The following is a 140588-nucleotide window of genomic DNA, read 5'->3' as shown; positions in this document are numbered from 1 at the left end:
ACCTCTTCCCATGTCAATCCTTCTGCCCAGATTTGGCATCCCAAACAGCTGTTTAGGGCCTCTCTAGAATCCTCTTCTTGAGGGCCTCAGCTCTCTGGAAATCATTTTTTTCTTATTGTTGGCTTTGAAGCCAATTCCTTCTCTTTTTAAACAGGAGATTCCTTTTCCTCTAACTCCCGTGCCAAACAAGTTTGTTCATTAAATTAATGTAACCCAGATGTCTTCCCTGCTTGGAGCTGGGGCAAGGAATTCCAAGCTGCTGCTAGAGCCACATGGGACATGGGGAGGGCAAAGGCCGTCATTGGACAGGGTGGGACTCACAGCTCTCTAAGCACCTCAGAACACTCATGGAGGAAAGAATGGGAGTGGAAGGCAGCGGCTCTGGAGGACGGATTGCCGGGCAGGCGGCTACACCGACACAGAGGAATCCACAAGTTCACTTACTTAGCTTGTTCCTTGCCCCCCCCCCCACACACACACACTCACTCACTGTTAAAGGCATAGACGTCAGAAAGTGAGGCTCTCATTTCCTGATAATCAAGATATTTACAGATTTTGTTTTGTAATATCTGTCATGTCACCCCTCAGTTGTCTTTTTTCTAGACGGAAAAGTCCTAGACTCTTTAGCTTTTCCTCACAGGAAAGGTACTCCAAACCCTTAACCATCTTGGTTGTCCTCTTTTGTACTTTTTTACGCTCAGCAATATCCTTTTTGGAGGGAGTGAGTTCAGTGGGGTGCCACATGGTTTGGTGCTGGGCTCGGTACTTCTCAATATTTTTATAAATGATCTGGATGAGGGTGTGGAGGGAATGATTAAATTTGCAGATGACACCAAATTGGGAGGAGCAGCAAACACACCAGAAGATGTAGAATTCAATGAGATCTGAACACTGGAAAAGTGGGCAGATGTGAACAAGGTGCAATTCAACAAGGATAAGTGCTGAGTTCTACATTTGGGTAACAAAAATGAAAACACGCATACTGGATGGGAGATACACGTCTGGGTAGCAGTGAGTGTGAACGAGACCTTGGGGCATATCAACAGAGGCATATCCAAATTGCAAGATATCATAGTCCCGCTGTACACTGCATTGGTCAGGCTGCACCTGGAGTACTGTGTGCAGTTATGGAGGCCTCACTTCAAAAAGGATGCAGACAGAATTGACAGACAGAACTGAACAGGCGTAGAGGAGATCGACAAGATGATCAGGGACCTGGAGACCAAGCCCTAAGAGAAAAGGCTTGGGCATGTTTAATCTGGAGAAGAGGAGGTTGAAGGGGGTCATGGTTGCTCTCTTTAAGTATTTGAAGGGCTGTCAGAGGAATGCAGCAGAGGATATGACTTGCAATAATGGGTTTAAATTACAGGCAGAAAGGTATTTAGACATTAGGGGGGAAATTTTTTTTACAGTCAGTGGTTCAGCAGTGGAATCGGCTGCCTAAGGAGGTGAGCTCCCCCTCACTGGCAGTCTTCAAACTGCGGCCGGACGAACACTTGTCAGGGACGCTCTATGCTGATCCTGCATTGAGCAGGGGATTAGACTGGATGGCCTGTATGGCCCCTCCAACTCTATGATTCTATGATCCTTTGTATAATATTGGCAGTTTTATTTTCAATTCCTTTCCTAATAATTTCCAGTACAGTTTGCCTTTTTCACCACTGCCAAATAGTCAACATTTTCATCAAGCTTACCACTTCTACTCCAAGATCTCTTTCCTTCTCAATCTCAGCCAGTTCAGAACCCATCAAATTGAAAATTAGAGTTTTCTGCTCTAGTATGGATCACCTACATTGAATTCTGTTTGCCATGTTGCTGCCCGTTCACCCAGTTCAGAGAGATCATCTTGGAACTCTTCACAGTCCATCTTCTCTTTCACCATTTTAAATACATTGTGTAAGCTCTTGACCCAAAGAACCAGAAATCACCACAGAGACAATTAGAATCCAAGCAGATGGCTTTTACTGGTCAAATAGGCAATACAGTGCATTGAGGATAAGATGACAGCTATGAGGTTCTTGCTCGTTAGTTGGCAATATAAAGCTTGAAAACGGCGGGAGATTACAAAGCACACAAAGCATAAACAGAGCACACTTTCCCAGGGGTAGCGTTCCCAGGCTTTGGTATGTGGAGCCGTCCTTGAAGTCTGGACGGTTCAGCAAAGTAACAGAGGCAACATAGAAACCGAGATAACAGCCTGACATCCTGCTCCCCTTACGGCCCCCTCCCATCCTGCAAGGGGGCTGGTCTGTCTGGGTAGGCAATGTGAAAGGCATTGACTAGTTTGGGGGCGGAGACATCTCGTGCGCGAACCCACTCGTCATAGGCAGGGGGGAAGTGTTTCCAGCGGACCATGTATTGCAAGACCCCATGGTGAATACGGGAGTCTAGGATTTTGGAGACCTCGAAATGTTCTCCCCCCCCCCACCATTATGGGCTGTTCGGGAGGCAGTTCCGGATGCCATTGCGGAGATGCATTATGGGGTTTCAGGAGGCTGATGTGGAAAACGGGGTGCACACGCCTTAAGGTTTTGGGGAGAGATAGTTCCACCGTGACAGGATTTATGATGCGAGTGATGGGGAATGGGCCAATGTACTTGAGCTTATGGCACGGACGGGTGGAACGCAGGTTTTTGGTGGATAGGTATACCAGGTTACCCACTTGTAGGTCCCCACCGGGGGACCGATGCTTATCAGCTTGTGCTTTGTATTTGCGCTTGGCTCGGTCAAGGTTGCTAATCAGCCAGGGCCATGTGGTGCGGAGGGTGTGTGCCCAAGAGGCAATGTTGGCATTCCCCTCCCCCTCCAAATCTTCTACTGGGAGGATAGGACCGAAGTCCTGTCCATAGATTGCATAGAACGGGCTGAAACCAGTGGGCTGATGTACAGCATTATTGTAAGCATATTCTGCAAAAGGCAACAGTTCTACCCAGTTATCTTGGTGGTAATTGACATAGCAGCGCAAACAACATTCAAGTACAGCATTAACACGTTCGGTCTGGCCATCTGTTTGGGGATGGTATGCACTAGACAAGCCTTGTTCCACCCCCACCAATTTGAGAAAAGCTTTCCAAAACTTTGCAACAAAGCTACTGCCGCGGTCGCAGATTATCTTGCGCGGAAACGAATGTAGCCTAAAGACATGTGACACGAAGAGGCGGGCCAATTTCTGAGCGGAGGGGATCCCCGCACATGGAACCAAATGTATTTGCTTAGAAAATAAGTCAGTGATAACCCATAATACAGTTTTTCCCCCGCTGAGAGGGAGATCCGTCATAAAGTCCATAGCAATCACTTCCCAGGGTTTGGAGGGTGTTTCAAGTGGTTGCAGTAGTCCTGGGGGCTTGCCTTGAGGTCGTTTGACCGTGGCGCAAATAGGACAGCTGCGAATGAAAGAGTCAATATCAGAACGCATTCCCCCCCACCAAAACTGTCTGCGCAACAGGTGAAGGGTCTTTAGGAACACAAAGTGTCCAGCGGTTTTTATTCCATGGGCCAAGTGTAAGACGTCTTTTCGGAGCGCTTTGGGCACATATAATTTAGAGTCTTTGTACCAAGAGCCTCCTTGTTCAACTACACCAGGAGGCAGGGTTTGGTCAGAATGTTCCATAAGGCAGTGTTCCCGCAGGGACTTTAAGAAAGAATCGGAGACGGGAACCCCCCCTTGTTTAAAGTGGTAGTAGGAGCAGTTAGGGGGGTTGATGAGGGGGAAGCGCTTACGTGTTGCGGTGCGCAGACTGCAGGCGGCTGGGCAGCCAGTTGGGTTGGAGGAGTCGGAGCGTCGGTCATCGTGGTGTTCCGTTGTGGAGGCAGCAGGACAGCCGGTAGGGTTGGAGGGGTTTGCACGCTGGTGACCGTGTGCTGTCGCTGGGGCAGCGTTTGGGATCGAGTTTGTACAGCCAATACGGGTAGGGCTTCTCTTTGTGCGGGCGTAAATAAAGAATCTGTTGGCCGATCGAGTTTCGCCGGGTATTGAGGCAATCGGGAGAGAGCATCCGCGAGAACGTTTTGCTTTCCTGGGACATGCTTCAGGACAAAATGAAACTGAGCAAAGAATTCCGCCCAACGTTGTTGTTTTGCGGATAACTTATGGGTTCCTGTGAGGGCGGCCAGATTCTTGTGATCGGTCCAAACTTCGAAGGGGAATTTAGACCCTTCTAGGAATTGTCGCCATAGAGTAAAAGCATGGTGAACAGCTGAGGCTTCTTTCTCCCAAATAGGCCAGTTCAATTGGGAGTGCGCAATTTTTTTAGAGAAGTAAGTGCAGGGATGAAGGAGACCATCTGGTCCTTTTTGCAGCAGGCCCCCCCCCATAGCTACGTCGGAGGCATCGACTTGTACAATGAACATTCGGTTAGGGTCTGGGTGCCGTAGCACAGGTTCCGATGTGAAAAGGCGTTTGAGAGCCACAAAGGCGGTTTGGCATTGATCAGTCCACAGTATTTTAGCGGAGGGTAATGTGGCAGAGTTTTCTTTACCTTTGGTTTTTAGAAGGTCGGTGATGGGCAGTGCTATTTGGGCGAAGTTAGGAATAAATCCGCGGTAGAAATTAGCAAAGCCCAGAAATTGTTGTACTTGCTTGCGGTTGGAGGGGGGTGCCCATTCGAGGACGGAGCGGACCTTGGCCGGTGTCAGGCTGTTATCTCAGTTTCTATGTTGCCTCTGTTCCTTTGCTGAACCGTCCAGACCTCAAGGACAGCTCCACATACCAAAGCCTGGGAAAGTGTGCTCTGTTTAGGCTTTGGTGATGCTTTGTAATCTCCCGCTGATTTCAAGCCTTATATTGCCAACTAGCTAGCAAGACACTCATAGCTGTCATTTTATCTTCTGTGCACTGTATTGCCTATTTGATCAGTAAAAGCCATCTGCTTGGATTCTAAATGTCTCTGTGGTGATTTCTGGTTCTTTGGGTCAAGAGCTCACATTATGACAGCTATCATCTTCATCACCCCTTTCATCAGTCAGGCTGGAGCCCAGGAGGGTTTGCCTGCCACTCGGATGGGAGCTAAGACAAAGCTCTCCGAGTGAGTTTACCGTGCCTGGAGCCCCGTGTGGCTCGCCTGCCGCTCGGATGGGAGCTACTACAGAGCTCTCCGAGTGAGCCCGTTCCCGGTGGATCTGTTCCCCGGAGCAGGAGCTCTGGAAGGGTCTCCTCCTTGATACCTTCCTTTGGGGAAGCCCTAGACTACGTTCATCGGGCAGAAGTGGAACGTAGCCGCCTGACTGGACTTGTAAGGGCGTAGCGTGGAGGCCAGCGCCCGCCACGACCTCCTAGTGTCAGATTGTCTAGTGGAGGATGCTCAACTGGCCCGGTTGTGCGGAGCCGGGTTAAAAGTACTGGCAAAACGGATGGTTGCGCTCCTCCACGGAATGACCTAGACCACCGCTTCAATGGCCGGGATTGCTAAGCTGTCAACCCCCGTCTTTGGCGTCAACGCAGCGACCTTAGCGGTTCAGGTCCTGCCGCAACTGGATCTTCCGGATCAAGCCGGCTCTATGTCGGCATGGGAGCAGGAAGCTCTGCCACTAGTGACCACGACCCTGACCACCAAACTTGAAACGGATCAAGTTTTAGCGGATTGTAAGGGAACCAAAGAGGACTTGCACTATGAGGAAACTCTCTGGACTGCAAACTTCCGAATCAGCCAGCCCCGTCGCTTAGGTGATGCCGGCAAGGATATGTTTTTGCTCCGACAGCACAATCGGGAACACATAGACCGGGTGGCCCACTTGCAGGGTCAAATGCACGTTTTGCTTCACGACAACGACTGCTTGCAGCAGATACAAGCCAACCCGGATGGCTCGGCCCCAGCTCCACAACCAGGGTCTCCGGATCAGGCTCAACCGCAGCAACCTGCGGCACCTCTGGGCGGAACGCCCATGTTGCCAGTAACTCTAGCAGTGCCTGTGGTGCCAGGGGACCCCAGAGCTCCCGTCCTGCCACCCCCAGGAAGTCCAGGGGTCCCGTTGCTTGGATCTACACCAGCACCCGTACTACCTCCAGTTCCATGGAGACCACCCAAACTGAAGATCTCTTTTGCCGACTCGGCAGAGATACTACCTTGTCAGCGACCCAAGTTGAGGGGAGACCAAAAGCCTCCCCCCGAAGTCTCCGTTCCCTGCCTGCAGAGATCAGCACGGCCCCCTCGAGATCGCAAATCCCGATTCCAAAGGGGAGCTTGCCTCGTTTGCGGCGCGATGAACCACTTTGTTTCAGCATGTCCTCAACGCCTGGAACTCCCTCGACCGAATGCATTGCCCCGAGCTCGGGGACGACCTCAACGCAGAGGCACCGCGGCCACCCGCAGTACAGCACCGGGACGGCCCACACCCTCTGCACTTCCTACTTCTGCAGACCCCTCCGGGTCCTGGATTACAAGTGCCCCATTGGGGGACAATTCTCCGTCTTCGGACAGGGATCCTCCCTGGGATACCCTAGCATTAACCCTGGACTCGCTTCCTGACCTCTCGCAAAACCGGGGAAGGTCTCAACGCGGAGGCGCCGCGGCCGTCCGCAGTAGAACGCCAGGTCGGGGACGACCTCAACGCAGAGGCACCGCGGCCACCCGCAGTACAGCACCGGGTTGGCCCACACCCTCTGCACTTTCTACTTCCGCAGACCCCTCCGGGTCCTGGATTACAAGTGCCCCAGTGGGGGACAATTCTCCATCTTCGGACAGGGATCATCTCCAGGATACCCCAGTGCTAAACCTGGACTCGCCTCTTGACCTGTCTAATAACCGGTCACAGTCTGCGGTGAATGGAACGTCCCCGCAGACCCCCGCAGTTTCTCCTGTAAAACCTACGAAACCGACGAAGGTGAAAGAAGTAGAAAGTACGGTGTATGTGGACGCAGTGTTACAACACTATAAAGGGGGTCCCCAACTGCCTGTCAAGGCACTTATTGACTCCGGTTGCGCTCGCACTCTCATCAATGAAGCCACATTTGCAGCACTCAAAGTCAAGTCCGAGGCTTTACCAGCCCCCGTCCATTTTGCCCAAATGGATGGGAGCCATTTCAAAGGGGGCCCAGTTGATCATCGCACTATAGGGGTGGCGATGGGAATTGGCTCCCACTGGGAGCAAATAGACTTTACCATAGCCCCTATCCGATTTGAAGTGGTCCTGGGAATTAACTGGATTAAAGGTCATAGTCCCAGTATAGACTGGGACACGAACACGATCTCCTTTGCCAACCCCAAATGTGACCAGCACCGACAGCAAGTTGCGGTGCTGTCTCCACCCGCTTCGGCATTAATCTCCGAAGTCCCATCACCGCCATCCCTCCCTGATGTATACCAGGACTTTGCTGATGTCTTCAACATTAAAGAATGTGATACCTTACCCCCCCACCGGGCCACTGACTGTGCAATTGAAGTGGTAAAGGACTGCACACTAACCAAGAGTAAAATTTACCCTATGAGCGCTTCCGAACGCACTGTACTACGAGACTTTTTGGACAAAAACCTTGCCAGAGGGTTCATTCGCCCATCGAATGCCCCAAACTCAGCCCCTGCATTTTTCGTCCGAAAAAAGGAGGGCGACCTTCGCCTATGCATTGACTTCAGAAAACTCAATGCAGTTACTCAAGCCAACGCCTATCCTATACCACTAATATCAGATATTTTGGGGCAGTTGCAGGAGGGTCGTATATTCTCCAAGTTGGACTTAGTAGAAGCCTACTACCGGGTCTGCATCCGCGAAGGAGACGAGCCCCTCACTGCCTTCTCTAGCTGTTTTGGAATGTTTGAATTCCTCGTGATGCCTTTCGGGTTGAAAGGGGCCCCGGGGGTCTTCATGCAACTCATCAACGAAATCCTCCACGATTTGCTGTATCGCGGGGTGGTGGTTTATTTGGATGACATTCTTATTTATTCAAAAACCATGGATGAGCATGTAGTTCTGGTCCGAGAAGTTCTGCAGCGCCTGCGCAATCACCAACTCTTTGCAAAGTTGGCTAAATGCGAATTTCATCAGAGCAAAATAACGTTCTTAGGATACATAATCTCCCACCATGGCCTTAGCATGGACCCTACCAAGGTCCAATCCGTTCTCGATTGGACCCCTCCTACCAACCGCAAACAAGTGCAACAGTTTCTAGGTTTTGCTCATTTCTATCACGGGTTCATCCCTAACTTCGCCCAAGTGGCGCTACCCATTACCGACCTGCTGAAAACCAAGGGTAAAGAAAACTCGGCTACTTTACCCTCCGCTAAAATACTGTGGACTGATAAATGCCAAACCGCTTTTGTAGCCCTCAAACGCCTCTTCACTTCGGAACCCGTGCTACGGCACCCAGACCCGAATCGAATGTTCATTGTGCAAGTCGATGCCTCCGACGTGGCTATGGGAGGGGCTCTTCTTCAAAAAGGACCGGATGGTCTCCTTCACCCTTGCACTTACTTCTCGAAGAAGTTTGCGCACTCCCAATTGAACTGGCCCATTTGGGAGAAAGAGGCATCGGCCGTTCACCATGCACTTACTCTATGGCGACAATTCCTGGAGGGGTCTAAAGTCCCCTTTGAAGTTTGGACCGATCACAAAAATCTAGCTGCCCTCACGGGGTCCCATAAATTGTCCGCAAAACAGCAGCGTTGGGCAGAATTATTTGCTCAGTTTCGTTTCGTCCTGAAGCATGTCCCTGGGAAACAAAACGTTCTCGCAGATGCTCTCTCCCGGTTACCTCAATACCCGGCGAAACTCGATCGGCCAACAAACTCTTTATTTACACCCGCACAAAGAGAAGCCCTGCCTGTACTAGCTGTACAAACTCGATCCCTGTAAGATCCTGATCCTTCGAACCAGAAATCACCACAGAGTCATATAGAATCCAATCAGATGGCTTTTACTGGTCAAAAAGGCAATACAGTGCATACAGGGAACTATGGCAGCTATGAGAGTCTCACTAGCCGAACGATAATATAAGGCAGTAAATGGCGGGAGATTATACAACATCAGCATACACAGACAGAGTCAACTTTCCCAGGAGCAGTGTTCCCAGGCCTTGGTATGTGTGGTCGGCCTTGAGGCTAGACAGTACAGTACCGACACAGAAACAATACTGAAACCGAGATAGCAGCCTGACATCCTGCTCCCCTTAAGGCCCCCTCCCAGTCTGTAAGGGGGATGGTCTGTCCAGGTAGGCAGTGTGAAAGGCATCGATTAGTTTGGGGGCGGAGACATCTCGTGCGCGAACCCATTCGTCGTAGGCAGGGGGGAAGTGCTTCCAACGGACCAAATACTGTAGGTTTCCATGGTGAACAAGGGAGTCAAGGATTTTGGAGACTTCGAAGTGCTCTTCCCCCCCCCACCATAATGGGCTGTTCGGGGGGCGGATCGGGATGCCATCGTGGAAAGGCCGTATGGGGCTTCAGGAGGCTAATGTGGAAAACGGGATGCACACGCCTCAGGGTTTTCGGGAGAGCTAATTCCACCGTGACAGGATTTATGACCCGTGTGATCGGGAATGGGCCAATGAATTTAGCATTGAGTTTAAGGCACGGACGGGTGGAACGTAGGTTTTTGGTGGAAAGACAGACCAATTTACCCACTCGCAGTTCGCCCCCGGGGGAACGATGTTTATCAGCTTGTGCTTTGTATTTGCGCTTGGCTCGGTCGAGATTGTTAATGAGCCAAGGCCAAGTGGTACGGAGGGTGTGTGCCCAGGAAGCAATGTCAGGATCTTCCTCCCCCTCCACAGTGCTTGTGGGAGTAACAGGACCAAAATCCTGCCCATACACTGCATAGAATGGGCTAAAACCTGTAGATTGATGTACAGCATTATTGTAGGCATATTCTGCAAAAGGTAACATTTCTACCCAGTTATCTTGGTGGTAGTTAACATAACAGCGTAAATAACATTCAAGGACAGCATTTACACGTTCAGTTTGACCATCGGTTTGGGGATGGTATGCAGTAGACAATCCTTGTTCTACCCCCACCAACTTGATAAATGCTTTCCAAAACTTGGAAACAAAGCCACTGCCGCGGTCACAGATTATTTTGCGCGGAAACGAATGTAATTTGAAGATATGTGTCACGAAGAGGCGGGCCATTTTTTGAGCAGAGGGGATTCCTGCGCATGGAACCAAATGGATTTGCTTGGAAAACAAATCGGTAACAACCCATAATACAGTTTTTCCCCCGCTGAGAGGGAGATCAGTCATAAAGTCCATAGCAATCACTTCCCATGGTCTGTTGGGTGTTTCTAGAGGTTGCAGTAGCCCCGGGGGTTTGCCTTGTGAGCGTTTCATTGTGGCGCAAACAGGGCAGCTGCGAATAAAAGAGTCAACATCGGAACGCATTCCCCCCCACCAAAATTGTCGGCGCAATAAGTGGAGAGTTTTTAGGAATCCAAAGTGTCCAGCTGTTTTTACTCCATGAGCTAAGTGTAAAACGTCTTTTCGAAGTGCCTTGGGTACGTACAATTTAGAGTCTTTGTACCATGAGCCCCCCTGTTCCATTACCCCAGGGGGTAGGGTATGAGTGGAGCGTTCAGAAAGGCAGTGGTCCCGCAGGGTATTTAAAAAGGATTCGGAGATGGGAATCTTGGCGGGACCCCCCCCCCCGGCTATAGTAGTTTTAGGAGTAGCTATGGGGGTAGAGCTTACGTGCGGTGGTGCGCAGGTTGTAGGCGGTAGGGCAGCCAGTGGGGTTGGAGGATCGGGATCGTCGGTTCGTTGCTGTTGCGAGGGCGGTTGGGTAGCCGCTCGGGTTGGAGGTGCTGGAGAACTGGATCTGGGATGCTGTTGCTGAGATCGAGTTTGCACGGCCAGTACAGGAAGGGCTCCCCTTTGCGTAGGGGTGAACAGAGAGTCAGTCGGTCTCTCGAGTTTTACCGGGTATTGTGGCAACCGGGAGAGGGCATCTGCGAGAACATTTTGCTTCCCAGGAACATGCTTTAGGACGAAACGAAACTGAGCGAAGAATTCAGCCCAACGTTGTTGCTTCGCTGATAGTTTATGGGACCCTGTGAGGGCAGCTAGATTCTTGTGATCGGTCCAAACCTCGAAGGGGATATTGGACCCCTCTAAGAATTGCCTCCAGAGAGTTAGGGCATGGTGAACGGCCGCTGCCTCTTTTTCCCAAATGGGCCAGTTCAATTGTGCGTGCGCAAATTTCCTCGAAAAGTAAGCGCAGGGGTGAAGGAGGCCATCCGGACCTTTCTGGAGAAGGGCCCCTCCCATAGCTACATCGGAGGCATCGACTTGCACAATAAACATTTGGTTTGGGTCCGGGTGCTGTAATACGGGTTCGGATGTGAAGAGGCGTTTGAGAGCCACAAACGCAGCTTGGCATTGATCAGTCCACAGGATTTTTGCGGAAGGTAAGGTAGCTGTGTTTGCTTTCCCTTTGGTTTTTAGTAGATCAGTAATGGGTAGGGCCACTTGGGCGAAGTTAGGAATGAACCCTCGATAAAAGTTTGCAAACCCCAAAAACTGTTGCACTTGCTTGCGGTTGGTGGGGGGAGTCCAATCGAGAACGGCTTGGACTTTGACAGGGTCCATGCGAAGACCTTGGTGGGAGATTATGTATCCTAAAAATGTGAGCTGGCTTTGATGAAACTCGCATTTAGCCAGTTTGGCAAAGAGTTGGTGGTTGCGCAGGCGCTGCAGAACTTCTCGGACTAGAGTTACATGCTCTTCCATGGTTTTTGAATAAATAAGAATGTCGTCTAAATAAACCACCACCCCGCGATATAGCAAGTAATGAAGGATTTCGTTGATGAGTTGCATAAAGACCCCCGGGGCCCCTTTTAATCCGAACGGCATCACGAGGAATTCATACATACCGAAACAGCTAGAGAAGGCAGTGAGGTGCTCATCTCCTTCGCGGATGCGGACTCGGTAGTAGGCTTCCACCAAGTCTAGTTTGGAGAATATCCGGCCCTCCTGTAACTGTCCCAAAATATCAGAAATTAATGGGATAGGATAGGCGTTGGTTTGGGTAACCGCATTGAGTTTTCGGAAGTCAATGCATAAACGAAGGTCGCCCTCCTTTTTTCGGACAAAAAACGCGGGGGCCGAGTTCGGGGCATTCGATGGGCGAATGAACCCTCTGGCGAGGTTTTTGTCAAGGAAGTCCCGGAGAACAGTGCGCTCGGAAGCGCTCATAGGGTAAATTTTGCTTTTGGTTAATGTGCAGTCCTTGACCACCTCAATTGTACAGTCCGAGGCTTGGTGGGGGGGTAAGGTGTCACATTCTTTAAGGTCGAAGACATCCACGAAGTCTCGATAGACGTTAGGTAGGACTGGAAGCGCTGGGACATCGGAGGCCAATGCTGGGACGGGTGGATATAACAGTGCAAAGTTCTGCCGGTGCTGATCGCGCATAGGACTGGCGAAGGAGATAGTGTTTGTTTCCCAGTTAATGCTGGGACTGTGTCCTTTAATCCAGTTAATACCCAAGACCACTTCAAAACGGGTAGGGGCTATAGTGAAGTCTATTTGCTCCCAGTGGGAGCCAATTCCCATTGCCACCCCTATGGTGCGGTGATCAACTGGACCCCCCTGGAAATGGCTTCCGTCCATTTGGGCAAATTGGACAGGGGCGGGTAAAGCCTCAGAGTCGGTTCTGAGTGCAGCAAAAGTGGCTTCGCTTATGAGAGTGCGACAGCAACCGGAGTCAATTAGTGCTTTGACGGGTAGTTGTGGGCCACCGTTAAGGTGTTGTAAAACTGCATCCACGTAGACGGTGGAGTCCACTTCTTTGATTTTGGTAGGAGCATTCGGTTTGATAGGAGGATCCTGAGAGGTCTGTGGAGACGCTCCATTCACCACAGACCGGAGCCGTTTTTTGACAAGTCGAGGGGAGATTCCAGGTTTAAGGCTGGAGAATTCCAAGGATTTTCCTCATCCGAAGAGGGAAAGTTGTCCCCCAATGGGGCACTTGTAATCCGAGATCCGGCGGGGTCGTTGGTAGTAGGCAGGGAGGCTGGGTCCCCGGCATGGAGTGCAGAGGGTGTGGGTCTTCCCGGAGCTGCGCTGCGGGTGGCCGCGGTGCCTCTGCGTGGTGGACGACCTCTGGCGCGGGTTGTCGTGCTGGGACGAAATAATTCATGGCGGTGCAGGCAAACAGCTGCAAAGTGGCCCATTTCTCCGCAAGTAAGACAGGCACCCCTCTGAAATCGGGCTTCATGTTCCTGGGGCGGACGTGGAGGATTTCGTGGGACGGGCGGTGGTGCCTTGGGTTGAGGCTTTTGGGTGCCTTTTTCCTTGTGCTTTTGACGGACGAGAGAAATAAAGCGTCGGCGGCTTTCCACTTCCTCGGCCAATAGGATCCAGTCTTCGAGGGTATCGGGATCGCCCCGCATGTAAGACCAGTTCAGAACGTCAGGATGCAAGGCTTCCCTGAAATGATGGATCAGGGTGGTCTCGGGCCAACCTACAATTTTACTTGCCAGTCGTTGAAATTCATCGGCAAATTCTCGAACTGTAGCAGAGCCTTGTTTTAATTGTAAGAGTTCCGTTTTGGCTCTTTCCCCCAGGAAGGGGTCCTCAAACCTCCTTCTCAGGGCAGTCATGAAGTTGTTGAGGGAACGAATAGCACGAGAGCGGGTGTCAAACTGGAGGACCATCCAGTCAGCCGCTTTACCTGTCAGAAGGGAAGCTACATAACGCACCCGGCTATCTTCCGTGGGGAAAAGTTGTCCTTGTTCTCGCATATAACTGTCCACTTGATGCAAGAAACAAGGCAAAGTCTCGAGAGATCCGTCGTACGTAGTCCTCAATTTGAGTTGCTTCCAAGGGCCGGGCGCAGGTTGGCCCGGTTGCACGGGTGGTCCGGGCGGAGGAACAACAGGAGCTCCAGGAGGCAAGGGTGGAGCAGGCACATTAGCGGGTGGTTGGGGTGGCTGTATGGGTACCCCCTGACCCGGTATCGGAACGGGCTGTGTCTGGGCTATCAGGGTTTGTTGTAATTGCCTGTTCTCCTGAAGCATACGTTCCATTAGTTCCTGGAGTTGATCAACACAGTCGGAGAGCTCCCGATTCTGGGCTCGTAAGAGGTGAACCTCCTCACTTGGGCCACCAGTAAGATGAGGTTTACTGGTCCGGAAGCTCGTGGCCCATTGAGAGCTATCCCCATATAGATCCTCGTCTTCAGACTCTCCTGAGTCTCGACGTCGGTCAGCCAAACGGCGTGCGCGTTGGGTCGCGCGCGACGGGACAAACGCCGGGGAAAAAGACAGACCTGATAGCCCTTGTACATTGTCCTTGGGGCGCGTGTCCATGTTCGCCCAATCCCTAACTCTTGCTGCAGCCGCCCTGGCTGCTTCAGCAGCTTCTCTCTCTCTCGCGACCTTAGCCGCTTCGGCGGCTTTCTGATCCGCAAGAACTTTGGCGTTCTCAAGTCTTAGGGCAGCCTCCGCCGTAATGCGCGGCAAAAGTTCTGTTTCCAGGAGTGAGAGTATGGGGTCAGGTTCCCCGCCCAGCAGAGGTTGTATTCGAACCGCCAGTGCGGGTGCCTCGGCTCCAAAAGTCGAGGTCAAAACTTGAGCCAAGGTGGCTACCGGGGTGTCCTTTGTACATTCCACAAGGAGAAGAGCGGTGCTAATAGCGACTCGCTTGGCCTCAGCCTGACAGCTGGCCGCATCCGGGATCAGGGAAAAACCCTCCGGCGGGGCTCCCGCCATGGTAGAACTAGAGGAAAGAGTCTCTCGAGAAATAAGATTATCCAAAAGTCCAGTTAGTATTTGTAAATCCTCAGTTGCCAACCGGGCATCGTCCAGTAATTGATCCAAGTCTTGAAGATCTAAACGAGTATCAGTATCCTCCGACGTCAACATCCAGAGAGTCCCTTTAAGAGATTGCCACTGTTCCTGTACCAGTCCCCTCAAGCGGCAAACCTCTAGGGTAGTCCTGAAGAGTTCAGCGACTATGTCCTGTAACAGGGTGGGATCCTTCCGAGAGGAATCCAGGATAATAGGTCACTCGGAGAGCTTCTCAGCTCCCATCCAAGCGGCAGGCGAACCCTCCTGGGCTCCAGCTGACTAGTAGTACAATGAAGAAGGAGATAGATAGCTGCCATAATGTAAGCTCCTGACCCTTCGAACCAGAAATCACCACAGAGTCATATAGAATCCAATCAGATGGCTTTTACTGGTCAAAAAGGCAATACAGTGCATACAGGGAACTATGGCAGCTATGAGAGTCTCACTAGCCGAACGATAATATAAGGCAGTAAATGGCGGGAGATTATACAACATCAGCATACACAGACAGAGTCAACTTTCCCAGGAGCAGTGTTCCCAGGCCTTGGTATGTGTGGTCGGCCTTGAGGCTAGACAGTACAGTACCGACACAGAAACAATACTGAAACCGAGATAGCAGCCTGACAATCCCAGACGCTGCCGCAACGGAAGCACGCAATAACCGGAGCGCAAGCTCCTCCAGCCCTACCGGCTGCCCAGCCGCCTCCGCAACCGAAACTCATGATGGCCGGCGCTCCCGCTCCTCCAGCTCTACCGGCCGCCCTGCCGCCTGCCTGCACACCACCGCAAGTAAGCGCTTCCCCCTCGTCAACCCCCATGACTGCTCCTGATGCCACTATGACCAAGGGGGAGGGCCCCATCTCCGAATCCTTCTTAAAGTCCCTTCGGGAACAATGCCTTATGGAACGCTCAGATCAAACCCTGCCTCCTGGTGTAATCGAACAAGGAGGCTCTTGGTACAAAGACTCGAAATTGTATGTGCCCAAAGCGCTCCGAAAAGACGTTTTACACTTGGTTCATGGAGTAAAGACAGCTGGACACTTTGGGTTCCTGAAAACCCTTCACTGTTGCGCAGACAATTCTGGTGGGGGGGAATGCGTTCTGACATTGACTCTTTTATTCGCAGCTGTCCTGTTTGCGCCACAGTGAAACGTTCTCAAGGCAAGCCCCCAGGCCTACTGCAACCACTTGAAATACCCAACAGACCCTGGGAAGTGATTGCTATGGATTTTATGACGGATCTCCCTCTCAGCGGGGGGAAAACTGTATTATGGGTTATCACTGACTTATTTTCTAAGCAAATACATTTGGTTCCATGTGCGGGGATCCCCTCCGCTCAGAAATTGGCCCGCCTCTTCGTGTCACATGTCTTTAGACTACATTCGTTTCCGCGCAAAATAATCTGCGACCGCGGAAGTAGTTTCGTTGCTAAGTTTTGGAAAGCTTTTCTCAAATTGGTGGGGGTGGAACAGGGGTTGTCTAGTGCATACCATCCCCAAACGGATGGTCAAACCGAACGTGTCAATGCTGTACTTGAATGTTATTTGCGCTGTTATGTCAACTACCACCAAGATGACTGGTTAGAACTGTTGCCTTTTGCAGAATATGCTTACAATAATGCTGTACATCAGTCCACAGGCTTCAGCCCGTTTTATGAGGTGTATGGACAGGACTTCGGTCCTATCACCCCGATAGAAGGTTTGGAGGGGGAGGGGGATGCCGACATTGCCTCTTGGGCACACACCCTCCGTACCACATGGCCCTGGCTGGTTAGCAACCTTGACCGAGCCAAGCGCAAATACAAGGCGCAGGCCGACAAGCATCGTTCCCCCGGGGGGGACCCACAAGTGGGTAACCTGGTATACCTTTCCACCAAGAACCTGCGTTCCACCCATCCGTGCCATAAGCTCAATGCTAAGTACATTGGCCCATTTCCCATCGTTCGCATCATAAATCCTGTCACGGTGGAACTGTCTCTCCCCAAAACCCTGAGGCGTGTGCATCCCGTTTTCCATATCAGCCTTCTAAAGCCCCATGTTGCTTCCCCGCAATGGCACCCGGAGCCGCCTCCTAAACAGCCCATAATGGTGGGGGGGGAAGAACATTTCGAAGTCTCTAAAATCCTGGATTCCCGCATACACCATGGAGTCTTGCAATACTTGGTCCGCTGGAAACACTTCCCCCCTGCCTATGACGAATGGGTTCGCGCACGGGATGTCTCCGCCCCCAAACTCGTCAATGCCTTTCACATTGCCTACCCAGACAGACCAGCCCCCTTGCAGAATGGGAGGGGGCCTTAAGGGGAGCAGGATGTCAGGCTGTTATCTCAGTTTCTATGTTGCCTCTGTTCCTTTGCTGAACCGTCCAGACCTCAAGGACAGCTCCACATACCAAAGCCTGGGAAAGTGTGCTCTGTTTAGGCTTTGGTGATGCTTTGTAATCTCCCGCTGATTTCAAGCCTTATATTGCCAACTAGCTAGCAAGACACTCATAGCTGTCATTTTATCTCCTGTGCACTGTATTGCCTATTTGATCAGTAAAAGCCATCTGCTTGGATTCTAAATGTCTCTGTGGTGATTTCTGGTTCTTTGGGTCAAGAGCTCACAGCCGGGTCCATGCTAAGGCCATGGTGGGAGATTATGTATCCCAAGAAAGTTATTTTGCTCTGGTGAAATTCGCATTTAGCCAGCTTTGCGAAGAGTTGGTGGTTGCGTAGGCGGTGTAGAACTTCTCGGACCAATGTGACATGCTCGTCCATGGTTTTCGAAGAAATAAGAATGTCGTCTAAATAAATCACCACTCCACGGTATAGTAAATCATGAAGGATTTCATTGATGAGTTGCATGAAGACCCCCGGGGCCCCTTTCAACCCGAAGGGCATCACAAGGAATTCAAACATTCCAAAGCAGCTAGAGAAGGCAGTGAGGGGTTCGTCCCCCTCGCGGATACGGACGCGGTAGTAGGCTTCTACCAGGTCCAATTTAGAAAAAATACATCCCTCTTGTAGTTGTCCCAAGATATCTGAAATTAGTGGTATAGGATAGGCGTTGGCTTGAGTAACTGCATTGAGTTTTCGGAAGTCAATGCAGAGGCGTAGGTCGCCCTCCTTTTTTCGGACGAAAAACGCGGGGGCTGAGTTGGGAGCATTCGATGGGCGAATGAACCCTCTGGCAAGGTTTTTGTCCAAAAAGTCCCGAAGCACAGTGCGCTCGGAAGCGCTCATTGGGTAGATTTTACTTTTGGTTAATGTGCAGTCCTTCACCACTTCAATTGCACAGTCAGTAGCCCGGTGAGGGGGTAAGGCATCACATTCTTTAATGTTAAAGACATCCGCAAAGTCCTGGTATATCTCAGGGAGGGCTGATGGTGATGGGACCTCGGAGAGTAATGCCGAAGCGGGTGGAGACAGCACCGCAACTGGCTGTCGGTGCTGGTCGCATTTAGGGTTGTCAAAGGAGATTGTGTTTGTGTCCCAATCGATACTGGGACAATGACCTTTAATCCAGTTAATTCCCAGGACCACTTCGAATCGAATAGGGGCTATGGTAAAGTCGATTTGCTCCCAGTGGGAGCCAATTCCCATCGCCACCCCTATAGTGTGATGATCAACTGGACCCCCTTTGAAATGGCTCCCATCCATTTGGGCAAATTGGAGGGGGCTGGTAAAGCCTCGGACTCGACTTTGAGTGCTGCCACAAAATGGGACCTCCGGGAGGTGGAAGTGGTGCAGGAGGTTGGACTGGCCCCCCCTGACCCGGTATTGGGGCTGGCACCCCTGGACCCAGTATTGGGACGGGCTGTGCCTGGGCTCTCAGGGCTTGCTGCAACTGCCTGTTGTCTTGAAGCATTCGTTCCATTAGCTCTTGGAGTTGATCGACACGGTCAGATAGCTCCCGATTCTGGGCTCGTAACAGGTGAACATCCTCACCTGGGCCACCGGTACGATGAGGTTTACTTGTCCAGAAACTCGTGGCCCATTGAGAACTGTCCCCATATAGGTCCTCGTCTTCAGACTCTCCGGAGTCTTGGCGTCGGTCTGCAAGGCGGCGTGCGCGTTGGGTCGTGCGCGACGGGACAAATACCGGGGAAAAAGACAGACCTAACGGAGGGCCGCTCCTTACAGCGTCCTTAGGGCGACCGCCGGTCCGCGCACGATCCGCAGCCAATTGTAACTCCTTATCCCTTGCGGCTTGATCTTCGGCCGCTGCCTTAGCCGCTTCAGCAGCTTCTTTATCCGCGAGAACTTTCCGGTTTTCAAGTTTCAGAGCTTCAGCTGCGGTAACGTGCGGTAAAAGTTCCGTTTCCAGGAGTGTGAGTATGGGGTCGGGTTCCCCGCCTAGCAATGGTTGTATCCGAACCGCGATTGCGGGTGCGTCGGCCCCAAACGTCGAGGCCAAACGTTGGGCCAAGGTGGCTACCGTAGTATCCTTTGTACAATCCGCAAAGAGGAGGGCCGTATGGACAGCGACCCGCTTGGCTTCAGCTTGACAGCTAGCTGCATCGGGTATCAGGGAAAGACCTGCGGCTCCTGCCATGGTACCTTTTCTCAGGGTAACAGGGGCCGTGGATGGGAGAGTCTCACGGGCAATAAGTTCGTCCAATAATCCGGTTAGTACTTGTAAGTCCTCAGTTGCCAGCCGGGCATCATCCAGCAACTGATCAAAATCCTGGAGGTCTAACCGAGTATTAGTATCATCCGACGTTAACATCCAGAGAACTTTCACTAGAGATTGCCACTGTGTCTGTACCAGTCCCCTCAAGCGGCAAGCCTCCAAATTAGTCCTAAAGAGTTCAGCGACTATGTCCTGTAGAAGGGTAGGATCCCCAAATGAGGACTCCAGGGTTCCAAGAAATAGTAGTCCCGGTTCACTCGGAGAGCGACCTCCTAGCTCCCATCCGAGTGGCAGGCGAACCCTCCAGGGCTCCAGCCTGACTAGGGGATCGTTGAAGAAGAGTTGTAGAGATAGCTGTCATAATGTAAGCTCTTGACCCAAAGAACCAGAAATCACCACAGAGACAATTAGAATCCAAGCAGATGGCTTTTACTGGTCAAATAGGCAATACAGTGCATTGAGGATAAGATGACAGCTATGAGGTTCTTGCTCGTTAGTTGGCAATATAAAGCTTGAAAACGGCGGGAGATTACAAAGCACACAAAGCATAAACAGAGCACACTTTCCCAGGGGTAGCGTTCCCAGGCTTTGGTATGTGGAGCCGTCCTTGAAGTCTGGACGGTTCAGCAAAGTAACAGAGGCAACATAGAAACCGAGATAACAGCCTGACACATTGCTATAACCTGCTAACTTGCCCACTGTGCTGCTCACCCCCAACACCAGATCATTTATGAGAAAATTATATAGTGCCAGTCCCAATGCTGATCTTTGTGGTCCACTTCCTTCCACTGCAAGAATTATCAATTTATTGCTATGCCTGCGATTGGTGCATGTATTAAGTGCTGTCAAGTCACTTCTGACCCTATGAATTAATGACCTCCAAAACATCATTTTGTTGGGACGTGGCTTCCTTGATGGAGTCAATCCATTTTGGGTTGGGTCTCCCTCTTTTCCTGCTGCCTTCACCTTTTCCTAGCATGATTGTCTTTTCCAGTGACTCTCGTCTTCTCATAATGTGACCGAAGTACAATAGCCTCAGTTTAGTCATGTTAGCTTCTAGGGAGGGTAATTAAGGTACCTTGCCTAGGGGAATACAGTATTTTACTAAGCAGTAAAGCATTCTTCTCCCTACCCCTTCTTTGCAGAAAGATCATGAGAGGTGAACTGCAGTGTAAACAATGCTTACATGTGTCACGAGAATTTTTTGTATTGAACATTAGTTCATATTAAATATATTAGTTTATATTAAATGAGTTTGGGTTAAAAATAACCACATGTATACCTTAATATTATAACCTATAGTCACACAAAACCTGACTAAGGCTTTCAGAAAGCAGCCAAATAAGATTGTGTGTGTGTTTTAACTGGTACCTTTAATGAATTGTTATTTAGGGTGCTTGCTTGGTGAGGAAATCGGCCAATTCCTCCCCTTGCTCTCCTTTCACTCTCTCTCTCAAAAATGAAACGCGGTTTTCGCGCAATTGGCAAAATAGAAAGTTGGAACGTTGCAGAAAGCACGTTCCCCCCCGCCCGCCCCTGCATGCTTAGAATTCCAATTGCAAATGTGCATTAATGCCTTTCCACAGTACCTGGGAGAGGTTGATTTCATTGCAAAATGAAAGTATTCTCTTTAGTGAATAATAGTATATTTGTCAACCTGCTACCTTTTCTCCCTTGTGCAATTTAAAGGGAATGAAGAAGAGCTTAGTAAGAGCCCGTTCTCCCCTCCCTTGCCTTTATTCTGGTGAGAAATGCAGATATGCTGTGAGGAAGGAAAGCTTTAGAAAGTGGGGGGGAAAAGGTTTGTGTGGGAGCAGCCCACAACAGATAGCCATGGAAAGGGTTTGCCTTAAAAGAAGGTCAGTGGAAAGGTGAAATGGTGTGAGATTACGATGGTCACAGAGTAGCAGTTATGAGTTTGTCAGATAGGGCTTCTGACAGCTCTGGTCCCAAACAAGATGGTTTCCCTGCAAACAAGATGGGGTTCTCCGTGCACTCCTTCCCCCCCCCCCCGTTTTGCACACGAACTCTGGCCAGGGATTTACATTTGTATTGGGACCCGCCCGGGTAAATCTTCCATCTGATATCGGGTCCCGCGCACAAAGCCACACAAGCCGGGAGCTCGGCCATCTCCCCCACTGATTGCTCTTAATGGTTTCTGTTTAAGTTTTACTTAAGTCGTTACCGACAGGAAACGACTACATTGTCTCTTTGTTCCCATAACCCTATTGTATCTGTCCTATATATGTCTCCTCTCCACCCCAGTAATGTATTCCAGCCTTGTTTGCCTCCTTACTGAAATCATTGACTTTCGGAATAAATCTTTGAATCACTGCTCTGCCTGGATTCGAGTTCTATTGCCAGAAACGCCGTGTATTTGTAGAAGCCTGACAGAGTTAAAAGGACAACTAAACTCAGTGCAAACACAGGAATAGTCTCTCACCAGATATAAATGCAGCATTCATAAAAGTGTCATTTGTCTCTGTGCTCTAAAAGATTGAACTGCTTGCAGCCGCATTTAAAATCCTCAAGCCGGACATACAAGGACAAGCTCTCTAGCTCTGTCCTGCCCCCCCTCCCCAGCAAGCTCCAGTTTTAAAAGAATTTTTTTTGTTTTAATTTTGGCCAGGGAATATCAGCCCCTGCGCCCACTGTCTGCCCAATCCAATCTCCCATTAGTGGTCTCAGTCTCTGGCACTCTGTACATGCACAGAGGTACCATTGCTTTCTGTCCTCTTTGGGCCCCTCCCCTTGCAGGAACCTTGTGGTTTGCTTAAATTTAGCATATTCACACCAGGACCTCAATACCCAAGAAGCACAGGAGCCCTATTTTTTTTATGCTTATTGTTTTGTTCTCATTTCAATGTATTTTTTTGCCTTAATTTGAAAAACAGTTTTGAAACATTGGAAGCCTCGTTGCTCTTCCAACCTGGAACCCACCCTGGGTTCCATAGTGCTCTCTGCACTTGCCCAGAAAATATGTGGGCCAATTTTTATTTTTTTTTGCATTTTGAATTTGGAAGTTTTTGCAGTTCTGTGCTAAAATTACAAGTTTTATAGGGGCAGGGTCCAGCATTTGAAATCCGATCAGGGCAGGGTCCAGCATTTGAAAGCCCCTTCCCCTTCTCTGTGGCTTCTAGTGGCACCACTGTTCATCAAAGGCAGATGAATGCAGCCTGCTGTTGTGAATGTACCGGTGGGGTTTGAGGCCAGGCGGGAGCAAAGCTCTGGGGGCAGAAGATCCAGTGAGCGGAGCAGGCTGGGGGAGAATCAATTATACTTGAATAATTATATTGGGGAGGGTTTTTGTGTTACCTCAGGGGATGGGGGGTAGAGTGTGATGCCATTAGAGGGTGGGGGTTCGGAGGAATGGGAGATCCCCAAATTTTGAACGGAGGGGTGGGAAACTGGACAGTCCATGCTGACACTATGGAATTTGAGGGTGGAGGTTGGGGCTTCTGATGTCATTGTTTGGAAGTGTGTTTTTTTAATGCTATGGGTGTTCATTATGTAATAATTTGGGGGGTTACGAATTCAAGAGTTCAGGTTTAAGAATTTATGAACTGGGTGGGGGAAGGGGGTGTTGACGTTCTGGGTTTTCAGCGGGTTGACATTTGTTCTAGGCTTGAGGATGTGTTGACAGAGTTATATGTAATCCCAAGCTTGGGATGAAGTCCAACAGGTGTGATAATGCTTATTGTGTGTCTTTGATTGCTATTATGCCACGGTCTGTACAGGAATCTCCTGCTCCCCGTTGGATAGTCCATAAACAATGCCTTTCTGCTTTGCCATTTTGCATCACGCTTCTCTCATTTTGACAAGGGATATGAAGGAGGGGGAGAGAAACAGCAACCATTCAAGAACTTCGGTTGCTACTGTCAGGCCTTGCGCACGCAATGTCTCCGCCCCTCGCCTGGTGCGCGCCTTCCATACCGCCAACCCCCACAGGCCAGCCCCCTTGTGAGACGGGAGGGGGCCCTAAAGGGAGCAGGATGTCAGGCCTCGCTGTTATGTCTCCTCACAGATGCCTCTCTCAAGGATTGTTTATGTAACGATTGCATTCCTTTCCAGCCTTTGAAGCCCGTGGGAGCCTGGCCCCATAGCCGGGGTTGCAGTGCCAACCAATACTATCTGCTATGACCTGTTTGACCACTAGTCCTCCATATATTCTGCTGTATATCCTTGCCCCCCCCCATTCCTGCCTTTACTTCTGCAAGCTCTGATACCTGTATGTTTTCCAATAAACTCAATTTTCCTTGGATTACCTGTCTGTGGAGATTGCTTTAGGAAGTACTACGGGACAAGTGCTTACAGCTACTGAAAAACTAATCACCTTTGACACCTATGTCAATGCCCAGGCAGACCATGCTGCCCCTTTTGGCAACATGGAAAGCCCTGGTTTTACAAATGGGAGTACACGTTAGCCCATGAGGCCCACTAAGTGGCCCACATGGGAATGGGGGGAGGTTGGTTAGGGGAACTTGTAATCTTTTAATTTAGTTAAGTTATGTAGTTATGTTATGTAATGATTAGTTAAGGTTTTTACTAATTAGTTGTTATTTACTAATACTGGATTGTCGTGGGAGAACCCATTTCCCACAGCCATTATACATTCCTGTTTTTAAGTCTTTATTTTATTTTTTTTATTTTTCTTATTCTTGTTATTATTCCTTTTTAATCCTCCTCACTACACCAGCCTAACGGAGGAACGTGTCATGATTACTAAATGTGTTTTGTCTTTTTCAATACTTTTGGGGGTCATCCATGGAGAGGTGCAGAATCACAATCTGTACCAGCTGACGGTGGCATAACATCCAACCAGGGGACCTGGTGTGGACACTGACATTCCGCAGGCACAACAAGTTCCAGCCAAAGTGGGAAGGGCCACACAAACCGTTCCTGGTATACCAGCTACTGCTACCAAAGTCCAGGAAAAGACCAGTGGATCCAGGCTTCACATGCACAGAAGCTTGTCAACCCTGAGACAACTGCAGAACGTGCCAGCCAAGAGCCAGGCCAACCAAGGAGATGGCAACCCTAGCCCAATTCCCCCGCCTCTCTTTACGCTACAAGAGGAGGCGCTTCCTGCGACCACCAGCCCAGTGCCCCAGTGTGAACCATATTTTTCTACATCATGCCACCTGCCACCCGAGACCACCTCATGACCCTTGAAGCCTTTTGTTTTGAACTTTGCTTGGAACTTTGTTTTAAAACATTTGCCCTCGTTTTGCTTTGAACTGTAAGTCTATGATCTACAACAACGAACAGTTGCTGACAATAAATGTACAAAGTAATGCTTTCCCATCTAGATTAGTAAGAGAATTTTTTTTTAGTCAGGAGTATCCCCATTGGACAGGAGAAAAATCCTTCGCCAATCCCCAAGAAGCTTTAATAAAGAGAAAGGGAATCCCAACACCCCACGACAATCCAGAACAATTTAGGGAATTTTGTAGGTGCGTGTGTGTGCAGTGTTTCTCAGATTGGTACTAAGCAATGATTGTGAACATCGATTGATGGTGGGAGGTATGTTGTTTTCGTTTCCGTGTGGGTTTGGGTATGAAATTGTTGAATCTGTAAAAGGGCTTTACAATACATGGCTGATCTGTTCACAGTTCCTGCCAGCAAACTAATCTGAAATATTCCAAATTTAGTTATTTTAAATATACCCCGGGATTCTTGATCCTGGGCATAGTTTATGCAAAGCAAGCATTTGTTATAAACAAATGGGGGACCTCGGTATGACAACATTTTACTCTACAGCAAATTGTAATAAAGCGGTCCCAATATATATTACATCTATTCACAGACCCAGCAACCTCATACCACTTTGCAACGCCCACACACACATTGAAGGAGGAGTTTTATAGAAGCTCCACAGAATGAGGGTAGGCAGATAGGAGAATATATTAGAAAGTATAAAGGGAGGTACCCAATAAGTTAAGGAAATAGAATGTATGGAATAGTTTCAGCAGCTAGCTGATAGGGAAAATGGAAGCGACCTGCACAGCATGACACCTAAGCAAACACAAACCCCAGGAGTATTTTTCATGTACAAAATTGATTTCCAAGATTGACAGGATGGGTTAAGATACTTGTGTAATGGTTAGCACTCTAGACTCTGAATCCAGCAATCCAAGTTGTGTACATTATAATTCTGATCCTATTTATTTCTGTTACTGTTATAATTATGCTTTGTTGCCTCTCACATTGTATGCCAGCAATATTTACACTTTTAGATCGCCACCTGATAAGTAATTTGGGTTATTTTTAACCCAAAAATGGGGGACTATCGTGAGAATTTTTTTTATTGAACATTAGTTCATATTAAATATATTAGTTTATATTAAATGAGTTTGGGTTAAAAATAACCACATGCATACCTTAATATTATAACCTATAGTCACACAAAACCTGACTAAGGCTTTCAGAAAGCAACCCTTTAGCTGACCCCAACTTTCCCTTTAGGTTCCTGACCTCAGAAAGTAAAAACAGAGTTTCACTTACCTGTAACTGTTGTTCATCTGATGGTACTTCTATGCAGTAACACATTGGGACGGCACAGGCCAGCCACGGATAAGATTTGTTAGCTTCTAGCACAATCTAGGAGAGTGCTCCCCCTCCCCTTGGGGCATGCAATCTCCCCGCCCCTGGGTCACATGTCCCAAGGGGGAGGGGGCACTCTTCCCTCCAGTTCTCCAACCTGCTGCCACAGAACCATTCATTAGGACTAGCCCAACGGTCCCACAGCGGGGATGGAGGGAGGGAATGTGTTACTACATAGAAGTACCATCAGATGAACAACAGTTACAGGTTAAGTGAAACTCTGTTTTTCATCTGAATGGCTTCTATGCAGTCCCACATTGGGAGAGTAGCAAGCTCGCTTACCAGGACGGTGGGTATGGGACAATCACCGAAATAATGATTGTAGTACGGCACTTCCCACAGCTGCCTCTCTCACTGAATCCACATCCACGGCATAGTGTTCCATGAACGTCGAGGGAGTGGACCAGGTAGATCTATCTTCGATGAGAAGGCAGTGGAAGCCGCATATGCCCTCGTAGAGTGTGCTTTAATCATGGGAGGACACTCCTGCTGAGCAAGCTCATAAGATAGTTTGATGGTAGACGTGATCCATCTTGAGAGAGTTTGAGGGGAGGCACGATGACCCACCCTATGTCCTCCAAAGCAAACAAACAGGTTGTCGTCCTTACGAAAAACTTGGAATCTTTTAATGTAAAAGACAAGGGCTCTTCTAACATCTAAGGAATGCAAGGCTCTCCACCTCCGAGGAGGGATGGGGAAAGAAAACAGGGAGGACAATGTCCTGGGCCAGGTGGAAGGCTGAGACTACTTTGGGCAAAAAGGAAATCTGCAGCCTAAGCACTACTCTGTCTGAGTGAAACTTAGTGTAGGGAGGTGATTGAGACAGTGCTGATAGGTCACTCACCCTTCTTGCTGATGTAATCGCCACCAAGAAGGCGGCTTTAAACAACAACAATGACAACTGGCATGTAGCCATTGGTTCGAAAGGGGGCTTCATGAGGTGCGAAAGAACCAAGGAGAGGCTCCACTGTGGTACAGGAGGAGCAACCGGGGGGTACAAGTTAGTGAGACCTTTCAAAAAAAATTTGGAAAGGGGATGGGAAAAAAACTGAGAAGGAATCGATATTAGGATGAAAAGCCGAAATTGTGGCTAAATAAACTTTAATAGAAGAATTTGATAAACCACCATCCTTGAGAGACAACAGAAACTCAAACACCACTGAAAGGGGGCAGGAAATTGGTGAAACATCTCTGGCCTCAGCCCAAACTGAGAACCGACTCCATTTCATATCATAAGAACGTCTAGTGGACCCTTTCAAGGCATGTGATAAAACCTTGGCTACTCTGTCAGACCACTGACCCTGGGTTGTACCCTCCAAGCTGCTAGTTGTAGGTCTGGAGGGAAGTGAGATGGATCTTTCGGGAGAAGGATGTGGTTCCCTTGCACAAGTGACATTAGTACTGTGAACCACGACCTCCTGGGCCAGAATGGAGCAATCACAATGGCATCTGTGTTGTCCACACTCATTTTGGCTAGGGCTTTGTGAAGAAGAGGGAATAGTGGAAAAAGATAGAAGAGAGCTCCTCTCCAAGTCATCTGAAAGGCATCCCCCAGAAAGCGCTGTCCGGTCCCTGCCCTTGAACAAAAATTGCGACACACAGCGTTGAGGTGAGTCGCAAATAGGTCTACTTGCGGATGGCCCCATAGACGGAAAATCCGATGGAGGCAGCTGTCTGATAAGGTGAGCTCGTGTGTCTGGTTGGGAATACGACTCAGTGTGTCCACTAGAGTGTCACCCCTGCAATGTGAATTACTACCAATGTAGCCCGGTGAGCTATGGCCCATTCCCAGATCTCGCTGGCTACCCTGGAGAGCGAAACGGACCCTGTGCCACCCTGTTTGTTTACATAATACTGGGCAGTGGAGCTGTCCGTAGCGATCTGGATGTGATGTCCGTCCAAGTGCCCTGTGAAGGAAGACAGAGCGAGATGGATGGCACGAAGCTCTAAGAGATTGATATGCAACCGGGACTCTGATTGCGACCATGTACCCCTTGTGCCAGTCCACAGCGGGGAAGGAGGGAGGGATGTGTGCCTGCACAGAAGACCACTCAATGAACAACAGTGCAACACTGTTTTTCGTTTTTGTGGCTTCTGTGCAGTCCCACATGGGAGAATAGCAAGCTCACTTACTGTGGAGGTGGGTGTGCGATGGTCAACGAAATAACGTATTCAGCACTGCTTTCCCTACAGCCGCATCAGCTCTGGAATCCACGTCCACTGCGTAGTGTTGGATGAAGGTCATCGGCGTGGACCAAGTTGCAGCTTTACAGATCTCAGTGATGTCGCCTGTAGAAGCGAAGGCTGCTGATGCTGCTTGAGCTCTTGTGGTATGTGCATGTAGGTTAAATGGGCAGTCTACACCTGCTGACTGATATGCCAATGTAATGGCCGAGACTACCCATCTTGACATTGTTTGTGTAGATACTACCTTACCCTTGTTTGGGCCTCTAAAACAAATAAAAAGGTTGATATCCTTTCTGAATGTCTTTGTTCTATCTAAATAAAACAGTAGTGCTCTACGCACATCTAGTGAATGTAGCTGCTTCTCCGATGGAGAGTCCAGGTTAGGAAAAAATACAGGTAATGTAATATCCTGTGAGATATGGAACTTGGAAATCACTTTAGGAAGGTAAGTCAAGCTGGGTCTAAGCACCACTCTGTTGGGAAAAAACTTGGTGAAAGGAGGGTCCACCCTCAGGGCCCTGAGGTCACTAACCCTCCTGGCTGATGTAATGGCTATTAAAAAAAGCGGTTTTGTATGATACTCGTGCGATATCACCCGACACCATAGCTTCAAAGGGTTTGGAGGTCAGATGCGATAACACCAAGGTGAGACTCCATTGATGGATCGGAGCATACACCTGGGGAAATAAGTTTTCCAATCCTTTCAGAAACTTTTTACATAATTTATTAGAAAACAATGAGGCAGAATTTATTCCCTCATGGAATGATGAAATTGCTGCCAGATGACATTTAATCGAAGAATTAGATAGACCAGAATCCTTTAAGGACAAGAGGTAATCAAACACTACAGACAAAGTGCACTTTTGTGGATCCAGCCCTTTCTCCATAGTCCACTTTGAGAATCTTGCCCACTTAAGCGCATATGCTTTTCTGGTGGATGGTTTACATGATGATAGTAAGACATGGGCCACCCTATCTGACCAAACCTTTACCCCTTGATTCTCCATGCCACCAGGTGCAACGAGGTGGGATCGTGGTGAAGTATTCCTCCCTTGGTTAGCAGGTATGGGGAGTTCGGAAAACTGATGTAATTGTGATTGGTCAAGTTCCATAGTATGGCAAACCACGGCCTCTTTGGCCAAAAAGGTGTTATTAATATCATTTGTGCTCTGTCTTGTAGGGCCTTCCCTATTACTTTGTGTATTAGGGGAATGGGTGGGAAAGCATACAGTAGTCTCCCTGACCAAGGAATCTGGAAAGCGTCCCCTAGGGACCCGATCTCTGTCGCTGCTCTTGAGCAGAACAGTTGACATCTTGCATTCTCTTTTGAAGCAAAAAGGTCTACCTCTGGCCAACCCCATTGTTGAAAATAGGGTGTAAAAAATGTAGGGGAATGGACCACTCGTGGTCCCCAGATGTGTCCCTGCTTAGGGCATCTGCTGTGACATTGGAACTGCCTGCAATGTGAATCGCTGAAAGGGACACTTGATGCTTGATTGCCCATTCCCATATAAGGGTTGCCTCTCTGCAAAGAGCTAGTGAGTTTGTTCCCCCTTGTTTGTTTCCGCAGAATTTCGACGTAGTGTTGTCCGTGGCGATGAGAACGGCCTTGTTTGTGAGGAATTCTGAAAAAGAAGAAAGGCCGTATCTAATCGCCCTCATCTCTAAAATATGAATGTGTAGGTTAGCTTCTCTTGAGTTCCACCTTCCTTTAGACCTAAGGGATTCAGTGTGTGCTCCCCAACCTTGTAAAGAAACATCTGTAAAAATTTGAATGTCATGAGAGCTAACTCTGAATTTTACACCTTTGCGAAGGTTATGTTCCTCTGACCACCAACTCAGAGATCTGATAATTGCCCTGGGAATGGATAACTTTTTCCCTTGAGGGTCCACATTAATCGTAAAGGCTCTTAAGAACCAATTTTGAAGTGGTCTCATGCGTAGTCTTGTGTATGGGACCACAGCTGTGGTCGAGGACATCAGTCCTAAAAGCTTCTGTATTGTAATGGCTTTTTGGAATCTCTGTCTTGTGAAAAATGATACTAGTTTCTGTATCGATCTAACCCTGGGCAATGGCAGGAAGGCAGCTTGTTGTTCAGCTTGCAGTACTGCACCTATGAAATCTATCACTCGCACTGGGGTAAGGCGTGATTTTTGTAGGTTAATGACCAACCCCAATTCTGTCAAAACCCTGGTGGTTTTCCTGACTGATTGTGACAATTCCTGATATGAATTAGCCACTAGTAACCAGTCGTCTGATACGGCAATATGCAGCAACCCTGTAATGTCAGGTACGCTATCACCTCGGCCATGACTTTGGTAAATACTCTAGGAGCTGTAGATAATCCAAAAGGTAATACCGTATATTCATAGTTGATTCCTGCAAATGAGAATCTTAGGTATTTCCTACAAGCCTTATGTATAGCAATATGGAAATATGTGTCTTTTAAATCTAAGACTGCAAACCACATATCTCCCGATAGTAGTGGTAAGATCTGCTGCAGGGACAACATTCTAAACTTACATACTTTTACCCATTTGTTCAGGGCTCTCAGATCCAAGATGGGTCTCTTTCCTCCTCCCTTCTTGTCAATCAAGAAGTACCGGGAGTAGAAGCCTGTCTGTTCTTCCTTGGTTGGGACAATTTGGATAGCTCCTTGCTGCAATAAGGATTTAACCTCCTCCAACAATTCTTGTTGGAATACTCCCTTATCAACTGGTTGAGAGATACTCACAGGGACACTCTGTCCGACCACTGAGTCACAGAGTGATCCTCCACGCTGTTAGACTGAGAGAGGACGGGTTGTGGTGCAATACTTGTCGCCTGGCCAGAAGATAGGAGGAATCGGGGAACCTGATGTATCTCTGATGAGACAAGCTCCAGAGGGTTGCAAACCATGGCCTCTTTGGCCAAAAGGGGGTTACTATGATCAAGTTGGCACCCTCCTGGAGGGCCTTCCCTAGCACTCTTGGGATCAGGGGAATAGGCGGGAAGGCGTACATCAGACCTGTTGACCACGGGATTTGAAATGCATCTCCTAGAGACAAAGCCTCTCTTGCCGCCCTTGAACAGAACTGCGGGCACCTTGCATTGTAGCGTGTTGTGAACAGGTCTATTTCTGGCCAACCCCATGTGAGGAAAACAGGGTTGAGGAACGAAAAAGGGATGGACCATTCGTGATCCAGGGACACGTCTCTGCTCAGGGCATCCGCTGTAGTGTTGGAACAGCCCGCCATGTGAATAGCCCTTAGGGATACCTGACGCTCTATAGCTGTCAGGCCTGTATCTCGGTTTCTGTTTCTCAGTAGGTATCTCTGTGAGTTTCACTTCCCACTGACCAGACCCAAGGATTGTTATGAATTCCTAACCCGTTTGAAGCTGTGGGAATCACAGCGCTGTTTGTGTTCTGTAATCTCTAACCTTTTTTCCATGCTTTATATTACCAAGCCTAGGCCAGCGGGCCTCATTGCTGACACCTTTGTTTCATGCTCTGTTAACCCATTTTGACCAGTAAAAACCAGCTACTTTGGACCTGACTGTCTCTGAGTGGTTTTTGGTTCAGATTTGGGCCAAGGGCTGACATTGTGTCAGCAATCACTCTTTTCTTTTCTCTTTTCTCATCTGCCTGGCTAGAGCCTCGTAGGGTTCGCCAGGCGCTCGGATTGGAGCTGGGACGGTGCTCTCCGAGTTATTTGCCCGTGGCTGGAGCCCCTGTGCGGTTCGCCCGGATCCCGGGGGGGAGCTTGGGCGCTCCCCAGACAGTGGGTTCCTCACCGGAGCCCTGGAAGGGTCCCATCCTTGATACCTTCCTTTGAGGACGCCCTAGACAACGTTCATCGGGCAGACGTGGAACGTAACCGCCTGACTGGACTTGTACGGGCGCAGCGTGGAGAACAGCGCCCGCCACGACCTCCAAGCGTCAGATTGTCTAGCGGTTAGGATTCCTGGTTTTCACCCAGGCGACCTGGACGTGCGGAGCACTGGCGAAACAAATGGTTGCGCTCTTCCACGGAATGACCTAGACCACCACTTCAATGGCTGGGATTGCTAAGCTGTCAACCCCCGCCTTTGGTGTCAGCGCAGCGACCTTAGCGGTTCAGGTCCAGCCGCGACTGGATCTTCTGGATCAAGCTGGACCTATTTCGGCATGGGAGCAGGAGGCTCTGCCACTAGTTACCACGGCCCTGACCACCAAACTTGATACGGTTCAAGTTTTGGCGGATCGTAAGGGGGTCAAAGAGGACTTGCACTATGAGGAAACTCTCTGGGCTGCAAACCTCCGAATCAGCCAGCCCCGTCGCTTAGGTGATGCGGGTGAGGATATGTTTTTGCTCTGACAGCACAAACGGGAACACGGAGCGCCGTTGCTGCCAGTAGCTCCAGCAGTACCTGTGGCGCCAGGAAACCCCAGAGATTCCGTTCTGCCGCCGCCAGGAAGGCCAGGGGCCCCGTTCCTTGGATCTACACCAGCACCCGTACTACCTCCAGTTCCATGGAGACCACCCAAACTGAAGATCTCTTTTGCCGGCTCGGCAGAGATACTACCTTGTCAGCGACGGGGAAGCCAGAAGCCTCCCCACAAAGCTTCCGCTCCCTGCCCGCGGAGATCAGCACGACCCCCTCAGGAGCGCGAGTCCTGATTCCAAAGGGGGGCCTGTCTCGTTTGCGGCGCTATGGACCACTTTGTTTCAGTATGTCCTCAATGCCTGGAATTCCCTCGATCGAACGCATCGCCCCGAGCTCGGGGACGACCTCAACGCAGAGGCACCGCGGCCACCAGCAGTACAGCACCGGGACGGCCCACACCCTCTGCACTTCCTATTTCTGCAGACCCCTCCGGGTCCCGGATTACAAGTGCCCCAGTGGGGGACAATTCTCCATCTTTGGACAGGGATCTTCCCTGGGATACCCAGCATTAACTCTGGACTCGCCCCCTGACCTGTCACAAAACCGGGGACGACCTCAACACGGAGGCACCGCGGCCGCCTGCAGTACAACGCCGGGACGGCTCACACCCTCTGCACTTCATTTCAGAGACTCTCCCGATCTTCCTACTTCTACAGACCCCTCCGGGTCTCGGATTACAAGTGCCCCAGTGGGGGACAATTCTCCATCTTCGGACAGGGATCATCTCCAGGTTACCCCAGCGCTAAACCTGGACTCGCCTCTTGACCTGTCAAATAACCGGTCACAGTCTGCGGTGAATGGAGCGTCCCCGCAGACCCCCGCAGTTTCTCCTGCAAAACCCACGAAACCAATGAAGGTGAGAGAAGTAGAAAATACGGTGTATGTGGACGCAGTGTTACAACACTATAAAGGGGGTCCCCAACTGCCTGTCAAGGCACTTATTGACTCTGGCTGCGGCCGCACTTTAATCAGTGAGGCCACGTTTGCAGCCCTCATAGTCAAGTCGGAGGCTTTACCAGCTCCCGTCCAATTTGCCCAGATGGATGGAAGCCCTTTTAAGGGGGGACCAGTCGATCATCGCACATGGGGAGTAGCGATGGGTATTGGTTCTCATTGGGAACAAATAGACTTTACCATAGCCCCCATCCGATTCGAAGTTGTCCTAGGGATTAATTGGATTAAAGGTTATTGTCCCTATATAGACTGGGAAACGGACACTATTTCCTTTGCCAATCCCAAGTGCGAACAGCACCAACAGGGAGTCGCGGTGATGCCTCCACCCGCTCCGGCTTTAACCTCCGATGCCACATCGCCACCACCTTTACCCGAAGCATACAGAGACTTTGCAGATGTCTTTGATATTAAAGAATGTGATGCCTTGCCCCCCCGTACCACTGACTGTGCAATCGAGGTGGTAAAAGATTGCACACTGACTAAGAGCAAGATTTACCCCATGAGCGTTTCCAAACGCGCTGTGTTACGTGACTTTTTGGATAAAAATCTTGCTCGAGGGTTCATTCGGCCATCGAACGCTCCCAACTCAGCCCCGGCGTTCTTTGTCCGGAAAAAGGAGGGTGACCTGCGTTTATGCATTGACTTCCGAAAGCTTAATGCAGTTACCCAAGCCAACGCCTACCCCATACCGTTGATTTCAGATATTATGGGGCAATTACAGGAGGGTCACATTTTCTCCAAATTGGACTTAGTGGAAGCTTATTATCGCGTCCGTATCCGTGAGGGAGACGAACCCCTCACCGCCTTCTCTAGCTGTTTTGGAATGTATGAATTTCTTGTGATGCCTTTCGGATTGAAAGGGGCCCCGGGGGTCTTCATGCAACTCATTAACGAAATCCTCCATGATTTGCTGTACCGCGGCGTGGTAGTTTATTTGGATGATATTCTTATTTATTCAAAAACCATGGAGGAACATGTTGCTCTGGTCAGAGAAGTTTTACAACGACTGCGTAACCACCAGCTCTATGCAAAACTGTCTAAATGCGAATTTCACCAAGAGCAGATAACTTTCTTGGGGTACATAATCTCTCATCGTGGTCTTAACATGGACCCCGCTAAAGTCTAATCGGTACTTGACTGGACTCCGCCCTCCACCCGCAAGCAGGTGCAGCAATTTCTGGGCTTTGCTAATTTCTACCGCGGTTTCATTCCCAACTTCGCTCAAGTGGCGCTGCCAATCACTGACCTCCTGAAAACAAAGGATAAAGGGGTTTCTGCAACGTTGCCCTCTGCCAAAATACTGTGGACTGATCAATGCCAATCCGCCTTTGTAGCCCTCAAACGGCTTTTCACTTCTGAACCGGTCCTGCAGCACCCAGATCCGAACCAAATGTTTATTGTACAGGTGGATGCGTCCAATGTAGCCATGGGTGGGGGGCTTCTCCAGAGAGGACCGGACGGTCTCCTTCACCCCTGTGCCTACTTCTCGAAAAAGTTTGCGCATTCCCAATTGAACTGGCCCATTTGGGAAAAGGAGGCATCAGGCGTCTATCATGCCCTTACTCTCTGGAGACAGTTCCTGGAGGGATCCGGGGTCCCCTTTGAAGTTTGGACTGATCACAAAAATCTAGCTGCCCTCACGGGGACCCATAAATTGTCCGCAAAACAACAGCGTTGGGCGGACTTCTTTGCCCAATTCCGTTTTGTTCTTAAACATGTGCCCGGGAAACAGAACGTGCTTGCAGATGCCCTATCCCGGTTGCCTCAATACCCAGTAAAACGTGATCGACCAACGGACTCTTTGTTCACTCCAGCACAAAGAGAAGCCCTGCCCCTGCTGGCCGTGCAGACCCGGTCCCAAACCCGACTCCAGCAGGGAAATCACGCAGTGGCCGACAAGGTGTCCAGCCCTAACCAGCAGGCTCCTTCGCCAGTCCCCCTTGCGCCACCTGTATCCGGCGCCCCGCAGCAATCAATTTCTCCCCCCCCTCCAACACCACCAGCTCCTGGTTCACCCTCTTCCGCGGAAGGAGGGGGGTGATCATCTCCAATGCTTTCCTGGACTCCCTTCGGGCTCAGTGCTTGGCCAAACGCACTGCCCACATCCTGCCCCAAGGTGTACTTGAGCAGGGTGGTTGTTGGTACAAGGACTCAAAACTATACGTGCCTAAGATACTTCGAAGAGAAGTTCTGCAGTTGGCCCATGGAGCTAAAACTGCGGGACACTTTGGGTTCCTGAAAACCCTTCACTTGTTGCACAGTTTCAGTGGGGGGGGGGGGGAATGCGTTCTGATGTGGACTCCTTCATTCCTAGCTGTCCTATTTGTGCCACAGTCAAACGGTCTCAAGCCAAACCCCCAGGACTGCTGCAACCGCTGGAAATCCCCAGCAAACCCTGGGAAGTGATTGCCATGGATTTCATGATGGATCTCCCCCTTAGCGGGGGCAAAACTGTACTATGGGTTGTTACTGACTTATTTTCCAAACAGGTACATTTGGTTCCGTGTGCGGGTATTCCCTCCGCCCCCAAGTTGGCCCGCCTTTTCTCGTCACATGTTTTCCGGTTGCATTTGTTCCCGCGCAAGATAATCTGCGACCGCGGAAGTAGCTTTGTTGCTAAGTTTTGGAAAGCTTTCCTCAAGTTGGTGGGGGTGGAGCAAGGTTTATCTAGTGCCTATCATCCCCAGACGGATGGGCAAACTGAACGTGTCAATGCTGTGCTAGAATGTTATTTGCGTTATGTCAATTACCATCAAGATGACTGGGTAGACCTGTTGCCTTTTGCGGAATATGCTTATAATAATGCTGTCCATCAATCTACAGGGTTCAGCCCTTTCTATGCTATGTATGGTCAGGACTTCGGTCCTATTGCCCTTGGGGAGGTACCCGAGGGGGAGGGGGATCCTGATGTAGCCTCTTGGGCGCATGCCCTCCGCTCTACGTGGCCCTGGCTGGTGAGCAACCTAGACAGAGCTAAGCACAAGTATAAGGTACAAGCTGATAAGCATCGCTCACCCAGCAAGGACTTCCAAATTGGTGAATTGGTGTACCTTTCCACCAAAAATCTGTGATCCACGAGACCTTGCCAGAAGCTCAGAGCCAAGTACATTGGTCCATATCCTATAGCCAGGATCATTAACCCTGTCACTGTGGAACTGACTCTCCCCAAAACTTTGAGACGTATTCACCCGGTCTTCCATGTCAGCCTCCTTAAACCTCATGTTGCCTCCCCAGAATGGCACCCGGAACTGCCTCCCGAGCAGCCCGTGATGGTGGGGGGGAGGAACATTTCGAGGTGTCAAAGATCCTAGATTCACGTATACGACATGGATCCCTGCAATACCTAATTCGCTGGAAGCACTTCCCCCCTGCCTACGACGAGTGGGTGCGTGCACAGGATGTCTCCGCCCCACACTTGGTGAACGCCTTTCACACCGCCTACCCGGACAAGCCATCCCCCTTGCATGGTGGGAGGGGGCCTTAAGGGGGGCAGAATGTCAGGCCTGTATCTTGGTTTCTGTTTCTCAGTAGGTATCTCTGTGAGTTTCACTTCCCACTGACCAGACCCAAGGATTGTTATGAATTCCTAACCCGTTTGAAGCTGCGGGAATCACAGCGCTGTTTGTGTTCTGTAATCTCTAACCTTTTTTCCATGCTTTATATTACCAAGCCTAGGCCAGCAGGCCTCATTGCTGACACCTTTTCTTCATGCTCTGTTAACCATTTTGACCAGTAAAAACCAGCTACTTTGGACCTGACTGTCTCTGAGTGGTTTTTGGTTCAGATTTGGGCCAAGGGCTGACAATAGCCCACTCCCATATGCGGGACGCTTCCCAGCATAAGGCCAGGGAATTGGTGCCCCCCTGCTTGTTTATATAAAACATAGCTGTGGTGTTGTCCGTGGCGATGAGCACATTCTTTTGAGCGAGAACATCTGCAAAAGAAAGGAAGCCAAATTTAATAGCTCTCATCTCTAACAGATTGATATGCAACATAGCCTGGTGAGGGGTCCAAATCCCCTTAGCCGTTAGGGTACCACAATGAGCCCCCCAACCTCCCATGGAGGCATCAGTAAACATCTGGAGATCATGCGATGTGACACCAAAACTAACACCTTTGAGAAGGTTAGACTCCTGTGCCCACCAAGCCAAGGAACGAATAACCATTCTGGGGATAGACATCTTCTCTTGAGGGTCAACGTTGATCTTGAAAGCCCTCAGGAACCAATTTTGCAGGGGTCTCATGCGCAACCTGGCGTAAAGGACCACGGCCGTGGTGGATGACATGAGCCCCAACAATTTCTGAATAACTACAGCCTTCTGATACCTCTGAGCCGAGAAGTACCGTACCAACTTCTGAATGGCTTTAATCCTAGCTACTGGTAAGAAGGCAGAATGACGCTCGGCATCTAGGGTCGCCCTGATGAATTCCACCATCTTAGAAGGTGTGAGATGGGATTTCTCAAAATTTATAACTAACCCAAGGCAAGACAAGGTGTCTGTCACTTTCGTGAGGGAGGCCACTAAGTTTTGACGAGACCTGTCCACTACCAGCCAGTCGTCCAGATAGGGGTAGATAGTGCAACCCTGCAACGCCAGAAAACCTATCACCTCTGCCATCACCTTCGTGAAAACACGTGGGGCGGAAGATAATCCAAACGGTAAAACCGTATACTCATAGGTGACCCCTTGACATGTGAACCTGAGATATTTCCTACATTGTCTGTGGATTGCAATGTGGAAATACGCATCCTTGAGGTCTACCACTGCAAACCACATCTCAGATGACAGAAGGGGTAAAACGTCACGTAGGGATAACATTCTAAATTTCCTGAACTGGATATATTCATTCAGGTCTCTCAGGTCCATAATGGGTCTCTTACCACCCCCTTTCTTGTCAATCAAGAAATATCTGGAGTAGAACCCCAATTGCGATTCAGTGGGCGAGACAACCTGAATCGCTCCCTTTAGCAGCAGGCTCTGAACTTCCTGCAGGACTTCTACAGAGATCTTGCCGGAGTCAGGGCTGGGGTAGGTACACGGTGGTGCCTCAGTGAATTCCAAGAAATATCCCGATGAGATGATACTCAGCACCCAGGAATCATTAGAAATTTGTAACCATTTACTCAAGAAAGGGAACAAACGTTCAAAGAACATTGGTATAACTGGTTCAGATATTGGCAACACCGATACAACCGGGATAGGCAGAGCTGGGATTGGCCCTCCTAGGTCGGGTAGTCAGGACATTCTTCTTTCCCCCTTGGTTATCCCGTGGGGGGTACCCTCCTTTCTTACCCCGACTCTTAGGGGTGAATCTCTTATCCTGCTGGTTAGTGGGGTAATGGCGGGAGTGAGGTTGTTGGTAGCCCCATGATTGAGGCCTGTGAGATTTCCTCGAGTAATAAGCTTGGGACTGCCTATAGAAAGGTCTGGGCTTGTATGAGGGACCAGCCTGCTGGGTGACCCCTAGGGATTTTGCTGTAGCCTTTTGTTTGCGAGGGTTGTGCAAGACCTCATCGGTCAAGTCACAAAACAGTGCTTTTACATCAAAAGGCATGTCTTCGATCCTAGCTTTAATATCTGGCGCCAGTGTGGACGCCCGTAACCAGGAGTGGCGTCGGAGAACAATACTTGACGCCATACTCCTACCGAGGAGTCTGCCATATGACGTGACAGAGCGATCTGGTTCTTCCCGAGTCTCTGGCCCTCTGACTGGAGGCACTTCAACAGAGCTCTCTTATCATCTGGCAGAGAATCACAAACCTCAGATACCTTGTCCCAAAGAGACATTTGGTATCTTCCCATCAGGGCACCAAAGTTGGCAATATGGATACCCAGAGCAGCCGAAGAGTAGAGCTTTCGGCCCATACCATCTAACTTACACCCTTCCTTATCAAGGGGAGCCGAATGAGCACCCGACTTATACTTTGCGGCAAGAACCTCCGTAATGATGGAATTGGGCTGTGGATGCTTATACAGAAATTCCGCATTGATTTTATAAAGATTCTCGATTTTCTTAATTGAGGCAACTACCAAGGCTGGCCTTTGCCAGGTAGCCATGGCAACCTCCTTAATGCCTTTGACCATGGGAAGTTTGGCCGGACTTGTATCGGGGCTAAATAAAACCCCCATAATGGGGTCAGATGGCCTGGGGTCTGCTTGAATGGCTGATAAACCTAATGACTTAACCATACGCAGTAAGAAGTCAGAAAAAACCTTTAGGTCCTCCGTGGGGGAAACCGGGGTGGGGTCCCCCACTAAGTCATCCGGAGACAGAAGGGACGTGTCCTCCGAAGAAGACTCCGAGCCCAGTTTGGCCTCGTCGTCGCTGATGTCGACCTGGACGACTTGCCTGGGCCTCGACGTCGAAGCCGCTATTGCCGGTAATTCGTCGGCGCCGATCGCTGTCGACGTCAAAGGGAGAGGAGCTGGAACGGCCGGAGTTGCTACCGCACCCGCCGACGGTCCGGAGTCCTTATGACGCCGAGGAGGATCGTCGGCGAACGATGGGGGAAGGCCAACTGCGGGTTGTCGATGGCCCGGAATGGAATCGCCCCGGCATCAATGGTAAGTCTCGGCTTCACTACGGCTGTCGGCGTCGATCTGGCGGCGATAGTAGTCGACGTCAAAGGCAATAGGGGGCGAGGGGGCCTTAAGGCAGGTGCATCCGCACTCTGCAGGCGCTGACGCAGGCTCCGACCCCGATCCGCAGGGGGCGTTGAGCCTCTACTCGGTGGAGAGCGGCGACTAGGTGAGGCGGAAGCATGCCTCGATGACCCGGGTCCCTTACATGAAGGCACTTGATGCCTCGGCGACGTTCTATTGACGTCGACAGCTCTCTCGGGTGCACACGGAGTCGATGCACTCGACGTCGGTGGAATCGGTAAGGAAGAACTCTCCGGGGCAGACCACACAGAGTCTCCCCCTTCACTTTTGGAGAGGCAAGGTTCTTCTTCTTATCTTTATGCTTTTTAGATGGTGGTTCGGACATGGCTCTATTGTCTCTACCATGGGAGGTCGACCTCTTAGACGTAGTAGCGGGGTCTAGAGAACTCGGCCTCGGCTCCTGATCTGGTCGGAGTGATTTTTCATACAGGGCTGCCATTAATTTTTTTGCTCTGTGTTGGTGGCACTTAGGGGTAAACAGAGCACAGGTCTTACAAGCCGTCACTACATGCCCCTCGCCCAGGAACAGAAGGCAGTCGTGGTGCTCGTCCGCAGAAGCCATTTTAGTACCGCACGTGCAGCACTTTTTAAACAGGGCCATGTCAATACAATCCTAATTCTATTTTAGGTAACAGGAAGCAACTTTTACCTCAGACTTGTCGCAATAACGAAGGTCAAAACCAAAACGCTGTTCTCTCCGCGGCGGCAGAATGAGAACTGAGGGAGGAGTGCTCCCCACCCCCTCTGGTCAGGTGACTCCTGGGCGGGAAAGGCCGTTAAGGCTGGGTCCCTGACGGGAGGGGGAGGGGAGCGCTCCTTGGGAGCTAACTCTTCTACAAGCTCTGCTAATCTTTTCCGTGGCTGGCCTGCGCATGCGCAGTCCCATGTGGGACTGCACAGAAGCCACGAAAACGAACCAGGAGTCATTCGAAATCTGAGACCATTTACTGTAAAACTGAGACAGACTGTTGCCAAACATTGTAACTGCGGAACATGAAGGAACTGAAGGGCAATTAAATAGTCATGCTGAATTTTTCTTATTAGATTGCTCTTGGGGTGGGTAACCTCCTTTTCGGCTCTTCCCTCTTGGGGTATACCTCTTACCCTGTTGGGAGTATGATTGATATTGCGGCTGCGATTGTTGTTGCCGCTGGTAACCCCAGGCTTGGTTCCTGTTATACCTGCCAGAGTAGTAGGGCTGGGGATGTCTATTGTATAGTCGAGGTTTATACGAGGGGCCAGATTGATGGGTAACCCCCAGGGATTTAGCCGTCGCCTTCTGCTTCCGGAGGTTGTGTAACACCTCATCGGTTTGTTCGCAGAAGAGGGCCTTTGCATCAAAAGGCATATCCTCAATTCTGGCCCTAGCGTCTGGAGTTAGAGATGATGCCCTTAACCAGGAGTGGCGTCTGAGCACCACACTTGATGCTATGGCTCTGCCCGAACAGTCTGCCATATGTCTGGAGGCAGCCATTTGAAATTTCCCTAGTTTTCTGCCTTCTAATTGTATAGAAACCAGAAGAGCCTTCTTATCCTCAGGCAGGGTGTCAAATACCTCTGATACCCTGCCCCACAGGGATATTTGGTACCTGCCCATTAGTGCATTAAAGTTTGCAATTCTGATACCCAGTGCAGCTGACGAATATAATTTTCACCCCAGGCTGTCGAGTTTGCGTCCCTCTTTATCAGAAGGAGCAGAATGTGATCCAGATTTAAATTTTGCTGCTAAGACCTCAGTAATAATGGAGTTTGGTGGAGGATGTTTGTAGAGGAATTGGCATTCCTCTTCCTCCATTTTGTACAAATTTTTCATCTTCCTGATAGATGCTATTACTGAGGCAGGTTTGGTCCAAGTGGCCATAGCTACTTCTTTAATACCCTGAACTAAGGGCAATTTAGCTGGATCTGTGGCAGGGTTAAATAGTTCTCCCATAATGGGGTCAGACGGTTTGGGGTCAGGTTGCATAGACAACAAACCCAGAGCCTTTATCATATGGAGCAGGAGCTCAGAGAACGCTTTCAGATCCTCATTAGGGAAAATAGGGGTGGGATCCCCTACCGTATCCCCCGGAGAAGGAAGGGATATGTCCTCTGAACCCAGTTCTGAAATTTGGCCCCCTCCATCATAGGCATCCTCGACCTCGAGGGCTTGCCTGGTCTTTGAAGTCGAAGCTTGAATCTCTCTGGTGTCTATTGACGCCGATGTCGACGGAATAGGGACTTCTTGTCCCAAGGTAGGCATGGGTCGCGTCTCCCGGCATCGACTCTCTGGTTGCTTTGTTTTGCTTGATTTGAATTGTGAGCAATCGGTGTCGATGCGACGTCTGCAGGCGCCTCCTTCATGACGTCGATAGCCGCCGCCCATATAAGGATATCCCCCATAATGCAATGGTGGATACCATGGCTGCGGGTAGAAACTCACGGATTCCAATTCTGGAAGGGTTGTTGGTGTTCCCAGGCTCTGACCTCCGACTCCGGTAGGTAATCTGGGTCATTCATCATCTCATCAGGTGCTTCCATGACGTCTTCCTCCAAAGACGAAGAAGCAATCTCTATCCCCAATGGCGAGGGGGTAAGAGTGTGCCTTGAGGCGGCTGCTGCCACAGTCTGCAGACGTTTATGAGGGCTACGGCCTCTCTCGTTAGGAGAGATGGTGCATGGGGACTCAGATCTATTTCTCAGTGATCCTGAGTTACCCCTAGATGGCTCTCTATGCCTCAGGGATGAGGTCGCCAAAGATGGCGATGGTGCGACCTCTCTCCGTCCTCTCCCTGACGTCGAAGCGGTTTGTCTTGTCGGTGAGGAACGAGTAGATTGCTCTCCCACAGAGGTGGTCTTTGATTTTGGGGAGGTGAGGTGTTTTTTCTTTTCTTTGTGTTTCTTTGTCGGTGGTTCTGACGATGCTCTCAAATCTTCCATTACCCCCTTATATCTCTTTGTTGAGGGGTTTCCTGGAAGTTTTACTGTGTCGGGTTGTAATGCTTTCTCGTATGATGCTGCCTTCAGTTTTTTGGCACGATCTCGGCAGCATTTATGAGTAAATAGTGAGCAGGGCCTATATGATGTTACTATATGGCCTTCACCCAAACACAGTAAACAGTCTTGATGTTCATCTGACGCGGCCATTTTCGTGCCGCAAGAACAGCATTTTTTAAACAGGGCCATGTCAGAAATGTTTCTCTTCCTTATTTATTTCCCAAATGGCAAAAGAATATTATTGATTTTACTTCAGCTACCGTAGGGAATGACTTAATAAGTATTGTTCTCTCCACGGCAGCAGAAAGAGAACTGAGGGAAGAGTGTTCCCCTCCCCTATATGGCACATAAACGGTTAAAACCATTGGAGTTGGATAACGGACGGGGAGAGGGGGGAGCGCTCCTAGGGAGCCGACTCTTCCATAAGCTTTTTAATCTCCGTGGCTGGCCTGCGCAAGCGCAGTCCCATGTGGGACTGCACAGAAGCCACGAAAACGAACTTGAATAATGGAATTTTCTTGAATTCCATGGCTAGAGCACTAGCTTACACGTTCTCTCTCCGTGGCGGCAGAAAGAGAACTGGAGGGAAGAGTGCCCCCTCCCCCTTGGGACATGTGACCCAGGGGCAGGGAGATTGCATGCCCCAAGGGGAGGGGGAGCACTCTCCTAAATTGTGCTAGAAGCTAACAAATCTTATTCGTGGCTGGCCTGCGCTGTCCCAATGTGGGACTGCATAGAAGCCATTCAGATGAACAGGAGATTTGCATTGCTAGCAGTTAAATCACCCACAGCACATCGGATGCCCAAAATTTATGTTTATAGTAGCAAGGCCGTTCAAGCAGGCAGCAAATTGTCTGCTCACGTAGGGGGAGATTGTTTTGGAACATTGACGGATGGACAGGACAATCAGATATCAGACTTGGACAATGGAAGAATTATTATGGAACAAGATATTTCTAAACAATTTTAGTCATGATTTGTGGAAATTTATTTCCTAAAGAATGTGACAGGGAGGGGTCATTTGAGATCCTCTCCTCACGGTCCAGCTTATAAAAGGGCAGTCCAAATGTCCAGTCCTTTGTCCTTCCCAGGGAGAAATCATTCTCCTTTGGAATGACCCAGAGCGGCTCTGTCTGTCTGTGTATCAGTCTCTATGTGGGATGTTGTTAAATCTGTCTAAGTATTATTTTTCTCTTTGCCTTACAACCTCTTTAAGTTCAATAAACCTATATGCTTTACTGTTATGTGTGTGTGGTCTGAGACTGTCCTAAGTACATTTTTCCTATTACACACTCTGGCTTTGCTTGGTAAGTAGCAGGCAGAGGAGTAAAAAAAAAAAATAAAGAGCTCAAGGGAGAGAATTTGCAGAATTCTCGCATCAACATGCTCCAGCCATGTTAGCATGGGAAGGTGGACGAGGTGTCTGTTACCTCTAGACTGAGATATTGACAGCAGGGGGAGATATTGAGAGCAGGGGGAAGCAGAGATTTGTTTTTAGAAGGGTCAGCAGTATAATTATTTCCCCAGCAACTCTTAACAAAAGGACTGAGCAGAGAAAACATGGAAACCACCTTCTAGGTGGCAGGAAAACTGACAACAGGAGAGAGAACTTTGGCCAGCAGCTGTGTTGTCCTGGCTACTACACAGCGTAATGCTGCCATCACATCTGTGGCATACTTACTGACCTGTTCAAAAGTCCAGTGTTACTACTGTGGTAAAATAGGACTACTACAGTTGAGTTCCCACCTGCCAGCATCAAAGTTTTTCAGCATATGTAAATAGACTGTGTCATGCCAACCACGTTTGTAGATTTGTCTTTATTTTACCTCTTGTAAAAACCTGTTTAGGAAAGTTTTGGATCAAAAACAGGAGGCAAGCACAATATTGGGGTAAGTGAGGGAAAGTGGATCCCCAACGTGGGTAAATCTTACCAAAAGCCTCTGCCAAGGACATAAACACAGAGCATGTGCTCAAGGCTAGCCCCTCCCCCCACCATGTGGGCATCCTTCCCCCTCTCTCCAACATCACAGCCGTTTGACAGCATTGCCAGTGGGTTGCTCTAAAGCAAGAGACCAGCCTGGATGTGGGGAAAGAAGATGCCAGAGTTTCCAGCAAAAATCACAAATGAAAAGCAGGAGCTCCTCCTCAGTGACTTCTTCAGGCAGCCTGGAAGCTGAAATCCCATCAGGCCTTCCCTAACCATGAAGGTCCAAAGGTGCACAACACCTGCTGCTCATCAGACATTGCAGAAATAGAGGTGTGGAACATTCCTTTCCAAAGTAAAAGGCCATGATGCCCAATTGGATGGTGGCTGCAAGCTGCTTTTCTCCGCCTCCTGTCATTCCAACTACAAAACAAATGTTCAGGTGGCTGGGTTAGCTTGACCTCAGAATCCCCCACAGTTCTTGATATGCCAGGAAGAGGGCTCATCGGCGCCTGAATGCCCGGGATATCCTCCAGGCATTGGGCTCCTCATAACGGTTGTAAAGCGGCTCAAGGCGCTGCTGCTTCTTCTGCTTGCTCAGCTTCGTGGGGTCAGAAACCTTGAAGAAGGCCGGGGCAAACTCCACCAGCCAGCGGGGATCTATGGTGGTGACCTCCCGCATATACTCCTTGGTTGTGAGCACCAGCTCATGGTATACGACCCTGGGGGCAGGGAACAGGGAAGGAAATGGCTAGTTAGAACACCGTTCTTTCCCCATTCTCACACTTAAAAACCTTCTCTCTCTCTCACACACACACACACACACGTTAGTGAAAGACAGAATTACTGAGGTAGGAGGAATCTGCCCACTTTAGCACATCCCTAATCTAAAACTAGGCTGTGGAAATGGATTCTGTGAGATCTGAAGCCGGGAATAGTCAAACCTTCTCTATTCATGGGGAGTCTGGGCGGCCTCCTTTAATCATCAATCCTACTACCATAAGAGGTGAGGGAGTAAGACAGATGTTACAAGTACCACATTATCCTGGCAGAAGGAAACCCCTTGCTAGACTTTATGGCAGGAAAGGTAAAGTTAAAATGGCGCATGCGAATTCAAAAAGGTCAAGTAATCAAATATGTGTTAACTCACTGTGTTAACTCAGTTTAAAAATGCTTCAATCCTGACAACGTTCTACAAAGGGTGGCAACTGATTGCCAGACCCCCTCCTCAAATCTCCAGCAATTACTTGTCCTCCTTGTAGGACTCTCCGAGACTTAGAACTAATGCAGCAAAACCCTCAGTGCTCTGTAGGTAACCCTCTTTTCCCTACTTGCGTCTCCCACTTACCATTCAGGCTGGCGGTTGAAGAGGGCGCTTGAGGGGTGGATATAGACTACCTGTTGGTCAATCAAGGTCCGGTAGCCCTCCTGGGGATCTTTCTTGGCTGCATTCCGGAAGAAGCCACTGCAGATGGCCTTCTGCACGCGCACTGTTGCTTTTCCACATGATACTACATCCAACTTGTGCCTGCCAAACAAGACAGAAGAATTTAGGACACAAATGAAGCAGGTCTCGCAGTCTAGGCTTTAACCCCCATAAATGCTCCCCCAGGCTGCCTTCTTCCACTGGGAGATTGCTGAGACCCTGCAAAGGTCTGCCCAAGCCAAAAGTTCACTTCCACTGTTTTGAACATTAGGAGGCCCAGTGAAGATAACCTGCTCTTATCACTCTGGTGTTTCATGAAAAAGGTCAGCAGAGTCAGCCTCTGAGGGTGAGCATATTACTCACCAGCCAAGACTCTGGAAAGCTGGGCTGAATTTCCCAGCTGAGATATAAGCCAAGGGCTGACTGTTCCAGAAAAGCTTCTTCCAGAAAGGTTCCTTCAAGCAGAGCTGCAGACGTGTGTGTGGGGAGGGGCTAACAGATTTATTTAAAACCCTTGTAAGCTGCCTTTTCGCCCAACTTACAGCCCCAAGGCAGCGGTCAAAACATTAAACCAATAATTAAAATACTAATACAAAATTATTAAACAAAACACATACATACACAGACACACAAACAGAGAAGAGGGATTTAAAGAGGGAACACCAAACAAAGGGGGGAGGCTGAACGCACTCAGGAGGTGGCGTGACTTCAGTGCCAGCGTAAATGCCACTTGCACAAGGGGCATTAACGCCAGTGCCAAGGCACTTAATGCTGGTGCCGGAGAGTGGCGCAACAGTGCAATGCACGGGCGCCTGCACAGCTGTGGCAGCAGCGCACCTCTGGCGCAGGAGCTTGCACTGGCATCAAAAGGGGTGTTTCTGGGGGTGCAGCCGACATTCGTCAGCTCCCTGAGCCTTTTCAGCACAGGAATGCCCACTTTTACTGGCGCAAAGTTATGCCGGCAAAAGAAGGGCGCAGCCCACTGAGTTGCATTAGAGGACTTCAGAAAATACCCCCCATTGGCGTAGTGTCAGGCATGGTCTGTGCAGGAAATGCCAGGCATGGTCTGACTGAGAGTGTTATGCTTTCTCCAGGTGCAGTTCCAAGGTTGGCTGGAACAACTGCCAACTATGTGTTTTGACTCTGGACTCTGTGAAACTCTTGCCTCAAGGGAAGGGGGGTTATCATAGCCTCCAATGCCTTTGATTTGTTCTATGCCCTTTCATATATACCCTGCACCAGGCTTTTAGTTCTCATTAGTGCCATCTTGCTTCTAGCTGCTGTAAACCTATAGATCTTCCAATAAATCAACTCTCTTTTGGACTACTTGTCAATGGATGTTGTTTATGGGATTGTCATGGGACAAGTGCTCACATTATGGCACTAATGAGAACTAAAAGCCTGGTGCAGGGTATATATGAAAGGGCATAGAACAAATCAAAGGCATTGGAGGTCCCGGCGATCCCCTTAGAGCTCCAGCCAGGGATTAAAATCCAGGTAAAAAAGGTAAGAGGAAGATTAGTGCCATAATGTGAGCACTTGTCCCATGACAATCCCTCTGTACACACCTTCTGGCAGGTAAGGCATATGGCTCAGGATGCTGCACGACTTCCACAAGAAATGCAGACTTAGAACACGAGCAGGACACCCTTGGTGGCCATATTAGGGCAAGCAGGGTGTGGACTGTGTGCTACCATAGCTTTTCATAATGCACACAGTCAAAAGTTAGGATGCTTATTGCCCAATGTTTGAAAAATGCCAAAGGGATTTCCTTAGAGAGGTGGCTGCCCTTCCCAGTCTCAGTCTCCTTCTGACTTCTTGGCTGCAGTCTCCTTTTCAGTTGATGATGGAGCCAGGGAATAGAAAATATTGAACAATTTCAGTTTCTTCATTGTCAGCCTTAACGTTGCGTAATTCCCCGGTAGACATTACTTTTGCCTTCTTGATGTCCAGCTGCAGTCCCGCTTTGGCTCTTTCTGTTTTTAACTTTCATCAGAAGTTGTTTCAAGTCTTTGCTATTTTCTGCTGGTAACATGATTCCATTTGCATATCTCAAACTGATCATGATAAAGAACTCCGAATACATGCAGATACTTTTGTCTCATGTAATAATTGACATGGCTGGTCAAGCTGGCTCAGTCTGTCCCCTCCCCCCACCCCTTTCATTATTTTTGGCTGTACTTTAACCCAGCAATCCCCAATGTGCGCCTGCTGGTACGATTCCTGATTTCTTGAGCCTTGGGGATAAAATCAAAGTCTTGAATGGAACAGAAAACAAACAAAGAAACAAAGAAGGGAGTTCCGGGTTGAGGCCTGAGTTCATCCCGCACAGGCCATATCCCCATAGCTAAGTCACAGTCTCACGTCTCTGGACACGGACACCAAGGATGCAGAAAATGAACTGTATTAACACTCACCCTCTGCTTTTTCAAATGCTTGTTTTCTCCACGGAATCAGATTTTGATTGCTGTAAAGATTTGCTCACAGTCTAATACTGCAAGCAGTTCTGCATCTGCAGAGTGGCAGCATTTGGCATACTCGGTGGGCCACCATGCTGAATGCCAACATTGCAGAGATGAACAGCCGTTTGAGTGGCTTTTACATTTGGAATAGAAAACACATCCCTGGATTCAATGATAACAAGTCCTTTGAAGAACGTAAATTCAGTTTTGGAACACCTGATCCTAAGCCCTTTTTCTTTCCTTTCCCCCTGTTCTTAGACCAAGGTCTTGAACATTAAAACCATAAAATTTAAATAAGACCCATCTCTTCTCTGCAGCCTCCAAAAACGAGCAACAAAATAAGTACGCTGAGGGTCAGAGTCCTCAAAGAGGAACTGAACCTTTTGCTCCAAAGCACCTTGTATCTTTGTTCAGGCAGTCTGCCTTTTGTTAGCACCACATGGTAATGGTGGCCATCAAAATAGATTAAGCTGAGATGGACCTTGCAAAAAGAACCCACAAAAATGGACCTAATTCCTCTCATGTTCAGGGAATTTATTACCTCTCTGCTCATCCCCCTATGGGTCAGTCCTTCCCAGGAAGACACACAATCTAGCATTTGGAATCCACAAGTATCTGTCACCTCCTAGGTGTTACATTCCTGCCAAGGTGTGAGATGGCCCTTTGACTGTTCTCTCTCAAAATCCACCTGATCCTAAGCCTAAACAAACCTCTTCCACCTGTCCACAGCCGGGTACTCACCTGTCCATGATGCCCAGCATCTGTTTGCGAATATCCTGTGCCCGGCGCAGTGAGCGGGCCTGGATGAAGTTCTCGTAGCACCAGGGGTTGGAGAACTTGTTGTTCTTCCAGGAGTTATAGACAGCCAGAAGTGTCAGGTGGTCCCCTTCAGTCTGGTGGAACTTGGCTTTCTTTTGGTCAGCGAGAGCTTGCTTGTCCTACATACATAACAAGAAGTCAACATTCACCAAGCACCATCTTTCCAGGCCTTCTGACACACTTGATACTGAGCCTGTGCAAGGCAGATCAACAAAGACTCCAATTTATAAATGATGGCCCTCAAGATTTGCCAACATATTTTGCAAGATTGAAAAGCTGAACAAGTATGCTGCTGATCTATAGAACAGTGAGGCCCAAACATCCACAAAATGTGTAGCCTCCTTGACTACAGAGTTAAAACTGGAGAACAAGACAGTGGCTCAGTAAATAAAATCAAATAGCATCATAAACATTTTTTTACACTAGATTTCTGAGTCAGCCTCATCATTTTAATACTCTGGCATTACTAAGGGATCTGTGTGAGCGATCTGAAGACAAAAGGGAGGAGAGGGAAAGCTTAGCTTTTACTAACGCCCTGGTATCTATGGCACACAAGCCATTTGTATATACTTCCAGCAACCTTTGTTGGTTTTCCTATCAAGTGAAATCCACAGCCCACTGGCCCATGAAAGCAAACGAACAGTCACACATTTTTAAATGTATCCAGTTTGTTACTGGATGTCCCTTCATCACTGAAGAAAGAGAAATGCATTCCCCCATCCCCATGGCATTACATCTTACAGATGCTTGAGTGTAGGGCATTTAACCCATTGAAATGTTTTGTTAATTGTTCAGTCAGATCCTGATCAAGTGTTGAAAACTAACCGCAAAGCATTTGACTTGCTCATGTTTTAAGTGTGGAGGATGGGGAAGGACTGTCAGATTTGCAAACTGAGCCTCTCGCCCAGATGTGGGCGGAGCCCAAACCTCCCCAGCCCACATTCCATCATCATGCCAGCTGAGTGGCCTGCCCCTCTTGCTGAGGCTCACGGCCACCTTGCAGAGGGTGACCCCCTCCTCCTAGTCACCTTGGGCCGGTAGAAGACATTCTGCACAGAGAGCATGGAGACGATGGTGAGCATCTCCTCACTACACCCCAGGTGCACAGACATGATGAGCATCTTGCACAGCATGGGCTCCAGGGGGAACTCCGCCATCTGCCGGGGGAAAGGGAAGAGGTATCAGCTTGGCCCGTCTTTGATCCACAGCCTCGCTCGGGAAAAAGAGTGGCAATAATTGCTGCCCTGACCAACACCCTTCCCTGGAATAAGGCACAGATGGTGGTCTGTTTGGCTTGTCCTTCACACAGTCAGGGGCTTCCTTCAAGACAGACCCTGCTCGAGATGCTCCCCAGCCCCAAAAGACACATGCAGGGCAACATGTCTCCCCCCCCCCCATGGCTCAGTGGGCAGTGCCCTGGAGGGTTTGCCTCCAGCTTCAGACAGGGCGTGCATATTGTACAGCCCCAAAGCCACAGGGTTTAGCATTTGCCACAAAACTTGGCATTCTGGAAACCCACGTCTGCCTTTTTCCTATTTTTCAAGCATGTTTCTAGTGCTCATGGGTGAGAAAAAACCCAACACACCTCAGTCTCATCTTTCCTCCAAGGACCTCAGGGCAGCCACTAAGATTTCCAGTATCCCACCAAGATTCATGGGTTTGATTGAACAGAGGATTGCTACAAGCAGAAGGGGGACAATTTTTGCTAATTCCCCTCCTCGCTGAGTCCCATTTCCCCCAAGAATAGCCTTCCAGGGAACAATTTGGGCTAGGGTGGAGGCAGGGTTGGAAGGCAAAGAAGCTGCCCTACACAGAGACAATCCTTTCCAGCAATGGAAATGAGGGGTGGATATAAGCACTCGCCTCTACTACTCTACAGTGTTGTTATTTCCCCTGTCCCTACAGCCAGCCTAGCCCCCCTATTTGTCTCCACTCCTCATCAATGAAGACGATTCTTGAGAGCAGAATTACTTACACAACCTAAGCACACCCATGCAGACAGGCTGCCTGCTCCAGACGCAGACGCGGAGCCTTTCCCCGAGGCAGCTCATCCACCACCCACTCAGAGCCGTGTGAATGGGGCCGTGCAGACCTACCCTGCGCCCCAGGCGAGTCAGCAGCCCCTCATCGTCCAGGGCCCCCAGGGTGTACAGCTGCTCCATGGCAGTGATCAGAGTTTCCATTGGGGGGGCATCCATGAAATCGAAAGACAGCAGGTCGTTTATTCCCATCGCCTGTGTGTGAGTGGAAGGAAGGAAGGAAGGTGAGCAGCGCTTTGTACACCGCTTGGCAACACTCATACCCTGAAAACACTACACCGACAGCCGGTCTTAAAGAACGACAAAGAATACATCTGTCATTCCTGCTACTGATTAAAATGAGACCCTAGAAGCAGGGGTCCCAAAGTGGTGCCTGTGGGCACCATGGCACCCCTCGACACCTTTCCTGGTGCCCACCAAGTGTTTGTAGGAAGTGGGTGGGGCCAGATGGGCTTCTGATTGGTCACTGGAGTTTTCATTGGCCGTGCAGATTTTTGTCTTTAAAAAAACATTGCTCTGGCAACAGCTGCCACCACAGCACAAGGATCTTCACTTTGTGATTGAAGGTAAGCTGTGGCAGCCAGGGGCTGGGTCCGCCTCCTGGAACAGCCATTTTGTGGCTGCACCCACCACACTGCATCAGAATTCCAAAGGTGCCCACAGGCTCAAAAAGGCTGGGGACCCCCTGCCCTAGAGATATACTAAATAAGGTTGTCAGGGCTTGTGCAAGCAAAAGAACCTGGTTCCGTTTAGGCTTCAATGCTTTACCTTGAGAGACAGCACAGTGCTGGCCAAGTTGGTCCTCTGGATCTCGGGGACATTGGTGGTCAGCATCTCATCGCGGTAGGCCCGCTCCGTGTAGAGTCGGTAGCACTTGCCTGGACCCGTCCTTCCAGCCCTCCCAGCGCGCTGCTTTGCTTGGGCCTATCAGAATTGCAAATAAGCAGCAAAAAGGGAGAAGTGAGTGGTCTCTGCTCCCCCACACCATGTCTGATCCAGCCCCAGGGGCCAAGATGATGCTGCCAGAAGCCTGGCAATTCCAGACAGAGAGGGCAGCAAACACATCAAGGGTGGGCCTGGCGAAGGAGGAGATGGGATGGAGGAATGGCTTCAGCAGATGACCCCGTGTTTTAGTGTTATAGGAGAGGGAGAAAAACCTCTCCCTGTCCACTCTCTCCAAACCATGCATAATTTTATAGACCTCTATCATGTCTGCCCTTAACCGCCTTCTTTCCAAGCTAAACAGCCCTAAGCATCTTAACCGCTCCCCATAGGACAGTTGCTCTAGTCCCCTAATCATTTTGGTTGCTCTTTTCTGCACCTTCTCAAGCTCTGTAATATCCTTTTTTAGGTGTGGTGACCAGAACTGTACACAGTATTCCAAGTGTGGTCTCACCATAGATTTGTACAAGGGCAGTATGATATCAGCAGTTTTATTCTCAATTCCTCGTCTAATGATGGCCAGCATGGAATTTGCCTTTTTTACAGCAGCCGCACACTGGGTTGACATCTTCATTGAGCTATCCACTACCACCCCAAGATCCCTTTCTTGGTCTGTCGCTGCCAGCACAGATCCCATCAGTGTATATGTGAAGTTGGGATTTTTTGCCCCAATATGCATCACTTTACACTTACATTGAATCTCATTTGCCATTTTAATGCCCATTCTTCCAGTATGCAGAGATCCTTCTGGAGCTCTTCCCAGTCCGATTTTGTTTTAACCAGTTACCAGGAGCATGGAAGGGGGAGGTGTTAAACCCTACCTGCCTAGAGAGCTCACGTGAGAGAGCCTGCTCTTCTCTGTAGCAATTTGGAGAGAGAGGGAAGGTTAGAATTGGAGCTCTGGTCTTTTAAGCCCACATGAGTTCAAGCAACGCATTTCCAGTACTAAAATGCTACTGTGGCACAGGGGGATGGGGCGACTTTAGAAGTCAAAGACTCTTCTTGGACAACCAAGTTGATTTGAAGCACTAAGTGGACTGAGACATGGGTAGGGTTTATTGGAGAATAATGTGAAAGACTGCTTGTTGGAGGAATGGTTACTGGGGGAATTTCCATGGGGCCCCTGTGGATCCTCAAATCCCCAGTTAACCATGTGATACAAAGAGACCTTGAAGTAGTAACTGGTGCTTTTTGCACCTGATCAACAAGGGAACAGAAGAGTAAGCTGGGTAAGACTCTAGCCAGTTTTGATGACTATTCTGTTGTCAGCTTGTTCCCTTGCACAAGATACTTTTGTTCATGATGGTGGAAAATCCATGGCCTATGAGACTTCAACCACCCTCACACTGACTGGGTAAAACATGTGTTAGAGTCATGTTGCAGAAATGAAAGTGAACTGCGTAGAAACATTTATCCCCTTCTCTAGACAGTTCATTCTCATTTCTGCAGCATGTCTTGAGCACGTTTTACCGTCAATGTGAGGGTGGTTGAAGCCTCATAGTATCATAATAAGATCTGCTTTAATCACCTCTCTTATTTCCTTCTCCATATTATCCCATCCTTCCCTCCCAAGAAACTTTGCCCCTCCCCCGCCCCCATTTTACCCTCCCAACAACCACGCTGTGAGATACACTTAGGTTGACAGTGCGTACCTGGGAAATGGGTGTCACAACCAGCTGGTCAATCCCAGTCTTGGAGTTGTACACTTTCTGCTTCACAAAGCCAGGGTCCACAACATAGTAGATCCCATCAATGGTCAGCGAAGTTTCGGCAATGTTTGTGGCAATAACCACCTAAGCAGAAAGGAGGGAGGCAGCAGAGCACAAGTCAGGCAAGAAGCTCAGCAGAACACACAAAGCCAGGATAACCCCCACTGCTTCCACTAAACTCCGCTGCGTCAGTGCAGAGAATCCCGCACACACAAAGGGTGAAAACTGCATCTGAACCTCTTTTTTCTGGGAATGCATCCGAAGAACTAACTCAAACAGAGGTGACAAGATCAAGTTCAAAAAAATTACCAATTATCTATGTGCCAGGTTCAGACAGCACCAGAGTATCTTGAAGGAGCTCAAATGTTAAACCAGTAATTTAACAAGGGTACAAGGAGTGGCTTTAAAAGAGGATCAGCCAAATTCACAAGATAATCAGCCATGAGTGCTATAAGAAGCCACTACATTCACAGGGAAGGACTGTTAGAAACAAGATACTGGATAAGACGGGTCGTCATGGGGGGGGGGAGAAGCACCACCCTCCTAGGAAATAACAGAACACTTACCTTCCGACTGCCTGGGGGAGCGGGATCAAAAATCCGCGTCTGCATCTCGCTAGGCAAGGCGGAGTAGACAGGGAGGATAATCAGCTCAGGCACATCCGGGCCCAGCGATTTCATCCGTTCATAGAGAATTTCACAGGCTGTGTCAATCTCCTCCTGGCCAGTCAAAAACACCAGGATATCTCCTGCGCAAAAAGGAAACCAGCACCCAATGGTCACAGCCCCCTACAGGCAGGCCAGCACACAGTCAGCATGCTTCCAGGAATGCACACGAGCATGAGATCGAACTCCTGTCGTGCTGATAAGCTGAAGCGATTGCCACTGCGCCATCAGCTTTGCAGCTGAAACATTCGGATAGCCAGGTTTCAGCCCTCTTCATTGTAACACTAAGCTTGACAACACGCAGGTGGACTGAGGCAAACCAGATGGATTTACACAATTCATTTTGCCAGCAGGTGCAGAATGGGGGCGGCAAGAGCAGAAAAATCCAACAACAAAATGGTCATTCTCCTTTTCAGAAGGAAAACCCTTCAGAGTAAACCCAGAGTAAACCCACTTCTACTGAACTCTGGGAACTATTGCTTTCTAAGAATTCTGGGAATTCTGCTTGTGAACTCCATTTCTGTCTCGTAACTACTGTCCCAAGGCTTGTGGGGAATGCCAGGGAAAGAGGAAGCCTAGAGAACTGAAGCAGGGATGGGAACATTCATTAGAAGCTAGTCCAACAAATTGGCATCATATGTTTAGAGGCTGGTATTCAGTAAAGGAGGGCCATATTCCACAAGAATGAGATCACAATCCTGAAGGTTTCTTCTCATCAGCAGATGGGAAAGTATCCTTGTGTGGGCTGGGCTCCTGACTCCGTGGGCAGGGCGAATGCAAATTTCCTGAGGAGGCTCTCCACCTCCCCAGTTCATGTCATGCCAAGCTTCAGAGGAGATGGCTTCTCCTTGCCATAATGGCCCTCTCAGAGTATCAGTCCATTTGCTTTGGAGACCAGCAACTGCAGATACTGCCATGTTGAAGGCAAAACAAGCAATGGTCTCATGCAGACTCCCTGTCCCAACAGGTAGTTTCTCCCCGACTGCTTAAGTTGGAATGTACGGGGACATGGAGGTATGCCTCGTTGAAATCTATGAAGCCTAGGAAGTCCCCTGTCTGGATGGCCACTATGGATCAGAGGGTTTCCGTGTGCAATTTCTTCTTTCTCTTGAGTTTGTTGAGGTGCTTTAGGTCCATAATTGCTCTCCAATCACTGTTTTTCTTGGGCATGACATAAAGTAGAGAAGGTTCCAGAAAATCTTTTACTCTCCAGAACCAGTTCTATTGCTTGGATCTCCAGCAAGTGAGTGATGGCTCGGTGCAAAGGTTGATGTAATTAGGGCTTGGGGATACCAGGGATCAGTCCCTTGGGGTGTGGCAAAGGTCTGTGGAGTACCCCTGGCTGATGGTGGGCCCACCTGTTCTGGGTGGAGCAGAGCCAAGCGGCTGCAAAGTTTTGGAGTTGGCCTCCTATTATGGCAGCAGGATGAAAAAGACATCTTTCCGGACTTGCTGGTCAGGAGACCCAGGTATGAGGAGGAAGATTTGGGGGGAAGGCAGGTCCGGTTCCAGTATGGCTCATGAAGAACGAAAGGATCCTGGGCTTGATCTGGCAGGTCTGTTGTGGGGAAGGGAAGGTGATATTAAGCTGGTTTGATTCTCCCTTAAGTGGGAGAGAAAGTTGGCATATAAAAAACAACTCTTCTTCTTCTGGAAGAAGGAGGCACCACTTTCTTCTTTTCTTTGGTCTCCACTAGGACTTCATCTAGTGCTGGGTCCCCAGAGTTTCTCCCCCTGATAAAGAACCACTGAGGTGTTTTATGAATGGTCGCTTAACCCTCCTTTATTCCGTTTCAGCCAGGATCAGATTTTTGGGTATGCACGTTACCTCATTCCTTGGAAGCTCAACGCTGCTTCAACACAAAACAAACCCGGCTTTTCCCATTCTTGCCCGAATTAAACCGAGGATCCTGGCTCATTCTGGAATCACTGAGCGAGCGTACAACTTTCTCGGGATGAGCTTCGCCCCACCCTTTTCCAAACCCCTCTTCAAGGCAGCATGCTGATAGCCAAACAGGGGAAGCACAGAAGACTGGCTTCACTCAGTGTGTAAAGAGGCAGGGATTCAAGTGCTTCCTGCTTCCTGGGAGCTCTTTCTGAGCAAAAGAAAGGCTTTTTTAAAAAACCCTCCCCTTTTTCTCCCCCCTCCCCTTCTTTCAGATTGCTCCGTTTTTTGTTCTTAAAATGTTTTTTTATGCGGCAGTTGGGTTTGGGGGGAAGGAAATCTCTCGCGAGGTAAGCCAATTACAGAGCAGCATTTAAAGGGGTGGGACTTGATTTGAACTTGGGAGACTGCTTTTCTGTATTCATGCCTCCATTGGCACACAATTTCGTCCCTGATCATTCCAGCCAGTGCATACAGTTTCCCCCAACCTGGGTTACTTTGATCCTGGCTGAAACGGGGAATAAAGGAGGTTAAAGCGAGCATGCATAAATGACCTGATTGCTCTTGGAGAGATGATCCATTTCCAGTGTTTCAGCCAAACGTTATGCCTGAGTCTGACTAGACCGGGAGCCGGATCCTGCAGTAGTTCCTCTGCCCAGAGAATGGAAGCGCTGGAAAAGACTGATGAGGCTGCACTTGCTCTGAAAGACAGGGCCAGGGCCTCCTTTGCCTTCGTGAGGAAGATCTCGTTTTCCCTGTCACTTTGGTGACTGAGAGTATTGTCCCCATCCTTGAGGAGGATAGCCCCAGATGGCAGGCTGGCCACTGGTGCATCCACCGGGGGACCTTCAGGTCTTTCACAGTGGTGCCAGGCAATGTGTACATTCTTTTTGCCACTGAGTGCAAGCCTTTTCCTTCACTTGAGGAGGCCCATTCAGTTGAGGGTCTCCTCAAAGGAATCTGAAACAGGCACGATGACAGGAGCTGGCATGTCCCGTTGGAGGTGTCCTGAGGAGCCTCTGGGATAGATTCACCCACAGATCCCAGACTGGAGATAACCTTCCCGAAGAGGCATAGGAAGTCCTCCCGCTGGAACGGTCTTCTCACTCGTTCTTCCCCCTCCTTCCCACCCTCCAAGAGCTCAGACCGGCTTCCCTTGTGCCTCATTTGAGGGTGTGAAGCGGAGAGCAACACCAGCCTGAGGTCTCCCAGTCAGGGCCAGGCTCCAGCCAGCACCAGGGGGGACTCAGGTCTCCCCTTGCCACAGGACCCTGCAGGGGAGGTCTTTGCAAGCCCCGGCCCACAGCCCTTGGCTGGCCACTCCTGATGGGAGGCTGCTGTGACTTATACTCTTCTGTAAGAACTTCTTTTATTTCTCCATTGATCTCACATTTTTCAGTATGTTCACACGATTATCATTTAATATACCTTATGTCTGGTAAAGATAATGCTGTTACCCTATCTGTAGTTCATTATTTAATAGCTGCCTTGAAGATGCGTTTAAAGGTATAATTACGCCTAAATGCATATTTGCACACAGGCGCTCCTTTGCACTGGAACTGGACTGGAACGGTCTCGTGAAGACTGGGCCTGATGAGGCTGTGTCTTCCCTGGACCACACCCTTACCATTGGGGGAAATGACAGGTAGCCAGTAGTAGAACAGACAGCTTACTTATAACTGGTCTCTGAAAGGTCATCTGTGAAGTCACCCTGTCAACGCCACCATACACAGAGGCATGCACAGAGCTGGCTCCGGCTCCTTCGTGCAGAGAATCTCCACTGCGTACGTCCTACCTGGGACAGACCTCATAGAAATATTGAGAGAACTCGACCGCATCCAGAGTGGCCGAGGTCACAATCAGCGCCGGTCTTGTGGCCTAGAAGCAAAGCTGCAATGGTGGGTTTTAGGGGCAGGTCTGGGGAGTAACCGCTCGGTTCCTTGGAGGCATGGCACTGGTCCCCACTGGATCCCTTCTTTCATTTTCTCCAGGGAGGGGAGGAGGAGGAAGAGGAGTAGATAGAAGGAGAAGAGCACACATCTTCCCTCCTTCTATGGCATCGCCTTTTTTCATGTCTGTTGTGCTTAACATCTTTGACCACTTTCTTAGTAATGTAGGCACAGAGCTCTGGGTGGAGGAAAGCCGTGTCAATTATAATGGGTGGAGAGGGGAGGAGAGAGCTGCGTGTTAGCCCCCATGTCCTCCTTTGGGATTTGGAGCGCTCTTCCCACAGTCAAGGCCAGAAGTGGGGAGGGGATGCCCTCTTGGCAGTGTTACTTGCTGGGGCCTTCTGGCCTTGAGAAGCAGAGGGAGAAAGCACGGGTGGCTCTGAGGAGGTTAGAGAGCTTCTGCCAACAGGCCCATCCATCCCTGAAGCCTTGGGGCATGAGAGGGCCTGCTGCTGGCACTCCGTCCCGGCCGGGGCCTCGGAGGGAGGCAGCTGAAGGAGAGGTGGTTAGAGTCGTTGTGAAGTGCAAAGGACGAGGCTGTGGCGCTGTCCTGTTTCAGCGGCTCCACTGGAGAAGCTGCAAGGGAACACTCCGCCCGAGACAGTTTTTGCTCCGACCACCACGGCGAGAGACCAAGAGCTGACCATTTCTTTTGATTTGTAATCCCTTAATGAGGCGAGAGAGCTGGAAGCACAACCCACGGATCAGGCAGGGCATGGACTAGGAAGGTGGAATGCCTCCTTGGGATAAGTGGAAGCCTTTGCAAGAAACTGTGCCCACAGAGCAAGGAGGAAGCACAACCCACACAAGGATACCTTCCCCCACTGAGTGGAGAGCAGCAGGTCTAGCAAGTGGATATTCCAGTATTGTAAATAAAATAAAATTGTTCAGTCACAGGTAGGATCTAAACCATTCCCTCCGCAAGCATAAGAAAAATAATTTGGCAAAGGGTGAGGGGTTGGGAAGGAGCCGTCTTACAGTTCTACCCATCACCTCACCTGGGGGCTCCGTCAAGTGAATCTGCATGACCGTGATCAGGCTGGCATCCAGGTAATCTGTCTCCGGCTCCTTCGTGTAGAGAATCTCCACTGGGTACGTCCTCCCTGGGATAGTGAAGATGGGAGCCTCGTAGAAATATTGAGAGAACTTGACCGCATCCAGAGTGGCCGAGGTCACAATCAGCTTCATGTCCGGTCTCTTCTGAACAGTCTGCAGCAGAGAAACGGGGACGGGCCATGTCAAGGAACACAAACGTAGGAAGAAATGCAAGCGAGAAGGGTCAGAAGCGACAGCAGCCAGCCAGATGAGCCCACAGACCAAAGCAAAGATGGGGGGGTTTAAAACCATGGTCATGGTTTTAAACGCCATTTAAGAAGAGGTAGTGTGCTGCGTAGTTCGACCAGGTGGTCTCTACCCCAACCTTCTACCGACAGACTGAACCCAAGTGATCTTCTAAACGAAGTTTTTATATTCAAGTTATCAGGGAAGCAAGATAAAAAAAATAACTTTTATTCATTAACGGGGCAGGGTAAATGAGGAGGTTCTGTAAGGAGGCTTAAAACTGTTTACAGATAACACACAGCTTTTGCTGGGCTCACCAAGTGATAATGTTTTAGCATCAACTCCTGGGTGCTCAGAACAGTTAACAGCCGAGGTTTTATCTGGAGGTAAATACCGGCCTTCCCTCAGCCTCAGGATTCTCACAGAGAGTGTAAATCATTAGCCAGTTTCTCTCCAGAAACTAGTCCCTGAGACAACCAGTGTCTTCCTAACACATTCACTCTGCTAGCCCAGCTTTATCATAAAAGACAGACTCTGAGACTTCCAAAGTCTCCTGAGAAAGGATTATCAGCCTACATTCGTTGGTTTAGCCTGGCTTAAACACAAGGTTCTCTGAGCCTTATATAGTCTCCTGAGGCAGGGTTCTCTCCCCCTCAACTCTTTGAAGACTCAGACCCTGGTCTCCACATATTCACTGGTTTTAGCCTGGTTACACTGAAGGCTGAGACAGGATCTCTCTGTTCTCTCGTTCTCTCTCTCTCCTCAGACCCTATCTGAGCTGAGATGACACAGTAGCAGCTTTTTCTCTCTCACTTCCTGTTCCCACCTGGCTTCCTCAGCTACGCATCGGCCTGGACTGTTGTCAACTGCGCTGCACACACATACCCCCAACAGACATCCAGGCTGATTGGTGACTTACAGAAAGGGGCAGGATCGCTACCCATCAGTCACACCAACTACTATTCGCTATGCATTTTCAGGGATGGCATGGAAGGTGCTGAGAGAGTTGTGACCTTTTTCAGGAGACCAAAGAGCACATCGGTATGTATGGTCCGCTCGTGGGCTTCGTCCAACATGATGATCGCATATTGTGTCAGGTCCGGGTCAATGAGGCACTCCCGGAGCAACATCCCATCTGTCATGTACTTAATCACTGTCTCGGGGCTTGTGCAGTCCTCAAATCGGATGGTGTAGCCAACCTGCCAACCGAGAGGGGGAATAAAAGCAGCACTGAGCAAAGAACTGTTTCCACACCTGCCACCCTCGCTTTGAACCAGCTGATGTAACAAGCATGCATATTCAAATTCACAGTAAAAACAGAAACTCTCTGGTCTGTACCTCAAACCTTCTACACAGCCCACTTCCCACCTAACAGCCCCCGCCCCCCAGCCTATCCACATTGCCACCATCTGTGGCAAGCGGTGGAGACAAACTGGACCGGGTGCCTTTCATGCAGCTGAGCGCACACAATGGAAGGGCTGCATGAATCAGAAACCAGCACCTCTCCACTGTTAATACAAGACTGCAGGTTTCTAGCTTCTAAAGCTGCGAAGGTAGTCCTGAAAGGGAGGACCTGCAAATGCACATCAGGTTGGTTCAGGCATCCCTGCCTGGCATAGCTCAAAGAAGTAGGATGTTACACTAAACCAATCATGTAACATGATGCGGAATGCTGTTTGGCTTGTAAATGTTTAATTCCTTGGACACAAGTAGTCCTCTGAACAGAGAGAAAAAATTAGGAGAACAAAATGGGGTAGAAAAGTCAGGGTGTCGTGTCCCCCCCCCCCCCCCACAGCAGTAAAAGCAGCACCGATAACAGACGACAGCAGCCCACTGAAGGACTCTGGCCATTCCTCGACATGCAGGCACTGATGGGAAAGACAGCTTGTTCCAAGTGTCAGTGGGTGGGGAAGAGATTAGCCGGGGGACGTGAGAGGACACGTGCGCATGGCTGCATGGGTGAGGACGCACGTTTTTGGAGAGTGCAGAGAACAATGTACTGTGAATTCTGTGAGGTAAGGCTCACCAGTCTCTCAGAGAGCCAGCATGGTGTAATGGTTAAGAGCTGTGGAGTCTAATCTGGAGAGCTGGGTTTCATTCCCCACTCCTGCACATGAAGCCAGCTGGGTGACCTTGGGCTAGTCACAGCTGTCTTTGAGCTCTCTCAGCCCCACCAACCTCACAGGGTGTCTGTTGTGGGGAGGGGAAGGGAAGGCAGTCTGTAAGCCAGTTTGATTCTTCCTTAAGTGGTAGAGAAAGTCGGCATATAAAAACCAACTCTTCTTCTTCAGTCAGCAATATGGCCTCCATCCTTCACACAGATCTCCACTCCTTTCATTTGGGGACAAGCAGCAAGTGCAGCTACTGCCCTGGCTCACGTTTCCCGCTATCCTCCCTCTACCGGAAAAGCTTCCTCCACCTGCTCCAGGGCCATCTTTCACTTACCTCCTGCCCCAAACAACAACCAAACTCCTCAGAAACCCTCTTGGCCACAGACATGGCGGCCACTCGACGTGGCTGGGTGCATCCAATCTTCCCACGGGAGGTGTAGCCAGCCTCAGCCAGGTACTGGGTGATCTGAGTAGTCTTCCCGGAGCCCGTCTCTCCAATGACTATCAGAATCTGGTTGTCATGGACCGCCTGGAAAGGGGAAAAGTACCGAAACAGGCTGATGCAAAAGAGGATACAGTTTACCAGTTATTCCACCCAAATACTTTCCAACTACAACTATGTCAAGCAGGAAAGTGATCTAGCAAATGAAACGGTAATGTGCTTGTTTTGTGCTACAAAACTGGGTTTTAGTAGTAGCTGCTTTTTACTCAGGTTGCCAGCACCCCTCTCCAGATCTCCCTCTCTTGCTGCAATGCCAACTGTTTTCATTGTACCGCCGATAAATATTTGGCTCACAGTTGTCCAAGAGGCTACTTCATTGAAGGCTTTTAGCAAAATACAATGTGTGTGTGCGTGCGCCAGTGTACACAAACATACACACAAGACACTACCATCTGGCAGGAAACAGGGGCGATCCAACTGTCCCACAAACCAGCTGAATATGTTGCCAAACATCTTGGTTGGAGTTTTATTTTTAGAATTTATGGACTGCTTTTCTCCCAGAACTAGTTCCTACAGTATGCAAGTATAGTCAGTTGCTCAGATGGCTTTAAAAAGGGAATTAGACAAATTCACCAAGGACAGACCCTCTAACAGAAAACAACATGTGTGTACAAAGGCAGTAAACCTCTGACATTAGATCCGAGGAATTGCAATGGGGAGGAATGTGAATGTCATCCACTAGGGACCAGAATGTTGGAGTAGATGGCGTTTCGGCAGTCTAAATAGATCCAGCGAAGCACCTGACAGCACCAAATGTTAAAGGACCAGCGAAATCTGGTCCCAAAAGGTAATATGGCATTTTAAAGAGATTATTATTTATTTAATTTGTATCCCACCTTTCTTCCCAATGGGGGCCCAAAGCAGCTTACAATGTTCTCCACTCCTCCATTTTAGCCTCACCATCATTAGACTTCTGCCACTGTGTAAGAGCAAATGCTGATACTTGTATTAGGTTCTCCTGACCATGGACTACAGAATGTCTGTTGAACCCAAGATTCTTAAGCATAACCGCCAGTGTATGACACCACAAGCGTCACAACCTCATTTAGCCTCATTTTAGATTATGTGTTTGCAGTTAAATGCAACTCTTTGGCAAATCACTGCTCTGATCTTCAGCATTTCCCCGGAAGAAATTTTTTTGTGTGCATTTGCATCTTGTGCCCACTGTGTTATGTCTCTGGTCTGTGAAATGGAGCAAGAGAGTGCTGTGTGAAGAGGCTGTCTCTACTGAAGATTTTCTGACATCGATTAGTTCAGTGCCCTTCGATGAGTCACTTATTGCTGTGCTTCAGGGTTCCTCAATTTTAAATTGGAGCATAGGCTAAGAAGAACAAATGATCAGTTACTTAATTTAGTGTCTGCATATGTGTATGTACTCAACATATAAGAGTATTTAACATGCCTTGTATGTGGTCTATGTTTTGCCATACACACTTGTAATTTGGAGATGCGCTGTGTGCGCCCTTTATTAGCACCTACTTTTTAGCTTGTAGCATGTTTGAAGAAGGCATTGTATTGGCCCCAGACCCTAACCAATGGCCTCTTGCTGAGCTACACATCTTGGCTGCTCAGTGTCATCCTTGGCCCCAACCAGGCGGTCGTGCGAACAAATACTCCCATACTGGAGAAGATGTGCTAAACACAGGTCTAGGCCTACAAGTCTGTGCACATATAAGGGTGTAACAGACCACATCTGGTCTACAATGAATTCTCAAAGCTCCTTCAGAATCCAAGCTTTAGTTCTTTATTGTTTTCTAAAGGTTTTATTGTCATTGAGAGAAAAATAACTGGAAACCCAATGAGCTCCACTCAAGCAACAGGAGTGTTCTGGCTGCAGCCCCCATCAATCAGGCAGTGGCTCAGCTGTCCCAAACCCAAATGCCCCTTTTGCTTTTCCTGCGTCTGTTTACCTAACCCCATCCAGAGCAGGTCTTCCAGTCTTTACACAAGCAAACTGATCGTGGGTTGGATCTTACAACCCTCTTTGCCAAGTCTTCCTCCAAAGGAGAAAAATATCCTCCATCAGAAGAAGATTTGAGACTAAAGGATCCAACTCATTAAAGCAAATCAGGTCTTCCTGTTCAAGATTTGGGGGACTGCAGGACATGGAAGTTCAGAGTAGGAATTAGAGATCTGTCCCTTCTGGATTCTGGTCTACTGGATGTGCCCACCAGGCTACCACAATCAGCAGCATGGGATGCTGAGCGAAACGGCTCCTTGGTCCAGGTGCAAGAGGCTGATCTTTTTTGTCCTCACCTGGATGAGCTGATCCTTTAGCCGGAAAATGGGGAGGCTTTCCCGCTGTTCAATGATTGACAGCTGAGTCTTTTTGCCATAAGAGGCTTTGTTGCCTCCAAAAGCATGTTTCTTCCATTCAGGGATGTCGTTCGGCATCATTCCAATACCTCGCATATTGGCAGCAATTTGCCTCCCATCCACTGGGAAAGACAGAGGGAGAGACAGAAAACCAGAATAACAAGCATCATCATAACCCAATCCATTTGGCAATATGAAGGAAGAATGGGAGGGCGAGCTAGAAAGAAATTTCACTGTAGGGAAGAACACAGTGCCATGGGCTCACATAGGTGCACATCAAGTGCCAGAAGGAAGTTTTCAAATTACTTTACTTTGCCAGATTAGACCCTCGGCCTCCCACAGAGGACAATGAATAGTGGAAGTCCATCAGCAGCAAGTGAAGCAACTAGTAACTGGAGGTATGCACACTCCAGGTAAGGAAGTCCCTTTGTAAAAGCTACTCAGATTATCCATGAAATTATCTACTCTCTTTTCAGCATATCTAAGCTAGTGGCTATCACCTCAACTGCCACCAGGCTGGACAATGGATCACATCAGGACAGGAGGTTCTGCCTTGCTCTGACTGAAACACAGGCACTGCTTGATCCAGCACTGGCAACTCAGTCACAGGCTTCTCAAAGTCTCACAGGCAGGGGAGGAAGGAACTCCAGATCAAAATCCCATCTCTGACGTGCTGCATTAAGGATGATTATATCTATTCAACTGGCTGCTATGTTTGATAGTAAAGCAGAATGTTAGATTGTGCTCAACAAAATTTCTGAGAAAAATGAATATTGGAAGAGATTTCTTGTACCATCTGGGAGGGGGTCCACCCAGTGTTTGTTGAGCCCCATAGGGATGGAATCCATCTCTGCTTCCCGCTGTGCCTGCTTCAGTTCTCGCCTCTCTTTGGCGAGAGCACTCTGCATCATGGCTGCTTGAGAAAGGGAGCCGTCAGGGTTCTGCAGAAGAAAAGGGATATGTGTTTTCTAGCTGCAGAATTGCATTTGTTCCTGACTCTGAAACTTTGCTGCTTGAACACCCTTTCCCCATCCCTAATGTTCTAAAACATAGCTGTTAAGATGTCACGCATCTCCAGGCATAAGGAGCGCAAAAAGCATTCAACTGCCAAAGTTGGATCTTGTCCATTTACAGGGAAGAAGAGAGCCGCCAGGGTTACGTGAGCACATAACATGCTCTAGTACGCAAGAGCAGAGTATAAATTACAAATTAACTGACCCTCAGAATACACATTCCAGCTTACTTCAGCATCACACTGGTAGCCAATACAGGTCCCTGGTAAGCTTCTCCAGAGAAAGAGGGACCAGCGCTTCCCTCATGGGGTGCCAGAAGCATTTGCCACTCTTCCCCATCCTCAGTGAACATGGACCCTGCTACTTAGATTTAAAGGAGTTGTCACACCACACATTTTCCATTCCTCCACAGCACAACCAGTTATTGAGGCTCCCATCTAACCAAGACTCCATCACCTTTACGATCTTGATGGGGCTCATGTCCATGCTCTGTTTCGTGTGCCCTCGCAAGAACGGCGGTTCCTCCTCCACGAGTTCAATTTCTAGGTCTTCATCTAGCAAAGGGAATCAAGTTCAGTTACGGATACTTCGTGATTGACAGCCACAGCACCTTTCACAAACCTCTTTCCATGCCAAGCACCCTGGGGGTTGGCCTCTAGCAGCCTCCAGGCAGATCCAGCCCAGCCCCCCTCACCCCATTCCCCAGCCTTACCCTCCTGTCCTCCTTCCCTCTAATAAACCCGTCTCCATCTCAGAACTGCTGGAAGAAAAGAGACGGAAGCTCCGTGTGTGAGAAAGTCCCCCTCCATTGGCACCTTGCAGCTGTTCTAGGCAGGGCAGAGAAGAGTGGGGCACTTTCACCACTGGAGCTGCTGGGCCGCTGCTCAGAAGGACCTCGCCTGAGTTCCCCAACGATGAGTGGGTTACTAGTAACAACCCCCTGCCCAAGCAACATTGTGGTGCAATAAGTCTAAAACACCACAAGACCCGAACATCCCTTACCTTCCTCGTCATCAACTTTTGGCAGGATCCCTGTTTCCTCATCAAAGTCAGGGAACTCCTCCTTAGAGAGCACATTGGCAGCAATCATCTGGAAAGGAAAAGTGGAAATCTCTGGCTGGTCCTTGTCCACAAGCGTGGGTTTACAATAGAACAGTCCACTGCCATGATTGTTTTAGGCATCACCTGTTCTCAGTATACTGTCTTGTAAATCACTTTCTATATTGTTAATACCTTTGCCTTAGATAGCTTATGGTTTGCACCACTGCCTTATTCTGCAATCCTGGCCCCACTGCATTGTTCATTGGCTGTCTTATGCTGTCTGATTGCATATTTTCAATATTTCATAATCTGCCCTGGATTCTGATGCCGAGACCTTCACCCCAGGAAGCCTTTGTTCCTCCACAGTGGGAATTTCCTTTTTGTACATGTGTACACCTGAGTGTGGGCCTAGAAACAACAGAGCGAACCTGAATTAAACTCATATCAAGTGGCACCGGGTCATGCCAAGGAGGAAAGAATGCAGGGCAGCTCCTCTATCAATCAGGCTCATATGTCTTATTGTCTTTTCTTAGGTTTATTTCCCCTGTAGGTAAGGGGTCATTTCTAGGGAAAGGTTTTTATGCTTTTATTTACTGTATTACATTTGTCGTTACTGCTCTGCCTTACCACACAAATTAATTTAGTCTCTTTTTTCTGTTTGTAAAATAAAAACCCCATTTAAAAGTCTTTTCCCCTTTGTTTTTCTGAGTGTTGATCTGAATCTGGACCTTGGTAAACATAGGCTAAGTAGATAGGTGCCCAAAACACATGTTTGTTCCGTGCAAGCAGGGGGACGCCTTTGCGCATTATAGCCCTGCCACATGTACACCCTCTTTGCACTCCCAGAGGCTTGGTACCTTCTCAGCCAGCACAATACAGAAGCAGAGAACTGGAAGGGGCCTCAAGGCCAGTGAAGTAACGGCCATGTACAGCAGCAAGCAGGACCATCCATCCACCCCTCTGCTCTGCAACTGGCTTGATGGCTTTACAAAGGGGATTGAACACTTTCCCGGAGAACAGGTCTATCGCTGGCAATTAGCTATGAGACCTTTAGCGACACCACCATGCCCACAGGCAGCGGGCTTCTCAAAAGCATCTGGCTGGCTGCCGTGGGAAATAAGAAGCCAGTCTGGTCAGAGAGGCTCTTGCATTTTTAGACCACCTAATGCAACTCAGATCAGAGTGGGCCACAGAGAGAACAGGATCAGGTTGAGAAAATATCACTAGCTGGTGACCACTTGTAATAGGGAAAGATCAAAAAGCCTCAACGTGGCCAATGTTGTTTGGGGGGAAATCCCTTCTTAATTCCAATACGGCCACTTAGCTTCTCTTTTAGAGGGAGGAAGAAGGGAAAGAGGAGTTGGTTTTTATATGCCAACTTTTTCTACCACTTAAAGAAGAATCAAACTGGTTTACTATCACCTTCCCTTCCCTTTGGCTGGGGAGGGCGGGGTAAAAGTGTAATAAAATAAAATAATCAGACACCCTGTGAGGTAGGTGAGGCTAAGAGAGCTGTGACTAGCAACACCCCTGTACCAAGGACAAACAGACAGGGGGCAGCTCCACCCCACTCCGCTAGTCAAACTTTCTACTGGTGGCTTCCAGCCAGAGAAGAGCTTATCTTGGATGAGCGTATTTGGTTGCAGAACTTCCAAACTTTACATACCATTCTACCAAACCTGATCTGTGTATTTAGCTAAGTTTGAAATATGTTAAGGAGATCTGACTTCTATTGCATGCATTTTTTCCGTACTGCTAGACTTAATTAGCACCTGTTAATATTTATCCAGTTCTTGCCTAATAAAAAGAATTACGCTTGAGTCCCTGTGAGAAAGGCAAATTATAAATAACCCACCCTGTGAAAAGGCAGACTATAAATAATGTAAATAAATAAAATGCTGTACTTTAAATAACATCATTAACTCAAAGGCATTCTCTGCCTGTTCTTCTGGCCAGGGGTCTGGCGTCGGACCCGTACTTCACTGTGCTGCAAGCGCCAAGCCCCTCCCAGAGACTCTCTGGTACAGACCCCATGAGTGGTTTGCAGCTGTGGTCAGCTAATGAAGCCAAATATCCCAGAGTTGAGTTCACTGCAAATCCCTAGTTTGGGTGCAAACTACATTATTCATCACAGGGGAAAAGCCCCTCATAGGGGAAAAGACCATTCAAGATCAGAGGTAGTAGGAAGTCTCTTCCCCCCACACCACAAAAAAAGTTCCACAGCCAAGCCCCCCCACCGATCCTGCTGCTCACTGACACATTTTGTGACTGGCCCTTAACTCTGCAGCAGGGGAAACAACCCCTGAACCAGGTCATTTTGCCTGTTTATGTAGAGGTCCCAATCAGAACCTGAACGTCACAACTGCCAGCCCTTTCCAAATCGTGAGGGCCCAACTGAGCACCAGTCCTCAGCACCTTGTTGTCCCTGGTTATGGCAGCTCCCAATGCCATGAGAACGCTTGTCACCATCAGGAGGTTCAGAGAGACAGAAGAGGGCAAATGAGCATCTGAAGCCAGATCACACAAGAACGGCCACTGGATCGGAAGTGTGGGCTGCCCAAGAGGCTCAAAGAGGCTCTCCTTGGCTAGTGGCTCCAGCCAGTAATACGAGGGAGTCTCAGCTGTGAGAGGCAGCCGCTGGTTGGCTCTGGCCTCCTGCCCGCTGCCAGCTCAGACTGAGCGAGCTGAGCGACTTGCGGGGTCTTCTGCAATGGCTAAGGGCACAGCCAATGCCTGGGAGGACGCCAGGCACAAAAGCACAGGAGGGTCTCTCACCTGCCGCCACTGCTCCCAGGTTGCAACAAAACATCACCAGTGAGTCACGGCAAAAAAGAAAATTGTAACCTGCTTGATTTCCCATTTCTCTGGGTCTGAAATGCGGGTGAGGCGCTTCCGTTCCAGGGCGTCGTCCTCCACCTCAGGGGCGCTGACCAAGGACAGATGAGTGGGCCGGTCCGGATTCCTCATGGCCGCCTCCTCGTTGGCCTCTCCCACCAGGTTCCGGCGTCTGTTGGGGTTCAAGTCTTCCCCTGTGTCTTGATCCACATCCTAAAGCAAACCAGGAGTCACAGATTTGGCATCTTCCACACATCAAATGTGGATTTTGCAAAAGAGAAAACTAGATTAGCCCAAGCTTCGCATTAGCCAGTTGCCTACTTGCCCAAGTAGGGAGTGTAGCAGGAGTACGAACCACTTCAGATCTCTCAGCCACTTGATAAAGCTAAAGGGAAGGGCCCCAAATGACTCTCGACGTATATTATTATACACGTATGAAGAAAATATGTGAGTCAGATACACTTGTACTGTTTGACAGTCTCCTTGAGCAAAAGCATTTTAGGATCAGCAAGAGGAGGGTCTTGGATGAGAAAGGAGGTTCTTCTTGGCAAATGAAAGACCCAGGACAAAATGCCCTAAGGGAGAGCAAGAGAAACACAACAGAAGAGACTGCTTGAATCTCCTGGATCCTACCTTCATGCTGAGGCTGGTTTTGGAGCCGGTGAATGAGAGCACTTTGACCTTTACCCTCTGGCCTTTGCTGACCACATCAGCCACGTTGGCAACACGCCCCTCACGGCGCAGCTCTGAGATGTGGACAAGCCCTTCCCAGCGCTTCCTAAAACAGCCATGAAGAGAGACAGTGAATGTCTGCCACACATCAGGTGGGTGTTTCAAACTGCAGAAACCCCCACCACCCAAAAGATGACCAAGATGATTGAGAGTAGTAATCCTTGCCACAGTTTAATACCTGTACCTGCAGACTAACAGCTCGAGCACACCCACACCTATGGCTTAAACAGACCTACACAACCTGTGATCACCAAGCTAACCACCAGATGGTTTGAGGGCTTGGCTTTGTTGCAAGAACAGGTCAGCTTAGCAGCTGCCTGGCTATACATGGCCAATGGGCCACGATGCCCAGGTGTCTCCTAAAATAATGAGCATGGAACTTAGTTCCTTTAAGAAATTACATGGGCTAAAATAATTTTTCCTCCTTCAGAATTTAAGGCAAAATCAACAGAAACGAAGCCTTCAAACTCCTTTCTTGAGCACTGTCCTTCTATTTGTTTGCCTGACAGTGATCCAGGCCACTGGGCGAACACCCCTCTGTCTAGTAGAAGGCAGGTTCTTTTGCAAAGAACAAAGCTTTGGCCTCCCACTTCCACATTGGGTTCTCTAAGCACACAGGGCCTGTCCACAGCCAACCAAGTGACTCCCAGTGGACAGAAAGGAGCCTGGGCCACTGGAGGGCAGGGGAACTCTTTTTCAGCAAAAAAGCTAGAATATGTGATGAAAGAAACTCCAGCCTGGCGCTGACCCAAAAGTCAGCCGACTCCCTCCACAAGGACAGGAATATGGCTGCTTTCTGGACCTGAAGCGGACCCCAGGCTAAAACATGGCGCTTTACACAAGGAAGGTTTAAACAGGAATTCTGGTAACTGCATTGAACCTGTCTGGCTTTGCTTGAAGCAGTCCAGTCTAACCCAACAGCCTGCTTTCAGCATTTTCAATGATAGACCATATAATAAAAGGTACTGCCTGTTTTTTTGGAACTGCAGAACAAGGCACCACCTGAAAACAAGTGGCAGTATGTGAACCTCTGCTGAGGTCCACCTGGCATTGGATACCTGAGCCCTTCCAGTTGGACAAAACATCCGAACTGCATGATGCTGGTGACTTTGCCATTATAGATGTCGCCGATGGAAGGCTCCTCTGGAGGAGGTCGGTCCACATGTTTATCCCTCCATCGCTCACCGCCCTTATCCACGGGCTTCTCCCGCTCCTTGCGGTCTCTGCTCAGACTTCTGCTTCGGGAGCGGTGCCTGGATTTCCCCTTATTCCTTTCTTGTGTCTGAGAGCGAGAGGACTTTCTGTGTGACTTTCGAGCTCTCTCTCTACTACGGCTGCGACTCCGCTGCCTTTTCTTTGTCCTAAAAACAAAAGGCGATTGTTGGCATATAGGAAGAGGTCGACCCTGCTCAGTGATTTAGGTTGAGAACAACTGGGAGAATTTAGCTTCAGAATTCTGACAGGCAACTCCTTCCCTCCACAGGGATAGGTAAGTGGCCACCTTTTCGGACCCGAGGTTAAAACACGGCAACAAGCAACACAATAAAGACTAAAAATCAAAATGTGTTCAAGTGTATCAAGAGACTAGTTTGTCCAGCAGTCTCTTGTCAATTCAGAAACACTGGTTCAGGCTTAGGCCTAGTAAAAATCATGGAAGCTTCTCTCTCTGAGAACTCAAGGTCAAGCTGACTATAGTTTCAAAGAATGAGATAAGGAAGGGGGGAGGTTGAGACAGTTTCAAGGCCAAAGAATCAAGGAGGCAGTTTGGCCTACGCATTCCATCTCAATAGTGTGAACACCCAAGGGTGGTAGGTGTCTGCTTGATTAGGCTCTATACAGCTGCAGACTATATGGTCTCATTACAGCAACTCACCTGATTGCTTGGGTCACCTGGTTAGCAACACAAATAACTGAGTAGATTACTATATATTTGATTGGTCAACTAGAATCACTCCAATATGGGTCACTGGGCATAAAAGAAAGACCTTTCATTCTAGTTTTGTCCTTTGTCTGGATTACATCTAACTTTGGGACTCTTGATTCTGGGTGGGCCATGTGGGCCGGAACCCATTTAGCACCTTGAAACTTTGTTGGATACAATCTTTGCAGGTAATATCTGTATCTTGAGAACCAATGCTTGCAAAGGAGCTTAGGTTAGGCATGTTAGTTTTATTATTTTATCTTCACTGTTCACTGCTCATATATTCCTGCACATTCTTTTAATAAATCTCAGACCTGCAGTTCCCAAACCTTTCATGGCTCCACACAGTTAATTATTCATTGCTTCTCACTTTTAAGCGGTACTACACCGCTGAGCAGAAATTGCCCAACCATCACTGGTTCCCTCCCAACCACCTCTTCAGTATGTTTTTTTTCCTCAGGTTGAAGCAGTAAATTGATGAAAATCTCTTAGTCCTTTGGGAAGTAGTGAGCACTGTCGTGCCTGGATTTCCCCCCCTATGGACCAATACTGCTGCTAGCAAGTGCTGTCTCCTTTTATGACCAGGAAGAAGCAGAGGAACAAACGTTCAGCCTGCCCAAGGATAAGACTGTAACATTACCGGGGGCAGAGAACGACTCTCACAGGGAAGGCGGGGATTCTTTGCTGTGATACCAGCCCTCTGGACAAACTCAGCCCTCTCCCAGCTTACTGGCTTGTTGTAAGTGGCCCGGGGGAAAGGGGCTGGGAACTTTACAAAGACAACAAAAAGTAATAAGAGAAAAGTAAGCTTAGGTGACATGTGAAGAACTTGTATGCCACTGAAGGCATTTGTGGCTTTTCCTTTCTTTCTGACTGCCTAGAAGAGGCTGGGCAGAGTTGCTTTTGTTATGGGATGTCCTGCCTGAGGCGGAACAAGAGTCCCAGGCCACAGTTCTTGACGTTTGCCCACTCTTTCTTTTTTGCAGCCTAAAAGAACCTACTGGTGCTCACTATGCCGATGCTGTGCCTGCCTGCCGGAGTTCGGCATTAAAGCTTCCAGCTCCTTTAGAGCATCTGCAGCCACCTTCACATCATCTTCATCCAGCATCGTCTGTGGGAGCAAGAGAAATAGTCCCTCAGTAAGCAGCAGGAAGATTATTTCAGCATCTATCTCTCTCAATTCCCTATGGCAACAGAGCTTCTCCTAGCTTAAAGAAGTCTTGTCTTGGGAGTGAATTCCACAACCGGCTCCCAATCCTCAACACCCTCCTGAGCCTCACATGCCCTGGTCCTCATCACTGTTCAAACCAGTGTTTGTTTTTGCAACTAATGCTCTTGGACAGCACTGCCACCTCGTTCCCAACTGGCTGGGCCTGCCTGGCTTCCTCCTGTCTTCACCAGTAGCCTGAGCCTTCTTGTTCCCACACTGCATAAGCCCTGTGCCAACTGCCCTCAGCCACGCCCTGCCTCGGTCCTACAGCTGGAAGACCCCTGATACTGCAGCCTCACTGAAGACAAGCAGAGCTGGGTCTGGTGAATACCTGGGTGGGGGATTTCTGGGGAGCTCCACCCAGCCCAGATAAACAGCTTTGAACCGCATGACAGAAGGGGGATCTAAGCGCAATAAAGAAACACACGCTCAGAACTGGGAGTAGACAGCAAGGAAGCACACACCTACCCTGACTGTGGGATTGTCTGGCCTACAGAGGGCTGGAAACAATTCCTTCAGCTTCTCCTTTTCTGTTTTTGGCTTAAGAGCATCTGAATGCATATGGAAAAAAAAGCACACAAGACAAAATACAGAGTTGCATGACATGGCTAAAAACCTCTGACACTATCTGACTCTTCCAATCATTTTATTCATTTATAACATTTTTAGTTCACTCTTCCAAAATGCTTGGCTCACAATTTAAAAACATCAATAAACCTAAGTCAGCATGGCCCCATCTGAGGATACTTAATTCAACAAGTTTGGTCCATGTAGAGAGAAAAGAGATTTTTCAACAAACTAAGGGAAACCATCAGGTTTGCAGAAAAATCTAAAAAGTTTAAAAATGTGAAGGGGGGATTTACAATCCCCCAAAACAGAGGAACGTGTTTTCTGCACAAGTGCAGACAATGTAAACTTACCAGCCATGGGAAGAGGTGGAGGAGCCAAGCGACCCTACACACCCTGATGGAGCCCCTGCCTCTCCTCTGGAGAACTGCAGGCCAGCAGAAGACATGACAACCACTCTCATTCCCACGGAGGTGGGCACGGTGGGTGGGGAGGAGCAGGAGCCACTGCTGCCCCCTTCAGCCAGCTGGGCAGATGGGGAGGGACACCAGGAGCTCCCTACTGTTGCCCACCCCCCAGCCTTAAGTTAAGCTACCCACCCATTCACTAACTCCTGGAGAAGGAGGAACAATGTGGGCAGGTGATGAAGGAGCTGCTGCTGCCACCCACTTCTTCAACCAGACAGACAGGTTCATGGGAAGGAGGAAAGCAGGAGCCAGCTTTCCCCCCACTTGCTACTGAGACGACAAAAGGCATTTAGCCGGGAGGGGAGATTGGGAGCTGGCGCCACCCTCTCACCGCCAAGTAGGAGAAGGATGGGCGAGGGGGCTGGGGAGGGGTGGAAGCCACCACTGCTGCCCCCTCCCATCATGGAAGCTTCAGAGGGCTGGCAATGTGGGTGGGGAGGAAGGAGCCATTAATGCCAGCCCCCTCTGCCAGGAGTTGGTGAATGGGTGGGAAGCTAAGGAAGGGAACAGCATGCCAGCACTTCTGGCAGGTCGAGTCCCTGGCAAGTGGCTTGCCCAGCAGGCAAGTAGGAAGGAAGGCAGAGTTCCTCCCCCACATGTCTCGCAGGGTTCCCACTTATTAGTGCTAAAAACAAACTCACTCAGCCCAGATCAAAAATCTGTCACTTCATCAGATTTCAATGTAAAATCAGAATGTTACTTTAATGTACTTTTAAGTGTATATTATCCCATATTTGCATTTCTGAATCTGGCCCTAAAGCAGTCTGTCCTGCTCCCGCAGGACCTAACCAAATTTTAACCAAGATGTAGTCAGTTTCACTGAAGTCAAAGTAGTCAGCTTGTGTCCCACTGGTTGGCTGTCTGGCACACATTTGGGAAAAGCAAAGGGCCGTAGCTTGCCTGCCACTTGAGGGCATCTTTCAGCTGGGGGACAGAAGGTCTGGGAGCCGAGTAGTGAGGAACAGTCTCTTGGGACCCTGTAACTGATCTTGGCAGCAGCCCTGACGACCATTGCTGCTTAGAAAACTATGGAGAAATGGTTGTTGTGACACTCTAGACAGTTAGCTTGGCTAGCATGTTGCAGTGGTTAGGAGTGGCAGACTCTAATCTGGAGAACCAGGTTTGAATCCCTACTTCTCCACATGAGCAGAGGACTCTAATCTGGTGAACCAGGTTTATTTCCCACTCCTACATATGAAGCCAGCTGGGTGACCTTGAGCTAGTCCTCTGTGAACTCTCTCAGCCCCACCTACCTCACAATGTGTCTGTTGTGGGGAGAGGAAGGAAAGGTGATTGTAAGCTGGTTTGATTTTTCCTTAAAAGGTAGAGAAAGTCAGCATATAAAAACCAACTCCTCTTCTTCTTCCCCAAGGGAGGCTCACATGGACCCAGAGTCCCGTACCTTCTACCTTGACCCCAGTTTGGGGTGTTTACACCTTTAAAGATGCTTAACTTAGACAGATCATGAAAGGGAGGGCAGAAAGGGACAAGTCAGTGTTCGGCTCCCATGGCCCTTTCTTACATGTCCAGAGAAATGCCGATTGCCACTTTGGGGTCAGGAAGCAATTTTCCTCCAGGCCAGATTAGCCAGGGATCCTGGAGGATTTGTTTTTTGGCCATCTTCTGAGCATGAGGTAGGGGTCACTGGGGGTGTGGGAGGTAGTTGTGAATTTCTTGCATTGTGCAGGGGGTTGGACTAGATCACCCTGGAGGTCCCTTCCAACTCTATGAGTTCAGCCCAGCCTTGCAGACTCCACCCCATTTCATAACTTTGTCAACATACCCATGAGGTGTTAATGACAGAAACACTCACTTTTGCTAGTGGAAGGTCTTGCAGGAGGCCGCATGGTCTGTATGAGACGCAGCAAGTTGCTGACAAGGGAATCCTAAAATATGGGGAAGAGGTAGAAACAGAACATTTTTCAGTTAGTTTCCTGACTAACACAGCCATCCGTACTAGAGAAGGCCTAAAAAAATACTGGAATTTTTTGGGGGGGAAACCTGTGTCATCTCTCCCCCCGCCCCCGCTCCCATTTTCCAAGGCTCTTTTTATTTTTCCGATGGAAAAAGTGGAAATGTTGGGAAAATACTGAAAAAAAACCCTCCTATGAAGTATTTTCTTTCTGAATGAGTGAAATGCTTTTAAATACAAGGTGGGCATGTTGTAGACGTATACAGCTCTCAAATTCTAGGGGCAGAAATCCAAGATGCATTTCTGCCCCTAGAATTATACCTGATCTTCATGAGAGGAACATGCAGGGCTTTCACTGATTTTTGGCTGTTGCATGCCCTCTGTTGTTCTTTTCACCTGACTTGTGGTTACCCTTTTCATCTCTCCCTCCAACCACTGACACACACATGCCCACCAGCTGGGTAAAAAGTAGTTTGCAGGAGGGAGAAAAAAAAGATCAGAAGGAAGGTACCAAAACCTCAGAGAAAAACTGAGTTTCATTGAGAACTTAGCTCATTCTAACCGGATAGCAAAATTAATGTACATGTGCTAAGACAGCATGAGGTGCATCAGCTTGCAGTTTTCTCTCAAGTATTGGGTATATTTGCAATTCTGCTTATACAAAAGTAGGCATTTGTAACTTTTAAATTCGATAAATATGTCAAATATTGCAACTTTATATGCTAAGTTATAAATTATTCATTTTATGTTGATAGCTCATGATGGGTTGCCATGTTAGACTGTCAATAGCAGTAGAAAAGAGCAAAGAGTCCGGTAGCACCTTAAAGACTAACAAAATTTCTGGCAGGGTATGAGTGAGCCATATCTCATTTCTTCAGATATCTCACACCCTGCCAGAAATTTTGTTAGTCTTTAAGGTGCTACCGGACTCTTTGCTCTTTTCTACTGCCCACTCCTTTTATATTATTTTATGCTAACTTGCCGCCTATCTCCGGCAACATGAGTGAAATTTAGGCGCCATTTGCAGTTTTGAAGTTTTAATTGGGAATTTATTGTTTTCAATTTAGAATTCATGGACAATTTTACAATTGATTATTGATGTATTTTAACTGATGTTATCCGCTCTAAGCCTGGCTTCGGCCAGGGCAGGCTATAAATCGCAAAAATAAATAAATAGATAAATAAAGCGGCGATATTACTTTAGTTCTTGTGGGTTACTCCTCTGAAGATGCCTGCCACAGCTGCTGGCAAAACGTCAGGAAAGAAAATACCAAGACCACTGTTACACAGCCCGGATAACCCACAAGAACCAATGAACTCTGACTGTGAAAGCCTTCGACAATATTTAGATATTACTTTAGGTTTGATAGAACAGTAAGTATTGCATATATTTCAATTTTTCCCAGAACAAAATGGCTTCAAAATTTCCAGGAATTTTATATCTCTAGTTCTCACAGAGCTCAGAACCAATAGCCTGCCAATTTCAGAAGTGTTCAGTACTCACTCACCGTAAACTCAGCACCATTCTTCACCAAGGCAGTCTTGAATGCTTCAAAGGTTGTGTTTCTTTCTGCGAGATTTATCACAAACTCAGCTGCAAATAGGAAGGGCCAATGGGAGAATGGCAGGGGAGAAAAAAGGTACAAGCATTTAGACCAAAATGGTTTCATGCTATCTTTATTTTCGAACAGACAAGAGCCCTGGCAGGATACAATGACTGATCCCTCTGTCTAGATGGAAGGATCTCCCTGGACACAACCCAGATTACAGTGTGCAACTGTGAGCGGATGGCAGGTCCAACACAGAAAAGCTGTCTCCACAGCAAACAGCTCCAGAGAACACAAGTCTGCAGTCTAGTTACATGCCACAATGGAAATAAATTTAGATTAACATAAAAGCAAATTTTATTAGACATATCTGTGCCCCATAATCTGGAAAATCAATTTCTTTTACTGCACATCCACTGCTTTTATGACTGCTGACTTGTTTTACAGCTTCTAAAGTGTGCTATATTATTAGATTTTTGCCACCCCAGCAGCCTAATGGCCCTGACTGGCCAGATTTGTGGCAGGTCCGCCACAGTTAGTACTTGGATGGCAGACACCCCCCTCCCCAAAAAAAGAAATGGGGGTTGCTATGCAGAGGCAGGCCATGGCAAATCACCTCCTGCTCATCTCTTGCCTTGAAAACCCCATGGGCCTGGGGTCGCTATAAGTCGGTTGCAACTTGATGGTACTCAGTTGTTATTATTTGCCACCCCAGGCACCTGATCTGTTATGGGGTAACACACAGCTCCTTAAAAATAAATACAATGTTAACTTACCTCTCAACCTCCACCCTGCACACGTACAAGGAACTCTCTCACACACAGCAGCCAGCACATCTCACATGCAGCAGCAACTCCTCCCTCTTGTGCAGAGCAGCAAGCCCGCTCAGGCAAAACCCATTCATACCCTTGCAGCAGGAGCAGTTGATCTCTTTACGTGTCGCAGTCTTCTGCCTCAGTCCATTGCAGTATCCACCCCACAGCCCTTCCTCTCCTTTCCCACCCCTGCAGTCCCTCCCCTCACACACACAGGGATGCTTTCCAGTCACTCCACCCTATAGGTGCCTTCTGTTGAGTCAGCAGATGGCTATTCCACCTTTGGAAAAAACCCTTTTGGCTTTATTTAATCAGAGACGTACACATTACACAGCCTGACCCCATGTCACCTCTCACTGACCTACAGGGGAACTTTGAAAAGCCCCTGGCTTAGAAATACACAGCTCCACCCAAGGGCAGGTGGGAAAGGGAAGCCGCGCCGCTCGCGAAGCCTCTGAAAGGGCCGCGGCGGGTTCCCAACAAGGGCAGCGAAGGAAGATCCCCTCCCCCCGCCCCAACTGTCCACCAGGAACCAGCAAAGTCCGCCCGTTCCTTGGGACAGCCCGTGACCAGCGAAAAGGAGCCAGCAAAGGCACGCGGAGCCACGCGGACGCGGCGCCGGGGAGGAAGGAGCGGGGAGGCAACGGCAGCCCGCCGCCACCGACACCCCGGAGGAGGCCTCGGGGGCGGGGGGGGGAGGGCGCTCCGGCCGCCTCCGCGCCCCGGCCGCCCGCTCGGCCCCTCCTCCGGCTCTCGGCCCGGGCGCCGGGCGAGGGCGGTGCCCCCCCCCTCCGCGCCCCATCACGGGGCCCAGGCGTCCGGTCCCCCCCCCCCGCGCCCCACCATCACCCACCCACCCACCGAGGTCCTTGTCGTTGATGCCCAGGTGGTTGTCCAGCTCGGTGCAGACTTTGGAAACCAGCGACAAGTACTCGAGCTTGGCGAGTTCCTCGGCGGGATCCGCCGACATCACCGCCGCGGCCGCCATCCCTCCGCCCAGCTGAGAGCGGCCGCCGCCGCCGCCCGTGACGCGATCCTTCTGCGTCGGGAGGAAGGGAAGTCGGCCCGGGGGGAAGCGCGTCACGGGCACTTCCGGCGCGCGTCGCCGGTGTGGGCGCGGCTGCGCCAGGGCGGCTGGCCGGGGGGGGGAGGGGCGTGGCGGCCTGGAGACGCACGAAGCCCCCCCTCCCCCCGGTGCCGTGCGGCGCGAGCCAGGGTCGGCCCCTCCGGAGCTCCCGGGCTCCAAGGCTTGCTGTGGTCAGGATCGCCCTGCGCACAGGCGCGCGAGCCCAGCACCCCGCCGACGCCTCCCCGAGGCAAGGGGTCCAGAATCAGGGCCGGAGCGGGACACGCAGCAGCGCCCTGAACCCCCCAGCCCAGCCCACGCCTGGCCCGGCCCCTGGGGTGATGCTGCTGTGCATACAGATACTACCACTGAATCAAGAGTGCGGTTTGGCATATGCCAACTAAACCGGTAGCCCCTCTTCAGTGCGGCTTAAATCCCAGCCAGGAACACCCGTGTCAGATGACAGAGCGGGTAAGAGAGAGAGGCTTCTCTGGCTGGCTCAGGTTTAAAACGCAAGGAGCAGTACACCCCCACAGTATGGGTGCAATGGCATTTCTTCGTTTTCTTGCATTTATTTATAATCTGTTTTTCTCCTACGGACCCAAAATCAATTACCGAGGGTGATGCAGTCAAAACAGTTGAATGTATCAACATACAACAAACAGTGTAATAATACTGGATGTAATACAGTATGTAATAATACTGCAGCCCCACAATACTTACATGCAGAGGCACTTAATTCAGCTCTAAGCTGAGTCATCACTGGGCTCATTGACTTTGGTGAGTCAAGTAAGATATGCAACTCTATTCAGGATTGCACTGCAGGGCAAGAAAGCCACTGGGCATCAGCGGAGGAAATCACAAGAGGAGCATGCATTGCTGCTCTTTTTAGAGCATAACTGTGGGAGTGATGGAGGTGAAGAAAAGTTATCCACTGAATCCAGAGGAACTCCTTCAAGTAGTGGAAAATAATGCAAGTCTTGTTGACAGTTTGACAACAGTTGCTGTGGCATGTGTGCAAGGAACTTTTTGGCTTCCAATTGCCCGCTTCAGCTTTAATCTTAATAGCACTATTGATGCAGTGTGGTGTAGTGGTTAAGAGTGGTGGACTGTAACCTGCAGAACCAGGTTGGTTTCCCCACTCCTACACATGAAGCCTGCTGGGTGCCCTTGGGCTAGTCACAGTTTGCTCCAAACTCTCTCAGCTCCACTTACCTCACAAGGTGTCTGATGTGGGGAGAGGAAGGGAAGGAAATTGTAAGCTGCTTTGATTCTCCTTAAAAGGTAGAGAAAATCAGCATATAAAAACCAACTCTTCTCCTTCTGCCCCCTACGTTGTCTTGCCTCAGCACCTCTGGGTTATAGTGTGCTGGAGGTGGCTTCAGTCATGCTTTCTTTTCATTTTGAGGCGGACAATTGAAAACTGGATTGCTAGTGTGAGAATGGCTGCAATATGATAGGATGTGGAGGGAGGAAAAAACACCACACTGGCAAGAAAGGAACTACGTTTCCCTAAAATCACGGCCCAAAATGTCTGCCCTCCTTTATTTTTGTAACAACCAGCATGATGAAGAGTTCTGGTGAGCGTGGAAGCTTTCATGGGGTTTTGTGTCATTTTAATACGTCCAAATAAAGGTCTTACCTGGTAGTGCTTTATATTTTGAATTTGGACAAGCATGGCTGCAACCAACTTTGGAATGCTTGCTTGCAAGAGCAGGACTTAAAATATATCTCCCCCCCCCCACAAAAAAATGTTTTATTTAATAACCCCCAGCCTGATGAAAGAGTCCTGAAGAAGGTGAAAGTCTGCCTGCTGTGTAGAGCCGGTTCCCCCGCCCCCCCCCCCGGTTCCTGGGTTGCACTACATTTCCCAGCGTCTCTCCAAACAGAGCCCGGCGGCACTTCCCGGAAGTGCCCGCCCGTAACGCGGATTGGCTGGCGCGAGAGTGACGCGTGCCTCTGCCCGCGGGGGCGGGGCAGGGAGGGGAGAGGCGAAGATGGACCCGCCGAGCGTCTCTCCGGAGGACCCCTGGGGGGGCAAGGTGAGCGCGCGCCCGCGGAGGAGGCGGAAGCGCGCCGGGGCGGGCGTGGGCCCTCCGGTGGCGGCGGCGGCGGCGCGCCCCGCCCCTCTCCCCCCCGGCCGGGGCAGGCCCTGCCCCCCCCGGGGTCCCGGCCAGGCTCCGGCGCCGCGCTCTGCCGGGGGGGGGGGGAGGCGAGGCGGCTCTCGGCCTGAAGGCCTGGCCCGCCTCGGGCTGCCCTACGGAGCGCGGCCCCGAGCAAGCGAAGCCCTGGTGCCCCGGGGGGAGCGCTCCGGACCGGCGGCTCTTCTGCTGCCGCCACGCTGGCACTGCCCGGGGGCTGGGCGGGGAAGGAAGGGGCAAATCCTGCGCGGCCAGTGGAGGCTGAGTCCCCCCAGCCACCCCCACCCCCGGGGACCCCTGCCAGCTCCCTGCTTCTGTGGTCCCGCGAGCGGGGGGAGCGCGGGAGCTTGCAGGCGCGGCGGGGAAAGGACCCGTCGCAGTGGGGGGAGAGAGGGTTCCCCCGGGGGAGGCCCCGTCGCCTGGCCATTTGCCACCTCCAAGGGCCCGCCTCCCCTCCTCCCCCCTGCAGGGTTTGGGGGCAGCCCCGTTGCGGCCCAGAGGGTGACCGGCGGAGACGGCCTTAGGCCCCCCCTGGCCACGTGTCCTTCCCGTCCATCGTGGTCCGCTCTGATGGGTAGCAGCTGCCCCGGGGGTCTCGGGCAGGGTGCTCTCCCGGTCCTGGTGCCTGAGAGCTTTTGGACATGATGGGGGCAATTTCCCAAAGCCATGGAAGTGAAAGGAAAGGGTTATTGTCTCATTTCCTGTTTTATTCCCTTAGTGAAGTAAATTAGGCAAGGGCTGCAGAGAACCATATTCAGGAGTTTGCCTTCCTTGCATCCTCGCTTGGACTTTTGTACTGTGGGTTTCATACTTTTTTGGAATAGGAAAAACCCAAGGAGTGTTGGTTCTCAGTAGTTCAAGTTATGTTGTCCGAAACAGTGCAATGGCCAGCAATTTATAATGGAAACTACAACAGGTTTCTGATTTCCATAGTCACAATATTATTCCATGTGATATTACTGTTATGTGAGCATAACTGCACATTCTACGGTCTGGTTGTACAAAAGCTCTGAATTTTCAGGCCCGTTAACCCCTGGCAAAGCCCATTTAGAACTAACCCATAGTTCAAGACCTGACTTTGATAGCCCCAGGCTAGCCCAATTTCGTCAGATCTCAGAAGCTAAGCAGGGTCGGCTCTGGCGAGTATTTGGATGGATGACCTCCAAGGACTACCGGGGTCATGACACAGAGTCAGGCAATGGCAAATCCCCTCTGAATATCTTGCCTTGAAAACCCAACAGGGTCACCATAAGTCAGCTGTGACTTGACAGCGCTTTCCCCCACATCGTTCAGGAGACATAAGCACATACCTAAATCCCTTGAAGGGGTAAACTGTCTAATTTCTCTCTCTTGTGGCACAACAAATCAGGTGGACCCATCCTTTAGTGACAACGGGCTGGATCCTGGTAAGTACCCAGTAGCCCCTTTCTTTGTCTTGTACATGTTTATCTTCCCTTCCTCCCAAAAACTCACAAGCAGCAGGCACCACCCCTCTTAGCCTCACAACAAGCTGGTAAGGTGGCTCAGAGTCCGTGACTGACCCAGGGTCACCTATGGGCTTGATGGCAGACTTTGAACCCACCTCCCAGGTAACCCCAACACTAGCCGCCTCTCCTGACCAAACCGCTTGCACTCCCGCTCACTATTTCCAGCTCCCACTCCTTTTTCTCCTTGTGCTTGGGCCTGTGCTGCTGCCCTGCCTTCCATTCTGAGTTTGTGTGAGTGATGCCCACACTTTGGCTGTTCTCCATAGCCAGCTGGTGTTTGTGCTTGCCACTGACTGCCCCCTTCCCAGAGTTCTCTCTGCGTACGAAGCAGAGGAGTGGGATTTTCTTTCCAACCGTTGAGCTTTGGCAGAATTCAGAATACTTTCAAAGGCCACCAGAAATCAGTGAGACCTCCTCTCCCCCCCCCCCATTCTGGCAGCAGGAGTGGAACAAGGGTCTCACTTGAGTGGAATGTCACAGAGTGCTTCCAAAGTGTCACAGGAAGAGATGATTGCAGAGGGTGGGGTGACACTGGTGACCAAAGCTGTGGCCCTTTGTGCTGTGCATTGCGGGGTATACAGCAATGGCCCCAGACACTAGACTGAACACATTCCTGCCCTCTGATTTGATTTTGGTCACGTGGCCCCACAATTGCCATCAGTAAAGCTGATTAGAATCCCACTTCAGATATAAGGATACTCTGAAAGTGTTGAGGAGGGGAATCCATCCTTTTATTTCAGTAGTCACCCTGACTGACAATATGAAAGAATGGCTGAAGGGTATGAAGAGGTAACCAGTTCACTGAGCTGGAGCCTACACGCTTGTTCAGATGTTCTCTGGTGTTTTCAGCTCTCTTCGTGGAAAGCAGGAGGAAAGGGAGCGTTGTGTCTCGGGCTAACAGCATTGGCTCCACCAGTGCCTCTTCTGTACCAAATACAGGTAGGAATCATTGGCTCCCCTCGCTCTGGATCTGCCCTGCTTCCCACCCCCACCTGTGCAGTACACAAGATTCCCACCTTACTCCCTTTTTTGGGCCACAATGTTCAAAATCTGGCCTAATCCAACACCTGTTCTTGGGAACTAAATGGGTAGTGACTCTTGCAAGCTGCACTCCCAGTTTTATGTGGCTGAGTCAGCTTGTCCCTTAATTTACAAGGTGCTAGCAAGCCTGAAACTCTAGTACTTTCCTGTGTCTCAGGGTCATGGAGGTTGACCACAATGAGAAGGGGAGGGGCTCATCAAGTGGTTTGTCCCTGGGTTTTTCCCCCCTTGGAAAGAATTATTGAAACTGGCTGGTGCTCTAACCCTTTGAATTTTGGTCTTTAGCAATTCTATACTTTCTTCTGAGCCTGCTGAAATCTTGTGAGCTAGGCGTGGCTGGAGTCCCTAAAAGTATTTCCCTCAGGTCCCTTCCCTCTGCCTTGTCCCCTCAGTTGACAAGGACTGTTCTCCTGCTGCAGATGATGAAGACTCAGACTACCAGCAGGAAACCTATAAAGAAATATACAAGGACCGTCGCCGTCGTGCTCACACCCAGGCAGAGCAGAAGAGGCGGGATGCCATAAAGGTGGGAATTTTGAAGGAGTCCCCCTATTCAGTATTTGGCAAACGTGCTCAGAACTTGTGCTGCTCCTGTGTTGGAAGCACAAGGAGAGGGGAACACACTCACTGCGGGAGTGACAGGACAGCAGCTGTTCAGTCCCTTTGCCTTGTGGGACAGCCTGGCCCTGAGGTTAATACTGCTGTGCCTCTTCCAGAAAGGCTATGACGACTTGCAAGCAATTGTGCCCACGTGCCAGCAGCAGGATTTCTCAATAGGCTCTCAGAAGCTAAGCAAGGCAATTGTGCTACAGAAGAGTGAGTGAAGGGGGCCCGGGGGGGTGGGGATGCTGGAGGGAAAGGACGTGTTAATCTGGCTCTTGATCACCTCTACTTTCCCCTCTCCCCCGTGTTCCAGTAATCTTATTGTTGCTGCGAGTTCCCTGTGGCCTGGTAATTCTCTTGCCGTACTCTGAGAGGGGGAATCTTATTGGAGGTCAAGGCATGTTGCAGCATAGCTTGCTTCTCTGCCTCCTGCAGACAAATGTGGCAGGGTCAATGCTTTTTGCCTAAGCCCCCTACCCCCTACATGAGGGCAGCTAGCTCTTCAGAGACTCTAACCTATTGCCCTTGTTTCCCTAGCTATTGACTATATTCAGTTCTTGCACAAGGAAAAGAAGAAGCAGGAAGAAGAGGTCTCCACTCTCCGGAAAGATGTGATGGCCTTGAAAATCATGAAAGTGTAAGACCTTTACATAAACACATGTGTATACACAGAGACATCCTGCTTCAATACTAGCCTCCCCTCTAATATTGGAGAGGGGACTTTTCCCCCTGAATTGTGAACAGACTCCTTTATTTCGAGAATGTGCCTGTTTCTCAGACACTTGACTCCAATAGGCTTCTTGTTACTGGACATGGGTTTTCCCTGCAAGAGTTAGGCCCTGTGCTTTTGCTCAAGCTTACAAAAACCTTTATGCATTTCAGAAACTATGAGCAGATTGTCAAAGCTCATCAGGACAACCCTAACGAAGGGAAGAACCAGGTCCCTGACCAGGTGAAATTCAACGTTTTCCAGGGCATCATGGACTCCCTCTTTCAGTCCTTCAATGCCTCTATCTCTGTGACAAGCTTTCAGGAACTCTCAGCCTGTGTCTTCAGCTGGATTGAGGAGCACTGCAAGCCACAGGTAATACTGCAGTTGGGGAGGACATCGGGGCCTACCTGCGTTTAGTGGCACCTGCTCTCGGAGGCAAACAGAACGAATACAGGATACAGAATGAATGACCATGTCTATTTTCCGTATCCCTTTTGATGTTTGTATACACTTGCGTAAGGTAGCCCATGTATGTCCATTGGAGAAAGTTGTAATTTCCTTGTGCCCTGTGGTGTTTTCATCAAAGGTTTTACTCTCCAGCAATCAGATTACATGAATGAAGGCGCCTAAAAACGTTAACTATATACTGCAAGTTTTAAGCATTTAGAAGATCTGTAATTTCAGTCGTATGAAGGAGAAAATGAGCATATAGAATGCATCTCCCAATCATCTGAGGAGATTTACTTAACTATAACAAGCATTTCTTTGCCATCAGGTGGTCTAGAAAATTATTCTAAGTACTCATGAGATTCTTAGGATTCTGCCAAATCAGTCTGAGATAGAGTTATTCAGCATAGCTTAGGGGAATAGAGCTCTGACTATTCCTCCTACAGTTGTATTAGAAGGGGGAAAACAAGGGGTGTGTTCCTTTGCCAGAGGCTGACCACTGTGACCAGACAGGAGTCTTAAGTTTTGAATCCCAGGCTGTCTTCCCACTTCTTGACTGTTCTTGCTGTGGGTTCTCTCTTCCCAGACCCTACGGGATATAGTCATCAGTGTCCTGCAACAACTGAAGAGCCAGCTCTACTAACCACCACCTGCTCTCAGGTATCCTAGGAGGTAGATAGCTGTATGAGGACAAGGTGCCTGATGCTGCTTCCTCTTCAAGTTTTTCTTAGGACTACTGACTGCATTTACCTCTGAAATACTTTTCACTCTGCGGCCCTTTCAAGTGAGCTGCAAAGATCCACTGAATATCTATGAAGAAGTAGTGTTGGCTTTTATATGCTGACTTTCTCCACCACTTAAGGAAGAATCAAATCAGCTTACAATCACTTTCCCTTCCCCACAACAGACACCCTGTGAGGTACGTGGAGCTGAGAGAGCGCTAAGAGCAGGCTTCATGTGTAGGAGTGGGGAAACCAACCCGGTCCACCAGATTAGCATTTGCCGCTCGTGGAGGAGTGGGGCATCAAACCCGGTTCTGTAGACCAGAGTCATCATCTGCAGCAGGTCACTTCTGAGCCTTGTCTCTGTTGTGTGGACCCTCATGTCTGAGAAGTTAGTCTACAACAAACCAGTCCTGGAATTCTACAAAGAGTCTGGCTCCTTTCTCAAGAATACAGAAGCACTGGGGGCATGGACTTCCTCTCAATCCTTCCCCTCCACTTAATCTGTGGCTGTGATTTTAAGCTGATATATATTAGCCTTGGTTTAAGGGCGTTAACGACGAGCAATCAACTTTAAAGCAGATTTTTGTCTACTACACACACTTGCATGCTAGGCATAGTCAAGTTCTGTGTAGAAGTTCTGTAACAGATTTTGCATGTCTTAGCAATATGCAGTAAGCTTAAACCCCAGTTCTCTGAACAAGCTTCCTTTCAGCTTTTTTTCATGTTTTTCTTAATTGATTTTTGTGCCTACTAACAAATTCTGGTCTGATGGCCTTCAGTATCACAGCTGAAAGGGTAAAGCCTTTTCAGCCCTTCCGAGCCCCAGTGATACATGGAAGTGAGATCAAGCCAACCCCAAGGGAACCACAGCTTTCTGTTCTTCAATTATAAAGATAAGTCCCTCAGCTCTTTGGAGGTGCCCCTTTCTGGATCAGCTAGAAGAGGGACTCGGACTTAAGCAGACCTCAGCTGTGAAAATTTAAAAGTATTTTTATAACAAGCAGTTTTAATAAACATTGGTAAATGTTTTGAATTACTTGAGTGCTTGTGCCTGATGTACTTTGACTAATCAGAAGGGGCCAGAGTTCAGCTTTGCAAGGTTGGCCCTCCCACACTCAAATAGTCAGAGGCATGTTCTTATGTAGAACTATTCATGGGAAAGTCTTCCCAGGTCATAACCCCTGCAGAAGCTAGTCCAAGTGACCACACTAAACAGTCTTGGAGAAAAACAGAATTCCCTCAATGGGTTAATGGGGTATCAGGGCAAAAAAAAAAAAAGATTACTAAGGTAGTTCCATCCACTCCAGGAATTCTCCTAGTACTGCTGTCTTTTTAGAATAATTTCCAAGAACCAAAAAGCCAGTGTAGATCAGGGATGAGTTTTGTTGCCACCCAACATGTACATTATGCATGTAAAACATGGACGTAGAAGCCAGGAGGATGGGGCCTCCCACATCACACACAGGCTTATTACACAAAGAAATTGTGACACAGCTGTCAGAGCAGTTTAAATATTTATTCCCTCCCATCCTGCATTTTCTCTAGGGCTTACCAGCAATTCAGCACAGTGGGACAAACAGCTTGAAGAACAAAATGGCAGTCAGCCCCACATGCCTGGGGAGGAGGACTGGAACTAGTAGGGGGACTGCTTTTCCCCTCCCTGCCCCACTGCATGCAAAGGATTTTTTTAAAAAAAATATACAGAGGTGGAAGATGTCAAACTGAAACTTGAATGATAAATAGGTGGGTGCTGTTCCATATACCAGAAGAGCCCTTAGTTCAGATGGGAGGTAAAGTAACATGGAAATCTTCATCAGTCTCAATGCCAACTTCCTCCTTAACAAAAAGACAACACGCATCCCTTAAGATGCAGGGCAGACAAATAGGGCCATCCCACCCCCACCCCTCTGTGTCCTGTAGCTGGTCTAAGTCTTACAGCTCATAATCAAGAACAGCCTGTTAAACCCACCCTCGGGGGCCGTATCAAGTGAAGTAGGTGTGTACTCACAAAGAACTGCTTCTTGCTTTTTGGGTAGCCTTCCAAGATTGCATCTAGTAGCTCCGTTGCCTAAAGAGACAATGTTACAGCACAGGTCCCAGGCTCTCATGACAAAATAGCCCTCTCGGCAGCCAATATATAAATACATTTACCCACCATAAAAGAATTAGATTCAAGTCCAATAGCACCTTAAAGACCAATAATATTTTTGTCAGATAGCAGATACCTGATGAAGGGAGCTTTGACTCTCAAAAGTTCATTCCCCCAAAATCTTGCTGGTCTCTTAAGGTTCTACTGGATTCAAACATAGCTTTTCTACTGCAGACCTACATGGCTACCCTCTGAAACTACCACCATAAAAAGGATTTCCTAGACGGAATGGTCTAAGAGTAGGTTTATAAATTGTGGTAGCAAGCTGCTCCCCCCTCTTGACCTCTGGAGGAATCAATAATACATAACATCATAAAAGAAAAGCCCCCAGAAGATGGTATGACATAAGTAGAAATACAATGCAGTGACAGCAAGATAATGCATAGAGCAACAATTAACACATAATATTGTCAAAGGCTTTCACGGTCAGAGTTCATTGGTTCTTGTAGGTTATCCGGGCTGTGTGACCGTGGTCTTGGTATTTTCTTTCCTGACGTTTCGCCAGCAGCTGTGGCAGGCATCTTCAGATGAGTAACACTGAAGGACAGTGTTACTTACTCTGAAGATACCTGCCACAGCTGCTGGCGAAACGTCAGGAAAGAAAATACCAAGACCACGGTCACACAGCCCAGATAACCTACAAGAACCAATTAACACATAACCCAACAGTAAAGTCCACAGACGCATTCCTTTTACAGAAACATCCTCCTGAACCAACACAGCCCTATCACCTTTGTAAAGCAATTATTGAACAGGGCATTTTCATATAGTTTGCAGAATGACAGAAGCGTGGGAGCCTTCCTGAGCTCAGGTAGGTCATTCCACACCTCTAAAGTCCAAAGCCAGACTTGAGATTTCAGTATATTCTCATTTAAAAAAAAACCCCAACCTATAGCTTGTTCTGCAGACAACGACTGCAACCTCAGAGGTACAAAATCTAACTCACAATATGAAGAGCAAAGCCAAATGGGCTGTGTAAAGAACCATGCTTGAAGCTGAACCCCACAGGAGCTAATCAGAAAGGGAAACAGCCAGCTAGCCAAGCGACTAATTGCAAAAGCCTAAAGAAAAAAAATGGGACATAGCATCATAAAGTTGTGGAAGGAGCCAAACAGGACACCTAGTCCAACCCCCTGCTCAATGCAGGATCAGCCTATGGTCTAAGAGTAGGTTTAAGTAAGACATGCAAAAACCAGTTGTTGTCATGCCCCTCCCCCAGTAAGGAATAACTTCCCAGGCATGCCAACACAATGTACACCTGAATCTTGAACTTTTAAAGGGGAGACAGTGAAAATTCTGCTTTTGAGTTGAGAGACTATTCTGGGATGCTTGTATTTGGAAATAAATGCCTCTTGAAACAAGCCAGCAGGGAACTTGAGACATGAGGCAGAAGGTGCTTCCTCAAGTCTTTACCACCCATATGTGGATGACATTTGCTGTACCTGATTTAGCTCAAAGCCAAGAAGTCAAGCCTCTGCATGCAAACCAGAACTGCAGTTGTACATTGTAAATCATTGCCAAGGCACTGTTTCCCCGCTCCTCTTTAACTCATACAGCATCAAGTACAATATTAGGATCTCAACCATCTTTGGGGCTATGCATACCACTCCTCCTTCCCACCCTTGTAATATAAAGAGTTTGCTCACCATTCTCTTCCGACGTCGCCATTCTCTGCAATACAGTTTCTTCTCATTATATACCTGCAACCAGCAAGAGGGAGGAGCTCTTTTATTCCCAGGACCTAGCAGAATGGCTAGCAAAGGCAGCTAGTGAAGACTCAGGCACAACATACACAGTACATGGAATAGCATGAAAAATTGATGAGAGCCATGTCTTTATAAAGCAGCAACTGTTTGGCAGGAGAACAGGAAGGACAGTGAAAGAAAGGGCATACTGGTTACCATGAATTAAGTGTCTGAAGAAGTAGACATCTTTCTTCAATTCATCCACTTTGGATGAACTTGGGTTCAGTTTTGAGGTTGGACAGACCTTGAATGCTGTGGATGCTAGTGCTGTAGGCATGCTCCAGATGTCAAGAAGGCACCAAAGCATGTCCTGTCATTTCCTCCCTCCCCCCCACCCCGTCTCAACTCTTACCCATGCCTTGGGGCTTGTGTTAACTTTGAAACATGCAGCACCACCAGGGCCCCCCTTCTAGATGTCTGGAAAACAACGGAAGAGGATGCTGGTCTCTGCTGCTGGGCCCTCCCAATGCCACTCCATTACCTTTTCTTTCTCCTCAGGGGTCACATGATTGGCAGCAGATTTAATCCGTTCCAGTTTCTCTGTATAATCAGCACAATCTTTTTTTAACTCTTCAATCTCTTTCACCATCTCTGGGGTTGTCATAGAACCCTTCAGTTCTTTCAGTTCTGAAATGGAAGTGCCAGTTAAAGTGGCAGATGTCATGCTTCTCACTGGGAAAGACTACAGACATGACATGCACTTCAACCAAGGTACACACCCTCTGCATAGGAAGCACAACCGTGCGGGCCTGTATTTCATACAAGGCCGCCTCAGCAGATTGAGAACCCGACTGAACACACCTGACTCCATCAGACAGCAGTTCTGTTGGAGGGTCTGCACTTTGCAAGACAAATCTGAAATCTCATTGTCTAAGACCTTGAGTTCTGAGTCACTCGCACTGGGAAAGTGATCCTAGATGACAAAAATGACAGGAAAAGTTATTCATCTGACAAAGTTATTCCTCTGGCAGGCAGGGTATAGTAGCTGATACCACATCAAGATTTTACGCTGCTGGCCAGCAACCTGCTTTGCCAGGAAAGGGTAGATACATCACTAAATGCCAGACTCTCCAGCCCACCCCCAAGGTGTTCTGCCAGCATGCTATAGACTGCTCTCCACAAATAACTTATACTGAAATGAAATCCCATGAAGAACATATTTGTTCCTGTTTTGTGATGCTGAGAAGCATTTCAGTGTATTACTAAGCAATCTATGCTATGAAGCACTGTTGAATTATTTCAAAGGGCCTGTTGTGGTGATTGCCTGATAAATATTAAAACCAGCAAAAACAAGACTAAGGTGTTGGGTTTATATATGGAATCTTAGAGAAAAGTGACAGAAATATTGCAAATAAACAATATTTTTTCTTACTAATGCCAATTATTTCCAATCACAGCCAAACCTAGATTATGAAGTTTCATGTAAACCAAGAACTACAAGAAAAAAATCAAGCCTTAGAAATATTGAAACATTGTCTGAGAAATATTTCTCATAGGTAGCTCATTTCAGTAATTGAAATAAAGACTGGTTTCCCACAGAAATTCAAGGAGGCCTCTCTGACCTGGTCTGGAAAGTAGATTTTTTGCTTCCCATAAACCTTCTCTTTGATCTTCCCCTGTTGAGCCAGCTGCTCCAAGGCCTTCACCACAGCCTAAAGGGGACCGGGAGAAAAGGAGACGACGGAGACGGGGGTTCCTGAGGGACCTGTGCGGACACCGCAGCATCTTGCCCCACCTGGGAACTGGGGCTGCCTGGTCCCCCTGGCCGCGGGAGGGTCGCCAGCCCCACCGCTGCCTGACACCGCGACTTCTTCTTACACGCAGAGAGGCGTCGCTGTCGGGGGGTGGGTGGGGTGGGGTGGCGGCCTGGCCCTCTTACCCCACTGTGCGGGCCGGGATCCCTACCGCGCCTCTCGTCTGCCCCAGCAGGGCCCGGGCGAGCGGGAAAGAGCTGCGCGTGGCGGCGGCGGCGGCGGAGCCCCCCTCGACGGGCCCCCTCCCCTCCCCTCCCCTCCCCTCCCCTCCCCTCCCCTCCCCTCCGGGCCCTCACCGTCTTGCCCAGGCCGTGCTCCCGCTGCAGGTTCCCGAAGGCGTCCTGCGCGCTGTGGGGGCGGTTCTGCTCCCGCAGGTACCGAAGCAGGATGGCGGCTGCCCCGCCTGCGGGGGAGAGGAAGGGAAAGGGTCAGGGTCCAGGTGGGAGGAGGAGGAGGCCCGCAGCCCGAGGGGGGGGCGGGCGGAGAGACGCGGCCCGGGCGAGGGGGGTGGGGGAGAAGGGAGGGAGGGAGGAAGGAAGGCAGGCCTCACCCGCCGCCCCTTCGCGGGCCTTCCCTCCCCCGCTCATCCCTGCAGGACAGAGGCCGCGCGGGACTCGGCTGGGCGGCTGCTGCGAAAAGAAGGCGGCGTGGGCGGCGTGGGGAGGCTCCCTTCAGGCGGGCGGGCCGGTGGGTGCGCGCGTGGGCCGCTTGTCTGGGGCCAGCGGAGGGCGCGGAACCTGCGGGCCGGGGAGGCGGTTGCGGGGGAGCGCTGGGCCCTGCGGCACCGCGGCCAGGCGCCCGGCCAATGGGCTTCAGCGGAAGGGGCGGGGCGAGGAGGGGAGGTGAGGGGGCGTTGCTCTTCCGCTACGGCCGCCTGAAGCGGCACGGGCGGTGGGTGGCGGCGCCGCCTCCGCGGAGCTCCCGTCCCACGGAGCCCACTTTATGGCGGGTGGGCGGCGCTTCTCTCATGAGTTCCGGGAAGCCTGGCGGTTGCTGGCCTCGCCTGTGTGTGTGTGTGTGTGTGGGGGGGTCCTCGCGCGGCCTTTGCCGGCCCTGCCTGATGCTCGCAGAGGCGGCGCGGGGAGAGCCCAGGGCTCCTCCTCTTGCGCCAGCTTTGGTAGCGCGGGGTGTCTTTCCTGCCCCCCCCTCCCCCCAGGATCGCCAGCCTCAAGGTGGGGCCTGAAGATGGCCCAGGATGACCCTGCCACCTGGCTGGCCGCTGGTGGACTGGATGGGGTCTCGTCTAGCAGGGCTTTTCTTATGCTCTTACAGCTGAGACTACAGAGATCAGTTCCCCTGGAGGTCGTGGCAGCTTCAGGAAGTGGACCACGTGGCTCACGGCACCACTCCGCTCACTCCCCTCCCCAGGCTGCTCCAGCAAATCTCCAGGAGTTTCCCAACACGTTGTTGGCAACCCTGTCGCTGAGGCAAAGAAAGGCAGGTAGTGTGGCAACAGGTTTTTGTTTAGCACGTATACAGTTGTTCTGTTACTGCTGCTTGTGCCAAGCAGGGATAAAACTTCTCCAGCATTATTGAAGGTATCTTTTATGACCCAGTTTTCATGATGGATGTTGATAAGATCGTGGGATCAGTCAAGGCCACTCCTTGTACTCTGGATCTTTGCCCATCCTGGCTGCTAAAATCATGCAAGGACCACATCAACAATCCCTTCGTATCTATAATGATTCAGGGCACCTTTCCTCGGCCACTCAAAGAGGCAGTCATCCACCAAATATTTTAAAAATCCATCCCTACGGAAAAATGATGTCGCCAGCTATTGGCCAATGTCTAATTTGCCCTTTCTGGGCAAAGTGATTTGAGAGGGCAGTAGCAGAGCAGCTCCAAAGCTTGGATAACTCATGTGCTCTGGTTACAGGATAGAAACAGCCCTGCTAGTTTTAGTTGATGAGCTCTGGCTGAATGTATACTCACTGAATGTTGAGCTCAGTGTTGCTCCCACTGGATTTATCTGCAGCCTTTGATTCAGCGGACCATGCCATCTTGTTGAGGCACTTGGAGGCAGAAATAGGTATTGGGATCTGAGTTAAACTGGTTTGAATAATTCCTCATGGATCAGACTCTATAAGGGTTGCTGTTGGAGACCAGTTATTCGTATGGGAGCTAGCCTGTGGGTGCAATTCTATCCCCCATGTTTTTCAGTCTCTGCAAGAAGCTCTTAGGCCCAATCGTTTGTAGTTCTGAGGTTGGTTGTGATCAATATGCTGATGCTACCCTGCTCAATATATCCTTATCCAATTCTCATGGCTGCCTGGCTGCTGTGGTTAATTGAAAATAAACCCTGAAAAGACAGAGGTAATGCTGGTTGGGAAGGCGGAGATCTTGAAGGACATTGTGCTCCCCACTTTTGATGGAGTTCAGCTGACCTCTGCTGACTCAGTTAAGAGCCTTGGGGTTACTGCTGAAGAAGCAAGTTAACATAGCTGCAAAAAAAATGCTTTCTTCCAACTGAGTCTAGCCTGGAAGATGGCCTCTTATCTTGATCTGGCCACCTGGATCCATGCCATAGTAACATCAAGACAAGACCTCTCAAGATCAACACAGAGACTGCCGTTGGTGCAGAATGCCACCGTTCAGCTGTTACTGGGAGCTGGGTGGAGCATGTATATTATAACCATTCTTCAGCGACTGCATTGATTCCCCATCAGTTATCGGGCTCAATTTAAAGTATTTGTTATCACACGAAGCCCTTCATGGCTTTGGTCCCTCATATCTGCAGGACTACCTCTCCCCCTGTGCTCCGCCATGACAGCTTGACTCGTCTGAGCAAGGCCTTCTGCAGGTGTGAACCTGCAAATGGGCAAAAACACAACTGCCCATACATGTTCATTCTATGTTGTGGCCCTCACCCTATGGAATGGCCTGCAAGAGGAGGTCAGGAAGGCTCCCACTCTCCTGGCTTTCTGCAAACTTTACAAATCTGACTTATTCAAGAGGGCTCTTCTACACAGGCAGTGGGGTTGTGCTGTAAGAAAATAGTACAGAAAGGTAGTTGGGTGGTTTGGGTTTGTGATCTATACTACTATGTATAGCTCATGGTGCCTGGTGCTACTACTACTATGTGATTTTTGCATTGTTTAACACATTATGTTAACCCTTATGCTTTGCTTCAGTTGTATTTTCAGATTTCTAGTTGGTTCCAGATTTCTACCATACAAATCCTATTGCATTGTTTTATTGGATATACCATCCTGTTGATTTTATTGACTTATTCTATGTAATCCACCTTAAGTCCCAGTGAGAAAGGCGACTATTAAATAACATAATAATTAAAACTAAGTTTTCACATAAATGTATTAGCAGTTGGACCCCTCCTCCTCTTGAAGAGCTTCCTGGAGGCTTACTCATCCCGGGTCCGACTGGGTGCCCTCACTGACACTCTAAGACTGGCATCAGAGCAGGGCACTGCTCCCCCAAAATGGATGCCCCCTCAAGAGTGTTGGGAATCCATCTTGCTGTTTTCAAGCCTGGGCAGGAAGGGGTTGGAAGCTGACCTTTTCCCCCTGGCCTAAAGGTGTGCCTGGCTTAACAGTGGGGCTAGCTGTACCCCATTGTGTCACCTTAAAGTGATTTAATCAGCACAAGCAGACCATTACTCACAATATCTGCACCCAATCCTGTAATTCATTGGTACTTCAAATCAAATCTTTATTTCGATAAAAGATCAGCTGAGTAAAAATTAAAAAGTTAGGTTAAAATAATCATTGGCACTTAAGGAAATGGTCCAGGTATTAAGAACATAAGAAAGGCCCTGCTGGATCAGACCAAGGCCCATCAAGTCCAGCAGTCTGTTTACACAGTGGCCAACCAGGTGCCTCTAGGAAGCCACTAACAAGACGAGTGCAGCAGCACCATCCTGCCTGTGTTCCACCGCTGGATGGTGCTGCTGCACTCATCTTGTTCTCTAGGGATCACAGAACATTAACGAATCATTAAGCTCTCCCTTTTGTCCAAAACCCAGGAAAAGCAATCAATTCTTGGTTCTCTGGCTTTCCTGCTAGAATACCTCATACTGCCTCAGGGCCCATTTTAGGGAATAAAAACTAGTCCTTTGGCCCTCATAAGGTTTATGTGCCTTGGATTCATGCACTTGCCCCCAATTGCTTGTGGGTCTTATCTTGCTTCTGGGAGTCCTGGTCATTTTATTCCTCAGAGCTACTTTCATGAGTGTCCCTTTAAGACTGGTAAGTATCACAGTTCCCTAAACCCTATCCAACCTCCTCCCTTTTCTCTGGCTAGCTCTTGTATGTTTTGTGTGTGTATGTAACTCATTGATAATTAATCTATTTGCCTTTATTTTATTCTTAATAAAACTCGTTTCAATTATAACAACTGCCCTTCTCATTTAAGAGTACAATCCTGGTGTACACAGATCCTAGTTACCCCTCTCGCTCCAGCTAATTCCCCCAACTTACCCTGTTTGTCCAGGGTAACAGATGCACTCCAGAAAGTGATGGTTGATAGTTTCAACAATGCCAACTTATTTTACTTTCGCTAGCTCTTCATATTTGTGCTATGATCAGCTCATCCACACTTAATGTATGTTTGACACTTTGCTGTGAATATATTTCAGAAATCAAATCAAATCAGTTTCAGATTTTTTCCCCAGTGCACTTGAGAGTCAGCCTACTGAAATACTTTTCAGGTAAGGACAAGAGACAGTAACCAACGTACCCCATTATAATTTTAGCAGTACTTTTCCACACACTTAACATACTGGCACAACTGCCAGGTATATACTTAACCTGCACACTGCAGCTCCAACAACAGGCGTTGGCTATCTCATACATTTTAAATAATTTAAATAAAGTAATATACATAATACAGATGGAAGTATTACTGGTGAGTGGAAGGTCTCACCCAGGATTTAAAGCGTCACCCGTTCTGGATGGGGTTGCATTTCCCTTGAAGGATTGGGTCTGTAGTGTGGGGGTGCTCTTGGATTAAGACTGGTTAACCAGCCTTAAACTGGTTAAGCAGGTGGCATCTGGCCAGAAGTGTTTTTTACCAGCTTTGACTGCCTTTTACAGTTGTGGCCTTTCCTGGGCAGAAAACATCCGGCCAGTGTGCTTACATCTAGATTAGATTACTGCAATGCACTCTACATGGGGCTGCCCTTTAGAAGTCTTTGGAAACTTCAGTTGATGCAGAATGCTGCAGCCAGGATGTTGACTGGAGTGGTTCGTAGGGGGTGCTTAGCTTGTGCCTTGCTTGTTAAAGCTTGGTCTAGTCCCCTTTGCAGCACACACACTTATCTGCATCAGCACATCTGGTTATTTACATACCTTTCACTAAGTTCTTTTCAAGTTGACTTATTGCATCATTTTCCATGTGTCGTTCTAATCTCTATTAAGTACCCAAAAGGTCAACAAAAAAGAAATACAATCCAAGGCCAACGGTTATACAATCTAAAAATTATGTAAGTACAAAATATGTACATATTTATTTGGAGGATAACTTCTTCCAATTTCTATGCTTTTCGGAGCACAACTTAATTTGTAAAGGACTTAATTTTCTCTATTGCTGTGAGTTGAGATAGGGTAGTTGCAGTAATGGAAGAACAGAAGAAAAGCAACCCAACCGTTTTACTGCAACGTGGCCAACATAAAATCCTTCAAAGTAGTCTCGGAGGAATAAACAAAGGAGCGGAGTTTGTTTCCAATTCTTTATTTTGCACCAAATCGGGGAAGAAAAACACTTGACAAAAAGAGAAATAACATCTCACTATTAATATAGTGGAGAAATGTGTGGGTTTATTGCATTAGACTTTTGTTTGAATCGGCAGAACACAAAATCTGATAAAAACTCTCTCCAAAGTTATTAGCATTTTGTTTAAATTACTTTTTAAAAAAAACTCTACTGTGACAAATTGACCTATGAACAACCACAATGATGGCTACTTATAAACACTAGAAATGGCAGTTAACACCATATCACCACACAAATGCTATAAAATAAAGCAATTTACAAAGCACTTCCCAAGAGTCTTCTGCAAGCATTTGTTAGGCATATAGAATTTACACCACCACATTGCTGCCTGGCCAAGGAAACAACAGACAGAGCACTGCAAAGGTCTTCAAATGGTTTAAGCTTATGCTATTGAGTGCAAAAGATGGTGCAAGTTAGGGGGGAACTCGAGGGCCTGAGAGTCAAGCTCTGTAGCTGGACATGAAGTATTAGAAATGGTTCAGTTCTGCAGATTCACATGTTAGTACAGGCTCTTGGATACAAACTTTAAAATGCGCCATCACAGCATTTGCGCAAGTCTCTGGTAATCACACAAGGTCACCAGACTGGCTTTGTGCTAAGCCGAATTTTCTGGGGTCCATTCTAATAGTTTTGAATACAACCTCTCCCCTCAAAATGTTTATATATGGAATTCTATACAGGAGCTGGAGCACCAGAATTGTAAACTTATTACCAGTAGCATCTCCACAGTGTATGGAGGCCTGTGTTCTTTTGCAGTCAGACGCTGGTTAAGGAAAACGACCCTTGCCAATCTTACTCAAACAAGGAGAGAGAGCAGTGTGTGAACAAGGCCAGTGCTAAAGCATTCTTAAGATCCTGATATCCTTTGCCAACAGTCTGTTCTTGAGGAATGTGGTAACATCTCCCAGCAATACAGGCAGTGCAACTCAGAACAGGAATTCCCAAATGTCACCAATTTTGAATTTGGTTTGTTAATTGTTCAAAGTAATTAATCAAAGCATAGTTGCCATAAGGTTACTGAGATGTCCCAGCAATAAAGGTGCATCACACCACAGTTGGTATTGCCGACATCTTTCTTCTCAGACATCCTTAAGCACTGAAGGCCCACTTTTTTGTCATCTTTTAAAAATGGTACGTTTTGGGAGAGCAGGAGACCTGCAGGCAGCAGGCCCAGCACCTCTGGTTTTATCACCAGTTGGCATTTGTGATCTGGGCAAGTAGCTGAACTTTTCTACATTATCAGTAGGGATGTCCAGCATAAAAAGGGGCCATCCGAGAATGCCCAAGGTCAGTAGGTTCAAAAACCACAGCTGGTGGACATGTCCAACTGGCTGGCATCTGCCACACGAATTCTATGCTCTCACTTGGTGGCTAAGCCCGGCTCAGTTAGGAAGCATGTTCATGGCTACCATAGACAAGTTGACTTTGGCAACTGCTGGGGAAGCAGGAAGAGGACAGAACTGACCATCTTCATGTTGCTTCCGCCTGAGCTTTCAAGGAACTGATGTGCAAAGGGCCAGCCCAGCACTTACATCTTCTTTCAAAAACAGGAAGAGCCTGGCTGGGGTCATACAAGGTCACTGCAAATGCAAATATTTACTGTGGGTAGACAAGTAGCTTCTTATATCCCAGAGGTGGCGAGTCAAAACTTACGTACACAGAGCACAAATATTTTATAAGATTGGGAGAGTAAAAACTTAATTAGGATAGGGTGTGACGGTCACCTTTGTTGCTCAAGGGACTTTTAGCACTTGCTCTGTACAGCACTCGGCTTCCAAATGACCTACGTTCCTTCACCTGACTTCTATTTAGGAGGCACTGGGAAACTTAATGATCTCTTGTAGGCATATTTAATAAGAACAGCCACGACAGCAGGAGTAAGATTTTGGCTCTGAACAAGCAGTGCAACAGACAGCAACCTAAGTGAGGTGCAGAAAGCACGCACATTAGACAGCCAATCTCTGAATTTGCCTAGGAGGAGTTTATTCTAAAAGTCAGGCTGCCTCCCACGCTCACCTAGCCGGGTCACACTCCCATTAGTGGAATGCCAGCCCGTCCTTATCCAGGCCACATCCATCTCTGCTCCACAAAAAGGAAGAGGTCACTTGTTTTACTGGCCACGGGAACTGGCAGGGTCCATCTGATTCAGCTCTGACTGATCGAGCAGTTCAAAGTCATCTCCTTCAGCATCTGTGTCCAGCTCTGAGCTGGAGGTCCGGAGGAAGGCCCGGGCACTGTGCTGTTGTCTGTTGCCACTTGCAGTGCCCAACGGGGAGCTCCCAGACAAGGCCAGCTGGATCATCCCTCTGGTCATGAAGCCAGCTAAGTCATTTGTGAGGTTGTGTGTGGGTGGCATTGCCCCCAGGAGGAACCCTGAGGGCACTTCCTCTTTGTCAGAAGAGAGCCGGAGATCTTCCTGGCCCTGTGCACGGAAGGCAAGACTTGGAATGCCTATGCTGGTGTCATCCTCGTCATCTATTCCCGTCACCTCAGGGTTGATGGAAGGGAAGTCTGGGAGGTCCTGGGCAAAAGATTCCTCTGGGTCGCTATGGCCCTCGAAGTCTGAATAGGGACAGATAATTCAGCAGTTAGAGCCATGATCTGGTGGTTTAGCAGTATCAAATAGTATCATTCTTCTCAAACTACACTAAGTCCCCCAAGAAAGCCGTAACCTGGGCCAGCAAGGAAGACAGCTGTCTCCCCACCCCAGTCCCTCTTTAGAGTAGGAACACATCTCTGCCACGTGGTTTGAAATGGGAAAGTAGCAGCAACCTGATCACTCACGCCCTCTGCGCTGCTTACCCCTTTAGCTGCCCCCACCTCACCTTCTGACCCTTCAGTCAAGGGAGTTTGGCCTCGTGAGAGATTGAAAGTTCCATTCTCAGTACAGGACACTTCTGCATCTGAGTGTTCCGAATCGGAGATCGCCAACTCCTTGGCAACCACTGCATCATCCAGCTGGGAAGAGAGAAAGGTGACAAAGCTCTCAGAAAGTTATTTTGGGTCTCCAAATGGAAGTAACACAGTGAGAATAAGATCCCTGCACATTTTACTAAGTCAGTTAGAAGCAAAATCTGACCCAATTGGACTTGAACAGCTCCTAAGCAAATACAGCATCTCTCTGCAAAAAAGGGTCCCATCCAAAACCACATGGAATTTATTTTCTTTAAAAGGACCAGTAGACCCACCAGCCCTCGACTCATGAAAGGCAGAGCAAAACTGATGCACTCCCTTACCCTCAAATCCAGCAGCGTACACCCCCCCCCCCACTGTCACAAGAGACTCCTGCCACATCTTTCCAGCCAGGACAAAGTGCAAGCGGAAGGTGGGGGGCTGATTGTTCACCTTAGGACAGAAAGCAGCAAGCTCCTCTTCGCTGTCAGTCTCATCGCCAGCAGCAGGGGGCTTCCGCAACATCTGGTAACGCGCTGCAGTGAAAGCAGAGACCCAAGGGACAGTTACAGAGCGGAAAAAGCTCAGTTTGCCCTCAAGGAAGCCAAGCAGAAGAAAGAGGCTGGAGCCAAAGCCAGACCACTGAGAAAGGATTTGGGCACCAGAAGCTGCAGAGGGTAGGGAGAGCTACACCCACACCTGCAACACTGAGATCTATTTTGATAATAAATTATTACAGCTTGGGAAAGAATTCAGAGCTCCCTTCCCAGAAACATTGGTTAGGAAAGGAGGAATGGTCAGCAACTGCCACAAGCTTATTCATCCAAGCAGGCAATATGACCTCAGATGACCTGCCAGAAAATCACACGCTCAGTCTGCTAATATGCTTCAGAATACCAACCCTACAGCAGACTCACACTGCCTCTCCCTCTGCTTGGTCATCATATAACCACGAACACTGAAGTCCAACCGCTGCAGAGCTGGCTCTAGCTTGGTGTAGAGGCGCTGACCTAGATGGTGGTACACAGCAAGGGGCCACAGGAGGAAGGAAAGCACTAGAGAAGGAAGAAGAAGTAGACACATGAGGCTGCCTTATGCTAAATCAGACCACGGGGCTATCCAAGTCAGTACTGTCTCTTCTGATGGAAAGCAGCTCTCCTGGGCCTCACGACAACAGAGATCTTTCCCATCATCACCTCCTCCCTTAGCCTTCTAACTGAAGAAGCCAAGAAGGGGACCTGGAACCCTCTGCACACAAAGGGGATGCTCTTATCACTGAGCCATGTCCCTTCCCCAGCTGACAGATCAGAGGACTTCTACTCAATAAACACTTTAAAAAAGTGAGACACCAAGAAAGCATTTTGAGGCAGAAACGAATGTCCCACTGTGCAGTGCAACCCAAGTTATTTGGTCCTGGCTAAACCCAGCTGTCAACCCACAGCTCAATCCTCCTATGCATCCAAACGTCCTGCCCTATTGAGTGAAGGACACTCTGTGGCCCAGCGCTCCTCACAACCCACAGATACTCACTTGTTAGATAGGCAAGACAGACTCCGGGAATATACTGGCCCAAGACAGCCAAAAATGTGAGGACACTACATGCTAGAAGGCAGAACTGGAGAAACAAAACCCAAAGTCAAGTTTTCAGATATTATGGAAGGTAAGCAAAATGGCTTCTCTAGCCCAAAACTGTACAGACACTTTGGTTGTTGCTACCCATGACCAAGACCCAAACGAGGGCCTGTCACTTGAGAAGCCTCGGGGGGAATTCAAGTTCTGGCTGAGGGCAGCAGACCAGGCCAAACCCTCTCAACAGGCAGGTGGGACAAGAGCCTTCCACAAAGCAAGAGGGTGGCCATATGCTCCATCCGCCCCGGATTTAATTCCCTCACTTGTAATCCTCTAAAGCAGAGGTTCCCAAACTGTGGTCCAAGAGCACTTGGTGCTCCGCAAAGCATCTCCTAGTGCTCCGTGAAGAGATTGGAAAGAAAAATACTACTATCATTTGATTTAGTATATAGTTGCTAGGTGAAAATTAGTGCTCCGTTACAAATTTCTCTCCTGAAAAGTGCTCCATGACTCAAAAAGTTTGGGAAACTCTGCTCTAAAGCATCCCCACGCCTACCTGTGGCTTCAAGACTGCACAGGAACACTTCTAAGGGAAATCACAGGCTTACTGTGTGTTCCCCTGAACACACCCAGGGGAACAGAAAGACCTGCCACAGTCAGTTGTTCACTGTACCTTAACCCTCCCTCCTGCCCACTGCCTAACAAGGCTGTTTTTAGTTTTTTACCTTGCCTGGATTGTGCCTTTTGAAACTCAGCAAGCTCCTCACGAAGCTGTCACCTGTGACCCAGCCTTCTGCCAAATAGTGGCACAGTTCAGGAACGCTGAGCTGTTGGGGATGGACGTAGCCCCAGCTGCAGGGGTGAAAAAGAGGGGTACCTCACCATCCTAGTATGGCAGGGGGCTCCTGCAGTAATTCAAAGGAGTTCCCCTTATTTCACACATGCTTGTGTTTTACAGAGGGAGAAGGAAGGCTGAGATGGCCATGGACCAGGCCTGCCTCGGAGCCACTGGGACGGCAATCCACAGCTCCACTTCCTGTTCTACACTGGCTCCCTCTCACCTGGGCAACCTTAGGAGAAAGATGCCTTGCAGCTTGTCACTGCACTACAGGCTCACGCCTGCTTAATCCAAGTAGCTCTGCCAGTTCAAAGAGCCAAGACTTTTGCACAGAAAACTTACAGAAGGAAATGGGGGGAAAAAAACCATTTTCAGTGGGATACGAAGCAAAAAGTTGCCACTATCAAATGTACCAGGCGTTTGAAGGTGGCAGTTTAACTACAATTGAAGACTGTTCACTTTTAAAAGTGTGAAGGGGTGATTCATCTCAAGAGTTCAGCAGATTAAGTAAAAAGTGTAGATACATGTGCATGCAGAGAGTAAAGGCCTCAGATTTAATGGGTTTCCAGCCCAGTCCTAACAAATGTTTTACTCCGGAGCATGCTGAGGATTGCAACCATAGTTACAAAATATGAGGACAAGATGGTGGGCATCAACGTACGGGTGTAATGACACACCCCTCCAGTCCAGTTCTTGCCTGGCACTCCCTGCTAAGAAGATTTGAATTCACACAAAAAAAATACTGCTATGCAACATAAGCACAAACAACACAAGAGACAGAAAAGGGAACTGAATTAGTGTCTCATACCTCTCACTGTCTAATTCATCAGGTCTTGCCACTAGAACATTAAAAACACATCAGGATTAATTGCACGAAAATGACTGGGGAAATGCTTAGGTGCCTAATTACTTACTCAAATGCAAGACTGGTTTTTTTCCAGGTATCCCATCAAAAAGGAGGGGGACCTCTTAACTTTTCATAGAGCATACAGTTATGTCAATAAAATCTTTTTTTAAGGGGTGGGGTCATTTTACATTTAGGGCTGTCTTCCTTTTGAGTAAATACGGTAAACATCCAACAAATGTTAATCAACAAGTGTGTTAATGTGGTAGCAACCAAGGTCCTGCTTTCCTTCTGACTCGGCTGAACTCAAGTATGTATCTTATTCTGGGCCCTATACTCTTATATTCCCATGTGCAGGTTTCTCCTCCATATTTGTACCTGCCAATTCTATTATTCAGTATCCTAAATCTTGAAGGAGAGGGGAGGGCTAGTAGTCAATATTGAAGGTGGTTCAAATAATCATTTGATTATTTGAACTCTAAAAATGTGTTGCACACCTTCCCAGGGAGATGTGGACAGTTACCATACATCTACTCTAGATCTGTGCGCTCATGTGAATGTAAAGGTTTCACTCATCCCTTCAAAGTCCGTCATAAACGAGGCACACCCAGTGCTGCTTGCCAAAGCTGCCAAGAGAGGCTCACGGGAATGTCTGATATCTTCTGCTCTTCAAGTAAAAAATCACCAGTCTTTCAGGAGAAAACTAAGCAGTTTTTTTAGGTGAGGGACAGAGACATCCATGCACAGAAAATATTTATAGCACAATCCATGCACTGGAATGAATGGGCTTTGACTGAAGTAACTCTCCTTAGGATTGCACTGATAGTCTTCATCTGGCTAAACAATAATGACATGCCCGAGAACACACAGCAAGTTTCCCAGCTGGGTAGGAACTTGAAGTGTGGTTGGTAAGAAACCAAACTTCACTGAATCAACCTGGCTGTGAATTGAGAAGTGGTTAGACTCAAGCGATCGAGCAACATTGGGTGCCAAGCTGCAATTTGACCACTCCTCTTGAACTGAAAACTCCGTAAGAGCAGATTTTCCTCTTCCAAATAATTCATATGATGCATGCAATTTTAAAATTGCTTTCTGTACCCACTGTGAATACACCCTTCTGACCAATAAGCTACCACTGTATTTTTGGTTTAAATTCTTGTCTATGGCTACCTCAGTAACAAAACTATACTTCAACTTTGTTCATTTGATCTCATTATGTGCAGACTAATACATCTCTACACTTGGGTAAGAAGAATGCTCCTGTGACAACATTTCTACTGTCTAGGACTGGCCTTCTCTGGAGCCGGGACACCAAAACAGAACTTTATACAGCCTAGCAAAATCTCATGCTTATACAAAACTAAACTGGACACAGGTACTTAAAGTAGCGCCCAGGCAACAGCCCATCCATCTCAGAAGAGGTGAAGGAGTTGCCAGCCAAATGCAGATTCAGACTTTAGACCACTGGTCCTTCTGACAGTGGCAAACCTCAAACGGGTACTAGCAACAATGGATACTTATGGGTTAAAGTACTCCAGTTACTATGGTACATTTTGAACACAAACGTGTCAACATGCTTGGTTTCAGATCCCTGTAATCCTAGTCATAGTACTTTGCTTATTAGATGTCTCATCCTATTGAGAGCCACCTTGAGTTTCAGTGAGAAAGGTGGACTATAAACACAGCAAATAAACAAACCAACACTTGTCTGGCACAATAACTGGAGTAACTGAACCAATATATTCATACCACTTTTGAGATTCACCCCTCCCCTTTTCTTGGTATTTTCCCCTGCCTAAGCCTCCTTTGCCCTGACCTGGATGGCCCAGGCTAGCCTGATCTCGTCAGATCTCAGAAGCTAAGCAGGGTCAGCTTATTTGGATGGGAGACCACTAAGGAAGTCCAGGGTTGCTATACAGAGGAAGGCACTGGTGACCCACCTCTGTTAGTCTCTTGCCCTGAAAACCCCACAAGGGGTCGCCATAAGACAGCTGTGACTTCACACACACACACAAACACACACACTTCAGCCTAGGAAAGAGCCCTGCCTACAGGATTCCTGTCCAAAGCACTATTTGGATTAAGATCCTTGGTTTTAGTTTCAGCCCAATTACTGGGGAGAGGAAGGAAAGAAAGAAAGAAGAGTGGTTTGGAAACATGGGAAAAAGCTAGTACTCACCTTTTATCTCAGGCCAGATTTTATTCTTCCACTGATCAAAACACACTATTAGTATCAGGATGAAAGCAACCAAGAATACTAGATGGAGAGATGTCAGAGCAAAGAACCTGAGGAAAAATTGAAATGTTTTAGATTGCTAAAAAGAGACGGTTGATTTGCAGCTCTCACCCCTAGGCAGCATCTCAAATTGACTGACTGATTTGGTGGCAGTAATGGCATGGGAAGCGGACACTCCGTTGGGAGCAGAACACAGGAAAATCAGTGGCAACCGCGCCCCCTGCCCCACACACAGCCTCTGCCAGTCCTTTGTTCACGAATGAAGGCCTGGGAAGTCAGAGCAGCGCAGCTCCGCCAACCGGCAAGAGCTTCCCTGTCACTGAGATCGCTTTTGCATTTGCCACAAGCAAGAAATGATAGCGCTTTACGAGCTTCCCCTACAGCCCAAGAACCTCGCACAAACGAGGCACTTCTGCTCTTCTGTCCCAAGCTTCAGTCTGCCGAAATGGACTCCGGAGGCTGGCCTTATCCGGCCTCAGAGGCTAACTGTCCATATTGCCCCAAATCAGCCCGCCAATCCGCGGCTGAGGTGGACGCGAGGGGCGGATATCGCAGCACCGCTGGGCCGCGGCGGGGCTCTGGAAGAAGAGCGGAGCCCCCCCCCCCCGACAAGGCGTTCGCTCCCCCTGCGGCAGGAGCCCCTTCCGGGCCGCGGGGTGGAGCCCAGCCGCGGGGGCGGAGCCTGGCTGCCTGTCATCCCAACCCCCCCACCCCCCCCACTTAGAAAACGTCCTCCAGTCCCTCAGCCGTCTTGATTCGAAGCCAGCAGCAACTTGGGGGTCGGGGGGCCAAAGCGCCCGCCGGACCCTCCGGGCCTCAAGACCCCCCCCAACCCCCGCCCCGCCCGGCATGTGGCGCCGGAGGTCGGGGCCGAGGGCGGGCGGGAGCCCCTCCGCCCGGCCCGGCCCGGCCTGGCCCGGGGTCCGCCCCGCGACACGGAGGCGGGCGAGGCCGGCGCGACGCACCCGAAAGCGGCGTGTGCTGCGGCCCAGGCGAGCGCGCTGCGGGCCGGCCTCTCCCACACGAGCAGGGCCTGCAGGGCGCCCAGCGGCGGCTCGTAAGGCCCCAGGCGGCTCCTCAGGGCGGCGCTCAGCGCGCCCACAAGCCGCTCCCGCTCGCAGCACGGCGCCCGCCCAGGGGAGCCGCCGCTGTCGCTGCTGCCCGGCCGCGCCGCCGCCGCCGCCTCCGTCGCCTCCATCCTTCGCCCGCCCGGAGTCCCCGGGAGGGAGGGAGGGAGGGAGGCCGGCGAGGGGGAGGAGCCTGGCGCCCCGTCACCAACGGCCGCGCGCCGCCCATGGCCGCGCGCTGCCCGCAGGGGCCATCTTGCCGTACGGCACTCGCCTGCGCACGCGCACCAGCGCCTCTCCGCCGCTGGGCCGGCGCGCATGCGGGTTGCCGTCGGAAGCGGGCTGCGCTGTGGCGGCGGCGGGAGAGGGCGAGCGAGGCGGGTGGCTGCCTGCCTGCCTGCCTGCCTGCCGGGGAAGGGAGCGGCTCTGGGCCCGCGGCCGCCCCGTCGCCATGCCCAGGGAGATCATCACCTTGCAGCTGGGCCAGTGCGGCAACCAGAGTGAGTGAGTGGGGGGTGGGTGGGCCGGGGGGGGCGGGGGGCGCTTGGCCCAGCCGAGCCCCAGACCTCCCCCTCCCCCTCGGCCCGACTGACGGGCCGCCCGGCCTCTGCCTCCCTCCCTCCCTCCGCCCCGCCTGCAGTCGGCTTCGAGTTCTGGAAGCAGCTGTGCGCCGAGCACGGCATCAGCCCCGAGGGCATCGTGGAGGAGTTCGCCACGGAAGGCACCGACCGCAAGGACGTCTTCTTCTACCAGGTAGGGCGGAGACCTCCGGCCCGCCCCTTGCCGGCTGCTTCCCCCCCAACCCCCACCCCCCGCCTGCCTTCCTGCTTTCGAGGGAGCCAGGGTGGAGAGGCGCGCTTCTTCCTTCCCTCGCGTTCCCCGTACAACAACCCTGCGAAGTAGGTCAGGCCACTGGCCCCAGGTAGAAGCACCAAGCTTCAGGTCAGAGGCTGGACTCGAACCTGGGCCTCGTGGGTCCTAGCCTAAGACTTCAGCGCAGGAGTTGCACCTTAAAGGCTCCCTGCCTTCTCCATCCAAGCAGCGAGGCTTTCTGTCCCGCGACTCCACCTTCTTCCTGGGGGAGGTCAGCCTGGCTTCGCTTTGTGCGGGTTGGGTGGGGGGGGAGAGAAATGCTCCAGCCAGCATCAAGGCTTCGTTGTGTGCTGGAATCAACAAATGAACCTCTTCGGGAACAGAGAGCTGTTTTGCAGGCCATGGTGTGAAACAAGGCACATCTGTGCAGGGGAGGGGGTTTTCTTCTCTGGAACCCTGTTCCTCGAGAGACTTGCCTGGCATTCTTGTTTATTTAGTAAAACATCCCCTGGGTTCAAGGTGGCTGACAATAGTGGTTGAAACGCCTTCCTTGCTACCATCGCTGGCCCCGCATACTCCTACAAGCGGGCTTTATGACACCCTCCTTCTGTTTCACCCCGAGTCTTCCACCAATGTCGCTCTAGTCATCTTGCCCTCTGCTTCATGTTGCGCAGCTCCCTGGAAAACCAAGGAGCCGGGGGCCTCACGGAGTGTGGGCGAGAGTGCCCAGGGTCAACTCCGCCCGTGGCTTAAGTCAGCCCATTCGTTGTTCCATGCAGCTGCAAGGGCCTCCGCAGAGTTACTGGAGAGGCTCTCAAAAAAACCCAGAGCTGCCTGGAAGCCAACAGGACCCGTTAATTTCTGAGGGCGGACCCTCTAAATTGGTCCCCTGCCTCTGAAGGGAGGAGGAAGCAAGCACAACTGCACCAAGGGCTGTGCCTCCAGCTCCCTGATCAGATCACCAGCAAGCTGCTTGGTGCAAAAAAGAAGATCCCGCGAACGTCCTTTTCTGTTGCAATCTGAGGCAGACCCATGCTTGTCATGGCGGCCACGAAGTCCTGCGCCTGACTTGGCAAGGCGGCCTCAGCATGGCTGTAGAAATCCCTAAGGACAGTCGCCCTTGAGGTTCTCTGCACCAAGCGCCACGCCACCTCCTTCAGCCCAGCCAGAGACCCTGCCGGTAAGCTAGGCGGACGGTTCACCAGCACGATCCCTGGTCGGTCCCTGGTTCCCAGGACAAGATGCAATCAAAGCCAGCCTCTTACTGCTCCGGGTTCCTAGTGATGGGAAAATACAAAAAGGGAAATGCTGCGCCACCCCTCATCTTCCCATTCATGGTTGCGAAGGACGTTATACGTAGCCAGTGTGATCTGTGTCAAGGTGACCACATCCGAGTCATCCAGCCAGGTTTCACTCAAGCAAGCCCAGTGTATCGGTTCCTCGCGCTACCGGTCACATATTGTGGAGATCTTATTCTTCACAGGCTTGGCCTTGCTCAACATTGTCAAAGTGTAACCAACTGAGCCTCCGAGCCCACATTTTGAGCGATGGGGTGGAGGTTCGACATGCAGCAAGTGCCATTACATCTCTCGGCACCTAACACTCCTCCCAAAATCTTCCCAAGATTTGCACCAAGGTGCAAGCCAAGGTGGAACAGCACACGTGCCAGAAGCCAGTCATGTCCAAGTTCCCTACCCCTGACGCTCAGGGCCACCACTGGCAATAGATCCAACATGGGGTTCTGCCAGCCCCCAGAGTTCCCTGCCAGAGGGACGCCCCCCCCCCCCCAGCACCACCCTCGACAGGAGGGCTGCATTATGAAGGCCGAAGGGGCCGGCTGCTAGCAAAGCTGAGTCCACGTGCAGGCTTCTCCAGGGGCTGTCTCTGTCATCCTGAGGCACCTCAGGATCCGTCCCGCATGCACCATCTCTTCCCCCTGGCCTCTCCTTGACCAAGTGCAGCAGGTGGCAACGGGAGGGTGGGAGGCCAAGGTGAACGTTGTCTCCTTTCTCCCCTGAACTGCCGGGACAGGGTCAGGCACTCCGCTTGCTCAGCAGGAGGGCTGCATTATGAAGGCCGGCTGTTACGGCTGTTGCTCAGGTGCCAGGCCTAGCCCACCCACCACTCCCAAACATAGAGTTCTAGCTGCTTCGTAGGAGGCAGGCTAGGGCCTTGCTGGGCTCTCTGGGAACTTGGTCTTTTACCCTTCTTCTCCCTCCTAACATGGGTGTGTGTGCAAATTTCAGGTAACGGTGCTCAGCAGCCCAAACCATCTCTGGCCCTGGTGGCTAGAGCTGTCCCCTCCTCCCTCACTGGGAGAAAGGCAGCTCAGTGGAGGATGTTCTTGGCCCAACTGAAGGCCCTTAGACATGGCAGCAAGAGTTAAGTTCCTCCCTGCTCTCTAATGCTGAGGAAGGCCTGTGTGGCAAGGAGGGCACACCAGTAGGGCTGCTGCCACTGAAACTGGCACAAGACTTTAGTAGCGCCAAAAGGCAGGAGCTCCATTGCTACTCTGGACTAGCTCGTTTTCTGCAGGGGCAAGCCTTTTGTTTTCCATTTAACAGGCAGATGATGAGCACTATATCCCACGAGCTGTTCTCCTGGACCTGGAGCCACGAGTCATTCATTCCATCCTGAACTCCCCATATGCAAAGCTGTACAACCCAGAGAACATCTACCTGTCTGAGCATGGTGGTGGGGCTGGGAACAACTGGGCCAGTGGCTTTTCCCAGGTGAGAACAAACATGCCTCTGCTCCTCACGTGTCAACCCTGAGGAAATAGGTGTGTCCCGCCCCCGCCCCCCCAGAAATATAGCCTGGAACACTTAGTGGGTTTAAAAACTTTGCTCAAATGAAAGTTGTGACTTTAAAAATGCCTGTTTTCTAAGAACCAATTGAATTAAAATGTTCACAGTTGAATTCAACTGTGATTATGGGCTGCCTCTCTGAATATGTGTTGTAGGGTGAAAAGATCCATGAAGATATCTTTGACATTATAGACCGAGAAGCTGATGGCAGTGACAGTTTAGAGGTAAGGAAAATGATGCGAAGCCAGGGGGCCAAGGGGCCGTCTTCGGGGAGAGGTGGCCTTGAGAGCTCTCCAGATTTGCAAAATGGCTACCTTAGATTTTACAGGTCAGGCTAGTTGTTGGAAACAACATTTCCTTTGTTGTTGGAATTCTTCCATCTCATTTCTGACATTTGGCTTTTGTAGATCTGGAAGGCTCTCTCTTGATACTTGTTCCAGAATAATATAGTAGGCCTTCCTGTTGTTTCGTGGGTGTGTGTATGCCCGTGCACACTCTCAACAAGAGAATCCTCTTCAAATATGTCACTGGAAATGTAACTTGGATACTCTTTCCACCAAATTACATTTTAAAAATCCCAATCATCTTGTCCTTCCTCTAAAGAGCTTAAGGCTGCGTTTGTGGGTTTGGCAGTCAGCTGCTGGTGAGGCTGGGTTCTGTTTAAGCCCCTGCTAGCATTGCATCCCCATCCCCCCCCCCAGTGACCTCACTCTTAAATCACGGGTTTGTGGGATCCACTATGGTTCAGGCAACATAGTTGTGATTTGTAAGTGTGGTGAGTCTCTTGGGGCTTTTGCAGGGCGGATGGTGTTATGCACAGAATCATGGCAAGGTGGCTTTGGTGTCCGCTAGCGTTTGGCCTGAGTGCTGTGACGGGCATCGAGGGCTGTCCCCCAAGCTTTCCATCATGCCCATTCTTCCTCCTCCAGGGCTTTGTGCTGTGCCATTCCATCGCAGGTGGGACTGGATCAGGCTTAGGCTCTTATCTGCTTGAGAGATTGAATGACAGGTAAGTGATGGCATCATACACGCCCTTTGGCACAACTGCCGTGGATGAAGTGAGGTGGGCTGTTTGGGGAAGCCAGCAGGCAGGCATTCAAGATGCATGGAACTTACTCAAAGTTCTTCACCCAGAGACCGCTGTAGGCCAGCCTCATATTTCTGGCACTGGCAGCAGAGAAGAAACTAAAACCGTTAGGTCTACTGCCTCATGAGGACACTTCTTCAATCACAGGGGAGCCCAGTTGGAGGGGGAAACTGATATTTGGTGAAAATGAAGTTCAAACACTTACTATTAGTACTATGAGTGATCTTACCCTTTGGGTTAATAATACATTCCCTGAATGCAGTAGACTAATATTTTCATTGTGAAGCCGTTGCTGGGAACGGAGGCAACCTCAGGGGAAACCTTGGCCTCTGGGCCTTCTTTGTTCGCCCTCCAGGGCTTCTGGTTGGCTGCTATGTGACCCAGGATGCTAGACTCTGTCCGGTCTGATCCAGCAGGGCTTTTCTGATGTCCTTTGTTCCCTGCATTTTCCCCAGGAGCTTTGGGCTTAGCCCAGCCATAACCTATGGCTACCCCTCAAGTTTGCTGCATGTGCCAGTGGTCTCCAAGGAGCAGTCTTGTGCTGTACAGGGTTGGGCGCAAGCCACCTGCTCTCAGGAGTTGTCATGGAGCTGAGTCTGGGAGCAGGTAGATTAGAATGCAGAACTTTCCAGGTTCAGGTTCTTTCTGCTGAAAGAAAGGAGCCCTCTGGCAATGAGCAGCTGCTCCCATCTACCAGGGGGACGGAACTTCCCGTGAAGCGTCACACCCTCCATTTGTTCTGCCTTCACTGAGGCCACACTCCCAGGCGTAGAAGCTATTGTCTTTTTCAGTTAAATAAGGATAAGATACTGCCCCCTTCCTCTTCCGGTGTAGCCAGGCAGATTTTTGGAGACTTTTAAATTTTCTCTCTGGGAATTCTCTGTCTTTTTGGCACTATGCCTGATACTAAGCAGCACAGACTTGCCCCATAACCCTGTAATAGGGCCACAACCTGGTGCTTGGAACCTCCTGCCTATTATAACCAGCTGAAGCCCAAGTCCTCTTGGCTTCTTGTACCTCATATGGAGCCTTCTGGGGTTCAGCACTACTCAGCACCTGTTTGCTGCCCAGCCTCCATCAGTGCAGAGGTGGACCGGCTTCAGTGGCCCACCTCAAAGGAGCAGCTGTGTTGGGAAGCCAGACACTGTTAGAAGAACTGAGCTATTAGCAAACTTCAGCAGCCTCCAGCAGTGGAGAGCCATCAGGAGCCAGACTAGGCTCAGTGAGGTGGAAGAAGCCCTTGGCCTATCAGCCCTGTCTTTAACACCTCACTCAAGATTTATGGAGCCTGTCCAAGGTATTGGGATCCCTGAAAGCCTGTACGGATCGTGTTCCCCAAGCGAAGTTTTCTTCAACACCTCTTCAGTAGCTCCTGCTCTGTTTGAGAAAAAACTTGCATCCGGACAGCAGGTGATGGTATCTGTTGCTTCATCCTTGAGATGGCGAACCTCTCCGCCTCACTTTAAGGTTGCATTCTCCCCACCCACCCCGGCAGATCTCTTGCCACAAATGCCAGCCCCCCCCCCCCCCGGAGCCCGTTACACATGTTGGTCAGGCAGAAAGCGCTTTTGCAGCATTCAAGTGATTTCACCCATGAGGGTTTGTTCTTCAATGAAGCAGGACATGGCAAAAACCCCTTTGGGGCTGGGGGGCCTCTGTCCTTTCTACTTAAGGGTGGGTTGTTGGGTTTTCTCCTCTTAGACTAAGTTGGAACTTTGGAGGCTTTTTTTTGTGGGGAGGGGAGTCACAGGTTATGCTTTTTCACAACTGAATTCTTTCAAAACTGAGGTGCGGGGGACTCTTTCCCCCCTCAAGCCCTGGAAATGCTGAAATATCTACAAGTTCTGCCTCTTTTGATGGATGGGAAGAGTCACCATCCCTGGTCAACTCCTCTCTTTGAGCCAGAAGGACCTTCATAATAATCCCTGTGCTTTGTTTTACCTAATGTACCACCACCACCCCATCCATTCTCCTGACTTTCGCTGCGGGGAGGGGTCTTCATGACATACTAAGCAGGATCCCATATTTCTGATGCAGAGGTCTTTGTTCTTCCTCAAGTTCTGAAGGGAGTGGAATAGTATCCTTGAGATTCGCCACCATCTTCAGTTCAAGTGAGGGTCCTTTTTCTGATACGTTGTCAAACCCCCGGCCCGTTGTCAAACCCCCGGCCTCTCTGTGCTGGGTCTTCCGCAGGACTCCAGAACTCTCGATGCACCTTTGAATTCATGGACCAGTTCTGAGGCAAGCCAGGGCAGTTCCTAGTCACCTAACATTGCGCGTTGGCCTCCAGTAGCGCCAAAGCATGGAAAGCAAGTCCCTGGAAACAGCAAGTGGAAGTGTGATGTGAATCCCACTTTATTGGATCACTGTTGACAAGGTCCAACTCCAACAGGTACCCCAAGAAACTGGTGCAGACGTATTCGGTCTTCCCCAACCAAGACGAGATGAGTGATGTGGTGGTGCAGCCATACAACTCTCTCTTGACACTCAAACGGCTGACCCAGAACGCTGATTGTGTGGTAAGGGTTGCTGCCTCTGGAATCTGTCTACAAGCAGAGGTTTCTCCCCCTTCTTTTTTTCTTTGCTTTTTTTTTCTGTCAAAGAGAAATGGCCTATGTTTCCTGAGCAGAAGGGTGGAAGAAAATGCCTGTGCTTCAGACTCACGGGCAGGCATGCATCCAGACTGCTTCCTGGCTAAGGGGGAATTTATTTCTCGGGGTTTCTTGGGACATGTGGCAGCGCCCTTTGGAGTGGCACATCCTGCCCAGGGCCCTCATTTGTAATTTGCTGTTCTGCCGTGGCTGCAGAGAATACAGGTGGTTCTGAAAGAACTGGGACAATGAATGCAGCCTGAAGCCCATGCTTGTTTAGCCCCTCCCCAGTTTGCTACCCAGGATTTCCTCTTTGACAGGTGGTTCTAGACAACACTGCTCTGAATCGCATCGCCACTGACAGACTACACATCCAGAACCCCACTTTCTCCCAGATCAACCAGCTGGTGAGCAGGGGTGTGGTGGGCTGCAAACAGGGCAGGAATCTGTGGCCTCTGCATCTTCCCAGGAAGGAAGGGGGGTGGGGGGGCTTTCAGAAGGGGGGCTTCACATTGTTTGGCTGCAACTTGTGACCAAGTCTGTGACTGCAGCCTCGGGGGAGGGGGTGTGCACGCCTCTTGCCCTGACTCTTGCCTTGCTTCTTTGCTAGGTCTCCACCATTATGTCTGCCAGCACGACCACCTTGCGTTATCCCGGCTACATGAATAACGATCTGATTGGGCTCATTGCCTCCCTCATCCCTACCCCCAGGTTGCACTTCCTGATCACAGGGTACACGCCCCTCACCACGGACCAGGCTGTGAGTGTTTATCCTTCTCTGCTGCCAGGCCCGGCCCCAGGAGTGGCCGCCAGCATGGGCTGGTGGTACCACAGAGGGGCTGGGGTGATGCTTGGCTGCGGGGTCACTTTGGGCCAGCTCTCTCAGCCATGGCTGCTTCATGGAGTTCTCGTGAGGATGAATCACCTTTGATGCCTTGAGCCTCGGGCAGGAGGGAACAGAGGCAGGCAGGGAATCCAGTGGGCTGTATTGGGTGCCATCGTTTTCTCAGTCCTCTTCATCCTGGCTGGCATGCTCTTCCTGAAAAGAGCGTCCCCAGGACCACATGCCAGAAGTGGGGCGCGTCTGCTGGTCAACGTGCAGCCAGATGTGTTGTCACGTGTCCAGAAAGAGAAACAAAGGTCCTTCCCGAGCCTTTCGGCTGCGTGCCCAGCCTACTAAACACCATTATCTTCTCTCCCTTATTATCCCTTGCCACAAGAAGCCGGACAAGATACCGAGGGGCAGATCACAAAGGCTGACTAACCGGAAGCGGGTATCAGATGCATGCCGCGTGTTGTTTGGGTCTGCCCCCTCCAACTGCCTTTTTAATTTCTTCTTTATCCTGACCTGCAAACTGGCGTTTGCCTCACCATGCCAGGCAGTCTGTGTCAGTTTTTCTTGTTCTGCCTGTTTCTACCTACTCTATCCTTCAGGGGGGAAAACAAAACTGGCCCAGATCTCTTAAAAGGGATACGTGATACCTGAATGGGGAGGCAGAAGGTCATGTCTCGTTTAGCCTTTCTAGTAGCTTGGGAAGCTGCAGTGGTTTCATTGAAGTGCTTTGGCCTGTTGTGCCTTGAAAGAGCCCTCTGGGGAGGCTTTCCTAAAACAAATAACCCCGACTGTGTGTGCCACGGGGCATCTGTGCCACCCAGCAAGTACTTGTGCTGCCATCTTGTTGCCCACAGGTGGCCAGTGTGCGCAAAACCACCGTCCTTGATGTCATGCGGAGACTTCTGCAACCCAAGAATGTCATGGTCTCCATGGGGCGTGATCGACAGACAAACCACTGCTACATTGCTATCCTCAACATAATCCAGGGGGAAGTGGACCCCACCCAGGTTAGTAGATGGGATGAAGGTCAGGCAAACCAGGTTGACGACCTGGGGGGCTTTTGCGCCATTCAGTACGAGCTCTTAGTTACCTGTGGAATGTTTCAAAGTTGTTCTTGGCATCTTGAATGAACCTCTCTGCTTGGTCCTGCTTCCTAAGAAAAAGTAACTTGACTACAGAGCTTCCAACCTGAATGGCTCTTTGTAGCCATCTCCACACACATGCAAACTGTCTGTCATCAGGTCCATAAGAGCTTGCAGCGGATTCGGGAACGGAAGCTGGCCAATTTCATCCCTTGGGGCCCAGCCAGCATCCAAGTGGCGCTTTCCAGGAAGTCTCCGTACTTACCTTCAGCTCACAGGGTCAGTGGTCTGATGATGGCCAATCACACCAACATTTCCTCGGTGAGTCTGGGCAAGAACTGGGGAGGGGGGGTGTCTTTGTACAGTCCTGTGGTTTTGCAGTTCGGGACTCAGTTTCAGTTTGGCACTAACAATATTTCTGAAGGGCAACGTGAATTAGGGATTGCTGGCCATACCAGGTTTCCACCTCACAGGGTAGCTGTGGACTGAAGTGTTCTGCAGCATCCTTGTTGCAGTAAATGGCATCTCTCACTCTGCCTCTTGCCCGTGTGCCCCTTCCTTTTGCCCAGCTCTTTGAACGCACCTGCCATCAGTATGACAAACTCCGCAAGCGTGAAGCCTTCCTGGAGCAATTCCGCAAGGAAGACATATTCAAAGAGAACTTTGATGAACTTGATGACTCCCGCAAGGTTGTCCAGGAGCTGATTGACGAATACCACGCTGCCACTCGGCCTGACTACATCTCCTGGGGCACGCAAGAGCAGTGAGCAGGCTTTGTGGGTTCTCTGGCTGGAGGCCTGAATCTCTCTCTCTTGGAAGCATCAAGCCCCATGTATACAGCCACCTTCATTTCTGTGACCCGGGTTGGGGGGGCAGGGCTCTCAAGAGCCCCCAGGTCAGTGAAAGTGCGTGTGACTGTGGGGCTCATCTTCCCATCCTGCCTCCTGTTCCCTTGAAGAATCAGGCATTGTGCGTGTCTTGAAAGGCCTGGTAAAAAACATATATTTTATATAGTTGGACTCACTGGGTCTAGTAAGATTTTTTCCTGTTTGTTCCCTCTACTTCTCTCACAAATGTGGTTCATTAAATGTTTTCCTTCCTGCAAAAGTTTTTATTTGAACAAACAATTTCCTGATGGATTTGGGCACCCCTGTAGACAAGTGAAACACCTGTCTATTTAAAACAACAAACCCAAGCCTGTATTTCTGCATCAGATGTCACTGGGCATTTTGCACTGCTCTCTGTCTCTGAGACAGTAAACATGTTTCCGCTACACATGGGCCAATGTGGGCGAGGGGATACTAGAACAGAAAGAGACTCAGGCTAGTGGGCAAAGCCATAAACAGCAGCTCTACAGGGGTGACGCTCCCTAGTGGGATCTGGGTAGCTTTTCTGCCTGGGAGGAGATCCCTTCTGATTAACTGTGTGTGTGCATGCAGACTGATTCTGTGCATGGTGGGAGGAAGTTAGTAAACCTATAGCAGTCTACACATAATTGCTGGAAAGTGTCCAGTCAGCCAGGATGGTGTCATATTCTTCTGTGCTCCAACCAAGATCAGCCACTGAGCAAACACTACCCATGTTTATTGTTTTACAAGAGGGATGCCACCATATTGGGCAGGTTCCACCTCCGGTTCCTCTTGGGGGTGGATCCAGGCTCTAGGGTGCTGGATGCATAAATAAGGTGCCCGTGCAAAAAGCTGCCAGCAGCTCTGCCAGGAACAAGTGCACTGGATCTACTGAATGCACACAGGAAAGTGTACAACTATTAATGTTTTTGCATGAAGTTAGAGAACCCCTCTCCCCATCCACCACAAATGAGACGACAGGCACAGCCCCTTGGGAGTTCAGCGTCCCACAAGTTCTCACTCTGAGGGAGCTAAGGCACTGGTCCTGGGTCAGAAAGAGGCAGTACAAGCCCAGGAGCGGGTGCAGGCCTTCTTGGAGCGTGGCCACTGGGATGCTGGATGGCTTCTGCTACATCTTTTGGTCGGCTGTGCAAGCCTGTAGCAGCAGCTGCACAATTTCCTTGGCCTGAAAAGGAAGCAGAAACCCATCAGGTCTTGGTCAGCCTCCCCCCACAGACACACACACACACAGCCAGCAGTCTAGCACTGCGAATTCCGTATCCTTGAACTGTGTGGATTGTGGGATGAACAGGACCTTTGAAATATCTCAGCTTTCATCTATTAAAAAAAAAACCAAAATGTTTCGCCCTTCAGGCTGAGACCAGCATGGATATTGCAGGGTGAGATAGTGGGAGCAGGTGGCAGGAGCATCAGTATTCAAGGGCTGGCAGAAGCCATATCCACTTACAGAGTATGCCAATGGATTTGAGTGATGGGATTCAGTTTCCTGATGGCTTTGGGGGCCCAAAATGTCTTAAAAAGTGAAGAATAGTCAGCAACGGCCCACTTTCGTGCAACTCAGACTCTTTGTGGCAAACCTCCTTCTGCACAAGTGGTTTTCTTCTTTCACATTAAAAAAAACAACTATTCAGCTCTCTGTAAGTAGAACCATGAATGCAAAGGCTTGCTGGGCGCCCACTTTTCCAGTTTCACTACACCTGAAACAAACGTGGCATGCTTCCATGCAACTGCAGGCGGTGTGAACCAGCGTGGTGTAGTGATTAAAAGCAGTGGTTTGGAGCAGTGGGCTCTGATCTGGAGAACCGGGTTTGATTCCCCACTCCTCCACATGAGCGGTGGAGGCTAATCTGGTGCACTGGATTTGTTTCCCCACTCCTACACATGAAGCCAGCTGGGTGGCCTTGGGCAAGTCACACTCTCTCAGCCTCACCTACCTCACAGGGTGTCTGCTGTGGGGAGAGGAGGGGAAGAGAAGGTGATTGTAAGCCGGTTTTATTCTCCCTTAAGTGGCAGAGAATAGCTAACTCTTCTTCTTCTTTAATCCCCCAAGATGTCCCAGTTGCAGAGGGGTCTGGGTCCCCACCTGTTTCCAGCTATGGGTACTATGGGAGGCCTTGCAGTAGTGCAGGGAACAGCATGGTGAGGGGAGGTCCGAGCCCCTTCCTCTAGCCTGAGGTGCCTGCTGCCTTTTCTGTCCTCCTGCCTGACAGGCAGGTGCCAGTCTGTACAAAAGCGAAACCAATCAGTAAAAACTAGGGTAGGAATGATGATTTCTTGTAGTTATTCAAATATGCTCAATTTCCATAATAGCATTAAAATCAGACTGAGGTTATCTGTGTTGGTTTTCCTTGCATACAAAAAGAGGACATACCACTCTACCCCCTGAGAGCCTGTGAGACACTGCCGGCCTCCAGTCCTCTCACCTGGGGTGTGCGCAGGAGCAGCTCCTCATCCCCCAGGCTCAGGTGCAGCATGACCCCAGCGGCTGCAGCCCATGAGACGATGCTGCGGTGGCCAAAAGCATCCCTGGAGTCGGCTTCCCCTAACCTGCAGAGGAAGACTGCCTTGGAGCGGAGCACAAGCCACCAGGGTGGGGGGTCCTGGCCCTAAGACGGGGGGGGGGGAGACAAGAAGTGCCAATGTTGCAAAACCCATCCACCGCAAGGGCATTTTATTGCCATGCCAAGATCAGGCCAAGAACACCAGCAGCAAGACCCACGGGTCCCTTTTCCTGACAGGGGAATTCCTGCCTTCCTTCACACAAAAGGTCCACACCGAAACTTCATCGACATACCCAAGTCCCCCCCTCCCCCTCTCCCCCCACCCTCTCTCTTGTACAGTTTTGCATTCTCGGCGACTTTTGTGAACACCCCCTCTTGCAACCCCCCCATATCCCTTCATAGCTCAAAGTCATGCCTGCAAGTGAGAATTGCAGGTGAGAGGACTCCCCTGATGAGTTGCTGCATCAAAGAAGACGCAGCCAAAGTCACCACGCCCCCACCAGGTCTACATGGGCAGTCAAGGCCTCCAACCAGTCCCTGCCTTATGGCTGCTTCTATTTGTACATGGTGCCCCCCCTCGCACCAGATGCTGCTTCTGCTCCGCCTGTTTGTCTAAAGAGGACCCCCCCTTCCCACAGTCCAGTGGAAGATGCTCCCCCAAGAAGAGCCAGGGCAGCTCTTTCCTTGGGGCAGCAAAGGCTGCCGTCCAGGCTCTGCAAGGGCACGCCTGCCAGCCAGCAGTTGCAGGGGGTTCTCCCAATGCTGGCACACAGCCATGGAGGACCACTTTGTAGGCCTGCAGACGAGGGCACAGAAAACTGAGTGGGGAGGGTACTTGGAAGGACAATGCTGTTGGCTCCCTCCTTGATCCATCTCACAGCACATGGCCCTTACCTGCTCAAGCAGCAGGACACACTCCTGGTTGTCATGGGGGATGCTGTCTACATCCAGGCATCCATAATGCTTGAAGCAAAGTCCACCAGGGCACTTCCACGGCTCTTCCCCAACTGAGCTAGGGCAGACAGGCAAACAGGCGGCCCATCAGTGCAGGGATGCCCACCACCAACCCCAGCCCAACCCACTGATCCTGGTGTCCCCTTCTCTGAAGGGCAGCACCACAGGCAGGAGAGCGCCTCCCCATGCTTGAACAGCAAAGCTACCCTCAGTCTCCAAACCACCCATCTTTTAAGCAGGTCAAAAGGGCTGGGAGGAGCTCAAAGTCCTTGAGCACATGAAGCTGCTTTATACCGAATTCATCAAAGTCAACTGGCAACCACTCTCCATGGTCTCAGGTTGAGCTCTTTCACATCACCTACTACCTGATCCTTCACTGGAGATGCTGGGGACTCAACCTGGGACCTTCTGCAAGCCAAGCAGAGGCTCTGCCACTAAGCCACAGCCCCTCTCCTTGTTTCTTTCTCTGCTCACTCCATACTTCCCTAGTCACAGAACAAGTGTTGGGGAGGGAGACGCTTGGCCTAATGGGTTCCTCCATGGGGTTGGCTTCACCTGGGTGGTGTGCCAATCCCTTTTGACCCTTAAATTGATCACCTCCTCTGGAGGATCTCTCTCACTAGGCAGAACTACTCAAACAATCTGCTTAGCTCCTTGGCACTGACTGGCAACCACCCTCATCAAAGGTTCCTGACGTTGTGTCCCAACTGATGCCCCAACTGATGCCATCTAATGTTGCCTCCTCAGCAGCCCAGTTTGTGCCAACTGTCCCACAGGAGATTACAAAGAATGCTGACAGCATTTATTTACTTACTTCATTTATCTCCCATCTTTCTCACTGAGACTCAAGTCGGAGTTTGTGCTGGACCTCCTTCTAGCCCCCCCCCCCCCTCATACAGACTTGGAAACTGAGTGTAGGATCAAGACCTTTCTGGTTGACTATCCAATACCTAACCAGGTGGCAGTGAAGGCCAGAGGAGGCCTTCCCTCACTCTGCTGCCTGCTGATGAGGGAGGGCGGGCGGGCGCTTGGGCTACCTTCCTGTTGCTAAATGGCAGGAACCGCAGTCCACACCCCACCCCCACACCCCATTGCCAGGCTTTCCATCTATTAATGCTAGATGTGACGTGGATGCAGTCCCAAACCCACTTGGAGCTCCACGTGGGGCTCTGGTCCGCTCCGGACTCTTTATGAGGAACCCACTATTGTTTGGAGGGGTTTTTTCCTAGATAGGGAAGCTGTTGATAAATGGAGAACAGTCCCATTCACCGTTAATTACTCCAGGCCATAGTCTTGGCTGCACCCGGGCCCTTGAAGTTCACCATGTTTTCCCCTCTGTGTTGTAAGACAAACAGCTGGGCTTCAAGTTTTCATCAAAAGCCAAGCAGATATTCCACCGTACCTGCCAGACACAATTCTCGGCCTGGAGAATTAAGATGACAACATAGGGTCTCTATCCTATGGGACTCCCTGAAAGAGAGTGCATGTAACAGCATCACTTCCACCAGATCTCAGCATCTCTGCCTTCCTTCCCTACATTCTTAACTTTCACATCTGCATGGCTGCTTTACCAAGAGGCACTGGCAGGGCCGGTGAAGTCCCGGGTAAAGCATTCTTTGTCTGCTTTATATAATCTATTTCGGGGAGGCCCTTCCCCCGGAAGAATCGGGCACTGGCACAGCTGTTCATTCAGCGGGAGGCACCATCCCAGATGTGGAGACTGCCCTCTGGACAGACGTACGTACGTGGATTCACAGTAAGTAAAATGTCCTCATGGTACTGGCCAACATCCCTTCTTTCCTATTACCCCATCAAACAAAGTTACACGCAGGCTTTTCTCACATTTTTAAAAACTGCAAAGCTGTCCTGGACAGACTGACAGACAGATGTGCCCCTTGTGTGACCACTTGCACACTGTACTCTGCTTCCAATAGCCACAGGAAGGGCCACAAAGCTTAGTACTCCCAGCACCAGCACCACCCCCTGCAATCACACATTCACGCCCCCCTCTAGCACTAAACATTTGCAGCCATGGAGCCATGGGACCGGTTCCTTCTTTAAAGTCAATGTATCCTTGCCCAGCTCCTGGGCCCCTCCTCCCCGTTCCTTGGAGCAGACGCCCATGTCAATCGCCCGGGACATTTACTTTGCAAACCTGAGGAGGACATCTGCCACCAGTGCATTCTGTGGTAGGGGGCAGCCGTGCCACCCACATTCCTCGCACAGGGCAAACGAGTTGGGACTACATACCAGTCCCAGGTGTGACGTCAGCTCCCGGGCCACCTGGGACGAGGAGACAAAGCGAGTGATGGGGGGGCCCAGCCACGCCCAGCAGGAGGGCCTTCAGAGCTGCAGCAAAGTGGACACAGGCAGGGTCAAAACACGCTCAGGAAAGTAGAGGCCGGGGTGGGGAGTAGGTTCAGCTGTAGGGACTCAGCTGGTGCACTAGCGTAGGTACCTCACCCCACAATGAGGGAGGCCTGTGATGCCCAGCGGGTTCTCACCATCCCTTCTTCCCCTTCCTCCCTCTCCAAAGAGGGGCTTCCCCTCCCCCCCTTCTCGCAACCCGTCAGGCTCCCCGGGCCCAGGCAGATGTCATCCCTTGCCTTCTGCTCACCGCCTGCGCTGGGGCGTGGGAAGTGATGGCCACGTGGCCAGGGGGAGGGGCGGTGCACGCCACTTCTCGGCGTCTCATCAGCCCCGCAATCTCATCCAATGATGGTACACGCTCCCGCCCTTCGGTCTTGCGCAGAGCCTCCCTGATGAAATGTCCGTACCGGGCCATCTCTGAGCCAGGGAACCGGTTCTCCGTCCTGCTGGGGCAGAGGAAGACCGCCTTTAGACACACAAGGCCCGTGGCCGCCATCCCACTCATGGGAACCCCTGCACAGCGTTCCACCCCCCAGAAACACCAAAAGCAGGCCAGCACTCCACCCCGCTGAGCTTCCAGTCTAGCAGCAGTGGCCACATCAGAGACCTGTGGAGACTTCTCAAGCAGGGCAGGAGCACAAAGTTGCCTTCCTCTGCTGTTAAACCAAGGTTGGGTAACTAGGAGTATCTTCTTTGTGTACGTGGGTGGGGGGGGCGGGGAGGGAAGGCTGCTCAGCCCTGGAAGAAGCTGCCTGGGATGTTCCTGTTTCAGGGCCTGCCTCCCCAGGGCTCTTGTGGCAGCGCTCCCCAGTAGAATCATCCATCCCCTTGCTCAAAGGGCTTCCCCTTGTGCCCCATGTTCCGGAGAAAGGGAAAGCACCCCTGCCTTCGACCAGCAGGGATCCTCCTGACTCCCCCCACCACCACACTCCTCCCTCCTCCTCACCGCTGGAGGTGCAGCTGCAGGTAGCACTGGACAGGCGGGGAGGGCAGGAACGTGCAGCTCATGCAAGCGAGCAGCTGCCAGTAGCGCAGGTCGGCGGGGCCCCCCGGCGCAGGCGGCTCTGTGGTCTGCTTCACCAGCTGGCAGTAGATCTCATCCACCAGGGGAGGGAGGTCGAGGCAGGTCTGCAGCACCCCCTGCATGAGGAAGGCTGGCTCCCTCACCCCCTCCATCTGCTGCAGCGAGTGGAACAGTTTAACAGCTTCGTCGCGAAGTGCTGCATAGCCGTGGCTGCTGCCATCTGCAGAACGGGGAGGAGAAAGGAGCCATTAGCCCAGATCCCATGTACCTAGACCCCGGGCCCCTCCCCAGTTCTGTGCTCCCATTTCCAGCCCCATAAGAAGAACAGCGGGGGGGGGGGGATGGTAGAGCCAAGAATGCAAGGAGCGTACTGGGAATGGCCACTCACCTGCATTTTCGCCAACTCCATAAGGGAATGGCAACAGCGGGGCATAGATGGGGCCAGCCGTGTAACGGAGGATAGGGTTATTATGGTACATCTGATCCAGGATTTCTGGGCTACTGTGGTTCTCCTGGGTGAGAAAAACAGAGGGGGGGGGACGGCAATTAAGAGCTCCTCCATTCAGCTCCCTGTCCAGCAGCTCAACACCCTTGTGCAGGATTCCTAGAGATCCAGTCCTCGCCTGTAAGGCAGGGTCTCCCTACAGATGGCCTCTAGCAGAGGCTAGATGGCCATCTGTCAGCAATGATGATTCTATGAACCTAGGCAGTTCATGAGAGGGAGGGTACCTTGGCCATCTTCTGGGCACTGGGGGTATGTGGGGGAGGTAGTTGTGAGTTTCCTGTATTATGCAGGGGGTTTGACTAGATGACCCTGGTGGTCCCTTCCAATTCTATGATTCCAGGAAGTTTGGGGAGGACGGCCATCGTCTTGTTGTTTCTTGTTGCTTCTAGAGATGGCTGGCCAAGTGTGGGTGGGCTTCAGAAGGCAGGCAAGGCTGCCCTGGACGCCCTCTTGACAGGACTCCCCCCATTTAAAATTTTGGAAGTGCCCGGCCCACTACTGGCCCTGCGACTGTTACTTAATTTGTGTGCCGTCCTTTCAATAAGCTTAATTTGTGTGCCGTCCTTTCAATAAGCGGTTCCCTCCCTCATGCAGCTCTCATCATTCAACTATAAAAATCTAACTGTGAAAAAATCCATCTAAGCCACAATGAAAGCAGTAAGGGGAAAATACAAACCCAAAAGAGAAGCCAACCACACGCCCCCTGCAGTTTCCCAAAGAGGGCTGGGGCCCAGAGAGCAGAGTCCTGAACACTGGAAGAGCGTGCAGAATGCTTTCCCCTCATCCACAGCCTGCACCTTCCCGTCTGGGATGAGGCACACTGGACCTCTAGGGCAGGCTTGGGGGTGGGGGGCTTCCTTCCCCCAACCCAGGAGGCTGTCTATCCGTGCATTACCCATTCTTGCAAAACTCCATCATCTTTTAGTACTCCTCAGTTTCTTTTATCACCAGCTGAATTGATGCTAGTGAGCCGAGGACAGTTCCCCCCACCCCAATTCTCTTCCCCAGCCATGCTGGTTCCCTGGACCCCTTACCTCCAGGTCCGACATAAACAGCTGCGTGGGTGTCTGCACAGGGGCCTGGCTGGTGATGACCTTCTGCAGAGCGCACACCCAACGGACGGCCTCGTGTAGGTGCTCCATGTACAGCCGGTAGCAGTGCTTCCTGCCAAAAACCGTCACTGCCCAGAATCCTGCAGGAGTGGGGAGAGGGGCGTGCAAACAGGGCGGAACAGAAGCCTTCGATTCCCCTGGAATCCATCCCCACAGTCCTACCAGCCATAAGGATATTAGTGGCAGGCCACGGGATCCACGTGTCTCTCTCCCTGCTGAGGCTAAAACTGGCTGTGGTGCGACAGGAGCAGGAAAGGGGCCAATTAGCCACCCCCCAGCAGCAGCCTTGAAGTGGCCATTAACCCTTTCCTCCTGGGCCATTTCTCCCACCTAATCCCTCCAGCTGCAATTAGCGCTACAGAATCAGATAACTTTTATTGGCATAAAATTGATGGTCACAAGGTCAGAGATAAACAGATAATACATATCTAGATTAAAACTGAGTGAATCTTAACCTTAACAACTTTTGCCAAAAACTCCGCCACCTTCACCGTAACATCAATTGCAATGTCGTTCAGCAAAAATTGGCAAGTGGATGTTCTATAAGGGGTCAGCCATTTGCTGATTAAGGGTAATATAATTTTTTTAAGGGGTTCTTCATGTAAACGACAATCTAAGATAATGTGATGTAGGGCGTCTGGCTGGCCCGTTCCGCATGGACACATAACCTCTTGTTAAAGGGAGTAAATCTCCCATATAAAACCTTGTATGGAAAGGAATTGAGTCGAGCTGGCATAAATATGCTCTCCGTTGAAGAGGTTCCTGAAGTGTACTAAAATATTGCTGCATCTTTCCGGGTAATATTGACAAACCCATTTTAAGTGGGGAACATACTGGCGGAGTGAGTGGGCATATTTTCGGACATTCGTGATCTAAGAGTCGTTAGTGCTACAGACAGAGCAAGAAGATGGACAGCACCGTCTCCCCCTTGATCACAGCCCGCCTCAAGCCTCACTTTGCCCCGCCTGTGCATCTCACAAAAACACTGGTGGGGGGAGGGGGAGCGATGCTGCAGGCACCCCACACAAACCACAGAGATGTGAGAAGTTCAAGACATCCAAGCCAGAGAGCCAAGGATCCCTCCTGCGCTCCCACTCCTCTGCGAAGCACCCCTTACCTGTCTCCTTGTAGGTCTGCTTGTCGGGCCACAGCACGGAGCAGAGGCTGGTCAGGACCAGGGAGCCGAGGCGCGGGGCCCCCGCCTCACACCCGCTGTAGCAGTCCAGCGACTCCTGGGACAGCACAAACCAGTACTTGCGGGGGCGCCACCACGGGGCCTTCCTACCCCCCCGCACCTCCCGCTGCAGCCAGCCTGGGGAGAGGAACAGAAGGTGGTGAAGAGGGACCCCGACTCTCACACTCAGCAGCCACCAGGACTAGGTGCTGGGACTTTTCTCCAGAAAAAACAGGTGGTCGTGGGCTATGAGCTGCAGTCCAGGGCATGGCTCAGAGGTTGTGTCCTGGTTGCTAAAGGAAACCAGGAATGCAACCAGCTGGCCAGCATCTTACACAGGCCCTGAAGAACACACCAGGCTGCCTCTTCCAGAGACTGTGCGCTTGCCTTGAATCCTTGCAGTAAAGGCTACACAGCTCAGAACCTGGAATCTCACTTTCCACCTTACTTAAGCACCCACGATGTGGCCACTACCCAGAGTTGCCACGGGAAAACCTCTGGAAAGTCCCTGGCAGCATCGGATGAGTGAGGGGAGGCGTCATTTTGTAGCCTCAGCTCCCACTTTCAGAGGTAGAAATAAAACCCAGGATTCCTGGCTCTAACTGGGGAGCAGCACCGTGTGCACAAAGGCCCACCTTTCATAATAGGGTCTGCATCATCTTGCACCTGCCGGCATTTCTTCTCTGGGATAAGGCTGCATGTTTCGTCGGCCATTGTCAAGGACCTGAAGGCGACAGAATGCTTGAGGGGGAGGGAAGACATCAGCGGGGGGGGGGGGTGTCTTTTAATCTTTCTCCCCCTGCCCTGCCTCCAAAAAGCCACTCAAGGTGGCCTACAGACTATAAAAACACCAACATAAAATAATCAATAAATTAGAAACTACAAATCTTAGGTAAACAAATATACCTTTTGCTGGCTCTGAAAACTTAGCACACTTGGCACCAGCCCAACTCCCGAGGGGAGGGTATTCCACGATTAAGCTGCCACCACAGAAGTAGTCCTGTCTCACGAGGTCACCTAACTTGTTTCAGATAATGGTGATGCAGAAAGTAGGGTGTCAGAGGATAACTGCTGTCGCTGGGCAGGTTCCTGCAAATGCTCTGGTCACAGGACCACACCGGCTTTCAAAGGACTTAAGCAGCACTCTGCACTGAACCCAGAAGCAAGCTGGAAAATATCGCTCCTGTAGAGCACAGATTAAATATGGACTCTGCCATTTTTACTAGGCAGTAATCTTGCTGCTACAGTTTGAACCAGTTGAAGCTTCTGGGCAGCCTTCAAAGGCAGCAGGCAGAGTCCATTGCAGTAGTTCAGCTTAATCGGTTATTGACTGGCAGTGCCGTTTTTCTGCACCCCTTCTAGAGCAGTGATACTCAGTGCCCCATTGGCATGCCACTTGTGGCTCACTCTTCCTGTGTTCCAGAAAAGTAGACCAGGTCGCTGCCAGGTGGCGCTTGCAGGTGGCAGGTGATTCTCTCCTTAAAACAGTCACTGCTGGAGGGACTGGAGGACAGGTAAGCTGTGAGCCTTCCTGAGCTGCAGGCCCTGTGCCTGGCAAGGAAGTCAAGGGCCTCTCCCCTCTAGCAACCTTCCCATTCTCATCCCAGCACTGGCAGGAGGGCAGGCTAATGGCAGAGAAGAGAGAGTAAAACCACCACCACGGCAGCCACCCACAAGAACAAGCTGGCCACACTGGAGTGGTGGGGGTGGGTTTACCCCCCTTTTCCCACAGCGCTCTCTTGTCTGACCTGCTGTGCCTCGTGCAGAGGAGGCAGCAGGGAGGCCGAGAGAGAAGCCCTTCCCCTCACTCCAGGCACTCAAGGGCGAAGGCTAAGGTTCAGCAGTGGTGGGGAGAGACAGACACACTCAGAGATCATCTGGTAATTTAAAAGGTTATCATTGGATATTTAATATTAACAGCTACATTTTATGGCACCGAGTGTGTGCGCGGGTGGTGGGATGGCCCCCAGGGCGGGCAGGAGCCAGCCATGCGGCTCTTTGGGCAGGTGGTAATTGCAAAGGTGGGTCTCCGTGAGCGCTGCGCAGATCTAGAGTTTCCAAGACCCCCAGCTGGAGAATCCGGGACCGCTACTTCCCCTGCCCCGCTGGATCCCATTCCAGCCTCCCTCCCAACTTCTTGCTCCTGGAGGAGAGGCACAGACCCTGACCCTATTCCCTCCAGGGTGGTGAGAACTTGACTCACTGACCTTGGGCTAAAATGCTGTTTATACAGAAACGTTGCCAAGAATGTGGGAAATGAAAGAGCTGGGAAATGGAGGGAGGATGTTGGCTAGACGGTCTGAGAGAAACGTCAGTGGGCTCTGCTTCGTCGGAGGGGAGAGAGGGAAAACACGCAGATTCCCGGCTCATTCCATGCCCGGCCAGGGCTCCTCTGAGTCCGGTCCCCTAGATCTTCACTTCCTGAGGTCCCTTCTAAGGAGGATGGAAGGCACACAACTCCCTTGGCCCTTTTCCCCAGGCTCCTCCGCTTCCGGTCAGCCTAAGTGGAGAGATGCAGGGTGCGAGCAGGCCCAGGCAGGCAGCTTCTGATCTGAAGCCCTCCCCTCTTTTATGCAATTCGTCCAGAAGTTTAATACTATTCTTCCAGGTCCAAAAAAGGACTTGGGGTTTCTCGCTCTTTACTGGTGATAATATCTTAGCATGTCCCAACCCACGCAGATGTTACTTAGTTCAGTTCTAGCTCTATATTTTCCTAATTTTTGAGCACCCCAGTGCTGAAAGATCTGCCCTGGCTGCCCATTTGCTTCTGGGCACAATTCAAAGTGCCGGCTCTTACCTTTACAGCCCCAAATGGCTTGGGGCCAGGCGGGGGCCTTAAAGACCACCTCCCCCACCTTGTGCAGCCCACCTGTTAAGAGCGGCCTCTCAGGCCCTGCTCTCTGTGCCTTCAGAGCTGAGGTGGGTGGCAACCGGAGACAGGGTCTCTTCAACGGTGGCACCTTGCTTGCGGGCTGTCCTTCCCCTGGAGGCTCGTATGGCACCTGCTTTTAGGCACCAGGCCCAACCGTTTCTGATCACCCAGGCCTGATGCTTTTTTAACACTAGGAACACTGGAAGCTGTTGTCTTAAGCTGCGTGTGGTCTGTTTTATTGTCTGTTTTTATGCCGGGCTGGGGCTTTTTCAGTGTTGTATTTTAATTCATATCATCCCATTTTTGTTTTTATTATTTTTATTTTGTAAGCCACCTCGGGCAGGTTCCTGGAGAGGAGGCATAAAAGGGGTCTAAATAAATAATTGGATCTGCTTCACCCTGCCCTTTCCTAGACTAGGCCTGATTTTATATTAATCCTACTTTGCCTTTCTACCAACCGTTTGGAATGCACTCATTTCTGAGTGGATGGATTTGCTCTCTTGACTGGATCTTGTTTTAAACTGGCCTTTCCCTTCAATCTCTTCTGTACCATTGCCTGTCTTTTGTTCACAGCTTCCAGTACAAGTGTATTTGCCTGATGGAAGAACCCTTCGCTCCCCCACCAGGCCTCACTTCTCCCCCTGCCTTCCCCAAACCCTTGCCCTGAGAGAAATGGCCAGGTCCATTTGTCCCTCAAAGGAGAAACCTCAGAGCTCCTGACCTCACAAAAGACACTTTCCACCACCGCCCGCCTTTCCCGGGCCTCCTCTGGTGACAGATGAAAGGCAGGAGTCGCTTCCAGGCCCCTCAAGCTGAGTCTAGGTCCAGATGGGTCCCATTAGCTCAGAGACAGGGCGGGAGGTGTGTGGGTTGCCAGACACAGTCCTTCCCACAAACCCTTCCCTCCTTTATCTCTCAGCTATTTGCAACCAAACCTTCAGGAAAGAAAAACATCTCAACAGACCAGGGCTCAACCCCTGCACAGAGTCTCACAACATGTGCAGAGTACATCCCAACACCTGCAATCTCCCTGAAGCACCTTGGGTTCACAGGGAACACTTTCACACGAAAGGATGAGCTGTAGGCACACAAGTCTGTCAGCAATGCTGATTCTATGACCTTAGGCAGTTCATGGGAGGGAGGGCATCTTGGCCATCTTCTGGGCATGGAGGGGGGGGGTCACTGGGGGTGTTGGGGGTGTTGGGGGGAGGTAGTTGTGATTTTCCTGCGTTGTGCAGGGGGTTGGACTAGATGACCCTGGTGGTCCCTTACAACTCTATGATTCTAAGTCCTAGGCTGTTTGGCTCCAGAAATTAGATTCCACATTTGGCCAAGTGTATTCCAGCGTGGTGTAGTGGTTAAGAGGGATGGTTTGGAGCAGAGGACTCTGATCTGGAGAACCGGGTTCGATTCCCCACTCCTCCACGTGAGTGACGGAGGCTACTCTGCACCTCCGGGTTAGTTTCCCCACTCCTACACATGAAGCCAGCTGGGTGACCTTGAGCAAGTTACACCTCTCTGAGCCCCAGCTACCTCACCGGGTGTTTGTTGTTGGGAGGGGAAGGGAAGGTGATTGTAAGCTGGTTTGAGTCTCCCTTAAGTGGTAGAGAAAGTCAGCATATAAAAACCAACTCTTCTTCTTCCCCATGGCAAAAACAAAAAACCCTCATCAGGAAAATGTTTTCCAGGCCCCACCAGGTGCAGCTGCTAACAACCATCAAGGACACCGAGCACCAGCAGGCAGCCTGCCCCCCCCCCGCCACTGGCAGAAGCACACCAGCCCCCCCCTGCCCCGCAGTGCCATCTGCTCTCCCACCCTCACCTTTCAGAAGTGCTGCTGGCCCGGCTGGGCTGAGTCCGGTTCACCTGCAAGGCTGGTGCCTGAAGCGGGGGGGGGGGGGAGAGAGAGAGAGAGAGAGAAACATGTCAGCGGCACTCCGAGGTGGCCAGCGGAGAAGCTGATTCGAAGGAAGCAGGAGGAGGGCGGGAGACACACTGGGGGGGGGTTGAGACGGGCAGTTGAGGGACATGCTCCCCCCACCCCCGCATGCCCCCGGTTCCTATACTGAAAAACAAGAGGAGAAACTCACAGGGCTACAGACAGTCTCCCCACCCCCACCTCTTGCCAGCCACCCAAGGCCACAAGTTGTCAATGTGCCACTTTCTCAGGCCATCCATTAAGGTTGGGAGCCCCTCCCTGTCCAGGGCCTTGCTAGCCACCTCTCTCTCTCTCTCTCACACACACACACACACACAGACACACACACACACACACAGGCAAGCTGTAGCAGCTGAACAGGCTCCCGTATCCTCAGCTGACCTCAACGTGGAGCTCCAGACCATGCAGAATTGCACAAGAGCATTGCTGAGTAAGTTGCAAGCAAACAAAGTCCTCTTCTCTCGGAGGCTTCCTGCTGCGAGGACAGGGCCCCCCCCTGCCCCCCCAGCAGATGGCAAGAAAAACACCCCAAGCCCTGAACTGCCTGTCAAGGGGGCTCACCAGCCTCACAAACGTTCGGCTATGTAGTTAAGGGCAACTGGTGCAGAGCGAACGGACCCAATTCCCCTGCACTGGCCTCCCCCACCCCCCCACCCCAAGTCAAAACCAGGCAGGCCTTGTTTGCGGGGGGGGGGGAGAAGGAGAGTCTCAATACAAAGGCCCTCTGAGCGGGGTGGGTGGGGCGGGGGTGGTTTGCCACAGGTACTGAGTAATGAACAGGCACCAAATGACCTGTGGCATTAGAACACCTGCTCTAAACCCAGGCACAAGCTGGCACCGGTTGTCACAATCCTGCCAGGGCAGTGGGAGGGAGACTGAAATAATCTTTCCACATTCTGTTGGTGGCGGCTGCCAGGAACGAAGCTAAGAGGGACGTGAAAACAGATCTCAAGCGACATTTCCTTGCCCTGTTTTGAAAAACCGTAATCTTGGTTCTCCTAACTCTATTTTTTACCTCACTCTGAATGAAGTCTGCTGCCCTGTTTAGAAAAACAATGCACGTACATTCTCATTCTCTTAATAGTCTGCCAAAAAGTTTTGGAAATTAGTCTTGAGAGGAAACCTTAAAAATTCAAGTTGTAAAATTATTTGGCAATCAAAATATGCATTACAGGCCCCCCAAAATCCAGCTGATTTTGACTGGGTTTGAAACTTTGCTTCAGAATTTGATTAACCCTTTTCTTACTTTTTGAAAGAGATGCCCTTCTGAGAGAGCCCACGGGTCTGACTCGCTTGCTGATATATGGTGGGGCAGGAAACAAAAAGTGCTTCTCGTGAAAGTAGAGATGTGAAGTCGTGGGGGGGGGGGAATCGAAATTTGGGGGGTCCCATTCCCCCCTCCAAAGAATAATGTGTTTTAATAGTACAGTGTTCAAGAGTTCACTATTTTCAATGTTATAAAGTTTTCATTAAGTATCCAAGCATGCCAGCAGTCTCTAACTGTGACTCTATAAGAGAGTTTCTGTCTAAATAATACTACGGTAAAGGTAAAGGTCCCCTGTGCAAGCACCGGGTTATGACTGACCCATGGGGTGACGTCAGATCCCGACGTTTCCTAGGCAGACTTTGTTTACGGGTTGGTTTGCCAGTGCCTTCCCCAGTCCTCTTCCCTTTACCCCCAGCAAGCTGGGTACTCATTTTACCGACCTCGGAAGGATGGAAGGCTGAGTCAATCTTGAGCAGGCTACCTGAAACCGACTTCTGTCGGGATCGAACTCAGGTGATGAGCAAAGCTTTTGACTGCAGTACTGCAGCTTACCCCTCTGCGCCACGGGGCTCCTCCAAATAATACTAGTCAGCTTTTATTTTTTCCTATAGATGGCGAAAATTAAAGATACATGTGCTATAGGTTGCAGCTTTTTGCTACTCCTCTTCAAGTACTAGGTACACTTGCAATTTTTCTTACCTATATTTATACTTTTAAATTCTATAAATATGCCGAATAGTACAATTTTATAAGCACATTATTTCACCATTCCCCCAAATTTCTGTTTCTTGAAAGACAGGAGGGGTTCTTTCTCATGGCTTTAAAATTTCCAGACATTTTACATCTCTCTCTAGGTCTCTGGCTGAGGGGGGCTAAAGAGCCATGGATGACTTAGTGCCCCTTTGATTAGGCAAGGAGTCCAGGGCTTAAATTGAGCTGGGTCAATTGAGCTGAGTCTCTCAATCTGTCCTGAGTGTCAGGACTCCACCCCAGGATGGAGGAAGAAGGACTTGCTCCCAACTGAATAACCATAACCAAGTCCCTACTTCATCTAAGCTATCCATTCCAGGCAGGGCTAAGCAATGAAGTGAAATGCAAATTTCTTCTGAGTGATCATGATCCTAAAATTACGGCTACCGTGGCTGAATTTCTTACAGGAGTTCTTAAAGAACAAGAAAAGTTTTATTAACCCGACTTGTAACTTATATGTGTTGCCCTTTGGAGGTATATTGTTGTTGTTTTTTTACCTCTGTCTTTTGGTATGCCAATAAAGGTTAATGAAATGGAAAAAAAATGAAATGCTCCCAACTGCATAACCATAACCAAGTCCCTACTTCATCTAAGCTATCCATTCCAGGCAGGGCTAAGCCCCAGCATCTCCCAGTTTAGAAATTAAGCACCGGGGTGGGGTGGGGGAGCTGCAGTTGCACAGCCGGCACTTCTGGGCCACATTAAAAACAAGGTCTGAGCAGACCCCAGGCAGGGGATGAGAAGCTTTGCCTCTAGCCCAGGGTCCCCAGCCTTTGTGAGCCTGGGGGCACATTTGGAATTCTGACACAGCACTGTGGGCACACCAACTAAAATGGCTGCCGCAGGAGGCGGAACCAGCCACAAAGTCATTTCCACAGCTTAACGTCAGTAACGCAGTGAGGATCATTGTGCAGTGGTGGTGGCAGCTGCCAAAGCAACATTGAAAAAAATCTGCACAGCCAATCAAATCTCCAACAGTAAATCAGAAAGCTTGCTCAACAAAAGCCCTACCTGGCCCCACGCACTTCCTAAAAACACTTGGTAGGTGCCAGAAAAGCTGTTAGTGGGCACTATGGTACCCCTTGGGCACCGTGTTTGGGACCCCTACTCTAATGGCTCAGTGATGCAAGCCCCATGGGCACCTCTCTGGCACTGTTTGCCCAGCACGCTGGCAGTGAGGTTGAGCTAGCAGAGGACCACCACTGGTCATCCCCAGAGGAAGAATACAGCTTGCCAAAAGACATGGCAGGCAGAGGACCTGCAGAAGCCCTGCCAGGCGGCCACACAGCCACATGAGGCTGAAACTGGAAATGAAGATGTGGCACTTCCTCCTGCCCCCTAAGAACGCTTCCATTTTTTCTGCTGGGTTTCAGCCCCACAGTTGTCTGAGAAAGGGGATGTGGTTTCGCAGCAGAGCCCCTGCTTGGCATGCAGAAGGTTCCCAGCATCTCCAACTAAAAGGATTATGTTGTAGGGGGTGTGAGAGACCTCAACCTGAGACCCACCACGGCTAGTCTGAGTAGACAGGACTGACCTTGATGGACCAATGGTTACATATGTTAAAGCCCCAAAGAGCACCTTAATTACCACCCATACAGCTGGGATCCACTTGCTGTCATTTACCCTCATTCAGTACAGTGGGTGAGGTGGGAAATCCCACGACAGCCAGGATCTGGCAAAAGCAGGATAACAAAACTTTTGAAATGTTCCCTTACTGCCTTCTCCACATTCACCCCAAGGTGGTTCACAACATAATAAAACCATCATAAAACTATTACAAGCAAAAATCACCATCAGCCTTCAAAGCCAGTTAGAGCAAACAATTAAAACAGCACTAAAGAATAAAGAGCAGAAGAGACCAACCACGAAAAAACCGGCAGCAGAAGTGGCCCCAAACTGAAAGCCTCCTGCCATCCAAAGGCTAAAGAAGTCACGACAGGGCTAGGCGAAGGGAAAGAGGAAGGCCTCTCAGGACTTGTGCTTCCTTGTCCCAGACACAAGCTGCCAACTTCTGCGGGACAAGGCAGTGACACTGTCCTGTCCTAACTGGCAGCCACTGCCTATGGGAATGCCAGAGAGCCTTAAGCCTGTTATCAACAAGGGGTGCAGAACAAAAACTCTTGGCCACTTCATTTATGCATTCGTAAAATTTTATTTCCATTTACAGTCTGCCTGTATCGCAGGGACTCAAGGTGGATCACAAGGGATCCACCAGAATTGTAGGCCTGTCTCCCACGGTCTTCCTAAAACAGAATGCAATGTGCAGCCGCTGTCCATTCAGGATCCTTTCAGAAGGCTCTGAGACGGGGGGGGGCTCATGAGATGCACCCCAGGCAGGACTCTCGCAGCAAGCGGCTCTAATCTCAGCACCTTCACCCTCCCCATGTGGCATCAAGAGAAACCACCGTGCAGTAAGTGCGCAGCTAGAAAGGCAAGCGCTGCCCCTTACCAAGATGGGCACAGCTTGTTGTGACACCCTTCAGCCACCATTGGTGGAGCTCCCAAAATGCCAGGGGTTAAAAGCTGCCACATCAAGCCCTTTCCCGGGCAGCTGGGCGGGCTGATGGTGCCTTTGCTACAGCCAGCAGGCTTCTGCCTTTCCTAGCAGGATCCTTTGGGATCTCCTCCCCTCTTGAGCCTACCTGTGGCTTCCTGTTGTGTGAACATGAGTCAGGAGCCCTCCTAGCCTGAACCCGGCAACCTGGGCTAGTGGAAACCGTTGAGGGGTGGGGGGTCAACAAGGGAATACATCTTCCCCTCCTAACAAGGGGTCCTGCATCCCAGTGGGAAAGGGATGCCAAGAATTGCACCCTGAATCACTGCAGGCTGTCATCCTGCAAGACAGCCAGTGTGGTGCCGAGGCTAAGTGCTGGAGAACCGGGTTTGTTTCCCCACTCTTGCACACGAAGCCAGCTGGGTGACCTTGGGCTAGTCACACTCTCTCAGCCTCCCCTCCCTCCCAGGGTGTCTGTTGTGGGGAGGGGAGGGGAAGGGAAGGTGACTGTAAGCCGGTTTGATTCTTTCCTAAAGGGTAGAGGAACCAACTCTCTTCCTCCTCCTCCTCTTGGGGTGGATCCCAAGGGCACCGGGGGGGGGGGAGAGGGCAGCTCTCTGCCCCCCTGGGCTTTGCCGGGCGTGCCCGCGCATCCCTGCTCCAGAGGTGCCTCCCCCCACGGGAGGGGGCGAAGGGCCCCTCGCCCTCCCCCCAGGCTGCGCGGCCCAGCCCGCCTCCCCCCGGCCGGCAGAAGGCCCGCCCGGCCCGCCCGGCCCCCCTCGCACCAAGCCAACCGCAGCCCGTGGGAGACGCCGGCGGACGGCGCGCCCAGCCAGGCCCCCCCCCGCCCGCCCGCCCGCCCGCCCGCCGCCCCGACAGGCCCCGTCCCGTCCCGTCCCGTCCCCTGCGCTGAGTCTGGCGCCGGCCGCGGGAGCCGCAGCAGGAGGCCCGGCACCGGGCGGCCGCCCCAGACCCGCAGCCGGACGCAGCCCGCGAAGGAGGCAAGGAAGGGCGGCCGGCGAGCGGGCGGGCGGGCCACCCTCTCTGGCGCGGCACACGGGCGCGCCGGCCCCCCGCCAGCCCGCGCCGCCCGGAGAGCCCGCCAGCCGCGGCGGAAAGGGGCCCCTCGCTTCCCGGCCGGCAGGCAGGCAGGGCGGGCGGCGGAGCCCGGCCCAGGCGCCCCCCACTCCCCTCCCTCGACGGGCGCCCGCCCGCCCGCCCGGCCCTCCGCCCCGCGCGCCAGCCAGCCAGCCAGCCAGCCAGCCAGCCGGCGGCCCGAAGGAGCCCGGCCCCGGCCCCAGCGCAGCCCCGCTCACCTGGCCGCCGCCGCCCCCGCGCAGCTCCAAGGCCTCTGCGTCGGGCTCCTCGCCGTCCGCCGCGCCGCGCCCAGCCTCGCCATAGTCGCGCCGGAGCAAGGTGAAGCCCCCCTGCCTGCAGCACACCAGCCACCACCAGCCGCCCGGGAACGGCATCCGGAGCCCCGCCGCCCCCCGCCGTCCCCCGCCGTCCCGCCGTCCGTCCGTCGGGTGCTGGCTCGCGGCGATCTGGCTGGCGCGGCGCCGGCTCTGCGCGCCCGGGCCGGGCCGGGGGCGGTGCCGCCTTCTGCGGGGCGGAGGGGCGCCTCCGCGGGGCGGGGCGGGGCGGGGGGCCGCGCCCTGCCCGCTCTTGCGGCTCTGCCCGCCGCCCAGGGGGCGCAGCAGGGCGCGCCAAGCCCCGCGGAGGGGCGCGCGGCCAAAAGCCCCCGCCACGAGCGCCTTCGCTCCAGAGTTAGCGGGACACCGAAAGCAGCAGCAGCAGCAGCATCGGGGGCCCCGGCCGCCTCCGGCGCACAGCTCGCTCCTGACGGCGCGGTGGACGCGGGGGGGGGGGGCATCGTGGCCTCTCCGCGAGACCGAGGCCGGCCTGCGGGACTCGGGACGGGGGGGGGGGCGCGGCGGTCTGCTACAGTTCATGGCCCGCCTAGGGCCCGCCGAGGAGGCGGGTGTGTCCAGCAGCCCGCCCTGCCCCCGCCTTCCCTTTGCGCCCAGCTCCATGGTTTTGCTGCCCAGCCAGATCTTGCCAAGCGGCAGTTAGTGTTGCAGCACCCTTTCGCACACCTTCCCCGTTCATTCCTCTCTCCCGCCACCTAATTTTCGCGTGCCCCCCTTCGTTTCAAGGCTTGGTCTCAGCTCCTTCTTATTCCTATCCTGTTTGACAGCTTAGAATGTACATACTAGTAGTATAGTGGCAAACCTTTGTTAATATTATGAACAGAAGGGGGGGTTAATAATACCCATGATTTAACAACCCGCTAAAAGGTTGCTTCCTCCACCCCTGACGTGCTCCGTAATGGGACATTAGTCTGTTTTAGTGGAACAGCAGTTACAACTCCCAGTTCCGGGGCAGGGTTGCTATCATTATAGTGTTAGTGGGAGATCTAATAGCCCTTTATTAAGGCTTCTTTGCTCCATGGCAAATGAAGGTAATCTTTTCAAAGTTAGTGAAATCAATCCCCAATTTACTCTGTGTGTACTTACTTTATTTATAGCCCACCTTTCGCCCCAGTGGGGACCCAAAGCGGTTCACACCATTCTCCTCTCCTCCCTTTGCCCCTCCTTTGGTTCTAGGTAAAGTTACAGGGGTAAACGGAAACAGATTTCTTACCGGTTTACTTTTTTCTTTTTGAGCCGTCACGTCGTCTCAGCTGACTTTTACGGCAACCCCTGGTGGGGCTTCGAGGCAAGACGTCCAGTGGTGATTTGCCACCGTTGCCTGTCAGGCACTTGCCTGCTTAGCTTGTGAGATCTGACAAGATCAGTCTAGCCTTGGGCTATTATTGTGATGTGAACTTTTTGTGAACTAGAGCCCACTTCATATGTAAGAAGTATATCCTATACTGGTAGACATATATAACTATGTAAATATAAAATTGCAAAATTAAACACACGGCTATCAAGAGTAATATTGAGAGGCACAGGCTGTGCAAATGGAGGAGAGGCGGAGGGCCTTTTTGGCAGGCGCAGCTTGTCTGGGAAGAGGGAGGAAAACTGCGCCTGCTTCTTTTACACAATTATGAGGTCCCTGCCCCTGACTGCTGTACTCACAATATTTAACAGTAGTTTGAATACTGAATTATTAGTTTTTCCACTCGCCAAAAGGGTTGCGGCAATACCTGATGAAGTAACAGCAATAGCTATCATCTTTTTCTTTTGATGATCTGTAGGCAAAATTAGATTTATAACCAATATCATAGCCAGTGTTTCTCCCCAATGGGGACTTAAAGCTATATTGTTCTGTCTTCCATTTTATCCTCA

At 50.3% G+C, this 140588-nt stretch overlaps 6 protein-coding genes across 6 annotated transcripts; 2 read left to right on the top strand and 4 right to left on the bottom strand.

The window, feature by feature from the left end:
* Positions 1–45521: 45521 nt before the first annotated feature.
* Positions 45522–80186, bottom strand: DHX8 (DEAH-box helicase 8). Its single transcript, XM_056863159.1, has 23 exons — positions 80068–80186; positions 78353–78438; positions 76746–76818; positions 74367–74449; positions 73690–73799; positions 71826–72128; positions 70669–70813; positions 70045–70248; positions 67162–67249; positions 66616–66713; positions 65940–66087; positions 65087–65268; positions 62663–62857; positions 61231–61416; positions 59935–60145; positions 55004–55185; positions 54381–54521; positions 52555–52710; positions 51844–51981; positions 50776–50904; positions 49670–49866; positions 46389–46568; positions 45522–45762 (listed from the first exon to the last, which is right to left on the bottom strand). The coding sequence occupies exons 1-23, from the start codon at positions 80174–80176 to the stop codon at positions 45543–45545; spliced, it is 3564 nt and encodes a 1187-aa protein (XP_056719137.1). The 5' UTR covers positions 80177–80186; the 3' UTR covers positions 45522–45542.
* A 2083-nt stretch (positions 80187–82269) lies between these two features.
* On the top strand, positions 82270–87513 carry MLX (MAX dimerization protein MLX). Its single transcript, XM_056863425.1, has 8 exons — positions 82270–82314; positions 83783–83819; positions 84750–84839; positions 85361–85467; positions 85658–85757; positions 86082–86181; positions 86427–86628; positions 87290–87513. Exons 1-8 carry the CDS (start codon positions 82270–82272, stop codon positions 87344–87346), a joined length of 738 nt encoding a protein of 245 aa, XP_056719403.1. The 3' UTR covers positions 87347–87513.
* Positions 87514–89069: 1556 nt separating this feature from the next.
* On the bottom strand, positions 89070–93486 carry PSMC3IP (PSMC3 interacting protein; the record flags this gene model as incomplete). The annotated part of the gene is made up of 7 exons (XM_056864731.1): positions 89070–89264; positions 89437–89496; positions 91224–91277; positions 91804–91949; positions 92124–92235; positions 92885–92974; positions 93373–93486. Coding segments are annotated over 7 exons (633 nt in total), but the record flags the coding sequence as incomplete, so codon positions are not given.
* Positions 93487–100866: 7380 nt separating this feature from the next.
* Positions 100867–108380, bottom strand: RETREG3 (reticulophagy regulator family member 3). The gene is made up of 9 exons (XM_056864730.1): positions 108148–108380; positions 107126–107232; positions 104911–104941; positions 103990–104116; positions 103226–103310; positions 102613–102750; positions 102149–102231; positions 101629–101761; positions 100867–101365 (listed from the first exon to the last, which is right to left on the bottom strand). Exons 1-9 carry the CDS (start codon positions 108378–108380, stop codon positions 100914–100916), a joined length of 1389 nt encoding a protein of 462 aa, XP_056720708.1. The 3' UTR covers positions 100867–100913.
* A 313-nt stretch (positions 108381–108693) lies between these two features.
* On the top strand, positions 108694–118237 carry TUBG1 (tubulin gamma 1). The gene is made up of 11 exons (XM_056863158.1): positions 108694–108749; positions 108890–109002; positions 111627–111794; positions 112025–112093; positions 112799–112878; positions 115349–115475; positions 115868–115954; positions 116158–116307; positions 117237–117389; positions 117624–117785; positions 118034–118237. Exons 1-11 carry the CDS (start codon positions 108701–108703, stop codon positions 118229–118231), a joined length of 1356 nt encoding a protein of 451 aa, XP_056719136.1. The 5' UTR covers positions 108694–108700; the 3' UTR covers positions 118232–118237.
* A 1204-nt stretch (positions 118238–119441) lies between these two features.
* On the bottom strand, positions 119442–138767 carry PLEKHH3 (pleckstrin homology, MyTH4 and FERM domain containing H3). The gene is made up of 12 exons (XM_056863828.1): positions 138612–138767; positions 132668–132726; positions 128609–128697; positions 127917–128111; positions 126722–126879; positions 125571–125694; positions 125105–125402; positions 124406–124601; positions 123944–124071; positions 121729–121846; positions 120757–120939; positions 119442–119498 (listed from the first exon to the last, which is right to left on the bottom strand). The coding sequence occupies exons 1-12, from the start codon at positions 138765–138767 to the stop codon at positions 119442–119444; spliced, it is 1761 nt and encodes a 586-aa protein (XP_056719806.1).
* Between the last annotated feature and the right edge of the window lie 1821 nt (positions 138768–140588).

The sequence above is a fragment of the Euleptes europaea genome, chromosome 18 (genome assembly GCF_029931775.1).
Source record: "Euleptes europaea isolate rEulEur1 chromosome 18, rEulEur1.hap1, whole genome shotgun sequence".
Lineage (NCBI taxonomy): Eukaryota > Metazoa > Chordata > Lepidosauria > Squamata > Sphaerodactylidae > Euleptes > Euleptes europaea.
This window is presented reverse-complemented; position numbering and strand designations above follow the sequence as displayed.

What these genes read in the sequence shown, in the direction of transcription:
- DHX8 (XM_056863159.1), bottom strand. Translation starts at nt 80,176, where the DNA reads ATGTCGGCGGATCCCGCCGAGGAACTCGCCAAGCTCGAGTACTTGTCG. An exon ending in TAAAGGATCAGCTCATCCAG is followed by an intron (nt 62,858 to 65,086) that starts GTGAGGACAAAA and finishes TCCCCTTTCCAG; the next exon opens with GCGGTCCATGACAACCAGAT. An exon ending in GCACTGTGCTGTCTCTCAAG is followed by an intron (nt 51,982 to 52,554) that starts GTAAAGCATTGA and finishes ACTCACACACAG; the next exon opens with GCGATGGGAATAAACGACCT.
- MLX (XM_056863425.1), top strand. Translation starts at nt 82,270, where the DNA reads ATGGACCCGCCGAGCGTCTCTCCGGAGGACCCCTGGGGGGGCAAG. An exon ending in GGCAATTGTGCTACAGAAGA is followed by an intron (nt 85,758 to 86,081) that starts GTGAGTGAAGGG and finishes TTGTTTCCCTAG; the next exon opens with CTATTGACTATATTCAGTTC. An exon ending in AGGAGCACTGCAAGCCACAG is followed by an intron (nt 86,629 to 87,289) that starts GTAATACTGCAG and finishes CTCTCTTCCCAG; the next exon opens with ACCCTACGGGATATAGTCAT.
- RETREG3 (XM_056864730.1), bottom strand. Translation starts at nt 108,380, where the DNA reads ATGGAGGCGACGGAGGCGGCGGCGGCGGCGCGGCCGGGCAGCAGCGAC. An exon ending in GCAGCACACGCCGCTTTCGG is followed by an intron (nt 107,233 to 108,147) that starts GTGCGTCGCGCC and finishes ATTTTTCCTCAG; the next exon opens with GTTCTTTGCTCTGACATCTC. An exon ending in TTGCTGCTTTCTGTCCTAAG is followed by an intron (nt 101,762 to 102,148) that starts GTGAACAATCAG and finishes CTCTCTTCCCAG; the next exon opens with CTGGATGATGCAGTGGTTGC.
- TUBG1 (XM_056863158.1), top strand. Translation starts at nt 108,701, where the DNA reads ATGCCCAGGGAGATCATCACCTTGCAGCTGGGCCAGTGCGGCAACCAG. An exon ending in CTTGAGAGATTGAATGACAG is followed by an intron (nt 112,879 to 115,348) that starts GTAAGTGATGGC and finishes CAACTCCAACAG; the next exon opens with GTACCCCAAGAAACTGGTGC. An exon ending in CCCAGAACGCTGATTGTGTG is followed by an intron (nt 115,476 to 115,867) that starts GTAAGGGTTGCT and finishes CCTCTTTGACAG; the next exon opens with GTGGTTCTAGACAACACTGC.
- PLEKHH3 (XM_056863828.1), bottom strand. Translation starts at nt 138,767, where the DNA reads ATGCCGTTCCCGGGCGGCTGGTGGTGGCTGGTGTGCTGCAGGCAGGGG. An exon ending in GCGGGGGCGGCGGCGGCCAG is followed by an intron (nt 132,727 to 138,611) that starts GTGAGCGGGGCT and finishes CCCCCGCTTCAG; the next exon opens with GCACCAGCCTTGCAGGTGAA. An exon ending in CTGCAGCTGCACCTCCAGCG is followed by an intron (nt 124,602 to 125,104) that starts GTGAGGAGGAGG and finishes CTGCCCCAGCAG; the next exon opens with GACGGAGAACCGGTTCCCTG.